This window comes from Lethenteron reissneri, chromosome 5 (genome assembly GCF_015708825.2).
Source record: "Lethenteron reissneri isolate LAM-NWPU_2019-01 chromosome 5, ASM1570882v1, whole genome shotgun sequence".
NCBI classification, from domain to species: Eukaryota; Metazoa; Chordata; class Hyperoartia; order Petromyzontiformes; family Petromyzontidae; genus Lethenteron; species Lethenteron reissneri.
This window is the reverse complement of record NC_083783.1, coordinates 2,401,590-2,535,548: the sequence shown is the minus strand read 5'-3', so window position 1 is coordinate 2,535,548 and position 133,959 is coordinate 2,401,590. Positions and strand designations below refer to the sequence as shown.

Below are 133,959 nucleotides of genomic sequence, written 5' to 3'. Positions count from 1 at the left end.
AAGTATTACTTCATCGAGTGAACCACATTCCTATGCTCTTCCAACCGTGCTAATGACGCGGACGAGCCGGAACAAAATGAGGTGAAAACGCCGAGACGTAAAATGCGAATCATTTGCGGGAAGTACACACGCAGAGATTGTTCAATACTCTCGAGTGCACAGACACGTTCCCCACATGCTTGGTTTGTTAGGATTTTTGGTGTGTATAACACGCTCCTTGTTTAAATAAAGCCCTTGTGACAGTGTACTCGCCACCGGCCTCTCCGTGGGTCACTACGTAACGGGACAGGCACAATTCACCAACTTTTTTTTGAATGCTCACGATCTAGTCATGGGTTAAGTTAATCGATTCTCTTGAATATATAGTGGCAAGAATATATACTGTAGTGGTCTAAAACTATAAGCATTTAAGCTGTACGTATGGAAATGCATTATTATTTCGCCCGTGGTTCGATTCCATGTACCGTGAAAGTAAGAATCATCTTAAAATTTAAGAATCGATTAATCGTCCCTCAGCTCCGTATTATTACTGTGTAACAATATTTTTTTGTTCCTGGTTTGTAAGTGCTATTTCCTAAATCCTTATGCCTCAAAAGTACAGAAAATAGCTATTATTCCCCACAAACTTTGCTTTTGTGACCAGGACATTGATATTTTGAAATGCATCTATTTTCCAGAACATTCCAGATAGATCCAGTGCTCAGTAAACATGGTGAAACTTTAGAACATTCTAGAACTTTCCAGTAATACAAATAGTAGTAAAATATAGGGGCCTTCAGCCCACCAGTTCAGTTTAGTTCCAGCTGCCTAAGTGGATACATATCTGCATTTTTCTGAGATGGCATCAAGAGGCTGCAAGTATCCGGCAGACGCATTTTGCTATGTCTGCGGCCAATTTATCAAGACAACAGCGAAAAAGTACTCTGTGGAAGCATCTGCTGAGGTGTGCAAGGCCTACAAGGCATATGTCGGCATGCCTGCCGGGGATCAAGACAAACCCTGGGCACCTCATTTCACGTGCGAGCAATGCAAAAACTCTGGAAGGTAAGATGGACAATTATTGCTCGGAATTTTATGTTATAAAATTTGTTACAATTTTTTAATTTGTAAAAGAATTTAATTTCTAAATGTTTTACAATTTTCAATGTATATCATATATGAAAAAATGTTGCGAGAATCTCTTACACATTAGTCATGGATGAAATAAATGTATTATTGTAAGATGGTACAGATGGGAAAAGAGCCATGAAGTTCGCTATCCAAATAATTCGGTGGGAACCCACTGACCACTCAAGCAACTGCTACTTCTGCATGGTGGACCCTTCCAAACGTCGAGCTGGCAAGAATACACCTGCTATGACGTATCCGGACCTTCCTTCATCCATCGCCCCGGTGCCACAGTGCCATGAGCTCCCCGTACCCACTCCTCTGGTGAGAGAGCAGCCGTCTTTAGAAGAGAGTAGCAAGTCAGAGAGCGAGGAAAACGTTGTAGATCCAGATGACAATTTCAGAGGTGGAGCTGAAGAGAGAAACCCATACTACCCCAACCAAAAAGACCTCAACGACTTGATCAGAGATCTTGGTCTCACCAAGTCCAATGCCGAGCTTTTGACATCTAGGCTTCAGCAGTGGAACTTGTTGGATGAAAGTGTGCAAGTCGCAGATCAGAGGAAATGTCACCAACCTTTTTGCAGCTTCTTCACCCGTCAAGATGGGCTCTGCTTCTGCCATATTGTGACCAGTTTGTTCGAGGCAATCCGAATCTCCTGTAACCAGAATGAGTGGCGCCTCTTCATTGACAGCTCATCCAGGAGACTCAAAGCCGTGCTGCTCCATAATGATAACAAGTACCCGTCTCTTCCCCTGGCTCACTTAGTCAACCTCAAAGAGGATTACAACAGCATCAAGACCTTTCTGGATGCCTTGAAGTATGATGAGTATGGCTGGGAGCTCACTAGTAAGGAGAAAGCGGCTTGGAACAGCTTTGTCGCAGTGGTTCGTGGCTTCCTGGGCAATCACGAGGTCGAAAACTATGTGGAGCTGGTTGAGAATCTGGTGAAGAACGACAGCACAATGGGCTGTCGGATGTCCATCAAAGTCCATATGCTTGATGCTCATCTTAATAAATTCAAGGAGAACATGGGAACGTACTCGGAGGAGCAAGGCGAGCGCTTCCACCATGATATACTGGACTGTGAACGCTACCAAGGACAATATAACGAGAACATGATGGGAGACTACATTTGGGGGCTGGTTCGCGAAAGTGATTTACAGTATAATTGTCAATCTCGAAAAACTATAGTCATGTTTGCATTACTTTAGTATAAATACATGTTATTTTTGATTCATATGTTTTTTTCTGACTTCATGTCAACGAAAAGACACAAATTCGCCCGTTTTCTCATTCAAAATAGGTATATTTCAAAATATCACAATCCTGGTCACAAAAGCAAAGTTTGTGGGGAATAATAGCCATTTCTATACTTTTCAGGCAAAAGCAAGTATGAAATAACACTTACAGTGAGGGAAAAAACACATTTTATCCCCTGCTGATTTTGTACGTTTGCCCACTGACAAAGAAATTATCAGTCTATAATTTTAATGGTAGGTTTATTTGAACAGTGAGAGACAGAATAACAACAACAAAATCCAGAAAAACGCATGTCAAAAATGTTATAACTTGATTTGTATTCTAATGAGGGAAATAAGTATTTGACCCCCTCTTAATCAGAAAGATTTCTGGCCCCCAGGTGTCTTTTATACAGGTAACGAGCTGAGATTAGGAGCACACTCTTAAAGGGAGTGCTCCTAATCTCAGCTTGTTACCTGTTTTACCATGTTTAGTGGTGGTCTCCCTGTCACAGGTTGAGTCACAAACCACACCTCTCCATAACAAAGGCTCATAACAAAGGCTCAGCCTTTGTTATGCAGTCTATTCTTAGTCTCAAGCCTCACCTTACCATATTAATAATAAGTATGCGGCCCTTGCCCCACCACCTTCTCCAACCATTATATAAACGGAGTGGTAGCTCCTGCAATCTCTCATTTACTTGATACAGCTGTCGTGGCTGTGACGGTACCACCTGAAGACGGAAGCTTGTGTTGCCTCCGAAACGTCGTGATTTTTATTTTATTTTACTTTTTAATGTTTTTACCTACGTGACTTTACCGAAAAAACCTAAGAATATTAATCATTGCAGTCACGAAAGCTTCAAATCTAGAACCTGTGTAGGACTTGAAATATCACGCGCCACGCGTTCTGTTGCTAGGCAAGCGAGCAGCGTACAGTGGGGGCAACTGAGGATACGGTTGTTGTTGTCGTGTCATTAAGGGGGAGGTCGTTAAGAGACGCCACAGGTGTTAGGGGTAACTGAGGACGCAGCCCGGTGATTGGTCAGGAGGGTGAGTGGCTGATGGATGGCGCCGAGCTGGCGGCAATAACATGGTCACGTGAGGCTGGGGGCCTGGGGGCGAGTAACGAAGCGGGGGATGAGATAATTAATTGTGATTGATTGGTTCGGGTATTAAGGCACAGCGTAACGGAGAGACGGGAGTCTTGGAGTCTTGGTTGGGGTTGGAGTCGGAGTTGGAGTGGTTTGTGCCCGGGACAGAGACGGAGAAGCAGGGAGCAGGAATAGATACGATAAGGGTAGACAGAGAGAACAGTGTATGGTAGCGACCGAGAGAACACAGTGTACGGTAGCAGTGGACGGAGTGAGTACAGAGTAGGGTAGCAGCGGAGTAACGAACCTTGGGAGAGAGGGAGAGAGAGCGAGCGAAGTCGCGGAGCAGAGTGAGCGAACGGGGAGACATGGAGTGTTGTTGATGGCGGGTTGTGCATCGGAGTGAACGGAGAGACACGGAGCGATGATGAGGAGGAGGAGGTGTGAACTCTATGCGTGAATAAACGAGATGAGAAAGACAATGAGAGTACGAGTCCTACACCTGTATAAAAGACACCTTTTCACAGAAGCAATCAATCAGATTCCAAACTCTCCATCATGGCCAAGACCAAAGAGCTCTCCAAGGATGGCAGGGACAAGATTGTAGACCTACACAAGGCTGGAATGGGCTACAAGACCATCACCAAGCAGCTTGGTGAGAAGGTGACAAGAGTTGGTGTGATTATTCGCAAATGGAAGAAACACAAAAGAACTGTCAATATCCCTCGGCCTGGGGCTCCATGCAAGATCTCACCTCGTGGAGTTGCAATGATCATGAGAACGGTGAGGAATCAGCCCAGAACTACACGGGATGATCTTGTCAATGATCTCAAGGCAGCTGGGACCATAGTCACCAAGAAAACAGTTGGTAAAACACTACGCCGTGAAGGACTGAAATCCTGCAGCACCCGCAAGGTCCCCCTGCTCAAGAAAGCACATAAACATGCCGGTCTGAAATTTGCCAATGAACATCTGAATGATTCAGAGGACAACTGGGTGAAAGTGTTGTGGTCAGATGAGACCAAAATTGAGCTCTTTGGCATCAACTCAACTCGCCGTGTTTGGAAAAGGAAGAGGAATGCTGCCTATGACCCCAAAACCACCATCCCCACCGTCAAACATGGAGGTGGAAACATTATGCTTTGGGGGTGTTTTTCTGCTAAGGGGACAGGACAACTTCACCACATCAAAGGGACGATGGACGGAGCCATGTACCGTCAAATCTTGGGTGAGAACCTCCTTCCCTCAGCCATGGCATTGAAAATGGGTCGTGGATGGGTATTCCAGCATGACAATGACCCAAAACACACGGCCAAGGCAACAAAGGAGTGGCTCAAGAAGAAACACATTAAGGTCCTGGAGTGGCCTAGCCAGTCTCCAGACCTTAATCCCATAGAAAATCTGTGGAGGGAGTTGAAGGTTGCAGTTGCCAAATGTCAGCCTCGAAACCTTAATGACTTGGAGAAAATCTGCAAAGAGGAGTGGGACAAAATCCTTCCTGAGATGTGCGCAAACCTGGTGGCCAACTACAAGAAACGTCTGACCTCTTTGATTGCCAACAAGGGTTTTGCCACCAAGTACTAAGTCATGTTTTGCAGAGGGGTCAAATACTTATTTCCCTCATTAAAGTGCAAATCAATTTATAACATTTTTGACATGCGTTTTTCTGGATTTGTTGTTGTTATTCTGTCTCTCACTGTTCAAATAAACCTACCATTAAAATGATAGACTGATCATTTTTTTGTCAGTGGGCATACGTACAAAATCAGCAGGGGATAAAATACTTTTCCCCTCACTGTATTTCCCTCATTAAAATGCAAATCAATTTATAACATTTTTGACATGCGTTTCTCTGGATTTTGTTGTTGTTATTCTGTCTCTCACTATTCAAATAAACCTACAAATAAAATTATAGACTGATACTTTCTTTGTCAGTGGGCAAACGTATAAAATTAGCAGGAGATCAAATACTTTTTTCCCTCACTGTAAATGTGGAGGGAAAAACCGAAGAACCTGGAGAAAAATCCACGCGACCACGGGGAGAGAGACATGCAAACTCAAAATATACAGCCACCAGGGTCAGGATCAGAACCCACGACCTCCTGCATACCGGGCAAGGGAGTTAACATTTCGCCACCGTGGCACCTGTCATATAAAGCTACAGTGTTGTTGACGAATGTGTTGATTTTTTGTTGTTGTTGTGCTCATGCACCACTTCCAAAGCAGCATCACCAAACAAACAGTATCAACTCTGGTTATTCAACTTTTTTTTTCTGGCAGGCCACAGTAAGTACATTTTAGTGTCAGGGAATCGTGAAGCCATAACGCTTGCACATCATCAGCCACAAACCATGCTGCCGGATGAAGGCCACCCCAAGGATGCCACAATCCATCTTCCACCTGCATGTGAGCCGATCTCATCGCTTCAGCTAAGGTGTTTGATCCTCGGACACATCCTCGCAATTGGTGGCATTGTTATTTACGACTAATGGCTACCATCCGTTCTCATGACGTGTCCTATCACGGGTTATTTTATTTGCATGGTCGAGTCAGTCAGAATGCTTTACCGCAAAACACCCGACCTGTCATGTGATTAAATTACCTTGGCTTGTAATTGACTCGTTCCTTGGATGATGTTGCCTTCACCTGTTTTGATACCTTTTGTCATTACCTAGACAAGGCAATGCAAGTGTTCTCAAGCCACCAAATCCTGGATTTTTCTGTTTGCGCATAGTCACTTTAAGATGTTTTCTTGTTCATGTTTCAGTTTTTTGTTGCATGTTTTAGTTTTTTTGTTTGTTGCTGTTGCACCCGATTCAAGAGCCGAATGGCTCACACGGCTATACCAAATAAATGAAACTGAAAAGCCACTTACAATTCCAAATCATACTTAAATTTCCTCTCTGCTAAAATTGGGCTTTTGCAAAGTTAAACTATGTCAGTAGGCCTGAGCACAGTGGTGTAAAGTCTACATTTACCATAAGCTGGTGTCACTGTTTTGAAAGCTCAGCCACCGGTGACTCTTCACAAAGCGGGTAAACAAAGCATAGAGAGACCTTGGAAGACAAGAGATACGGGATGGATAGGAAACATGGAAAATTACAAAAAAGGCAAGCTGGCAGATGCGCAAAGAAGCGTAGAAATATGCACGCTTGGAATGATGCTGAGAAACAGAAGGAGAAGCGAATGGATCAGAGAGGAGACGCAAGTTAAAGACGTCATGTTGACTGTGAAGCAAAAACAGCCCTGTTCAAGAGAACACCTGTAAAGTATGTTCTACCTATACAACGCGGTAGTGGCATTCCTTGATAACGCGTGAGATGCGTACGCAAGACAAACAAAGACTTGAGGCGCGTGGGTAGCATCAAGAAGCATCCAGCTGTATTTCACCTTGTGCGATCCTATGCCGAGGCAGCTGTACGACTGCTTATTCCTACTCGCGTGACGCAGTTCCGTCCACTAAATCGCGTTATAAAAAACGTGTTCTCTGAATACATTAATCGCGTTATATCCAACTCGCGTTTTGAAAACAACACCTATTGTAGGAGAACGGACTGCATCTTCTAGCTTATATCCCTTATATGGAGGCATCTTTGTTCTTAATATCTGTATTCGGAAAGTTTTCTCATTGTAATTTTTATCAATCTCGTGTCTTACTTACAGATTTATATATAGCTCTTATAGCTTTCTTTACATCTGTGGGAGATTTTTTTTTTGCCAGTATCAAAAAGTTGCGTAGGTTAAGGAATTAGGACATAGAGATGTACATGTTAATTCTAAATGTGGAGGGAAAACCCGAAGGACGAGAAGAAAATCCATGCGACTATGGGGAGAACACGCAAACAGCAAATATACAGGCATTAGGGTCGGGATCGAACCCACAAACCTCCTGTATACCAGGCGATGTAGTTAACATCTCGCCACCACAACGTCCAGCAAAGGCGTGAAAATAATGGACACCATTCATTTTTTTCCAAAGAAGAAATCTAGAGAATGTACGCCAAGATTATTCACAGCAACAAGTTATTTTCCAACATGTTTTATTTTAAACAGAGAAGACACAAGCCATCTCAAATTTGCTGATGACACACTCATGGTTTTTACGTATAGTTAAAATTAACAGCGGGAAATGGGTTTACGAATGGAATAGAGAAGTTTGTTGTCGCGTAAATACCCGCAAAACAAATGTCACGGACAACAAGTTCACTTAAAAAGTTGGCAATATCTTTCTAGAGGGACACAACTGGGAAACGCAGGACACCCACTGAAGGTTTAACTGAAGTCAAAAGAGATGAAGAGATTAAATAACGAGTACTTTCAGGAAAGCTTATCTTGGCAATAAACATAGCAATGTCCGAAAGAAGCAGTGGTTCATCAGTGCATACCATCTACCATGACAATATATCGAATCATCTTTCAGAAACCGAAACTGAAAATTGCACAAAGCAACGTGCGGACGAGATGCATGCTTGGAATAAAAAAAATTAGGCAAAGTTAAAACTGTTAAGAAAAAGTCGTGCTCGCTGGGGCGGGACGCGTTTCCGGAATGAACGATGGCCGATGGTCAAGCATGGTGACGAGAGTGACGGCCTGGAATGGAACGAGGAAACGGAGCAATGAAGTCCGCTGGGTGTGCAGGTGCCAAGTTGATTTGTTGCACCACAGGTGCATGAGAGGTGGCGGTCACTCTCGTGTGACCATGCCTGACCATCGGCTGTTGCAGTTGTTTCTTGCTGCGGTTGTCCCACCTGATGACGGACGCTTGTGTTGCGCCCGAAACGTCGTGATTTCATTTATTTGATTTTATACCTACATGACTTTACCGAAAGAACCAAAGAGTATGGATCCCTGCAGTCACAAAAACTTCAAACCTCCTGTTTTGTTGCCAGGTACGGTAATACTTATTCTTATTTTTAAATCCTTTATATTAAGTTCGCTTGCTTGCTTGCTTGCGTGCTTGATTGCTTGCTTACGACCGTGCAAATCTTTCGGTGTTTTTTTAACCCACTTCCCGTGATCCAATCGAGCTGACATTTTGCACACAGACTCGTTGTGCGAGACAATGTTTTTCCAAAATTTTACACTGTTTAGGGAAAACAAATTAAATATTTAATTACCAATTGCTTAATACTGGCACACAATCATCTGACCCATAGGTGGCAGCCATCTCAAGCCAGAGGACGAGAGGACTCTAGCCGCCACGCATATAAAGGATTTATAGTGAAAAAAATAGTTTTTACGGTTTATACTTATTAATACTTTGATACTGGCAAAAAGTTCCCATGATATAGCTGCTCACCCCGAGCTATAAATCCTCTGATACGTGCATTGTCTTTGTACTGTTCACAGTTCGGCGTTCTCTGGGCAGACACTGGTGGTGATACTGGGCCATGAAGGAAGGAGGCTGTCTCTGGTGTAGGCCAATCAGTTTCTAGGACAATTCAAGTATATTATCAGAGCTTGTTTGCATGATTTGCTACGTGAGGTTAATACCGACTTGATGCCTTGCACAATATATCTATTTGGTGTTTGAATATCTTAACACCTCCTCTTTTATTGCGAGACAGGGTAAAACCTAATCTTACTTTTCGTAATAAAAGACTGATTTAGATGGTAGGAGCGTGCAAGGGCTGAGGAGTGAGGGACGGCTATGGGGAGCATACTCGTAGGTTACAAAAGGGACAGGGGATGGGCAATAGAGAATAGGGGGCTTTGTCTGGTAGGATGGAGATGGTTTAGTTACATGTGTCTGTGTTTGGGTGACTTATTTACCTTGTACGTTGCACTGCTATCGTGTTTTCGTATTGTTTGTTGTAACGTTCTTACCCGCCCCGACTGGACATCTGTGAAAAAGAGCTTTGTAGTGAATCGTATTTCTCCAGTATGAATAAACATTCTGATTCTGAATTCCTAACTTGGGCGTTTTTTAAGCAGGGTCTGTATGTTCTCTCTCAGGTTTCTGCCAGGTTTCAACATTATCATCCCATAACCAAAAAAATACTCCATACAGTATAAATATGCTCTTTTAAATTTAGATTGAAATCTAATTTGTTTAAAAGTTTTTGTTTAGTTTGTTGTCACCCCCCCCCCCCGCATCTCAGATTAGCACCGTTGGGCTACGTACAGTGTACCGTGTGAAAGAAGTTCAACATACATTTCTTCTTTAGTATAAGCCAAACATCCCATTGTTGAAATATTGGCATTGCCGATTACAACACCATTATACTGTGAAAATAAATCTTGGCCGGACCCACCTAAAAAAAGAGAATGGTGACTAAGTTAGACTTTCCTGGGTAACTAAGTGTAGTAATATAAATTAAGCTGCGAAGAAGCATGAATTAAACACGCATGGTAACATACATTAAACTAGTATAATAGCATAAATAAATTAGTGTCATGACATAAATTAAACAAATGTAGTAACATAAATTAAACAAGTGTAGTAATATTAATTAAACAAATCCAAGGCCCCACAATGCAGTGCATGGTGTTTGACACAGGTGTGGATTGCAGTACTTGTGGGGCTTGGTACGGCCAGCTTTTCCAGTGGTGTCAAATATCAAACATCAAATGGGACACAACAGTGTCACCTCTCATACACAGAGCATACAAAAGGCTGGCTCCTTATCACAATTGCCTTCATGGCATTCAACATCGTCCCCCTGCGGTTCACAAGATTGAGTTACAATTCATCGGTGGTTGTCCGAAGGAGACTGTGTCTTCTGTCAGAGGGCTGTGAAAAGATAAAGAGTAAGTACAAAAATACAAAGAGGCCCAGGCTTGTGGGGACCTGGACCGGCTATGTAAATAACATCTTGAATTGTCACGAAAAACGACGAGTTTGTGTACAAAATTTCAGCTCGTTGGGCTTCTTAGATCCAAAGATATTAAGCACCAAAGATTTAAAAGAATTTGTTTCAATGCTGCTACTATGAATTATTATTTATTTTTTACCTACGTGACTTTACCGAAAAACCTAAGAGTATGAATCCTTGCAGTCACGAAAGCTTCAAATCTAGAAAAAATGCTACTATGAAACATAAACCCATGAAGTTTAGGCCACTCCCTTGCCTCGGTTCCCTCCCCTTACTCGAGATCCTTCTGAAGGTCACGTCGAATTTAAACTACAATGTAAGGCCCACTGAGCTGCACAGCTCTTGTTTCAGAAGCAACCTGACTCACAAATGATAGCTCAACGAAGTGAGCTTATCGTGTGGAAATGTACAACAAGACAATTGATCTAAATAAACTAAAACTACGATAAACCATTTTCATTTTACCAGGTAAGGCCCATTGAGCTCACGTTTGTTTTTCTTTCAAATTGCCACCCGAAGCAGTGTGGCTGTCAACATTCGTGCCCACTCACTTCGTGCCAGCGCTCGGTCACGACGTCAAGTCACCTGCCACAGGCTTGCCCGAAGCTATTGGCACACGGTAGTGGGGTTCTTGCTCTGCTCATATTGCAAAGTGATGGGGGAAAAATGGAGATGCCAAATATTGCAAACCTTGAAATGCAAGCGTGCATCACGACTTTTTCATGATTTGTCAATATTCTTGCCTTGAATTTGAATAACTGATTTTGACACAATACAGTTAATGCATTCATAATGTCTCCCTAATCAAATGGGAAATTATCAGTATTCATTTGCAGTGGTGGAAATTCGATATTCCTATGATGAGCTAGTTTTTTTTCCATGACACAAACACCGCTGACCGTCCTGAAGGGATGGAAGCTGTCTTAGTTGACATCTGAGAAATCGAGAATTTGACTCAAAACATTTCGATTGTGAATGATGGGAAGGTAATGGAATGTGTCAAGTTTCGTTCATTCCTGGTCTGTTATAACTCTATAGACGAGGATAATCTAATTTTCAAGAGTGACCTGAGGCATTATTCTGCCAGTAGGGGGTGATGATTGATATGTATATATTTTTTGGCAAATGTAGACCCTATTGCTGGCACACAATAGCCTACTCTGGTGAATTACATCAGGAAATAATTAACCTGTCTCCCTCATCAACCTCCTTTCATTACTCTCTTAAAGCCTCACCTCTTGTCTGTTGCCTATTCTCTTCCTCTTCTCTCGCCCCTCCACTCCTTCTCGTCCTTCCCCTACCCTCTTGTAATCCCTAAGCACGCTCTGCCACTGTCACTCATTCCTCAATCCTTGTAGCACGCCCCTGTAAACTAATGTACATCATTCCATTCTGTCAACGTTGTGTAAGCTCACGTCAGGCACCGTAGGGGCCGTCCATAAATGACGTCACGCGATTTTGGACGATTTTTGACCCCCTCCCCTCGTCACACGGTGTCACAAAAAGTCAGACCCCCCCCCCTCAAATATGACGTCACAAAGCTCTGCCCCCCCCCCAAATATATAAAACATGCTTCAAATCGCTTTAAACTATTGTCATTGTAGTGCGTATTAAATGTGGCGCTACACTCTGATGTTGTAGGAGAAACATTTATTAAAAAGTCTATTTAATTAAGTGGAACGTGTTGTTCTTTATTTATATGAAGTTGCGCATTTTGATGTGACGTCACATTGATCAAACCCCCCGGTGGTGAGATGTTAACTACCTCGCCTGATCATCCAGCGGCCACCCTTGGTAACATTTTCTCCGGGTCGTCCGGTTTGTTCCCCTCATTTAGAATCTTTAGAGTATTTGGCTGCTGTTATATATTTCCACGTGATGATAAGCCACTTCGTTGAGCTATCATTTGTGGCTGCCAGGTGGGACGAGCCTGGTAAAATAAAAAAAAAGTTTAGATTAACATCCATTGTGGAGTAGATTGCGCATATTACGGTTACTACACCCACAGCAATTACCAAGGGTGGCCGCTGGATTCGAACCGTGAACCTCTTCAACGAGCGGTGAACGCAGCGCCACCCCACCGCTGGGACTCGTGAGTGAAGTTTACACGGCACAGCGGTTGAGGATGTCGTAGCGTGCAAAGGGGTCACGGAGGCAGCAAATGAAAACATGTAGATTGTCAGTGAAATGTTCCACGCGAACATTTTCACGTTTTTTACGCGGGCACGTTTAACTTATTTCGTATCGTACGTAGCCAACCGTGCTCACCGGACGTGTTGTGAATATAAAGCTGCTATTTAATACATACACATACGCGTGAATTTAATACTAATCTTTGCAAGTGAATATAAGTAGTCGTGTTTCAGTTTTTTTTTAATTTGATATCAGAGAGTTGTTTGAGAAACCTAGCCAGTTTGTTCGCCACTTTACGTTTTAGATAAAGTTGTAGATAAAGTGGAGTGTGTCGCAATGTGTAGCAATGTGTGGCATGTGTGTACGCGTTTGTTAATCTTCTTACCACACCAACGATTGGCAAATTACGACATCCACGGTGCAAACCCCGTATTATTATTTTTTCACAAAGGGTTAAGGTCAGTGATTAATCACCTTTGGAATATATATAAATAAAACCAAGTTAGCAAACAGGATTCATCACAATTCAAACGAGGAAACTTGAAGCCGCTGTATTCGCAGGGCCCCCTATTTGCGAGGTAAAAACCAGTCAGGTGGGGTTCTGGGTATGGCACAGCTTGAGTAAAGAAGCGACTTGTGCAATAAAACAAATTGCATAACCTCAGAATCAGAATATTTATTTATATTGGAGGAATCTGATGAGATATAAAGCTCGTTTTCACAGATGTCTAGTAGTGTCACAGATGTCCAGTAATCATTAAACCTGCAAAGATTGCTTATCACAGCAGCTAAATTGTATCCTTATTCCGTTTCTCTGTTTACCGGATACCTTAAGACGTATCGTTACCATCGTAAAAGCAAAATTTTGATTTAAAGCTTTCGTGACTGCAGGGATTCATCTTCTTGGTTCTTTCGGTAAAGTTTGGTTACTGCAGCTACATACTATTAACATTCCTTCCCTTCATTAATGCTACCCCTATCCCCTCCCTTTGATGCTGCTAATCCTGCATAATGCACGGGCATAATATGACTTTGAAACCCCCCGCCCAACTCCTACGCATTTCACAAGTAGTACTAATCCCATATCTGCATTTCCCATAAATATGCTAAATTCCTATTGATATGCAAATTCTTTGTCAAGGCGCTCTTCCCCCTCCAACCCAGCTTAAATATACACTCCAAGACTGGGGTGTTTCATTCAGACGCTGTCTTCCCGACAGACCTGTTCTTCACCTGAGGACGGCTGCTTGCGTTGTGGCCGAAACGTCGTGAGAATTATTTTATGTTTTATTTTTATTATTTTATTATTTCCATTCTACGTGACTTTACCATCGTAAAAGCCTTTTCGAGTACTTGATATAAGATACAGTCTGTCATTAAATTGTGCGTGTCTTCCAATGTGTGTATTTATCTGTCTCACTTTGTAATTCCAAGAAAAGTGGGCACGGTACAGGACCCATCGTAAGGGGAAATAACGGAAGATATTCAACAAAATATATTCATATTCTTGGGTCTTTCGGTAAAGTCACGTAGATAGGTTCAAAGAAAATAAAAAATTACAAAAAACTACTATTACTTAGGTTCAAATAAAACTGTTATTCTCCTTGAACCTATCTACGTGACTTTACCGAAAGACCCAAGAATATGAATTCCTGCAGTCACGAAAGCTTTGAGTCAATAATGATTCATAATAAAGGTTTTTTTAGGTTAGATCGCGTGAGTATAAATGTGTCATTAACCCGCCACCACCCAACACAGCCAATTAGTAAGGTTTGTCTCGTAAACAATATGTGACAATTAGTTTATAGTACAGCAGTGTGTTGGAATGTAAATCCACAACATTTACAATTTGAGTACTGTGACGTTACGCTGGTAATTACATCCAGCATCATGGGGCGAAATCGCATTTATATTAACGCAATATAACCCAAAAAAACCTTTACGATGAATAAGATTGCTCGCCAAAGCCTCCACGTCAAACACTAATTAAGGTAGCACCTCCGATTTGCACGGTTGGCTACGTACGGTATGAAAGAAGTTCAACGTACAGGACATACAAACAAATAAGATATGCCTCTTAAAGTGGGACAGCACTTTGGGTTGATCGGTACTACTCTCACTGATGTGGCTTCATGGCAGGTAGGTTTATCAGTACCACTCTCACTGATTTGGCCCCATGGCAGGTGGGTTGACCGAGACAGCTCAGATGAGTGCTCCTGTAATTGTAGTCGTGCTTGTGAGTGTGCTGTTGTTTGTTGGTGTGCCTGTTGTCGTGTGTGTATTTGAGCATTTGTTGTGAGTTGTTTTTATTGTGTGCTCGTGTACGCTTGTTTGAGAGGTTGGAACGTATGGCTCTTGTATTTGTGGTTGATGGAGTTGCGTATATGTTTTTGTAAGGGTCAGGTTGGGGTTTATTGCCTCTAAAAGGCGAAACAAGCTGAAACTTGTAAATTCCGAAAGCCAAAACTTAATCTAAAGGGAGTCCACCAGTGCAGACAAACCCAACAGCCACCGATGCACACACGAGTCCAGTCACGGCTTCATTTTTCTGCAGATCTATTCTCTACCTTGGTTCCTGAATTGTCACAGTCCAAATTCTAAATAAACCACAAAACAAATTGTAAAAAAGTCTCGGTTGCTTTTTTAGCGTGGACTGCTCGATCTATCAAGATAATACAATTCCAGGTCTGTAGGTGAAGGCAAAGAAACAACATAGGAGAATATACAATGCATACCAGGGGTTACATTGCAATGAGATAACAAGTCAGATAAACAAGAGCAGTGCTGTCATCAGGCTAGATTCCTTGGTCAGGTTATAACAAGGTCAAGGCAGTCCTACCAACAAGCGATGATGAATTTCCAGATTCCATTGCTCAAGTCACGGAAGCAGGGGTGTGACCCTAAACTGATGGGGTTCGGATGCATATGTTTAGGGCTCGCTGGCTGTCGGCCTGCAACAACTGTTAAACTATAAAGGAATTTTTTTTATTTGACTGGGAAAGGCCCACTTAAGCGATGTAGCTCTTTTTTTGATAGCTTATCGAAGTGACTTACCACGTGGAAATCTACAGCACGTCGATTCTAAATGTGTGGGGGGGGGGGGGGGCAAGCAAACTCCAAATCTACAGCAGGCGTTAGGGTTGAGATCGAAGCCACGACCTGCTGTATACCAGGCGAGCTAGTTACCATCTCGTCACCGTGGCGCTTGCAGTCGCAACTAATATCTGATGCAACTGACCATAGCTGACCACTCAATGGATTGACAGTGTGAGCGGGAGGTGTGGGATAAGGGGTAGGAGCTCGTAAGGGCAGGAGCCCGAGGGAGAGAGAGTTTGGAAAACCCAGGGGGTGGGGGGGGGGGATTGAGAGTTGGAAGGAACGATGATCACATAATGTTGGGGGAAGGTTGGAGAAGGTACGAGAAAAGGGTGGGTGGGGCAAAGACAAGGAGAGGGCACAGAGGGAAAAACCGACTGTGTACGCCACGAGGATCGAAATAAAGACAGCCCTTACAAGACGTCATGGGTCCTTTACATAGGAACAAGGGGAGGCTGCTGTTATTGCAAACTCACGTGTCAGGGCAGGGCTTCTGTACATGTTGCCGATCAGCAGGTGTTAGCATAAGCCGAGCAAGGTGCAGGGGTCGCAGAGTCGCAGACGCAGGTCAAACAGAGGTCGCCGTAGGTAGCAGACTCGTGTGTCTTGGAACAAGCCGAGCAGAGGGTCGTAAGGTCATGAGTCCACAGGGTACAAATAAACGAAACTATTTTTTTACAAAACTATTTTGTATTTTTACTCTTAGGTTTTTTCGGTAAAGTCACGTAGGTAAAAATAAATAATAAAATAAAGAAGTAATAATAGGAATTAAATAACGATGTATTATTTTATTTCTATTATTACTTCTATAATGATTTATTATGTTATTTCTATTATTACTTCAATTATTTTATTATTTTATTTTTTATTTTTTACCTACGTGATTTTACCGGAAAAAAAAACCTAAGAGTATGAATCCTTGCAGTCACGAAAGCTTCAAATCTAGAATTATTTTGTATTTTACAAGGTAAGGTCCACTGAGCTATGTAGCTCTTTGACATACGCGACTTGGCTATCACAAATGATAGCTCAACGAAGCGGTTTTTCAAGTGGAAATTTCCAGAAGTTAAATACTCTAAACGCACGTTGATTCTAAGTGTGTAGGGAAAAACCGGAGGACCTGGAGAAGAATACAAACGATCACGGGGAAAACATGCAAATCCCAAATATACAAGCGTCAGGGTCGGGATCGAACCCACGACCTCCTGTATACCAGGTGAGGTAGTTAACATCTCGTCACCGCAGCGCCTGCGGTCTCGGGCACGTACCAAGCAAAGCTTCAGAGGTGGCAAGGTTACAAAGCTGAGTTGCACTCGGGGATAGGTCCCCAGGTGTATCCTATTCCTGGCACTGTAACAACACTTTAACATTGAGTTTTATTCTCAGGATATGTGCAGTCACTGACACTGTAATGCTATACTGAGCTCTATTCTCAGGGGTATCCAGTCTGACACTGGAGACGCCTGAGAATAACATCTCAGTACGTGTGTGCGTCAGTGGCTGGAGATGCCTGAGAGTAGATCTCAGTGGAGTGTTAAAGTGGCTGTAGATGCCTGAGAGTAGATCTCGCAGAAAGCCCACCTAACTAGTTTCAGAAAAATGCAAGGATGACCGCTAGGCATAAGGCCATCCGCAGTCTTTACCAAAAATAAGGTTAGGAAGGAGGCACACACACACAATCAAAAACAAGATTCATCCGCGGCTCCATAGTTGTCAGTTTCTCTCGATGAAGGTCTCCTTGGTGTCTCTTGACAATTGTCCACGTCGTTTATCGAGGTCCGTCTTTGGCGACGTCTCGGGGCACAGTGCTTCCCGCGGGTTATGGGCGCAGAGGGGTTTTCCCGCTCACTGCCAGTGCCGGATGAAGCTCGTGTGGGGCCTGTAGTATATGTTATAAAGTGGCCCTGAATTAAAAAAATCCACGTAAAAATTAAAACACAACTTTTTTTACTCGCATAGCAAAGTAATTGTATTTTTTTATTTGCTATACGGCCAGATAATACGACAAATCGCTAACCTTAAACACCCGGTTGTTCATACACGTTTAAGGCAGTATATTACTATAGTAATATAGAAAGTGCAGAATCACTGAACCGGAATTGATAGCTTGAAAGCATTTAGTGCGGGGCCCTTGAAAGTGCGGAGCCCGTAGCATTATGATACCTTTGCTACGATGATAATCCGGCACTGCTCACTGCACCACATGGACTTGGTGAATGCAATTAGAGCTCTGGTTATTCAATGATTGCCTTGTGTGTATGTACTGTATGTAGAATTTCTTTTGCACCGTACGTATCCAAGCGTACTAATATTGCCGTTTCAAATTAATGTATATATGTAGAAGAAAATACGCACGCATATATATTTATATTTTAAATGCATATGTATAGATGATATTAACATTTTTTTGTATTACCTGTCATTGCTTTCGATTGCAAAAAATTAAGTATATTTAATGAAAATAGTGTCATAATTGTTGTGAAATCACAACTCGATGACCTGTAATCCCCCACTCCACTCCGCTACAGAGACATGATGGTTATCAGTTTCATACTCGGGAATCTGAGCTCTAATTTTCAGGCATTTGTGATCCCCAATATGTGCGGTGCGATTTTTTTATTTCGCAACATCCGAGCAGTGGCTGGTTGCATGGATAATGTAGGGTTGGGTGTTGTCTTCTTGAGTTACATGCTGTGGGCATGGTCGTTCGTTTTTTCTTCTTCTAATTAAGTGGTAGGTGTGTGAAAGTGGGCGAGTGGTGTGTGAATGGTGCGCAGTGATTGTGCAGGATGGTGGTCGTGTGTGGTGGCTCTGGTTGGTGTGGGGTGGGGGGGAGATTGTGGGCGCTGTATGGGGGTGGGTGGGTGAGTGGCGTGGAGGTGAGTGGTGGTGTTGTCAGGAGCCAGTGGTGTGGAGGTGAGTGGTTGTGTTGTGAGAAGCCAGTGGGGTGAAGGTGAGTGGTTGTGTTGTGAGAAGCCAGTGGGGTGAAGGTGAGTGGTGGTGTTGTGAGGAGCCAGTGGTGTGGAGGTGAGTGGTGGTGTTGTGAGGAGCCAGTGGTGTGGAGGTGAGTGGGGGTGTTGTGAGGAGCCAGTGGGGTGAAGGTGAGTGGTGGTGTCGTGAGGAGCCAGTGGTGTGGAGGTGAGTGGTGGTGTTTTTAGGAGCCAGTGGTGTGGAGGTGAGTGGTCGTGTGTGATGGGGAAAGAAACGTCTCAAAAACATTTATGGATCACTCTATTTGGCCAATGGTGATGTTCATGTTTTGTAATAAAGCCATCGGTCAGATCAAAGTATGTGTGTCAGTCAGATTTGGAGCGTCTGTCTGACTTTCGACACATACTTTTTTCAAACGTGGCACTTTCCTTATGACAGGCAGAGGGGTTACCTGGCGGATGTGGGAATCGAACCTTCACGTCTTTAAAAGCCGGTCGAGTGGAACTCGCTGATGAAAGGTCATTCGTCTCTGCCTGTTTAATTTGCATAAGAGCAAACCAATGACGTCTCCAGCCTGGGGGACAATGTTGCTCAACTTGCTGATGGAAGGACTTGCAACCGTTCACGCGTCTTTGTCATCTTTCTTTCTTACACAACACACAAACTACGTGATGTGACATTCAGATGGTGCATTCGTGCAGTGGTTCGCGGCACTGCGATTTAAGTTCAAACCCGGGCCGTGGCTAAAATCAATATTTTAACTATATTCTGTCATTCTGCTCCCCCACCCGCCATTCATTAACCCACGTTGATCAGCGTGGTGAAGTGTGGTAAAACATTCCTCATGGCCACCAAGGTATGGGGAGGTATTCATCCAGCAGTGAAATGACAAGGATGTAGATAAATGACAAAGGTAAACATATTTTGGGGTCATTATTTGATTCAACGATCGTTTTCTCACTTGTTCGTACTTTCTCAGTTATATTATTTATCTCCCAATGCTATTGCCTTGTTTTAATGTTCTATTACAGGGGTCCTCAAACTACGGCCGGCGGGCCACATGCGGCCCACCGAGGGCATTTATCCGGCCCATGGTCACTAATTGGGCTGCGCTTGTGAGCACTAATTGGGCTGCGCTGGTGAGCACTAATTGGGCTGCGCTGGTGAGCACTCATTGGGCTGCGGTGGTGAGCACTAATTGGGCTGCGCTTGTGAGCACTAATTGGGCTGCGCTGGTGAGCACTAATTGGGCTGCGCTGGTGAGCACTCATTGGGCTGCGGTGTTGGGCACTGATTGGGCTGCGGTGGCGAGCACTGATTTGGCTGCGCTGGTGAGCACTGATTGAGCTGCGGCGGTGGGCAATGATTGAGATGCGGCGGTGGGCACTCATTGGGCTGCGCTGGTGAATGATTCAATGGGCCAATTGACTGGACTTTCCCCCCAGGCCTAAGGCTGCCAGCCCTCCCCTGGCTGCGCTTGACTGGCTCTCCCTCCCTCAGCTCCCTCACTTGCCCCTCGGCTCCACTCCCAGTGATATTCCTGTGTGCTGAGTAAATGATAGAGGGGTAATAACAGAGTGATCTCTGATCTCTGGAGGGTCTGCCTGCTGTTTTCCCGTGCTGGTCAGTGACAGACAGCCGAGGAGTAGGGAACCCAATTTAAATGACAGTAAGTGCATTTATATTCTGATTGCTATTCAATTATATGAGGTTATATGTTGTATGCTGTGTAAGCCCCGGTTCATACTGTTGCGATCTCTGAGCAGTGCGAGTTCAGCCATATGCTTGTATGGCTGAACTTGCATTAGATTCGGAAGAAAAAAGGCACATGTGCCTTCTTTTTTCCTGCAGTGGAATCGGATCGCATGGGTCTTCTCCCCCATGCGATCAGATTCCTATGCGAGTTCGCAGATCGCACTGCGATCTGTGAACAAAACTGCAGGTGTAATTAACTTTTTAATGGCACCCGCACCAGTGTGAGCCTGGGGTAAAAGCGGAGTTCCCCCAATCAGACTGCATTGATGGGCAGTGCAGTCTGTATGTCTCTGTGTGGGCAAAGTTATTGCTGGTATATTGTTTTTGTAGCGCTGTATATATATTGGTATTTTACTAATAGCAATTTTGACTCCCTAGGAAACAATGATGTCAAGAAAGAGAAAAATTGACTCGGAGTGTAGGATATTCAAAAAACAGTGGACTTATGATTACTTTTTCATGCAGTACAAGGAAAGAGCTGTGTGTCTGATATGCCAGAATATAGTGTATGTGTTCAAAGAATACAATTTACGTCGACACTATGAAACTCAACATAAAGATAAATATGATTGTTTGGTCGGAGAAGTGAGAAAAGATAAAATATTAAAACTGAAAAATACATTAACAACTCAGCAAAATACTTTTGTGAAGCAGAAGCAACTAAATATTTCATCACTGCGAGCAAGTTTTCAAGTTGCCAAGCTAATAGCGTGCACTGGCAGACCATTCGTTGAGGGAGAATGTGTTAAAGAATGCCTTCTTTCTGTTGCCAAAGAGATGTGTCCAGAGAAGGCCGATTTATTTAGTACTGTGAGTCTTTCAGGACCTACAATTACACAGAGGATTGAAGAAATGGGAGACAATTTCCATCAGCATTTGCAAAACTCCACAAAAAAACTTTCCTATTTTTCCTTGGCACTCGACGAAAGCAATGATGTTCGTGATTCTGCACAACTTCTAATTTTTATTCGTGGGACGAATGACTATTTCGAAGTCACAGAAGAGCTTGCTGCACTGCAAAGCATCAAAGGAACAACTACAGGAGAGGATATCTATGAAAAGGTTTGCCAAACTGTGAATGGTTTGGAGCTGAACTGGGCTAAACTAGCCAGTGTGACAACTGATGGTGCTCCTAGCATGGTGGGGTCTAAGAAAGGAGTAATTGCTCGCATTAACCAAGAGATGGACAAACATAACCATTCTCATCCAATAGCCATACACTGCCTCATCCACCAACAAGCGCTGTGTAGTAAATCACTGAAGTGGGACTCTGTTAACTTCATTAGAGCTCATGCACTAAACCACAGACAATTTCAGGAATTTCTGTCTGAGCTAAATGTTGACTATGAAGATGTTCTGTACCACACAGAAGTCCGTTGGTTGAGTCGAGGAAGAGTTTTGAAACGTTTCTATGACTTACTTCCACAGATTACAGCTTTTCTGTTTAAAAAAAACAAATAAGTACCAGAGCTCAATGATGCAGAATGGAAATGGCACCTTGCCTTTCTGACAGATGTAACAGAGCTACTCAACAGTTTCAATGTGCAACTTCAAGGAAAGGGGAAGCTCATCTGTGATATGCAATCACATGTCAAAGCATTTGAAGTAAAATTAGGCCTCCTCATCAAACAAGTGAAGGAGGAAAACTTCTGCCATCTCCCCACAACTCAAAATCTGTTAGCGGAAAAACCATTGGTTGCATTCCCAAACAAAACATGTGTGGATTCACTGCAAAAATTGCAAAAGGAGTTCCAATTTAGATTTAAAGAGCTTCATCTCCATGAACAGGACATACAGCTTTTCCGTAACCCATTATCTATTGACATTGAGAATGTGGATACAATTTACCAAATGGAACTGGCTGAACTGCAGAATTGTGACTCTCTGTAAGACGCATTCAAGTCAAGCAGGAACCATGCACTCAAAATGGCAACCATCTTTGGCAGCACTTATGTCTGTGAACAGACTTTTTCCAGAATGAAACATTTGAAACCTCCAACCAGATCTAGACTAACGGATGCACACTTGCATCACTTGTTACGACTAGCAGTGACAAATATGGAACCGGACATTGACCATCTCATTAGCCAAAAGCAGGCCCATAGTTCCCATTGAAATACTGGCAAGTTTGTTGATTTAACGTTACTTGTTCTTCATTTTAAATATTGTATTTGTTCCCGTTTTGTTTCTTCACTTCAAAATAAGATATATGCAGTGTGCATAGGAATTTGTTCATAGTTTTTTTTAACTATAGTCCGGTCCTCCAACGGTCTGAGGGACAGTGAACTGGCCCCCTGTTTAAAAAGTTTGAGGACCCCTGTTCTATTATCATTAAGACACATTGCCATATAATTTGCTCTGCTCACTGCACCACATGGACTTGGTTAATGCAAATTAAAGCTCTGGTTATTAATGATTGCCTTGTGTGTATGTACTGTATGTTGAATTTCTTTTGCACCGTACGTATCCAAGCGTACTAATATTGCTGTTTCAAATTGATGTATATATGTAAAAAAGATAACGCACGTATATATATTTCTAATTTAAATGCATATGTATAAATAATATTAACATTTCTTTGTATTATCTGTCATTGCTTTCGATTGCAAAAAATTAAGTATATTAAATGAAAAGTGTCATTATTGTTGTGAAATCACAACTCGATGACATGTAATCCCACACTCCACTCCGCTACAGAGACGTGATGGTTATCAGTTTCATACTCGGGAATCTGAGCTCTTATTTTCAGGCATTTGTGATCCCCAATATGTGCGGTGCGATGTTTTATTTCGCACCATCCGAGCAGTGGCTGGTTGCATGGATAATGTAGGGATGGGTGTTGTCTTCTTGAGTTACATGCTGTGGGCATGGTCGTTCGTCTTTTCTTCTTCTAATGAAGTGGTAGGTGTGTGAAAGTGGGCGAGTGGTGTGTGAATGGTGCGCAGTGATTGTGCAGGATGGTGGTCGTGTGTGGTGGCTCTGGTTGGTGTGGGGTGGGGGGGAGATTGTGGGCGCTGTATGGGGGTGGGTGGGTGAGTGGCGTGAAGGTGAGTGGTGGTGTTGTGAGAAGCCAGTGGGGTGAAGGTGAGTGGTGGTGTTGTGAGGAGCCAGTGGGGTGAAGGTGAGTGGTGGTGTTGTGAGGAGCCAGTGGTGTGGAGGTGAGTGGTGGTGTTGTGAGGAGCCAGTGGGGTGAAGGTGAGTGGTGGTGTCGTGAGGAGCCAGTGGTGTGGAGGTGAGTGGTGGTGTTTTTAGGAGCCAGTGGTGTGGAGGTGAGTGGTCCTGTGTGATGGGGAAAGAAACGTCTCAAAAACATTTATGGATCACTCTATTTGGCCAATGGTGATGTTCATGTTTTGTAATAAAGCCATCGGTCAGATCAAAGTATGTGTGTCAGTCAGATTTGGAGCGTCTGTCTGACTTTCGACACATACTTTTTTCAAACGTGGCACTTTCCTTATGACAGGCAGAGGGGTTACCTGGCGGATGTGGGAATCGAACCTTCACGTCTTTAAAAGCCGGTCGAGTGGAACTCGCTGATGAAAGGTCATTCGTCTCTGCCTGTTTAATTTGCATAAGAGCAAAAGAATGACGTGTCCAGCCTGGGGGACAATGTTGCTCAACTTGCTGATGGAAGGACTTGCAACCGTTCACGCGTCTTTGTCACCTTTCTCTCTGACACAACACACAAACCACGTGATGTGACATTCAGATGGTGCAGTGGCGCAGTGGGTCGCGGCACTGCCATTTAAGTTCAAATCCCGGCCGTAGCTAAAATCTATATTTTAACTATATTCTGTCATTCTGCTCCCCCACCCGCCATTCATTAACCCACATTGACCAGCGTGGTGAAGTGTGGTAAAACAATCCCCATGGCCACCAAGGTATGGGCAGGTATTCATCCAGCAGTGAAATGACAAGGATGTAGATAAATGACAAAGGTAAACATATTTTGGGTTCATTATTTGATTCAACGATCGTTTGCTCACTTGTTCGTACTCTCTCACTTATATTGCTTATCTCCCATTTTTATTGCCTTGTTTTTATGTTCTATTATCATCAAGACACATTGCCATATAATATGCACAGTAAATCGTGGATTCTCAGAGACACAATCTTTGTGTGTGTTTAGTTTGTTGTCCTTAACCAACACCTCCGATTAGCAGGGCTGGCTAAGTACGGTGTGAAAGAAATTCAACATACAGTACATACATGGACGGGTGAAGTGTGGGTTCCTTTCCCCTTCCTGCTCATCAGGCCAAGTGCTGTTCACGAAATATTCACAGCTTTGCCAATCAATTGCTGGATGAAAACCTCCTTATTATCACGTCGGTAATGGGGCCTGTTTGATCACATTCTTAGGTTTTTTCAGTAAAGTCACGTAGGTAAAACATCAAAATTAATAAAAAATAAAATAAAGATCACGACGTTTCGGAGGCAACACAAGTCTCCGTCATCAGGTGGGACAGTCACAGCCAGATTAGCTGCATCAAGTGAGGCAATGATTCAAGATGTAATCCCTTAAAAGCGAGTTGAGGGGGGAGAATTACATCTTGAATCATTGCCTCACTTGATGCAGCTAATCTGGCTATGACTGTCCCACCTGATGACGGAGACTTGTGTTGCCTCCGAAACGTCGTGATCTTTATTTAATTTTTATAAATTTTGATGTTTTACCTACGTGACTTTACCGAAAAAACCTAAGAATATGAATCCTTGCAGTCACGAAAGCTTCAAATCTAGAACTGTTTGATCACAATTTACTCTGTGGTCGTTAGAGGTTGGTGGATGGAGGGCATCCAGGACCGGTTTAGATATCGCTTACCAGTGCTGTAACCGTGACAAAAAATCGAACTCACGTTTATCGGGTTGATAACACAACGCGCTAACCACTACACACATCACCGCTTGCCTCTTCACAGCAGGGTGTACTAACCACGTGTTCCTTAATACAATAAAAACCTGATCTCCAGCCGAGATGTTGTTTCACGGGTTTTTTTCAGAATGTTCAATACTCCCACGCCATTTGTTTGCATCGGTCCGGTTGTCTGCTTGTTTGTGTGCGGTGTGTGAATGTGATGGGGAGTTATGCCCCGTGGTCCCGTGGATTTTTCTCCGGGTCCTCCGGTTTGTTCCTGTACATTTATTAACAAAATATGCGTTTAGAGTATTTGGCTGCTATACATTTCCACATGATGAGCCACTTCGTTGAGCTATCATTTGTGATAGGCAGGTCGCTTCTGAAAAAGAGCTATATAGCTCAGGAGGCCTTACCTGGTTACAATAAAAAAAGAGCTTAGTTATGCGAGAATAGGTTTTCCCCTTTTTTTCTGGCAACAAAACAGGTGTTAAGGTGTTAAACCATCAAACTGAAACCTTTTACAAGGAATCATGTCTGCATTAACCACAATACTTGTGGTCAGAATGCAAACAAAAACATACTCTGATAATATATGCATTGTCTTTGAAACTGATTGGTCCACACCAGTGACAGCTTTCTTTTGAGCCTACTCTCAAATGCCTTTGCCCTATGGGCATTGGGCATCTCATTTGCACTGTTGCTTACATTTAGCGCCTTTCAGGGTTTGTTTCCAAACAGAGATACACCTAAAGATTCGAGTGTGCTTTTTCTTTGTCGAAGTGACAGCAGAGTTGGTTATATGTTCTCTAAAAGCATTTGTACTCTCTTGAAAGAATACACATCTTAAGAGGCCACCATCTACCGAGTAGTTTATTGCACAAGGAGGCGATGAACTAAAGTTATACATTTGTCCTAATATGAAGGATTCACAGTACACATTTTTGGCAGTTTTAATTTTTTTATTGGTTTCCCTACTGTATAGTAAGAGATAGTCTTGGTGAAGATGGTCTGGTAGCATGCAATATCCTGGAGTCTATAAACTGAGTTGTACCTGCGGTAGCAGTTACATTGGAGAAACGAAACGACATGTCTCGGACCGTGTTCGCGAACACAAGGCAGATCTGAAATATGGCAGAACCAATACCTCTGTCGTGGCTGACCATTGTTAGAACGCTGTGGGCTCGCATGATATAGTTTTTTCCGAGACCAAGATACTCTGCAAACCTTCGGGCTACTATCAAAGGTTTGTTCATGAAGCCATCCAGATATATAAACATAACTTCAACCGAGTAGATGGATACAAATTGAGCAATCATTGGAAGGATGTTATTAACCAGGTAAAACCTTAACTGTTTATGGTTGTTCCATCATATCTACCGGGTACTAGTCTATGTTTCAGAGTGAATTTCCCCCCGCATCCCCATCGTCCCCAGCCTCCCACTTTCAGCCCCGACCACTTCCCCCCCCCCACTTCCTCCCCCCCCCACTCCCCCCCCCCCCGCTTCACGTCCTGTCTCCCCCGAGCGCTCATGCCTCCCCCCATCCCCCTGCCCCACACCCCTCCCTTCTCTCTCTCCCCATTGCTCCTCCCCCCCTCTCTTACCTGTATAACCTCTTGCCACGGCAGCTCCCTCGCCCACTGCATTGGCATTGTTGCTGCATTGGCAATGCTGCTGCATTGGCATTGCTGCTGCATTGGCATTGTGGCTGCATTGGCATTGTAGCTGCATTGGCACTCGTGCACCGCCCGTGCACCGCCCATGCTCCTGGTGCTGTTGATACACTTTGGCTATGCCCATCCCCAAACCTTTATAAACAGTTTGCCTTTAGAGGCTGACTCCTTTTCCTGATGATGACCGCTTGCGTTGCGATCGAAACGTCGTGATTTGTTTTATTTCATTTTATTTCTAACTAGCGGTAAGTACCCGGCGTTGCTCGGGCGAAAAAGGCAGACACACACATGGACTTACACACAGACATCGACCCACACACATAGAAACACATCGACTTAGACGCACACACACATATGGTTAAACCCAGGATAGATCGTTAGCAGGCCAGCCTAAATGTTTGTAACCGGCGAAGATGGTCCATTAGGGGGGTGCACGCTTCGCAAGCGTAGAGAAGGGAGGGAATTACCGTGGCCGAGAAGACCTGGAGCTTCATGCGCAGCGAGAGACCAAGTAGCTTCCACACAGCGTAACGCAGCCGATGAAAGAGAATAGCGCTCGACTGATTTGGAGTGAGACCTCTGCTGTTAAACTGGAGTCGGTCATGAGCACACTGGCCAGGTATGGGAATCTCTCCGATCTCGTCATAAAACTGCAATGCAAAAGCACCAGGGGAGGCAGCTATCACATCTGCCTCAGAGGGGGGCGTGTCAGATACGCCCCCGTCAGTAGCCAGTGCCTCCCAAGCCATTGACCTCACCGCACGTCCTTGGATCTAAATGCCCCACCCCCCATAAAAAAACTTATAGCTACGTAAAAAAAAAATGTATGTTCCATTAATATGAATAATTTTGTATTTCTGTTATTTAGAGATAAGTTGAATGCGTTTAATCATGGAATGTTTTCATCGGCTGAGTGGTCCGCGGGCCCAAAAAGTTTGAAGAACACCAGTCTAAAATATGCAGTGATAAAGGTCCTATGTGTGGGTTCCCGGAAATCAGAAACAATGAGGGACGATGGGAAGGGAGCCAGAGGTTCCATTGCACGGAGTGGCGATACCAAATTGTCTCAGGGAGCGTTTTGTATTTTGTAGGTTTCTGTGGTGGCAAAAAAAGACTGGAGTTTGAGAATCAGAATTCGGAGTGTGCTGATATCTGCCACGAGATTAATCAAATATTTTCCAATTATTCGGTTTCCACCAAAAATCAAGGGTAACTGCCTATCCACCAGCATGTTAAAGTAAAGTTAACTATTTTTTAAAATTTTTATCAGGTAAGGCTCACTGAGAGATATATATATCTTTTTCAGAAGTGACCTGGGTATCACAAATGATAGCTCAACTAAGTAGCGTATCGTCATGTGGAAATGTATAGCAGCCAAATATACTAAACGCATGTTGATTCTAAATTTGGAGAGAAAAACCGGAGGAGCCAGAGAAAAATCCACGTGACCATGGGGAGAACACGCAACTCCAAATATACAGCAGGCATCAGGTCGGAATTGAACCCACGACCTCCTGCATACCAGGCGAAGTGGTTAACATCTTGCCATCTCATAATTAGTGGTTCTATTGCTCTGCCACATGACCTCCAAGCAAGCCTAATCGTGTAAGTGGTGGATATCAAATGGTCCATGAAGAGTATTAGTAAAATGATGAAAGAGGCTTTGAATCAAGAACAAAGTAAACCTTTTGACATGCCGACATATCTTTATTTCATAAATAGCAATAAATAAACTCCGCTGGGAGTACACATAGCCACCAAATAAATACAGCAAATCATTACAATCTATGACACTAAAACCACTTACAAAGCATATAGAGGACAGCACATTGTTAGTCACATGCCATAGAGTACAAGACAATGGCTCGAACACTGTAGGATATCTACAGCATATACAATGTGCGCTCGCACACACACGATGGGCTTCCCTGCTCCGATGATCACAAATGAGAGCGAAGCAAGCAAGCACTTACCACTGTACAACGCTGTGCTTATCCTAGGATACACTCCCGACTAAACGGCAAATTCTAAACACGGCGGTGTTAGATTTAACACAGACACGATCAACAACACCTTAGACTCAGAATGAGGCATTATTTTGGTTTTTCAAGGCCTTGTTTTAAAGATAGCATTTTTTATCTATATCGGTCACGTACCTTGTGGCGCATTTTAGCGCGTAAGAACTTGCAATGCATTGTTATGCAAACGCACACAAAATGTGCAAAAGAAAACACTTAAGATTGCTCCGTACGATGGGAAACAGCCAGAGTATTGTGGGAAAAGCTTGATCCCACAGATGGTGTATGCATGCAAAGCAGTCTGAACTAACCTGCAGCGTGCCTTTCGACACTTGATGTTAGTAAATCTAATCTGCCCCGGTCTCACTGTCAAGGTTCACCACAGTGCCACCAGCCATTTTATTTGGAAGGTATTGTGGGATTTTTGCCGTCGTTCGTGACCTAACGTATTTCTACATTCAGTGCATTGCATATTTAAGTCTAGGAATGCACACGTTATTTTCTCGCCGATTCTTACCAACATTATAAGCTCGTTCATGTAAACAATGTCACTTCAAGGTCCTTGAAATTGTTTCAAATGTGCCACGTGATCCAGGTAAATTTTTGCACAAGCAGTGAACATTGGCAGTAAAAAACAGAAGGGGAAAACCTATTATCATTGGTAGTAGACTTAAGGTTGAGGACTTGAGGAGACTGTCAGTATAAACGGGTACGTATTAGGACGGACTGTGTTTCCATTTAGTATTTTTCTTTAAGATAAAGCAATGCACTATGTTCATGAAAGTTAAAGGTGCAGCCGTGCAATTTCTAATTCGTGCCATTGCTGCCGGAAAGGCCTCCACTAGAGAGAGCTCTAGAAAAGCTCCAACGGTGGCCAAACGTCCTGGGAAAGAGTAAGGTCTAACATTACAATTGTCAGTCCCAACTCTTATACTAAACAATCCCTTCCACCTCTTTCACAATGCAGGTAACCGTAGTCCAACATATTTGCTAAGAATACTAAAATTCATGCCATGAAAAAGTTTGTCAGGTAAAATTTAAGAAAAATGGCAGTTTCTTCCATAACACCTGGGCCATATGATAAGGAAATACGCCGTGCTCTGGTGTGGTCCGTTAACATCACCCCCCCCCACCCCGCAAATCTTGAAAGGCCTCCGAAACATTCGGCTCAATTTGTGTCCGGAAGCGTGTTTCCCCGAACACGATGCAGCAAAAAGGAGGAAAAAAAAGAGTGCATAAAAAAACACAGGCCACAGCAGACTAAACAGAGCATTAAGGACCAGCAGGCACAAGCACTTCATGCAAATACAATCAACGGCAGTGAAGTGTTCAGGAACCTGAGGAATACGATCCCATGACCGAGAAGAGCCAATTAGAAATTCTGCTAGCTGACTGTATATGAAGTCTCGATTTAAAACGTCCGATTCCTTTCTATATATAAAAAAAACTGCTTTGTGGAATCAAAAGTGGTTTGGAAGCAAAGAAGCAGCACTGCCGATCGGGGAAAACGTAAATCCACACACATAAATACGGTCTCACGTATTAAGACTGTAAAAGTGCCACTTGCCAGTCAGACAAAAAAATAAGGCACTGGCGTTCCAGTTTCTGTTTAAGTTTGCCAAGCCGTATAAAAGTCGACAAAAGTTACGATTGTTAACGAATAGCTGTGTTCTAAATTGTTTTTTTTTCAACAAAAGGCCATTCGTAACCCTTTCACAAAGCACGACGACCACGTAAGCACGTGGACATTGTTAGACCAATTGTAAGAGAACAAAACGTGGCAGTTGTTGAATCAAGTACGTCTTTTCTTGCTGTATTTGTGATAGGAAATGTAGAACATGGCAGGTGCACCGCCTTATAATTTCTTTTCTCCGTGGTCAATGTTGGGATTAGGGGTATCTGTAGGTGGATTTATTCCAGCACTTGATTTTATCGTTTTTATTCATTTGACGCACGTTAAGTAATTTTTTTAAGCAAAAAAAGAATAACCGGTCGAACATGTCGCTGGAAAAACTGAGTAAATCAGATAGATATATATATATTTTTACTTGGCAATCCACTTCATCGATAACATTCATGAACATGATGTAAAGCGTGCCAATAAAATGTTTAGCGTTGCAAGGCACGACAAACAAACCAGCGTATGGCACAATTGCCAGAGGAAACCCATGACGATCATGGGCCTTGCAGGAACTGGCATTATCCACGTGCTGTGACTCAGCTGGGTCGGTCAGCTAGGGAACTGAACTTGTGACCTAAACACGCTTGGGAGGGCGAGTGAACAAACAGCCCACCTTTGTGACAGTCCTCAAAAGGAACACTACACGGACCTGCAGGTCAGCACCACGCTCTGTTGCCGTCACAGGACATTGTTAACATAATTCTCGGTCGGGTAACTCACAACTCTCATATCTCACGGAGCACGGGCGGCAGCATTCAGGTGCAACCACAAGGACGAGATGGCCGGATGTGCGACTGTGGACGCACAAGACGAGTGGCTTATGCCAGCCAGTCAGCCTCTGCTCACAAACCCTACAATTTCATTCACAGCTCCAAATTTCATAATGGTTTAATTGACCAGGAACACATTCACTGTATTCCCATCATGTTAATAAACATGTATGGGAATGCATTGCCATCATTTTAATAAACATGTATCATGGTAATAAACATTTACAGGAATGCAGGGGCAGGTGGCACTGGTCACTTTTTCAGCAGCGGGGGGGGAGGTCATGTTCCGTACCACCTCACATTATTATACATGGGTCCCCTTTGCTTACCCGCTTTTCGAACTTAAAAATAATTCCCACGTACCGGATCAACATTGATCAAGTATGGAATCCATGGTCACCGGATGAAGACAGTTCTGTAAACCGCAGTTTGATCTACATCGCAGTTTGATGTCCGTAAAGGTGTGGCAGTGAAGTACGTTTTGGTATTCGCACCGTTCTTATGGCACTAATGCCATCACTCGCAAGCGCTACGTTTGTGCCTTGCGAGCTGCCATAAATCCGGCTGACGGTGACAATCTATGAACAGTGAACCGGCAGCAGAGCTCCGTGTAGATTTTGCCGAACGGCGCAAACTTACGGAGGCCGTGGCCTCGAAGTCTCGGCGCCTGGGAACGGTCGGGGAAACTCTGCGCTGGCGACAACCGAAATTGTCGTAAACTCGGGTTGCCAGTTTGAGCGAAGTCATTTAAAACTAAACACACGCACAACTGGTGTAAAGATTTTATGACTTATAATTTAATTCTTCTACACCTGCCCATGTCCATCACCATGGCGATGGCTTCGTGGATCGTGCATCACCCCAGGTAGTTCGTTTGCCAACATCTCGGCTGGAGTTCGTTTTGAATGCTTCTGTGCGTTTGCGCTCCCAAAGGCCGCGCAAGATTTTCTGTTTTGGAAACTTAATGATATCACGGACGTGTTGCCGAGATTCCAACCGGTCACTATTGCCATCTATGCCATTCAGAGACGGATGATACACCTCCGTGCATGCCTCGTAAGCTTTGTCTTGTGTTTTGACAACTGGATAAGTTATGTAGGATAGAATATTGTAGTCTGGGAAACGTTGTCATCAACAGGAAGAAGAGGAGTATCGACATGCCTTAAATCATTGAACGTATTGGTTGTCATAATAGCAATAAATTAATGTAATGTTAAAACTCAACTTCATGTCTTTCTGTAGCACTGCTTTTACCAACAACCATGGACAATACAAACGAAATGACTGTTCACTTATGTACATACAGTAACGCTATTTAATAATAGGATGTGACGGAGTAAAAAGGGAACCTAACAGCATACAGTACATTATTTAAACTAAATTAGTTGTTGATTGTCCTTCCCCCACACCTCCGATTATCACAGTTGACTTCGTAAGGTGCGAAAGAAGTTCAACGTACATACAGTTATGCTTTTAAATCTTAACCCAGCAGAGCCTCACCGAATTCTCAATGCTGTTTGGGGAGGGTTTTGTTGGAGATATTTAGTTTTTTTTACCACTAATATTGTGCATGGGGAAAGCAGGGTGCATGGAGATAACCCACGTATGAGTGGTCAACTTTTTTCTTTAAAAAAACAATTTGGACGCATTGGCGGTACACCGGTGCAGCATAACACACCGGTCCTCGTAAAACAGTCTCGACGATGTCGCTGTTGCCCTTGAGCAAGCTCCAGGACTCTCCATCAGAAGTTGCACTCAGATTCAGCAGCTGCTGTCCCCATTCCAACGTGTGACACCACGAGTCATCATCTTTTGATACCACCGTCCGCACAAAAAGAGATGATTCCGGAAATGAATCGAGGAACCGTCCGACCGAGTTTAGGGCACCAGGAGTCAAATCTTGCCTTTGGAACACCGATAATCACCAGGCTGGGTGCTGCTGTACGGCGACAGACTGGACCTTCGTGTTCAGCTGCTGATAACACTCGTCTTCCGACTGCTTCGACATCACGAGAACTGATTTTGACGCACCACCCCGCAAGATTTTATGACCGGGGTTGCGATTAAAGGGAAAATAATTATTACGAAAAATTTGCTTTTTTTTTATACCGACGCACTACCGGTGTACCGCTACTACGTTAATTTACCGAAAGCTGGAGCCGATATTTAAATAAAATCAAAACTTTTTGGTCACATAATTTCCAACTCTGCACCCATATCGCTGTCTGCCCCTACCCACCCCCCTACCTTTTGCGGCAGAGCGTGCAAGCCAGGCATGGTGCACCCTCTTCTGGCCAGAAATCTTGGCAATGTCAGGGTGGGGGTAGCGGGTGAAGAAATGGGAACATAAAAAATGTTCCTAAAACGATATTTGTGCAGGGTGAAAATTATTAAAGTAACAAGCGTTACAAAGCTAGGCATTGGTTGACACCATCAATACTGATTCATTATAATGGTCTACATATACAACATTAATAACCACAAGTTCCCCTGGACTATATAAACACTCCCAGCTCAGAAAATGAATGTAATTAATTTCGAGACATTTTCCTTTTGTTTCTGCTGCAGTAAAATCTGTCTTAAAAATAAGTTATCAGATGATGGAACGTGCACATTTAAGGTTCGCATAAAACATTATTTAAATACAAAGCTGTAAATAAAACACACAAACCAAAATGACCTTGCACATAAAAAAAGACAAGCCAATGAATTATTCAACAACATTGAAACTCATGAAATGGCTAAATCAGCTTAGCCAATTGAAATTACCTCCGATGAAAAAAAAACATCAATACAAAAATAATTTTAAAGACAAAGCCGAATCCGTCACATATATCCGCTTAAGCACGAGAAGTAAAGATACGCGACCAAAACATTATAAATGCAAAAAAATTAAAAGCAAAAATTCATCCAAATAATGATGAGATACCAAACGCTGCCAAAAAAAACACAGAAAAACTGGGGCCGACTTGGCACCGTTCTAAAATGTGGGCAAATGCTCGGCACTGCTGCCCTTTTCAAGCGCTGTCCGACTATGGGAAGGCTCCTTCCATTGGCACCGCTGGACAAGAAATCGGTAAGAAAGGTTAAACGACGGAATACATACCCCAACGACAAGAGCCAAAATATGTAACAATTATTATGTACGGCATTCACGTATGAAAGGAAAGCATCGCTGAGCATCAAGACTTTTTCAGGAGCATCTTTACAAGAGGATGTTTGTCCATTGACACGGTTAGGAGTCTTTGAATGTATTTTATGTATGCGAGAAAGCCTGAGTACGTAGAAGACAAAAAAACCCCACGTTTACAAGAAAATAACGGCAAAAAGATCTGAACGGGCAAGTTAACGACCCATTTGCTGTACTGCCGTTGCCTGGCCATACCCAAATGGGATTTGGGAGTTCCACAGCTTTCCATTGCGCATTTAAGTCTTATTCTTTGGGTCTTTCGGTAAGTCTTGTTTTAAATGCATTAGATTACAGGAAATGACCCCAGTGTAACTTGTAAGCCTAATGGTTTAAGAATATGCGTGCACACTTCCCGATTTAAAGCCACCAGCTTCAAAAGGCACAGGAAGCTCCGTTGGGTTTGTTTATATTCCTTGGCAGTAGTAACTCAACACGGTACAAGTATACTACCTTCACACTCACTAGGGATTATCGGCGCAGCGTAAGCTCGTGCAAGCTCGAACGGTATAGTTTGTGCTTTGTGTTTTTTTCCCATGTAGCTATGTTTTCACATTCATATGCCTCATTGCGATCCATGGGAGATAGCCCCGGAAGTGTCCACTGCACATTTCGTCACTGGTTTCCACTTTCCTCTGTCTTGTGCCAATATGCTCAAGCAGCGGCCACATTTTTCTGACACCAACCCCTCTTGTGTCGTCGTCAAGCCATTCTCTCGTATGCATTCGTATGCACTGATATCAAATAAATTCCATGTTTTTTCCTGGCTGTGATTGCCAATGACCTGTAACCAAATCAATGGTTTGACTATATCAATGAAAGTCTGTTGCTTTGATGTTAACTTATACTTCATACAGTGGTAAGAATCTACTTAAGGGACACCGCAGTACAGAGAGTACTTGATATTAAGGGATCTTCAGCATCTTTAACGACCGTTTTACAGCAGAAGACACCCTGGTAATTAAGATAACACCGATTTTTGCAAAAAAAAGACGTCATTGTCATGGGAAAACACACTCGTGCACACACTCACAGGATATAGCCAGGCAGATGTATGTAATCCAGGTTGCACCTTTACCCATGATCATTTTAGTTGTGGCTCCAAATTTACACGACGAAGAAATACTGAACATTCTATGGCCTTGTTCGATCGCATTTGGACATGGCAACCAATTTATTTTACATGCTCTGGATTTTGTGAGCAGACACCCACCTTCTGGCTAGTAATATTGTGCCCGTGGGGGGGGGGGGGGGGGGGGGCAGTACAGCAAGTAGGTTCACGACCGGCTGTCCATGCGATATTGAGCATTCTCCATTCACGTGCCTCTGGTTTCTCCTCACAACTCCCCTTTTTATGCAACGTGCATTAAAACACTCAAGGAATTGGTCCCACAGCCCAATCATTATCCCTCAGCGTCAGTTTTGAAGGCTAAATGAGGATTACCTCGTGTAACAATAAAAAAAAATAACAAAGGTAATTTGTTACACACAAGCAACACGGCTGCTGTTGCTGCACTGGCAGTAAACACAAGGCAGTAAACGTGTGTATCGCTATTTGGTGGTTCGCAGTAAGAATGTCATGGAGTGACGTGGATTATTCACTTCATAAAATGTCTCTGCTGTTTTGTACGTATTCAAATCGTTCAACAGAAAGAAACACAACTGAAATCGACAATTTCTATTTTACCAGGTAAGGCCCCTTGAACTATATAGCTTTTTATATATCAGAAGTGACCTAGCCACAAATGATCGCTCAACGAAGTGGCTTATCACGTTGAAATTTACAGCAGGAGCCAAATACTCCAAACGCGTGTTTCTGAAGTCGTCACAGTGGGCGTGGGGTTGGATCAGTAGGCAGCCCGAGCCACAGGTGGGGGTGGACAACGTTGGAAAGTTGTAGTTGTTGTGGAAAGTGAGCCCCCTTTTCTCATCACAAGAGGCCACGAAGCCACTGCCAGTCCCCAGGAGTGGCTTTGCTCAACGTGGATGGATTCCGAGTGAAATGCGCCGCTGCTACAGAACAAGGGTTCAGCGCCCATGTCACGCTTTGCCACAGCACGGACCGCATGATTAGGTGGCCGATACGAAAATGCAAAATTGTTCAGGGCACGGCCACGTTTTTCCACGTGGTTACAAGGCTTAAAAGAATAAATCCAGAAGACGGGTGCACAGCACATTGCTGAGACACATGCAGGATGTGTCTCTTTAGACAGTGCAACGTGTTTGAAACCGCATGATTGAAAACTGTGCACTATGAAAAACGGAGTATGGAGATGTGGCATCTCAAATTGGAACTTTTCACATCCATCAAGTGTTGTGTCCAACATAAAGGCTCTCAGTAAAGCAAGAGAGTGTGTCGGCGTCACTACATAAGCAAGAGACCACCTCTGGCAAATTTGAAAAAGTGCGTCAATCGATCCATCTCAAGGTTCAACGCAGGAAAGCCCAGACAGTTTCAACTGCATCAGACTGATGACACAAGTGTCGTGCTTCATGATAACTCTTCCTACAAAGTGATATTCTTATATTCTTAATTCATCATCGTGCTTCCCACCAAATTCCAGTTGCGATTTGGGATTTGCAATGTAAAACTGCAATTTTTCTTCATGACAGAAATATCCTTATCCGATATTTTACGACGAGTGTATCTATACACAACACTGTGGCTGCTTTCCCAGTCTCCTCTTTACCCAAAGGAGGTACCCAACTCAATTGCACATTCAGAATCCCCGATGAGGCAGCAGGCATCAGTGTGGGGTCGTCCCCGCACGGGATCCGTCAAGTGGGTCCATGAGGGGGAAGCCGTTTCTGTAAAGCGGATTCCGTTGCACCTGTATTTACGACTACACAACTGCTCGTTCATTATTAGTTGAGTCCCCACGAACAGTGTTATTGTGAGTAATCTGTTATAAATCCAAAATATTATATTTTTGGGGAAAGTGTGCTTTATGTGCAATATATGCAGTGGAATTTTTACGAATTAATGCAATAATAATATTCTATATATATTCAGGGAAGTCTCAGCAAGTTTCAGGAAGGTCCTGGCATTGAGAGATGTTTGGCCAACCCCTTGCTAACAACGTTTGCGAGAGCGAGAGAATAACCGAGTTGTGTGCAACGATGGTTTCACGAACCCACCTTGTCGTACGACCATCTTCTGGCCACCTCGCAGCTCAGCAGGGTTTGAGACTGAATACGAGAGATGCAAACCCCTGCCTCCCAAGTGCTGATACGAGGCGCATGCCACAGCACGCCTGGCAAACGGGCTCAGAACCCCTCCGGGCAGTGCGCGTGTGTGTAGGTGTACGCGCGTGCGTGTGTGCGCGTGGGGAAACGGGAATGGGGTTAAAAGAGCAGAGGACGGCGGGGGTGGCGGGGGCAAAGAGGCTACGCGATGATGCTGTAGACGCGGCCAAGTCGGCCGAGCCAGTCTCGCACGGCTTGGCGCACACGCGAGTCCGTCACGTGGCACGTCAGCTGGCTCAGGCTGGGGAAGATGGCCGGCTGCAGCGCAACGAACGCCGGCTCGGGCAGCCCCAGCAGCTGGTTGAGCAGCATGAGCACCATGTTGGTCCACGCCTGCGAATTGGGCAGCGCGCAGATATGCCGCGTCAGCAACCGTTCAAGGATAAGGGATTGCACGTACACAATGGGTGGCTTGATTGACTTCAAATCGGAGACTCAAAAGCGCCTCACACCACATCTCATCTGAACCACTCCAATGGCCATGCTGCAGTCGAGCCAAGGGAATCCCAAAAGGGGGAAACTGTCCATGTGTGGCTTAAGTTGTACACCCATCACCTGCCTACAAACGGGAATTATTCTGCCATTTAGGGTTTTCCAATAAAGTATTTAAGTTACCTGAGAAAGTATTTTTTTATTTTTTTCCAATCAAATTCCAGACGGTGATGCTAAATTATCCACTCACAGTATCAACTAGCGTGGTTCGCGAGGCTCATACCACAAACCTCTGCAACAAGCGGAAAATGCACGACACCACTTGGCCACGTCATCACCCACGACGACCTGTTGTGCATGGTGGTCGTGTATCAGAGCGCTCGTTGAATATGCATTGTGTATGTATGTTGAACTTCTTTCGCACCGTACGTAGCCAACTGTACTAATCGAGGGTGCCTTAAGGCCCCAGTGTGCGTGTCTATAAAATCGGTCAACCCTGCAACATTTGTTTAACGGGCCACACGCTACTATAAAGGAGGATCAGCGAAGTCAAAACTGGTCCAAAGTTTGCCCCGTTTAAATGAATAACTCCCCCATACATGAACTAAGAAAAGGGTCTATGTCACAGGGTTTCTGGATCGCTTGCAGGCAGGAGAGATCATCATCACCCAGCCTGCGCCGTATCCTTACTGGCCGGTCTCAGTCGTAGACCCCCTTTGACGCGCTTCTTCTGCGCCAGAGCCGCTCTGGGAGGAACAATGTTCAACGACCAGCTGCTATCCCCACTGCGGCCTTGTGGTCTCTGCTCCCAGTGTCCTGAGCCTGGCCTTTTCAGATCCATCCCTGGGTCTCGCAACCCATCACCAATATCATAATCGAATCGGCCGTGCTGCACACTTTTTTTTTACCGAGAGACTTGTGGTGCCCTCATTCATTTGTAACTCATGCAGACTGGCACATCGCAGTGACTCAATCCACATGCAACACCTACGCCAATCGCTTCCAGTCCTTTGTTCTGACTGCTCACCAAACGAACGTTGCACCCTCACATGACACCATTAAACATTCTCAAACCTTATAATCCTACCATCTCGTAACGACACACACGAACAAAGAGAGATTCAATTGACACATAAGTCTCAATTGCAAAAGAGCCTTGGATTACAAAACAAAGATTGCACAGTATATAATTACTTTCAGGCCCAAAAGGAATAACACAATTACTTGGTCTCCAAGGGCCTTGTGGTTAGCAGACCATTTTGTTTCAGTGATGAAGAAGATGCGTTCTCTGTTCGTCACCTGCCTATCTTTCTACATTTCTATATGTTAACATGTAAATATATACGTTTTATGTAATTATATCTAAATGTCGATCGCAAACCATTTGATTGTGAGCCACAATCTTATCTCACCAAGCAGAGCTCTCCCCGGCCAGAAGCAATACAAATCTATGAACGTATGTTGAACTTCTTTCGCACCGTACGTAGCCAACCGTGCTCATCAAGGGTGCAGTGAATGACAACAAACTAAATGCAAAAAGCAGATCTAGAGAAATTCGTTTTCTTTAGAACTGCTTTTTGTAATCAAATCTTCAACGACAGAGACCGTGTTCAACACTCTCGTTCCACCCGAGCCGGACTTCTCCCACGCCCCCTCGCCGCCCTCACCTGCAGCTGAGCTTCAGAGTCCCGCGAGGCTCCGGACGGAGAAGCCGAGCTCTGGCTCGCCGAGCGACTGCGCGGGAAGCGCTCCGAGCGCGGAGTCTCGGGGCCACTCGTGGACGAAGATCGCCTTGGGGGGAGCGGCCCCCCCTCGCCCAGCGGGCCCAGCCCCCCTGGGCCCGGCAGCCCCGCCAGGCCGGCGGGACGGACGCCCTCACACGGAGGCCCGGGCCCTGGCAGAGAGAAGGTTTCAGCGGTCGTAGCCGATTAGTGGAGCAGCGGTACAGGCGTCGAGCCGCGAGTGGGAGAATTGATTCGAGGGATGATTTCAGTCACCGAAATGTGTTCTTGCCCATCCTTCCCCTTCACAATAACCGTCAGGATGTGAATAGGACGAAAAAATGGGATAGCACAAAGAACAGAGACACTAAAAACGAAACGCAGCACAGATAAGGTAGACAATAGGCATTACCAAAGAGACAGCCACGTGTGAAAAGGGCAGCGAAAGTGATCCAGAATACAAAGATGACGCAATTGATTCAGACGGTCCAATTGACAAATGAAACCGACGGTGCAAATGTGAATGAGATGGTTCCAAACGATACAAATAAAAAATTAACAAACAAGACAGATGGTACAGACATGATGACCGAGGAAATACCAATCAAACTGGCAGTGCAAATGAGAAAGACAATTCTGACAGAACTGTACATACAGGAAAGAATGATCGATACAAAATGATTCTTGAATCATGACAATTCACCATATAATGACAACGCGTGTGATGGTGCAGGGCGGGCCGGAAGGTGGGGTACATGCCTCCTAGCGGGGCAACAGGGCCCGTCGTGCCCTCTGTCTGCTGCTGCGGCCGTGGGCTCAGCACCAGTGACGACCTCTGACCTCCTGTAGACTGACACGGGTTCTTCACTGAGGATCCATCTGTGGAGGAGGAAAAAGATCACCAGTGTACAAAGAGTGAGCGGTAGGATACTCAGCGCACGCCGTGTGTGGTGGTGGAGAGTGCGGCACTGTTTACACAAATACTACCCACACATTCCAATTGGATCTTGGATTTAATTGGCATAATTCACTCACCTAACCAGCCACTCGTTCACTCACTCACCCACCTACGCAGCGTATCAGTCATCCACCCGTCCATCCACCCACCCACTCACTAATTTAGTCACTCAAGCATCCATCCACTCATCCATCCACCTACCCATGTCCCCAGCCACTCATTCATGCACTTATCTATCCATTTATCCACCCACCTACCCATCTACTCATTCACTCATCAATTCACCTACCTACTTGTGCACCCATCCATCATTCACTCACTTATTCATCCACACACCCACCCACCTACTCACTAATCCATCCCTCTATTCACCCACCAATCCACCCACCCACCGACCCGTCAGTGTATATTGGACGTCGCGATGCTGGGAGGTGCTCACCTGCATTGGCGGCGGGGCCAGGGCGCGTGGGCTCGCGCACAAAGGTCGTCAGCGTGTGCTGCTGCTTGCGCCTCTTGTACTCAGCCACGAGCTTGCTGATGGTGCGATCCGTGGCCACTGTGTAGATCTTTCCGCCCGTGCTCTCCCACCACTCGCGCTGCTGCCGCCGCTTGCCGCTGCGCATATGTGTGCGTGTAGACACGGCAAAAAATAAACAAAGACAAAGATCCTCCCCCATCCCCGTATAGCCTTCACAGACTGTTGGGACAAGTGCTGTTAGCGAACACCTATGAAGGTCAGCACGGCACACGAGGGGGTGGATGGCCAGCATCACGCCCGGCCACCTTTGTCTTCCCAGGAGCGATGTTTACACACCGCACCAGGTACACAATTGAGGCCGAATCGATGTAGGTTAGATATTCGTCAGTGATGTTGGCCATGAGCAGCAATTGGATTCGGGATGCCAGGTTCATCGCGCAGGGCGCTAACCGCCACACCACAGCTCCCCACGCAAGTACACACAAACTCGTACACATACATTTGTGTGTTTTCTCATCAGCTACCGGCACTGCAGGCAACAACTCTTTTCTTTCTGTTTCTTCCATCGCAGAGCTCCACAGTTTGGAATTCCCTCCCCATCGTCTCTTTCCCCCCTCCCCCAAGTTCTTATAATAACCTTACTCAATTCAATAAATGTGTTACACTCTTATCTATAACATATCTAAGAGTGCTGTTTATTGTTGGCTGCTTGATGGGTAGAGCATTTGAGCCCTGTGCTCAGCAATAATTTTGACTATTTTATTTATTTTATTGACCAGATAAAAGCCCACTGAGCTATTAACACTTTTTCAGAAGCGTAATGATTGCTCAACATAGTGGCTTATCATGTGACATTCATATCAGCCAAATACTCTGAATGTGGAGGGGACAATGTGGAGGGGAAAAAGCGGAGGACCTGGAGAAAAAAATCCACGCGATCACCACGGGCAGAAAGAGTTGCTGCGAACTCGAAAATATACAACAGGCGTCAACACGGTCAGGAGGAAACCCATAACGTCCAGCATACCAGGTGCGGGCGATAATAAAAAACTCAAAACCATTATCACTCACTCTTTGTCGGCGTCGGCGTCGACGGCGCGGGGGCTCGTGGGCGGTCCACCCCCACCGGCTCTCTCGGCGTCCACCTCCTCGGTGACGAGCGACCGCACCGTGTCGCCCGACGAGAAGCTCTCCTTGCTGGTGGACGACAAGGACGACGCCGCGGGCTCCAGCGGGAACACGGGCAGCAGGAAGAGCGTCTCGGGCGCCACCGCGCCCCTGCCGCCCCCCCCCGCCGCCCCAGACACTCCGTCCCCGTCCGCGGCGCCCTCCAGGTCCAGGTGCATCTGGATGTACGTCTGGCAGAGTTCGAGGCACAGGCGGTGCAGCCGCTTCACCAGCCAGCACCAGTCGGCGTTGTTCGCGGGCTGCACGCCGAGGGAGGGCGCGCGCCGGTGCTGCGGCGTGACACGCGAGCCCACCCCGCGCTGCCGCCGAGCCGGCTGTGGCTGCGGTGGCTGCGGCGGCTGCGGCGGTGCTGCCGCCAATACGGAGAGTGGGGTCACCACGGTGGTAGATGTGGTGATGATCGGGGCTGCTGGTGGCTGCTCATCCTCCTCATCCTCCTCTTCCTGCTGCTGCTGTTGATGATCCTCGTCCGATGGAGATCCCAGGGATGAGTCGGAGCTCTCATTGTCCTCCTGAGACAAAGTCAAGAGTCAAAGTTGCTGTCCTGTGAAATGTGCATTGCTGCAAATGGTTCTCACGTCGGTAAAATCACACACATATTTAATCATCGTTAACTCTCGATTTTAATTGCATAAATGAAAAAAAATTTCAGTGTTTTTTTGGACAAATGAGTAAAGAGTAGCATTACATCCCAGTGGCGTCCCTGAGCTAAAGTGGTTAAAATTCGACAATTCCATGGCAGAAGCCAGTCTCTCCGTAGGACGATCACTGTTGACTTCACCACAATGCAGCGTGCATTTATTGACCCCGAGAAAAGTCTGGGTCAATCTTGGGACAAATGTCACATCACAAAACCGAGCCAGGTTTTTTGTGACCCGTCATTAAACTAGATCTGAGTGAAGCAAGTTGAAGGTCCGAGTCTGGTCACAAATCACTGCACAAAAAAACATCACGTAATATTTAGCTTCAAATAAGTTGGCAAATTCCATTTCTGAGAAACAAAATGTTTCAAATGTGTTTGCCGTGCAATAAAAAAACTTCTGCAGCAAGACACACGAGAGGGGGTGCGCCAACTTCGAAGCAGTTCTATGATGTCATTTTTCCAGAGGCCGTTCTCGATAATATAGGGTGACGAACTTCTTTCTGCAAGAGTTCCGAATAGAAATGCATTCATTTCATGACATCACACCGAATGCACTATTAGAATTGGGATATTGTTTTTTTAAACCATCAGGGGATGAATAGCTGAGTCAACTTCCGACCATGATTTTAACTTGATTGCAAAGATAATCATTGGTATTTATAGGGGGCTTAATTGCCTCAGCATATATTTTAAAATCAATAAACTCACGCTATTTTTATTTTACCAGGTAAGGCCCACTCAGATTATACAGGTTCTTTTTCAGAAGGAACCTGGCCACAAATAACAGCTCAACAAAGTGGCTTATCATGTGGAAATTTATAGCAGACAAATAATCTAAACGCATGTTTATTCTAAATGTTGAAGGGAAAAACCGGAAGACCCTGAGAAAAATCCACGTGACCACAGAGAAAACATGCAAACTCCAAATATACACGTGTCAGGGTCGGGATCAAATTCACGACCTCCTGCATACCAGGCGAGGGAGTTAACATCTCACCACCATTTCGATTTAAAGCTTTCGTGACTGCAGGGATTCATCTTCTTGTTTCTTTCGGTAAAGTCACGTAGAAGGGAAGTAATAAAATAATAAAAATAAAACATAATAAAACAATTCTCACGACGTTTCGGCTACAACGCAAGCAGCCGTCTTCAGGTGAAGAATGAGACACTACCAAACTAGGAGCTTATATATAAGCTGCATTGGGGGTTGAAGAGCGCCTTAACAAAAAGAATGTGCATGTGAAGAGGGATTTAGCATATTCATGGAAAATGCGTAGGCGTTGGGCGGGGGGGTGTCAAAGTCATATTATGCCCATGCATTATGCAGGATCAGCAGCAACCAAGGGGGTGCAGGGATTAGCAGTAACAAAGGAAAGGAATGTTAATGATATGTAGCTGCAGTTACTCAACAACCACGTAGAAAACTAAAGTATAAACTACATAAAAAAACTAAAGTATAAACTGCATCGCACCATCAGTATACTTACTATACTCTATAATAAGCTGAGTTACTAACAGCAAGTAATACATTACAATTTTACCTCGTAAAAATTCTATAATATGCTTCCATCTAAACCTTATTCTCTTACATCACACGAGCATATACCGTACTATATACTGCCATAGATAAACCCAACATTAAATTATATACTGTATTGCTGTAAACCAACCTATATCTTATACATTTAATATCACACTATGTATTATTCTACACACCCTAATGTGTATCGATACACATTAGGGTGTGTAGAATAATACATAGTGTGATATTAAATGTATAAGATATAGGTTGGTTTACAGCAATACAGTATATAATTTAATGTTGGGTTTATCTATGGCAGTATATAGTACGGTATATGCTCGTGTGATGTAAGAGAATAAGGTTTAGATGGAAGCATATTATAGAATTTTTACGAGGTAAAATTGTAATGTATTACTTGCTGTTAGTAACTCAGCTTATTATAGAGTATAGTAAGTATACTGATGGTGCGATGCAGTTTATACTTTAGTTTTTTATGTAGTTTATACTTTAGTTTTCTACGTGGTTGTTGAGTAACTGCAGCTACATATCATTAACATTCCTTTCCTTTGTTACTGCTAATCCCTGCACCCCCTTGGTTGCTGCTGATCCTGCATAATGCATGGGCATAATATGACTTTGACACCCCCCCGCCCAACGCCTACGCATTTTCCATGAATATGCTAAATCCCTCTTCACATGCACATTCTTTTTGTTAAGGCGCTCTTCAACCCCCAATGCAGCTTATATATAAGCTCCTAGTTTGGTAGTGTCTCATTCTTCACCTGAAGACGGCTGCTTGCGTTGTAGCCGAAACGTCGTGAGAATTGTTTTATTATGTTTTATTTTTATTATTTTATTACTTCCCTTCTACGTGACTTTACCGAAAGAAACAAGAAGATCTCACCACCACATCTCATCTCAATCTCAGAGGCCCAGGACGATTTATGATTCTTGCCAATGATGTGACGCACGATTGGGAATATAACTTAAGTCGTTGGGTTCGTAGCGCAGTGCGCTAACCGCTTACCTATGACAAAGATTCCTCATTTAGTCACACAGACAGTTGTGCTTAGTCTTGTTGGCGAGGAACCTATGAAGGCTTCACCCCTGACACAAGTGACACGAGGCACGTATACTAGCACCACCCTTGCTGATCTCATCAAGGAGCATAAACCATCATGCCAACTCTGGTCACCATCGCAGGAGCAGCTTTTACATTGAAAACTAATTTCTTCAGAAGTGCTTTTTGTGTTGAGTTTGTTGTCCTTCCCTTGCACCTACAATTAGCACGATCAGATGCGTATAGTGCGAAATAAGTTCAATATACAAAGATCCCCCATATAGCCTTAACAGACTATTGCTGTCAGCAAGCACATATGAAGGCCGGTACGGCACACAAGGAAGAGGGTGGTCAGTACCACGCCCGTCCACCGTCGTCTCCCCAGTGGCATGGCCGAGGTGTTGTCCGTGAGCGGGAATCGAACCTGGGTTGCCGCGTTCGTGGACACAGCGTGCTCACCGCTACTACACGACCGCTCCCCACATACACACACCAATACCGATACCCGCGATCCGCCACTTAAGCGACGGCGACGTCACTGCGGCGCCTGTGTAAACACACAAGACACGCAAACCCGCGTATGCACCTGCTCGAGCTCCGCCACGATGCGCTTCACTTGCTCGGCACTGAGGTCATCGCGCGCCAGCAGCTGCAGGGCGGCGAGCAGCGCCTGTCCGTACACGCCCAGGCTCATGGCCGCCTGGCGGTAGAGGTTGGCGGGCGCGCCCATGCCCGACACCTTCATGAGCAGGTACTTGAGGCCAGGCCTCGTGTCGAAGTCGCGCGCCGCTCGGTACGAGTCAAGCAGCAGGTCGAATACAAGCGAGAGGTTCAGCATGGAGATGTGGCGCAGGAACGGGGCCGATGTCACCACCTGTAACAGTAAAAAAAACAAGACAAAGATCCACCCCTCTCCCCCGTAAAGTATTTAACAGACTGTTGCGCTGCACGGATTTCCGAACCTCCAAGCAAAGGCTGCGGTAAACCTCATTCTCGGATGAGGGATGTTAACACACGGAAAACAAAAATAAAGAAAAAACGCCACTTTTTTCAAATTTTATTGCTGTGGATTTCACACCTGATGATGATTGCTTGTGTTGCAGTCGAAACGTCGTGAGAATTTTTATTGTTTAATATCAATATTATTTTATTATTTCCCTTCTACGTGACTTTACCGAAAGAACCAAGAATATGAATCCCTGCAGTCACGAAAGCTTTAAATCAAAATTTAAAGATTCCCTGTGAAGCCTTAACAGACTGTTGGGACAAAGTGCTGTTAGTGAGCACCTATGAAGGCCGGCACGGCACACCAGGGGGTGGGTGGCCAGCACCACGCCCCGCCACCTTTGTCTCCCTCGTGGCAATGTTTTTACACACCGCAACAGATACTCATCTGAGGCTGAGGACCAGTTAAGATATTAGTCACTGGTGTTGACCATGAGCGGGAATCGAACTCGGGTCTCCGTGTTCGTAGTGCAGCATGCTCATCACTACAACTACCGCACTCGCACACACACAGAGTTTGTCGTTGGGTTTGTTTTTCAAATAAATAATTTTAGAATCGTGGATACTGCCATGGCTTATTGGTTAGCGTAATGGACTTCCAGAGGAGGCCAGTTGGAATCTACTGATGGGGAAGGTGAAACAATGGACACATTTCTTAAATCAACCCACCACCTTTGTCCACCCAGTAGTAAATATAAATGGCTGAACCAAAGTTAGTTCACCTTGCAGGTCAAGTGCGGTGGGGTCAACTGCCGCCCCATCTACGTACAAGACGCCGGGCCATCGTGGTAGAGTAGGCCAATGTCACTAGAGGGGCTCTCTCGACACCCCCCCCCCCCCCCCCCCCTCTAGCGGACGCTGTTCTGCCAGTGGTGGAGTGAGTAAGCAATTGCAAGACTCCACCTTTACTTAAATATTGTAATTGTGCTCCTGGTGTCGTGTGCTAATGAGACGAAGACGTCTCTATTTGGTACGAGCAGAGGGCAATTGAACATCTCGTCAGCGAGCAGGCTCCACAAGTTGCCATCACAGAACTAGAGGCGGTCTCTGGTTTACGACAGTCCGATTTACAGCAATCCACACTCACAACGCCACCATGGATCAAATTACGACGCAGAAACTTATTTTACGATGCATATTCTGACATAACTCCGAATGCATTTGAACAGTCAGTCTGATTTCCAATGTGACTTGGCGTGGAGCTTTTGTTATTCTCAATTTTTTTTGTGAATTTTTACCCATTAAACCCCGTTCAATACGGCCGATAAAAGGATGTTTCTACTATCTATGGGAAAACAGGGTCTGATTACGACGATCCAATTTACGGCGGCGCATTGCTTCGTAAAAGCGGGGACCGTCTGTGCTTATAACTGCAGTCCCTTGTATGTATGTTGAACTTCTTTCGCCACGGTGGCAAGATGTTAACTTCCTCGCCTGGTATACAGGGCATGGGTTCGATCATCACTCTGATGCCTGTAAATTTGGAGTGTGCATGTTCTCCCCATGGTCACGTGGATTTTTCTCACACGTCGTCCGGTTTTTGCCTCCACATTTAGAATCAACGCGCAATTAGAATAGTTTCCTGCTGTCAATTTCCAGGTGATAAGCCACTTTGTTGAGGTATCATTTGTGGCCAGGTCGCTTCTGAAAAAGAACTACACAGCCCAATGGGCCTTACTTGGAAAATAAAAATAATAATAGTTGAGCCTAGTTTTAGTTTTGCACGTATCCAGCCATGCCTTTCATTCTCACTGCACTCCCTCGCGCGCCCTGTCGTAGACAGAGGTGCCCTTCGCATCGCAGCCAAAACCCGACCTGCAGCGGAGCCACCACGGAGACGGGCGAGTGATCGTCACACGAGCCATCCAGCGAGCGCGACCCCGAGCCCGGCGGTACCGCCGGCTCGTCCAGCAGCAGCAGCTCCAGCAGGTTCTGCAGCAGCACCTGGTGCGACAGCAGCCGCACCACGATGCTCCGGAAGGGAATCCTGCAGTCACGGTGAGGGGCGGGGGGGTGGGAGGGGCGTGCGTGTTGGCGTCAGCAGTCACCACCGGTTTCACGGCGGTCAATTTTAGCCCTGGCTAGGAGTCAGAACCCGGGTTGCCAGGTCCGTAGCGCACTACACTTACCGCAAAGCAGCTGCTGCAACCAATGGGTATAGCAAACGATCGATAGAATAATGATGTTCTATTTCCTTTCATTCTTGTATGACAGGAATGACAGGTAACGGGGGGGGGGGGGGTTGTTTTGCTAAAATTGTATCCGCTGATATAAAGAGATTAGAATTATGTAGGGACAGTGCCTTTTGAGGTTTTCTGTCAACAGTGTTCTCAGTGGGGAGAGACTGAGCTCCATCATGTAAAATATTAAATTTCCACTTATTTGTGAATTTTGGCTCAGAGTTACGAATGTGATTTGATGGGAAAACCAACTCTTTAACGAACGGGGAAACCTCTGACATATGAGAGAAACGGGTGTTGAATGCAGTGCTCCTGTACGGGTTTGAGTGCAGACATGGGCACATGCCCTGACAATCGGTCCACACGATCCCTGCCACTGCCAGGGCAAACCTGTCAGCCCAGACAGTGATTGCGGCCATCTGGCCAAAAACGAAGAACGTAACCACCAATGGCTGCTCCAAAACTACTTCCCTGATTATGGGATGAAAGAGGGTGGGGAGATGAGGGAGGGGCAAGGTGGTGGGGGGGGGGAGGACACGAGGAGGGGGAAGGGGGGTGCACGTTCTCAAGCCCTTACCCTATTTTTCTGTCCCGATGGAGGCAGCACGGAGCAACACAAACACAGGGTAAGTTCTTGACGACACGGCACGACACACACACAGACACGACTGTGGAGACATCACGAGCACGGGTGAAGCGATGGGGCTCGTGCGGTCAGACAATGGTGCGAGCGATGAGGAGGCATCGCCAACCGAGAACGCAGCAGCAGCAGCGGTCATTGTAGTACCGGTAATACATTGTGCTAATTCTGCTTGCACAGAATAGACAAATGGCAAATATTTATGTTATTTATGATAAAATCACTTCATTTAGAATATAACGGTTAGTTTTACTAGAAGGCAGATAAATCAGTCAGAAGAATGGTAATGTAGCAGCATAGGGGGGTGATATTTATTTCCTCTGAAAGGTCAGTGAAAAAATAAACAGCTCTTATGATGTAGGTACACTCCTTGGCTGCCTTTAATGTGTTTTTTTTTTAAAGCCATAGCTAAGTGACCGAGTTAAATGAGTCAAGTGCAGTGAGTTAAGCTAAGCGAGTTAATTATATATGACTGAGCTAAGTATATAGCAACAATCATTTAACTATTTTAGAACACTAATTTCGTGGCCAGTCTGATTATGTTTCTTTACTAGGTCAAAGAGCCCATTGGGCTCATGAGGCTGATGGACATACAATACATCTCGTCACAGTGGCGAGATGTTTACTACCTCGCCTAGTTTACAGCAGGTTGTGGGTTCGATCCCGAACCCAACGTTTGTATATTTGGAGTTTGCACGTTCTCCCCGTGGTCGCGTGGATTTTTCTCCGGGTCCTCCGGATTTTCCCTCCACATTTGGAAACATGTGTTTAAAGTAATTTGGCTGCTATAAATTTCCACGTGATGATAAGCCATCTCGTTGAGCTGTCACTTGTGGCCAGCTCGATTCTGAAATAGAGCTACATAGCTCAGTGGGCCTTACCTGGTAAAATAAAAACAGTTAAATAGTGTAGTATATAGGAGTAATTGGCCTTTGAAAAACCAGCTGAGATTTCTTGGCACAATATTTATTGACCAACCCCCACACTGACCAGAGATTTGGACATTTCTTAACGAGTTGTTTTTCTTTCTGAGTGCGTGGTAAGAAATCAAGAGTGCCTGCAGAAATTCCCCAAATAACAAGAGCCAAGACTGGAGGACAAACCCAGTACCCGTTCCAAGCGATGAGACACCGAAATTGACCTAACCTGACCCGACAGGTTACCATTTGGGTCACTGCCGATACAAGAATATATCTTTGACTCGTGCTGGATGCACACGGAAAACCGCACAAACAACACAGTAAAAATACAACGAAAAAGTTGTGAAAAACTAATATCGTGATGATCATGGTGTCCTTAATATCAGTATCGTGTAGTTAAAAATAATAGTATGACTGCAGCCCTAGTCACGTGACACAGAGAAGCCAAGGCAGGAGCACTGGGCAGGTCTGGGCACATCCATACCCATGAGCCCCGCGTATCTCCACACTACCCCGTGACAAAGTCTCCCGCTGTTGCTGCTGCATCAAAATCAGAATATTGATTGACACTGGAGGAATCCGATGAGCTATAAAGCTCTTTTTCACAGGTGTCCAGTAGGGGCACGGGGTCAGAACGTTATAGCTGCTGCTATAGCTGCTGCTATAGCTGCTGCTATAGCTGCTGTGAGCTGTAGCAGCGAAGGGGCGGTCCTCTCACCGCTTCTGCAGGGAGGCCCGAGTACCGGCGTGCGAGAGCACCTCGATGATGAGCACGCACGACTGTGCGTGCTCCAGCCCCTCCTTGCTGCTGGGCGTCTTGGCCACACATTGGCTCTCGAGCAGGAACACCTGGGGCCGGGCGCAGCGATCACAGTAGGGGGCAATCCGGATTAGGGCAGGTGTGTGCGTGTGTGTGTGTATATCTGTGGTCGGGCCTGGTACTGGCCACCCACCCCCTCGTATACCGTGCCAGCCTTAATAGGTGCTCGCTAACAGCACTTTGCCCCAAAAGTCTGTTTAGGCTATACTGGGGATATTTGTCTTTGTATATCTGTGTGTCACAACCTGTGAATGAGGAGCGGTTGTGTAGAGGTTAGCACGCTGCACTATGAACTCCGTGGTCCGAGTTCGATTCGTGCTCATGTCCAACACCAGTGACGATTATTTGAACTGGTCCTGGGCCTCGCCTAGGTCGACTCAGCCTCAAATGAGTACCTGGTGCAGTGTGTAATCATGGTCACTGGGGAGACAAAGGAGGCCGGGTGTGGTCCTGGCCACCCACCCCCTCGTCGTATACGGCTCCGGCCTTCATAGGTGCTACTCGCTGACAGAATTTGCCCCTAAAGTCTGTTGAGGCTACCAGGGGGATCTATGGCTTTGTTTGTATAGACGTGTGTGTGTCTGTGTGTGTTTCCGAGGTTGGAATGCCACCTGCTGAGCCATGGCGCGGATCCTCCAGTACTCGGCCTCGACGCTGTCCGAGTGGTGAGGGGCCGCCACCTTCACCTCGCACGCGTCCCCGCCGAAGCTGTCGGAGCCCGACTGGAAGCAGGAGAGCAGGTCCTGGTTGACAGCCAACGGCACGGGCGTACAGATACACACACACACAGAAAGAGATCCCGGGTGCAGCCTACACAGAGGGTCCCGAGTGCAGCCTACACAGGCTGTCGTGCCAAGTGCCGTAAGCGAGCACTAATGAAGGTTGGAACGGCGCACCAGGCGGTGGTGTGGCCAGGAACCACGTCCGACTGCCTTTGTCTCCTCAGTGCTGATGTTTACATATGTACTCATTTAAGACCGAGTCGTCTTATGAGAGGCCCAGGATTAATTTGGATATCTGTCACACACGTTGGCCGCGAGTGAGAATAAGACTCAGGTCGTTGGGTTTGAAGAGCAGCGCACTAATCACTTCCCTATCACTCCCCACACATTCATACGAAGACAAAGATCCCCCGTATAGCCTTTACAGACTGTTGGGGCAAGTACTGTTAGCGAGTACCTATGAAGGCCGGCACGGCACACGAGGGGGTAGGTGGCCAGCACCACATCAAGCCACCTTTTTCTCCCGAGTGCCGAAGGTTACACACCACACTCAGTACTCATTTGAGGTTGAGCCGACCTAGGGAAGGCCCAGGACTGGTTCAGATAATCATCACTGGTGTTAGCCATGAGGGGGAATCGAACCCGTGTCGCTGCGTTTGTAGCGCAGCATGCTACCTGCTACACTACCGCTCTCCATTGATACATACGGACGCACACTCGTGCACATTTGGACAAACAGGCACAATGACATGCACATAGGAAAAACATGCACACCGTGTTCATTATACACCCACACAATTTAGTATATTTATCCAGTGGTAATGCAGCCTGAAACTCGGTACTCATTCACTTGCAACTCTGATTTCAACGGAGATGAGGTGATGAGATCGGCTGGCTGTAGTGCAGGTGTCGAGTTCATTGCTGCATCGCTGCGCTGTGTGGGATGGCGATGGCCTTCACCCAGCAGTGGATTGAGCATGGCTGAAAATATATTTATGTATAACTTCTTTTGCACCGTACATAGCCAACCGTGCTAATCGAAGGTGTGGGAGAAGAACAACAAACTCAACACAAAAAGCACTTCTAAAAAAATTAAGTTTTCAATGTAGATTTAAAAGTGCATAGCTCCAGCAGCCTCCTAATATCGGAAGGAAGCGCATTCCAGACGGCCACAGACAACAAAAATTACGACGGCGACGATCGATTACGTATTTAATTTAGCAGGAAACCAGTTTTGACGTGGAGCGTGTGGCACTTGAGAGGTCCCAGCCAGGGGAGTGGTACCTTCACGGGCTGCAGCGTGGCTGCAAACGCATCCTGGAGCGCGGAGCAAGCAAGCTTCCACATCTCATCCGTGAAGACTGGACCCGCAGACACGAGTAAGTAGCTGCGCCACCACGCACCCGAGGGGGGGGGATGAGAGAGAGCAGAACACAGGGAAACAGTAGAAGACATCTTTATCAGGATGGCAATGACGAGCTCATTGCGGATAATCGTCACGGATGGTAGCCATGGCGGGGAATCAAACTCTATCCGCCGGGTTAGTAGTGCAGGGCACTGACCACTACACCACTGCTTCCCACATAACAACAGCTGCCTTTCAACACTTCTCCTTTTCGTATGGCTGATGTAGATGCAGAGGAAGAACTACAATTTCACATTCTGGTGGTCAAGCCAGACAACCATGTCAGGAGCAGCTGTGATGTCTCCTTCGTATTTGTGCATTGGGTATTGCAACGTTATACGTTCTACGGTCTGTTCTAGATGTCCACAGTCGCACGCTACTGGAGAGTTTTTAATTTTCAAGGTATCTGCATCTGCCATGGTTTGTGCAGATGTAGTTTCGGGTGGACCATGAGCTTCGTGGAAGATCAAAACCAGGGATGTTCTGTGTTGGGTCAACACTAAGTGATGGTGATATAACCACAGCGCTTGTGCCAGGAGAAGTAGACTACAATTTCAAGTGATGTGATGAAGGCTCGCTGGCAGGAGTTCACGGGACACCAAAGTGATATGGATTAACTGCTCTCCGTTGTGCCTGTTTGCTGTGCTCCCAAAAAAACACAAAAACAAAGATCATCCATATAGCCTTAACTCACTGTTGGGGCAAGTGCTGTTAGCGAGCAACTATGAAGGCCGGAATGGCACACGAGGGGGTTGGTTGCCAGCACCACGCCCGGCCGCATTTGTCTCCCTAGTGGCGATGTTTACATACCACACCAGGTACTCATTTGAGGCTGAGTCGACCTATGGGAGGCCCAGGAGCGTTTTAGATAATCGTCACCAGTGTTGGCGGGTGTGAGTGGGATTTGAATTCAGGTCTCCAGGTTCGTAACGCAGCACGCTAACCGCTATACCACCGCTCCCCACAATCTGTGGGAATGGAAAGCGGCCGCTGCTGCGGCTGTCTAAGTTGGCGGTTTCCACGCACCGTATGCAGGAGCAGCCAACGCGGGAGATGGCCTCTGCGGGCTCGGAGATGCAGGCGACGAGCAGGCGGAAGAGCTGGCGCAGCATCGCGCTCACCATGCCCTCAAAGCCGATCTCTGCAGCAGCAGCAACAGCCAACGCAGCGTACGGATACAGAATCAAAAACAATTATTTTATTCATTCCATAAGCCTATGTTAACATATGATTTGCAACATCTGAAAATATTGCTTCTTACCGAAACGATTCAATGCGTGGACCATGAGTATAAAGAGGAAATATTGATCGTTGCATCGATGCATCCTTACACTCACCCACCAAGTCCCTTCCCTGCTCACTCATGCAAACTCACCCCTTCCCTCACTCACAGTTTCTTCCCACTCACCGCTCACCCGTCCACACTCACCACTACCCTGCCCACCATCTACCCGACTCACCCATATATACTCACCTCACCCTGCATTATCATCTCCCCCATTCACCTATTTCTACTTAAGCCCTCCCCTGCCCACTATCTCCCTACTCATCCCTTCCACATTCACCACTCATCCATCCACACTCGCTGACGGTGCACGCACATCCACACTCACCGCCCCCCTAGCCAGCACCAGCTATAACTCCTCGCGGATGCTGGGATGGGGGGGCGGGGCAGTAGAGCTGTTGTGTGTGGCAAGAGGACACGATAACAGCGATTCACCGCTCAGGAGGAATATGGGGGGCCCTGCGGCCATCGAATGCCCCTTTGGTAGCCCAAAGGAACACTCAATGGCCACAACGCCGCTGCCCCCGCCCCCTACCCCTCCCGTACCACGTGCCCCACGCTCACCCATCTGCGTAAAGTTGTGCACGTGCTCCACGACAAGCTCAGAGCAGAGGCCGATCGCGTGCTTGAAGTTGGCGGCCGCCTCCTCCCAGTAGGCATGGCTGCTGTGCGAGCGCTGGAGCCACAGCGTCATGACGGGTAGCAGCAGGTGCGTCACCGCGTACATGCCAAACTTGGGGCCTTGTCCACCACGATGGGAGATAAGGGGGAGGGGCAGGGGGGCGGGGCGGGGGCGGGACGGGAGGGGCAGGCGGGGGGGGGGGCACGGCAGACGATACTCGTAACTGGAGCTAGGGACAGCTCGTCGGTCTTGATAGAAAGAAGAGGTTAGCGAGGTCAGGAGGTTAGTGATAATTTCAGGAGGTTAATACAGAGATACCTGGAGGCTATTAATACCCGGGAGGATGTTAAATTATGACAGTGATATCCCCGGGAGAGGGAGATACCTGGGAGATGGGCGACGGCTCTTAGCAGGTAGAAGAGCAGGCTCAGGGTAGGGGGCTGGTTCTGCCGAGGGCACGCGGACACCGCGGACGCCAGGTGCTCCAGCAGCAGGCTCCACACACAAACGAGGCCTGGGCACAGGAACACACACGAACATACGTACACAAAGATCGGCTGATAACCTTAAGAGACTGTTGGGGCAAGTGCTGTTAGCGAACAGCTACCAAGGCCAACTTGGCGTCGTGGATAGCACCATGCCTGGCCACCTTTGTCTCCCCAGTGGTGATGTTGATACACTGCGCTAGGTACTCATTCAACGCTGAGTCGACCTACGGCAGGCCCAGGTCCTGTTCCGATAGTCACCACTGGAGTTGGCCATGAGAGGAGAATCAAGCTTGGGTCGCCGACACCATATCGCAGTGTGCTAACCAGCGCACCACTGCACAAACGAATGAACACAAGGGCACACGCGCACACAACACGTCCCAATGGAGTTTCTCATAATGTTGGAGGCACGTGCTCTTAGTGAACGCATGTTTGTTTTTCAGCCATCTCCGGTGGCACAGTGGAGGCCAAGGAGCGGTTCCAATATTCGCCATCGTTGTCAGCCGCGAGTGGGATTCACGTCCAGGGGAGTCGCCCAGCCATGCAGGAAGCTTTCGGGGGCTCCAGGGAGGTATGAAGGGGAATCGGGGAGGGTCCGGTGGTCGTGGCGCGTTACCGGAGCCGTCGTCGAACTCGCCGGGCGTCTCGGGTGTGTCGGGGCTGTCCTCTGACGTGCCGGTGCCCGTCTCCGCGCCGTGCAAGGTGAGGCCGGCGAGATGAGCGCCGTGGAACATCGGCCGCGACGGCATCTCATAGATCTTACTCAGCAGCTGATACACACATGCAGACAAAACAAAGATAAAGATCCCCCCCACCGCCAAGTAGCCTTAACAGTCTTTTGGGGAAAGTGCTGTTAGCGAGAACCTATGAAGCTTGGCACGGCACACAAGGGGGGTGGGTGGCCAGTACCACGCCCGGCCACCTTTGTCTCCCCAGTGGCGATGTTTACACATCACACCAGGTACTGCTTTGAGTCAGCCTAGGGGGGAAGGCCCGAGACTGATTCCAATAACCATCACTGGTATTGACCTTAAGTGGGAGTCGAACGCGGGTTACCGAGTCCGTAGTTCGGCACGCTAACCACGACATACACACACAGTGGCACACAGAGATATACAAAGACAAAGATTCCCTGTATAGCCTTAACAGACTGTTGGGGCAAGTGCCATTAGCGAGCATCTCCGAAGGTTCACCCGGCATATGACGGCATGATCTGGCCAGACTTCTGGATGACTTAAATCTCTCGAATGATTCTGTTCACACAACACCAAGTGTCATTTAAATCTGATTCAATCTAGGGGAGGCGCTGGATAAGTTAAGATACCACTTTACTAAGTAGACGTAGCAAAATGTGCGATCCACTGCACCACCACGATGCGGCTGGTGCTATTGTCAGTTCTGCTGGGGTCTGGCCAGGGTATGGTTGTGGTCTGGCTGGGGCACCGTGATGGTGCTTGACACCCGTGGGTCGCCATATGGTAGATGTTAACTACTTCGCCTGGTATACAGGAGGTCGTGGGTTCGGTCCCGACCCTGACACCTATATTTGGAGTTTGCATGTCTTTCTCCCCGTGATCGCGTGGATTTTTCTCTCTCCAGTTTTTTCCTCCACGTGCGTTTAGAGTATTTGGCTGCTATACATTTCCACGTGATAAGCCACTTCGTTGAGCTGTCATTTGTGGCCAAGTTACTTCTGAAAAAGAGTGATATAGCTCAACGGGCTTACCTGGTAAAATATTCACTTTTTTTTTACGAGGTCTGGCCGTGTGATTTCGGCTGGGTTTAGGTGAGATGAACTGGGTTGGGCTGGAGATCTGGCAAGGTTGAACTGGGTCGGGCTGGATCTGGCATGATTTAGCTGGGTTGAACTGGGTCGGGTTAGATCTGGCTGGGTTTAGCTGGGTCGGACTAGATCTGGCTGGGTTGAACTGGGTCGGGTTGGATCTGGCTGGGTTTAGCTGAGTCAGACTAGATCTGGCTGGGTTGAACTGGGTCAGGTTGGATCTGGCTGGGTTTAGCTGGGTTGAACTGGGTCGGGCTGGGTTGGGCTGGATCTGGCTGGGTTTAGCTGGGTCGGACTAGATCTGGCTGGGTTGAACTTGGTCGGGTTGGATCTGGCTGGGTTTAGCTGGGTCGGACTAGATCTGGCTGGGTTGAACTGGGTCGGGTTGGATCTGGCTGGCTTTAGCTGGGCTGAACTGGGTCGGGCTGAAGATCTGGTTGGGTTTAGAGCAGCACCTGCGAGCACTGGCGGAGGTAGTCGAGGGCTGGGAGGCACAGGCCGAGTGAGGAGTATCCAGAGGAACCCTGGGCGTTCGAACATGACTCCCGGCCATCGCCCTCCCCTGCACGCAGTGATGGGACACGTGAGATTGTGTCCAGTGTTTCACTACGATACAAATGCATCACAAAGCACATCATCAGCTACGAACCAACACGAATAAGTCGGTTGTCAAGAGGCGTTCTCAGACGCAACGTCTCTCTGCCCAAACGAACACAGGGCGGCACTCATCTCTGTCGGCGATCCTGAGCATTGGGCAAATATGATGAGATTAGTATTTCTAGTCCCTGACGATTGCTGAGTTCCCAAAAAGTTTTACTCATTTTATTCACCCTATAGGAATGAAGGTGAGCTGAGTTGACCCCCAACCTTGACACGAATCACAAACTCGGGATTGCGAGTCCAGCGTTCTGATCATTTAGCACGGTTGGCTACGTACGGTGCGACAGAAGTTCAACATATGTACATACATATATACAAAGCGACACCAGGCCTTGAAATCCTGAACTGAGCATTGGGCAAATGTTATCGAGCAGGGCCCTTAACTGAAGATGTGTCCGCCCAGCGGTGCGCTCGTTGCCAAGTGGCAGCGGTGAACCCACCCAGGCCTTGCACGAACTTGATGAGGCAGAGGATGCAGTCGACAGCTGCGTTGGCAAACACCTGCACGCTGTCTGTGCTCAGGAACGCCTCGAACACGTCGAAGACAGGAGCCCGCGACTTCCCTGCGCGCACCACACAGACGCGGTCATTCAGTCAATCGCTCGCTCAGACGGTCGTTCAATCAGCCGGTCGTTTACAGGTACACAGGCTTAAGCAGGAGCGTCAGTCAGTATCAGAATATATATTTATACTGGAGGAATCCGATGAGCTATCCAGTTGGGGCACGAGGTAAGAACGTTACAAAAATAAAAACAGTACAAAAACATTATAGTGGTGCAAAGTACAATAAAGGTAAACAAATCACCCAAACACATACAAATACAACCAAACCATCCCCATCCTATCAGGCAAAGCCCACTGAGGTATTAACTTATTTTTGAGAAGCGAGCTGGCCGCAAATCATAACTCAACAACGTGGCCCATGATTCGGACATTTAAAGCACCAAAATAATCTAAATAGTAATAATCTAATAAATCCCATTAGTATCTATGGGACCACGGCAACACTGCTTTGGAGAGGTTTAAAAACAGTATTTGCAAATGAGTAATAACCACCCTCTTCTAAAAGTTAAAAGATGCAGCCTTGCATTTGCTTGCTCACTACTGGCAAAGGAGCCTCTACTAGGGAGCGATTTAGAGAGCCCCTCAAGTAGAGGGACTTTTTCCTTCTCTCCCCAAGCTGGCCAGACATCTTAAACAACTACGCTGGTTTGGTCGTCTGCGTGCGTATCTGGACGTTAATTTATTTACGGACCCGCCCAAACAGCTCGCTCTGAGTCGATGAAAATAAAACAGCCGGCAAAAAGCCACAGCTCACTTTGATTCGATAAAAAGAAAAAATTAACACGCCCGGAAGAGAGCGATAGCATAGGTTTGGCAAGGTCTGCGCCGCAGTGCTGCAGTGCACTGTGGGCGCAGACCATGCGCTGTGTGAGTGTGGTGTGTATGCAAGTGTGCGAATGGTAGTTACGCTAATATTACGTTTATTTATGTAAACAATGGGTGCTGCGTGCTGCGATTAGTGGAGTCCCCAAACACATTTACCTTACGAGTAGGCAGGGGTCGCTATACAGTAAGTCTTAGCGGACTGAGCTGGCAGCTTCACCTGCCGGGACCACGGCCAGTTGCGTAGCGCACCCCTACAGTTTCGCCCATGGGTCAATACCCCCATGGGTCAACCCAGCGGACTGTTTGATGGGTACAATGGGTACTTTTCGGTTTATCCGGCTTATTACCATTATTATGTATTGACGTTGATCACGTCTCCATGGACGACTTGCTGTCTACTTCGGTTGTGTAATTCAGATGTTGTGCATGCTGCTGCTGGTAAGGGCATGTGTTGCATCATATGCAGCATGTGTCCGCGTATCATGTTTGGCACGGATGCAGTTGGCGTTACTGTACATTTATCATGTTTTGGAGTGCCAATCCCATGCACTTTGAAATTTAATAAACTGTCAAAAAAGATTGCAGCCCGGCCCCCACCGCTGTCACTCTCTGGCCGTTGCACAAGCCATATCGGAATTTGCGACATGCTAAAACAATCAGTACAGTGTGACACCACCCGGGTAACTCCCGGGATCAAAATGGCCATGGGAAAGTGATCGCTTTATTGAGATGATTATGGTACTACCACAGGGTATTGTGAACGGTTCAGGAGGAGGAGAGGTCTGGATTTCTAAGTCTCACAGTACCGGTAAGAAGCGCCGGGTGGGGGATGCCCTCCACTGGGGTACAAATTCTGTCATTATTAGTATACGATCATGCTATGTTTCTATCTGCAAGCTGTCATAACTCAAACGATCCCCGTTATTGTTCGATTGAGAAATGGAGTGACCCACACCTCTGATATCATATGTGAGGAACCCAAAAATCTGATGTATGCGTAAAACACCCACAATGGGAATACGTAAACGTAAAAACACCAACAAATTTTTTTTTATAAGAAAAAAATAGGTGGCCCCATAACGGATTTGTCTGTGTGTGTACATACAGACGGAGGATGCAGGGGCTAACCTGTGTGCGATCGGAACGGTGCAATTTCTGACCAATGTCACTGTGGATGGCGCACACGCTGACGCACACCGGAGCTGTGTCTTTGCCATGCAAGGGCATGGTGGATGGTGGAGCGCATATGGATGGTGCGTTACGAATAAAATTAAACAAAACAAACCGCTGGAAGCAGCCATGCGAGCAGGCTACCTTGGGAGCGATCGCGAATGGGTTGCGTGTCTGGCAGAAGCCTCGCTCATTCAGATGCCGTACCAGCTTCGTCAACTCTTCGCTACCATTCTGCTGTATTCCATGCCAGCAGATACCAAGGCTCTCTGGGATAAATTCTACGACGAATTGGCTCGCGATTACGAGTACCAGTACCGCCAGCTGACCAACAAAGAAGAAATGCTAAATCTTCTTGGTTCTTTCGCTAAAGTCACGTACAAGGGAAGTAATAAAATAAAAAAAATTTAACATAATAAAATAATTCTCACGACGTTTCGGCCACAACGCAAGCCGCCGTCCTCAGGTGAAAACCAGGTCTGTCGAGGCGACAGCGTCTGAATGAAATAGCACACGTGCTTGGAGCATATATGTAAGCTGGGTTGGAAGGGTGGGAAAGGGCGCCTTGACAAAAGAATTTGCATATCAAGAGCAATTTAGCATATTTATGCGAAATGCAGGTATGTGATTAGTACTACTTATGCCCGTGCATTATGCAGGATTAGCAGCATCAAAGGGAGGGGATATGGGAAATGCAGGTATGTGATTAGTACTACTTATACCCGTGCATTATGCAGGATTAGCAGCATCAAAGAAAATAAAAAAATAGTAAAGTTCAAGACCCTTCACAGCCTCCACGAGTTCCTCACGGCAGGTGGGATGGCTCTGTCGGACTTTTACGACCTCCCGCAGCTTTCCGAGTACCCACACTTGGTCTTGGACTCGCTGCTTGAGAACAACCATATCCGCCGCGAATTGGACACGAAGGACTTCCCATTTCGACTTCGGCGCAAACAGTTCCCCATTGTCCCAGCCTTCGCGATGACCATCAACAAGGCGCAAGGGCAAACTGTTCACAACCTGGGATTATATCTACCAACTCCATGCTTCTCGCACGGCCAACTGTACGTGGCACTATCGCGAGTCACGGCAAGATCCAACATCAAGGCGCTTATTGAGGGACCTGACGACGACGAGGAAGACGGAGTGTACACGAAGAATATCGTGAATCGCCAGATATTTGAATAAGTTGCATTATATATTTGATTAAGTTGCATTATTGAATAATGTCGATTGAGCGTCTCATTAAAATACATAAAACCTCACAAAAATAAACATACAACAATCACCAAAACATGTATATTGTGTCCAGCCACTTTCAACTCCCCACCAACCAAGTATGTACACACCGCCCGCGAAGCGGGCGGCAACTGCTAGTCTTGTTAGTGGTGGGAGTACACAAACTCCACCACGCCACACACAAACTGCTGATCAATGCACCGTTGCCTTTGTAATGCAGTGCGCGATTGCTGCTTTGGAGAGGCTTGTGAATGTTATTTGCGAATAAAAACTATATTAGTTCCTGACAAAGGAATTAAATTGACCACTCCTTTCTATGCCAGGCTATTAACATAGTCTATCACCCCTAGTTGGCCTCATTTAAGCTCTAACCTTTGTTCATTGATTCCTAGGCCTACTGTTAACATGCCTCTCCCAAATATTGAATCACCTTTTGTCATAATAATAACCCCAAGAGAATCATATTCCACCTATATTTGGCAGAAAAATGGGTATACTGGTCATAATAACTATCTGCATATGTAGCCTTTATGAACCTAAAATTGGCAAAAACTCGTGTGAATGTCAATGCACCAACACATGAATCAAGCCCCAAATATCTGCTCACTGTCTCCCAGGCCAAATATTAGCCAGGCCTCCCTCAGGCCGATGTCCCAGGCCGGCGCATGGCTTCACCATCATCATCATCACGATCCATGTGCAGATGGCACGTAGGTGTCCACGACACATTTGCTCATTTGTTTCCACTTTCCTCTGTCTTGTGCCAATATGTTCAAGTAGTGGCCACATCTTTCTGGCACCAATCTTTGATGTCGTCATCAAGCCATTCTCTGTTAGGTCTTCCTCTCTTTCAGGTTCCTTCCATTTTTCCTGAACAACGCTTATCATGAACCTGTTGTTGTCCATCCTACACAGGTGGTGTCCAAATAGTGCCACGGTTTCCTTCTCATGTCTGCATCATCGGGTCCTTCTTCTACACGCAACCTTTTCCTTAACTTCTACGTCGAAGCACGGCTTACCCATGGTGTATTCTCCGATGAGGTACTCCTTGGCGTCCGGCCGGCTGGCGTGGACGGTGCGCAGGGCCCCAAACAGAGGCCTCCACCCCGATTGGATGCGCGAGGCGCAGGCCTCGACCAGTTCCCCAATCGATGTGATCACCTGCGGGGGCACGCGTGGAAAGGGCCGGTGTGCCACAGCGGGTGAATGGACAGCGCGAGGGAGACACGTTTCACCCTTTCCTATTCCGTGTACGTCATCGGTTTTTCTTCCGATTCTGGTCCGAAAGCGTACACGTCTGTCATCGGAATGTAGTCGAAATAACGGAATCGGAAGAAAAACTAAAATAAAATAACTTCATCGGTACCGAGGCTCCCACTCGGCCATGCGGGAGGGCGTGTGGCATAGTTTGGCACGAGCTATCGTAGACTGCGATCGTGTTGCGACAATTCTTTGCGGTGAGCACGTCTTTAAAAACGTCTCTACGCCTTTCTAAATAAAGTTAACATGAACAGCTTGCGCATTCCGCGATTCAGTGGTGAACGGGACACCCACCCAGCAACTTGTAGACGTATCGGTAAAGGTTAAGTTTCAGTACTGTTTGGTTAAAGTGCAGATATTTCAAGGGCAAAGGCAGTCGAAAAGCAAAATGTACCACCCACAGAACGTAGACCAAACAACTTCATACATATGAGGGCGCCGCGGCAGCGAGATGTTAACTACCTTTCTTGGTATGCAGGAGGTCATGGGTTCGATCCCGACCCTGACACCTGTATATTTGGAGTTTGCATGTTACTCTCCCCATGGTTGCGTGGATTTATCTCCCAGGGCTCAGCATTTATAATAAACATCATGCTTTTAGAGTAATTGGGCTGCTGTAAATTTCCACATGATAAGCCCACTTCGTTGAGCTATCATTTGTGGCCAGGTCGCTTCTGAAAAAGAGCTGTATAGCTCAGTGGGCCTTACCTGTTAAAATGAAAAGTGTAGTTTTTGTATTATATGTTGGAAGCTCATTGTCATCTTAATCAGCCGTGATCGATCCACTCCTGCCTCACCTGGTCCTGCACGTCCTCGTCGCACAGCTCCAGCTGCATGATGTGCTGGAAGGGCCGAAAGAGCGCCTCGCCCATGTGGAAGTGGGGCAGCTCGCTGCGGCTCGACAGCACCTCGGTCAGGATATCGTGCAGGAAGGAGACGGCTTTCTGGGATACGTGCCGCTCCTTGTGGCAGGCGGCCTGGGCACACGGTGGCGACGCAAGGGAGCACCGACGACGAGCAACAGGGAGCAATAAGTGGCGTGCGCGATCGGTCACAGCGGCCCTTTCGTTAATCCACTGCCAAACAAGGGGCCTCTGCGCACCGTGCAGGTCCGGGGAGAGGTATACGGCCATACTTCACCACGCTGATCATTACGGGTTGGAGAAGGTGGAGAGCATAAATGCGAGAGTGTAGAGGTACTGTACAGCAAGAGATTGTGATCCTTCCACTGCTCACTATTTAGCGTCACTGCCTATGGCACCTGTTGTTCATAGTAATCGCCCATCTAAGCACTATCCAGGTTCAACTTGGCTTAGCTTCCAAGATCTGATGAGGTCCGGCACATAACAGGTGACAGGCAGAAGAAGTAGCAATAACAATAGTGCATGTTGTTTATTTACTTCTCCATGTAATTGTCACCAAGCTGCAGAACTCCTCGGGAGGGTCCTGCATTGCGATGTTTTGGCCAATTTCTTCGCAACGTTTTGCATGTGTGGTAGAAAACTAACATGCACAGTGCCACAGTCGCCAATCTAGCGTTCAGGGAGATGCTTCGAATGGCGGTCTAAAACCCGGCCTCGCGAACCCGGCCTCGCGAACCCGGCCACGTGAATGGCGACGAGGCACAGCAAGCGGCGCTCACCTCGACGAGGTGGGGCGCCACCACGGCCCATGTGCGGAAGAGGTGCAGCAGCGGGCGTCGCGAATCGCGCACCACACGCAGCATCGTGTCGCCCAGCCGGAAGAGGTGCAGGGCGCTGCGGCGGCCCTGTGTCGACCTTGCCACCCCCTCGGCACAGCACAGAACTGTGATGGGGGGGGGGGATGGGTGGTGGGGGGGTGCGTGGGGGGCACACACAGACGGTGACCTCGTTGCAAAACGTGACCAGCTGGCGCAGAGATCGCAGCCTCATCGTGTGGAATGCTCGAAGGCACCAAATCGAGAACCTACCACCTCGGGCTCGACCCTCTAAGCGTGACCTGAAAGACACATTTACGTAGCGTGCGAAAGAAATTCAACAACATATGTACAAACTGAAAATCAGCACGATTTTGCATTGCTTAAATGACTTCCGCTTACACAGGGAGTGTCTCGGGCAAGTGAGGGAGGAGCAACAATGGGGTAATCTAAAATTAAGATAATCAAAGCGTTTAACAACCCATCGATTAATAAAAATTAAATAGATTCGTACACTCGTGATAGGTGCATCGAGAGCCATGCTTGTGAGAACGATCGTTTACATTCGTCCATAATAGAGGTTTTTGGGTTAGATCGCGTAAATATGTGTCGTTAAAACCCGCCAACCACCTGACACAGCCAAATAGTCAGGGTTGTCACGTAAACAGAACGTGCCAATTCGCCACTAGTACAGCACACCGGTGTGTTGGGGAGCCAAGCCACAACATTTACAAACTGAGTACGATGTTTTGCCAGTAATTACAACTAGCTTCATCAGGCGACAGCCAGATTTGTGGAGAAGTCTTACTGTTTTGTTCCTTATATAGAAACATAGATGTGTTGACCACCCTTCTGCGCTCTTGCACAATGATGACCTTCCTGTCTATTGTGTTTATTAAAATAGCCCTACCAACGGTAATCCCTATTGAAGTACGCTGCCCTTTGTAGGCATACATTTAAATAATGTATTATTTGATGATTCGCTTCCATGCAGCACTAAGACTGTAGCTATCCGAACCGTTAAAGTAATTTTTATTTCTTTAAATTTCGATAAGATTCTGTAATTAGTCTTGGCCAGTAATAGCTAGTTTTGCACAAAATTTCAACATTATCAAAATCAATTGAGTGTCCTTGTTGGCACGCGTGTTCTGATATTGCTGACAGTTGCATTTGGGAGAATTTAATATTTCCCTGATGTTCTTTGTGTCTCGTGCTCATAATTCGTTCTGTTTGCCGAACATAACACTTACCACACGTGCAGTTAATCATGTACACTCCTTCTGTTGATAGCTTCGGTAATACATCTTTTGTACCAGTTATAAAATTTTGTATTTTATGTATCGTGCCAAATCTGACTCGGATGTTTTGTTTTTCCAAACATCTGGATACTTTATCAGTTACTCCCGCAATGTACGGTATTTTGATCGTTTTAATTACATGAGAAATTTAAATTCTCTTGTTATTTGATTTGGTTTTGGTATCCAATGCCTTGTTGATTTCTGCAACATTGTAACCGTTAATTTGCAGCGCTTCTTTAACATGCTGAATTTCACTTCTCATACTGTCACCATTTGACTTAGCTCGATGAATGAGCGTCTTGATAAGAGCAGATTTCTGTGCGGGGTGATGGTGTGGCTCTGATTCCAAAGAACACAGGATGAGATGTTACTATCCTTAGTGCAAGCACTTCCAAGAGTTCATGAACAGTGAGCCTGGTGAAATTTGGGGAGCGCATCGTCAGTAGTGAACCTTTGGTTCCTAGGGTGTTTCGGCCTTTCATACTATACACCCTCCCCAAAGGCGGCCAGCGACAGGGTGATCAATCCTACGCTTGCGTCCCATTCCCAATTAGTCATAGGAGTTGCCTTGTTGTTGATAGCCAACATCCCATGGGACTATGCATGGCAGGGGTGTCCTCCTCCCTGAGTCAAGCATTGTTGACTGCATACCTCCTGGCCCTCTCACTTTGGGGCCCAGCTGGGGTCTTTCCTCTTCATCCAGAGCCACTGACTGCTGCCTTCTGCCGCCTCTGATACAGCTCTGATTGCCGAACGCTGGCTCTGGCCCTTAATTCCCAGGTCTCTAAGCAGTCTGGTTGTAGATGTTGCCACAAAACCTCTGCAGCCCACCTCCACTGGTCGGACTTCTGTGTTCCAGCCATGATGCCGTGCTTCGGCAGCTAGATCGGCATAGCGCAGATGTTTTCGCTCATAAGCCTCATCTACTGAGTCCTCCCAGGGTACTGTGAGCTCAATGATGAAGACCTTCTTGAGCGAACGGGACCAGAGCACCATGTCAGGTCTTAGGGTGGTGGTTGCGATCTCCGGAGGAAACACAAGTTGCCGGCCAATGTCAGCTAGCATTTTCCAGTCGCGGGCCAAGCGCAGCTGGTCTCGCTCTATTGGTGTAGAGCCGCTCTTCGGTGGTTTAGCCCCTTCGCGGACAAAGGTCGTCCGTAAGGGGTGTGATGCTGCTGGGGGTGGTAGGGAGTTGGTGGCAGCTCGCTTGTCCTCCAGGGCGGACGCAAGGTTTTTAAGGACTTGGTTGTGACGCCAAGTGTAGCGTCCTTGGGTGAGGCTTGTTTTACACCCTGTGAGAATGTGCCTGAGGTTGGCTGGCATGGAACAGAGGGCACAGTCCGGATCTTCACCATACCATTGGTGAAGATTAACTGGTGTTGGAAGGACGTCATATGTTGCTCTGATGGAAAAGCTCAACCGCCTCGCTTCCATGGCCCACAGATCCTTCCAGCTGATCTTCCTCTTCTCCACACTGTCCCATCGAGTCCACTGTCCCTGTTTGGCAAGAGAGACTGCCTTGGCCCACCTTGCAGCCTCCTCCTGATGGCGTACTTCCTGCACTACCATCTTCCGCCGCTCTGGTGCAGTGGCCTTACTCCAAGCAGCACGGCTAGTTAGCCCAAGGCCTCCTCTCCCTTGCTGAACATGACCCACAATGTCAGCATGTCTGAGGGCTGCTGTTGCCTCCTGGACTGCGTTTCCTGGCCTCCATTTGCGCCCAGTTGCCAAGGTCGGCGCGTTGTTGCTCACCACTGGGTATCCAATGCCTTGTTGATTTCTGCAACATTGTAACCGTTAATTTGCAGCGCTTCTTTAACATGCTGAATTTCACTTCTCATACTGTCACCATTTGACTTAGCTCGATGAATGAGCGTCTTGATAAGAGCAGATTTCTGTGCGGGGTGATGGTGTGGCTCTGCATTCAGATAGGCGTCAGTATGCGTTTTCTTTCGGTAAACACTGTCTGTTATTTTACTATTTCTACTCCGTCCGAGCAGAATATCCAGAAATGGTAGAGTTCTGTCAGCTTCCACTTCCATGGTGAACTGGATGGATGGGTTTTGCGAGTTGAGATGATTTAGAAATGCGTTGAGTGTATTTTTGCCATGTGGCCAGACCACCAATGTGTCATCCACATATCTAAACCAAGCAGATGGCTTTAGAAGCTATTGCTTTTGTTTCAAAATCTTCCATGTACAAATTTGCTATCACAGGAGACAAAGGGGAGCCCATTGCTGCTCCTTCCTTTTGTTTATAGAAGTCACCTTGTCACAAGAAGTAGGTGTTCTTTAGACAGTGTTCAGCTGGTCTTGGGATATCTTTGGCTAAACCGTTGTTCGTTACCAGAGTGTCGAGTAATTGAATTGACTCGTTGACCGGAACCCTCGTGAACAGATAGGTTACATCAAAACTTACGAGAATATTATTAGGATTAAGCTTAATATCTTTAATTATATTTACGAGATGTTCAGAGTTTTTGATGAACGAAGAGGTCGTACCGATTAAGGGCTGTATTTGTTTTGTTACATATTGTGCTAATTTGTACGTGGCAGAGCCTATTGTACTAACTATGGGTCTTAATGGGACATTAGGTTTGTGAATTTTTGGTAGCCCATAAAGTCTTGGTGGCTTTGAAGCCCTTGGTTTGATCAGGTATTGCTCTTCCTTGGGAATTGATGACTTGGCAATGATTGCCGTTGTTTTACGTTTCAAGGTGCTGGTTGGGTCTCGTTTAATTTTAAGGTAGGTACCTTCATCGAGTAAATCTTTAATTTTATTATCGTAGTCCTCACGGGGCATCACAACAGTCGATTGGCCCTTATCAGCAGCAAGGAATTGGATATCTTTATTTGCTCTCAAATCTCTTAAGGATTTTGCTTCACTGAAGTTAATATTTGATTTTGGCACTTTGCTGTTCTCAATAATTTTGGCAACCTCGTGCCTAGTCATCTCAGCTTCATTATGAGGGAGATGTCTAACTTCTGATTCCACTTCAGCAATTATCTCATCGACAGGGATTGTACGTGGGGCAACAGCAAAGTTAAGACCTTTAGACAGGACTGAAACCATATCGCTGGATAATTCAACGTTAGTCATGTTGATAACCGTTTTGTTTAGTTTAGAGTTGTTTGTTAGTTAGTCTAGCAAATTTGTTAATTTGGGTAGTATTAGTTTGGTTAAATACATTATCAGCTGTTTGCTGTGTAATTATGTCGAATATATTCCAGTGATCTGTAGAAACACTGTTACTCATTTTTACGTGTAAGGACATCAGTGATTTAGAAGTGTGACTTAGTTCACTTCTATTATGCTGTATTCTCAATAGACAGGAAGAGCAAGTTCAAAGGGCTCGCATAATGCTCATGCATAATGTACGTTGCCTCAGTAACCCCCCCCCCCCCACATTGTGCAAGAGCGCAGAAGAAGTACGCCTTTTGTCGTCCTCTGGTCTAACACCGGTTGAGACGAGGCTCGAAAGAAAGCTGTCTCTGGTGTGGACCAATCAGTTTCAAGGACAATGCTTATATTATCAGAGTATGTTTTTTGTTTGCATTCTAACCACAAGTATTGTGGTTAATGCAGACATGATTCCTTGTAAAAGGTTTCAGTTTGGTGTTTTAACATCTTAACACCTGTTTTGTTGCCAGAAAAAAGGGGAAAACCTCTTCTCGGCGCAAAAGGGTGGTCCAACACATCTACGCCTTTATATAAGGAACGAAACAGTAAAACTTCTCCACAAATCTGGCTGTCGCTTGATGAAGCTAGTTGTAATTACTGGCGATACGTCGTACTCAGTTTGTAAATATTGTGGCTTGGCTCTCCAACACACCGGTTAGTCTTGTACTAGTGTAGAGGTGTAATTGCGCATGGCTACGAATGTTGAGGTGTGATTATGCATGGCCACGGATGGCCAACAAACACAAGGGGCGGGGTTATGGCCGTACACAAGGGTGGCGCTCGCACCGACGTCCGAATGTGCATCCCCCACGGGCCCCCCCTCGGGGGGAGTCCTATAAAAGGTGATGAGCTCGAGGGCTCGAGGTCGGGACTCAGCTTTAACCAGAGAAGACGGAAGACCTGCTAGTGTAGGCCCCAGAGCTCCCCTGGCTCGCTGTCCTTATAAGGGCCGACCAGGGCAAGCCGGTGGCGTGGCCCCGAGAGCCCAGACGAAGCTGGTCTGGTGACTCAGGGAGCCGGGATCCCAGCTTAACCAAGCTGGGACAGATAGCCTCCCCTAGTCCCGTAGTGGAGGAATTGGTATAGGTTAGAGGGGTTAGCTGTCGAGAAATCCCTGTAGCCCAGTGACCTGTAATAACTGTGTTGGTGTAATAAATAAGTGTGCCTCCGATCCTGTCGTCAAGCCTCCATATACTTACTACACTAGTGACGAATTGGCATGTTCTGTTTACGTGACAACGCTTACTTAGTCGCGAAAGCCTACGTGTTTACATTCGTGTATGTTAGTGTACATTGTGGAGAAAAGTCAATGTTGCACAGTGTGGTCTGTTCCCCGTTCTTTGGCTGCTGAAAGCAGCCCGATGCCACGGTGGCCGTGTGGGCATGAGGGCCGGTACCTGGCATGGCGAGGGCGTAGTCAGTGCTCTCTGCCACCGAGTCGAATAGCTGGGCCTGCGACGCGCGACGCAGCTGCTGCAGGAAACCGACGAGGGCGGCCAGGTTCAGCTTGTACGCCGCCTCCTCAAATAGCCTGCCACCAGCCAGCAGCACAGACGAGCACAACCGTCGTACGGAGCGGGCAGGGGTGGCGGTGATGTGGCCCCGGCGCTACAACATTTAGGGGCAGCAGGGGTGGGGGGGGGTTCGACCCCCCGTGGCCACCCTAGTTAACACTGTGGGTGTATTGACCATAAAATAAACGTGCCGTCTGCTTCGCAGGTTACGTTGAAGAGGGGAGTGGGGGGTGGAGGGGGGTGACCAGTGTGAAAATAAGTATAACACATAAAAACTAAGTTTTTCACTATAAATCCTTTATATGCGTGGCGGCTAGAGTCCTCTCGTCCTCTGGCTTGAGATGGCTGCCACCTATGGGTCAGATGATTGTCTGCCAGTATTAAGCAATTGGTAATTAAATATTTAATTTGTTTTCCCTAAACAGTGTAAAATTTTGGAAAAACATTTTCACGAACATTAATTGGCTCGCACAACGAGTCTGTGTGCAAAATGTCAGCTCGATTGGGTCACGGGAAGTGGGTTAAAAAACGACCGAAAGATTTGCACGGTCGTAAGCAAGCAAGCAAGCACGCAAGCACGCAAGCAAGCAAGCAAGCGAACTTAATATAAAGGATTTTAAAAAAGCAATGCTGATGTTCACGCACATTACGAGGTGTTCATTTTAGACCGAGTAAACCTACAGGCATCCAAGACAGCTATCGCCTGTCCACAAATGCACAAAGATTCTCTATGTACTCCTTAAGACTGTAAACTGCAGGTGCCGTTAGCCAACACCTGCCGAGGTTGGTATGGGGTACAAAGGGGTTGGTGTGGCCGGTATCATGCCCAGCCACCTTTGTCTCCCTAGTGCTGGTTACGCACTGCTGTAGGTATTCTAAACAAAACTATTTTACTCATCAGGTAAAAGCCCACTGAGCTATTAGCTCAGTGGGCTTTTACAAATGATATCTCAACGAAGTAGCTAATCATGTGTAAATTTATCGCAGCCAAATAATATAAAAGAATGGTACACCGTGCAGGCCTTAATGTACATATGTATGTTGAACTTATTTAACACCGTAAGAACCCAACCATGATAATCAGAGGTGCGGGGGGAAGGACAACAAGCTAAACACAAAAAGCAGTACTTTAAGAAATGAGTTTTCAATATAGATAGTATGTGTGTTGGCTAATAGCGCTTGTCCAAACGTTCTGTAAAACATTTTTAACACGGGAATCATGGCCTTTGTGGCGCAAGCTTACGACTGCCCGGGGCTGCCTCACCGGTCGACCTCGGTGGACAGGCTGCAGATGACCTTGGCCATGTTGGCCGGGGTGAGGACGCCTCCGTTTCCCCCAAAATCAAAGCTGCCGCGGGGTCTCACGGCGTTGTCCCCGATCAGCTCCTGCACGCTCGGGCTCTGACGGGCGGGAAATCATTCAGTTTAGCATGGGGGAAGTCTAACATTCAATCTAGCATGGGGACAGTCTAACATTCAATCTCGCATAGGGACAGTCGAACATTCAGTCTAGCGTGGGGACATTCTAACATTCAGTCTAGCATGGGGACAGTAACAATCAATCTAGCGTTGGGACAGTCTAACATTCAGTCTAGCGTGGGGACATTCTAACATTCAGTCTAGCGTGGGGACAGTTTAACATTCAGTCTAGCGTGGGGACATTCTAACATTCAGTCTAGCGTAGGGACAGTCGAACATTCAGTCTAGCGTGGGGACAGTCTAACATTTAGTCTAGCGTGGGGACAGTAACAATTAATCTAGCGTGGGGACAGTCTAACATTCAGTCTAGCGTGGAGACAGTTTAACATTCAGTCTAGTGTAGGTACAGTCTAACATTCAGTCTAGTGTGGGTGCAGTTCATCAGTCTAGTATTCGGTCAAATTAACATGCATATGCCAGAATTCAGAGCAGCGCTCTACCCCATAGCATTGTGATTCAATTTAAGAATTCTCCTATGCCTTATTTTACTGTCTCATTTGTATTCACTCTATGGTAACACAGTTACACTGTATGAGGTCGAAACAGGAGGATTTCTTCACAACTCTGGCTGTCGCCACGGTACTCAATTGTAAATGTTGGAGTGGGTTTACTCTCCAACACACCGGTGTGCTGAACTAGTCACTAATTGGCACGTTTTGTATACTTGACAAACTTTACCAATTGGCTGTGTCCGGTGGTGGCAGGTTTAACGACACATTTATATTTACACGATCTAACCCAAGAAAAACCTCTATCATGGATAATATTGATCTTCTTGGTTCTTTCGGTAAAGTCACGTAGAAGGGAAGTAATAAAATAATTAAAATAAAACATAATAAAATAATTCTCATGACATTTCGGCCACAACGCAAGCAGCCGTCCTCAGGTGAAGAACATGTCTGTCGATAAGACAGAATCTAAATGACACGTCTTAGGCTTGGAGTGTCTATTTAAGCTGTGAGGGAGGAGGAAGAGAGCCTTGACAAAAGAATTTGCATTTGAAGAGGAATTTAGCATATTTATGGGAAATGCAGGAATGCGAATAGTGCTAATTGTGAAATGCGTGAGAGGTGGGCGGGATAATATTGGTCACGAAAGCCTACTACATGTTAAACAGGTAACACAGTCCCTTCCTATTTGGCGCATCCCACACCCCCCCCTCTCCTTCCACGGTTAAGCACCGTCGGCACGATCCCCATGTGGCAAGCGCTCACCTGCGGCCCGGGGAAGGGCCCGGGAAAGCCGGAGGATCCGAGGCCGGGCGCGGGGCCGGGCGTGTGGCCAGGGGAGCCCGGCTCGTCCAGGAGGCGGCCGGGACTCGTCGCCGCCAGTGGGTCAGCGTCGCGCGGCGGGCGCGTGAAACCGCGCGAGGTCGACGTGCCGCCCTCGCAGAAGTGACTGTGCTCCAGCGCGCTGATGTACTCGCACACACTGTGGCAGACGCGCGCGGGCACGGCGCGTTTATTAAACCACCATCACGTGAACTGCGGTCATCCTCACGGTGGCGGCGGCTTTCGGCTGGCCATCAAACAAAAACAGTCACTGCACCGCGTGCTTTCAGATGCGCTTCTGCGGTCATCTCGAATACCCTTATTTCCGATATAAGGAAGCCACTGGAGCTATGCACTTTCAAATCCAGATTGAAAACTCATTTCTTTAAAACTGCTTTTGTGTATAGTTTGTTGTCCTTCCCCCATACCTCCGATAAGTGCGGTTTGGCTATATATGGTGCAAAATAAGTTCAACATATGTATTTATGTATGTAGAAATTATTTCGTACCATATGTAGCCAACCGTACTTGAATTGTAAATGTTGTGGGTTCACTCTGCAACACATGGTTGTGCTGAACTAGTAATTAATTGGGCCATTCTTATTTACTTGACAAACATTACTAATTGGCTGTGTCTGGTGGTGGTGGGTTTAACGATACATGTGTAAGTATTTATGTATGTATGTTGAACTTCTTTTGCACAGCACGTAGCCAACTGCGCTAATTAGAGGTGCGGGGAAGGATAACGAGGGGCGGAACAAAATTGGTATCAGGCCGCGGCGCAGCTCAGGGTGAGCTCGCCTCTGCTCGCCTCGAGAGGGAGACACGGTGAGCTCGAGTCGAACACGGGTCCTCACGGTGCCGGGGTGCCGCAGGCGTGCGGGTTGGAAAGAGGAGGTTGTGCCGGGGGCTTGTAGCCAGGGAAAGTGGGCGCGGGCACTCACCGGAAGACGTGGTGCCAGCACTCGGACGCGTGGCTCCCCATCTCCAGCCCTACGTCCAGTATGGCCTCCATGCAGAGGGCGTGGGCCGCGTGAAGCCTCACGCCGGCGGGGCGGCCCATCTGCTCAAGTTTCTGCTCTACCTTCTGTCTCACTGCACACACAAATGCGCACAAAAGATCCCCCCGTGTAGCCTTCACGGACTGTCGGGGGCAAGTGATGATTTTTTTTCTAAATTGAAAACTCAATTTTTTTCCGAACTGCTTTTTGTATTTCGTCTGTTGTATTTTCACCCTCGCGCCTCTGAATAGCACCGTTGGCTACTTACGGTGCGCGTTAGAAGTTCAATATACATACGTACATAGCGAACACCTACGAAGGCCAACATGTCACAGGAGGGGGTTGGGTGGCCAGCACCATGCATGGCCACCTTTGTCTCCGTAGTGGCAATGTTTACACACAGCACCAGGAAGCCATTTAAGGCCAAGTCAACCTACGGCAGGCCCAGGTCCTGTTCCGATATTCATCACTGGATCTGGTCGTGAGTGGGAATCTACCTCGGACTGGTGGGTTTGTAACACAGCATGCTAATCGCCACACTAATGCTCACCACAAAAGAAGTTTAACACACATACATATTTATGTGCCCTCTGTCATGGGGGGGGGGGGGGGAGAGAAGGGGAGGGGGAGGGAGGGGAGTGAGGGAGGGAGGTGAGGGAGGGGAGTGAGGGAGGGGAGTGAGGGAAGGGAGGGAGGGAGAGGAGGGATAGGAGGGAGAGTAGGGAGGGGGGGGAGTGAGGGGAGGGAGGGAGTGAGGGGGAGGGAGTGAGGGGGAGGGAGGGAGTGAGGGGAGTGAGGGGAGTGAGGGAGGGAGCGTCACCGTGGGAGATGGAGTCGGATGGCTCCGTGATCTCGCGCTCGTCCCGGTCGCTGAGCACGCACGACGCGTCGGCCATCTGAGCCAGCGCCGAGGCGCAGTTCGCTGCCACTCCTATAAGAAACGAGACAAAGATTCCCCCCAATATTGCCTTCGCAGACTTTTAGGGCAAGGGCTGTTACCAAGTAGCACCTAAGAAGGCCATTGCCCCAGATACTCATTCGATGCCGAGATGACCTAGCGGAGGCTCCGGATTGGTTCAGATAATTGTCACCGGTGTTGGCAATGAGGGGGAATCAAAACTCAGGTTGTCGAGTTTACAGCGCCCTGCCATAACCGCTAAACTACATAATATAAATACACATACAGTTGATCATCGATTATCCGGCTGCTTCCAACATTGCCCGGCGGTCCAGGATGATCCGACGAAACCGGAAAAAACGTTCCAAAGACTGTACCAGTCTGGCGATCGGCACCATGTGCGTGACAAAAAAGCATCTATCTTTGATTTCAGTGTCAAATATTATATACAGTACATTTCACACTATATACAACAATTTAAACAATTAAAATACTGCACGCATATATACACATTTTTCATGACGAATAACTAAAGTACTAAAAACAGAAAAAGTACAGTGCGATCCGGCGTAAAGTGTGTGTAAAGGCTTCATTAGTCCGGCGATGGTCAAACACTTGCTGTTGATACAATTGCGTAGTAGTGTGTACATGACCCCATGCAATCTTTGATAGTACAGTGGTAAGTATGGTTCAGCAACTTTTGACAGTGGGATATTTCTTTTTGTCTATTTGTATGTTAAGTTGTTCCAATTTCATACAATAAACTAATTAAAAACACTAAAAAACATATACACACAACACCAAAAAACTTAACGTTATAGAAGAATGGGCAAAAATAAGCTATTTGAAATCATTATTATCTGGCGTTTTGAAAACCCGGCGCCTCCTTCCCTCCAAAGCCGCTGGATAATCGATGATCCACTGTACATACGTACACTTACAGATACATAAACAGAGGATAGATGCCTCCACTCAGTTTTTTCTAGTCGACGTGCATGTGCAATTCTCTGCCTGCATGTTTTATGAAAGGCAGAGAGAAAATGGAGTCCTTGAAAAAAAACGTCTGTTCACGAGTCAGTCTGCGTATCTCAGTCGGTGTTAGCCGCTGAGATCGTGATGGGTTTCTCCTCTCATTCCTGCTGCTCCGTGCCCCCTTGCGTCGTAATGTGCACCGACGCCTACTTTATCGAAGCCGATATTGGCCTTTTAAATCGAGATTTATTGATTTATTAATCTCATATGTATGAGCACGTCAGTATATCAGCCTGTCAGTCTGCCCGTGAGTGAGTTCATGTGCCATTTTATGAAAGGACTACTGCTGTGGTGTCATCTTGGTGTGGTCTGCGACTGTTGATGTTTTTTAGACATTGTCCAATCTTCATAAATCGGACTTACGTAACGAATTGATTCAAAACTTATTTATATTTCGTGTTTTGTTGTATTGTTTGCTGTTGTAAAACTTACTGACCCCGTGCCCCCTACTGGACATCTGTGAAAAAAGATCTTCATAAGCTTATCGGATTCCTCCTCCAGCCTAAAATAAACATTCTGATTTTGAGTGAGTGAGTGAGTTCGTCCACCGACACACGTGCGAAGCCCTCTCACCGAGCTGGCAGCTGAGCCGCGCGGCTTTGCGGAGTCCGTCCAGGCTCAGGCACACGGCCTCGCGCTCGCGCTGCCGCTGCTCGCGAGCGCCGTCGCCGCCCAGCAGGGCCGAGAGCCCCCGTGTGCCGCCCCTGCTCCAGCCGCCCAGCGGCGCCGACAGGATGTCGATCAGGTTCCGCCAGCAGCCCACCAGGATGGTGCGCGCAAAGCTGGCGCCTGCAGAGGGGGCGGGGAGACGAGAAGAGGGCAGGTGTGCGTGTGTGTACGTATGTTGAACTTCTTTCGCACCGTACGTAGCCAACTGTGCTGATCGAAGGTGTGATGTTTTGTGGAGTACGGTGCAAAAACAACCTCACACCTTCTCGGTGGTGCCGGATGGTAACGCTGTCGTGGCTGTGAGCAATCCCATTGGGGGGAGGCCGATTCTAATCGACTGTTCGCCTCATGGCGCTTTGAAGCCACCAAATTGGCAAATGGGGGCTCTGAATGGGTGCGAGGGGCTGGTGACCCCTCCACCTTCAATTAAATTACCACAAGACCACGATTAAAATATCAAATTAAGCTTCTGCCGGAGGCCCCAGGGGGATAGGCATCTATGACATCTTCTGGCCAAATCCCATTTGGCGGTGCTAGGAGACTAAACTGCACCCTCAGGGTTCCTCCAGAAATGGCAAAAAGCCACCGCGAGTGGCCACGTTGAATGTTCGGAGGAGAGGCTGCCACTCCTCTGCTGTGAGCTGGACCAGTACCGCCTGGATCTCTGTGGTATTCAAGAGGTCGGATGGACTGGTTCTGGCTCCAGTCACTATGAGGGGTGGACAGCCATCTACTTGGGGCAGGAAACTGCCAAACAACGTAGAGTGGTTCTTCTTCTGAACAAAAGAATGAAGGGGGTGTGGAAGCGGGGCGGTGAGGTGTGGGAAGTTGTTAGTTCGATGCTGTTGGCACGCCTCCCCATCAATGGGAGGTTGGGAGTGGTGGTGGCAGCTTACGCCCTACCAAAGATGACCTTCAGAGGAGAGATTCCTGCAAGGCCAAATGAATTAGATGCCTTATATGACCTGCTGTCACAGGTGCTAGCTGAAGTGGTCCCTCGGGATAGTCATCCTGTTGGGTGACTTGAAAGCCTGAGTTGGTCATGACGCAGGCGTCTGGGCTGAAGTGATTGGAAGGCATGGGCCAGATTAGCTCAATACCAATGGGAGGAGGCTGCTACACTTCTGTGGAGCCCATGGGCTTGTAATTACCAACACACATCGGCGCATCCCCACATCATGAATGCATGCCAGGTCCAAGCAAGAACATCTGAGTATATAGTGACAGAACAGCGGATACGGGCCCATGTCCTTGACACCAGCACCTACCGTGCAGCTGATCTGAACTGCTTTTGTGTTTAGTTTGTTTTCCTTTCCCCGCACCTCCTATTGCACGACTGGCTACGTACGTATTCTTGGGTTTTTCGGTAAAGTCATGTAGATAGGTTAAAATAAAATAACAAAAAATAACCAAAAACTACGCCGTTTCGATTGCAACACAAGCGGTCGTTTTTTATTTTCCTGAAGACGACCGCTTGTATTGCGATCGAAACGTCGTGGTTTTTATTATTATTTTTTGTTATTTTCTTTGAACCTATCTACGTGACTTTACCGAAAGACCTAAGAATATGAATTCCTGCAGTCACAAAAGCTTTAAGTCAAGATTTGGCTACGTACGGTGTGACAGAAGTTCAATATAAATACACACATCTTGGGTTTGCAGGCTGGATTGTGTGAACTCACAAATCCTTGAAAGATCTGGACACAGTCCCATCAGTGAGCTCCTCCGACACGCAAGGCTGTGTTTTCTGGGTCATGTAGCCTGCATGCCCAGCCACCGCATTCCCAAACAGCTTTTTCTTGGCCGCATAGAAGGGGCTTAATGGACGCGTCATGCGCTAGAGAAGAGATGGACTGATATGGTACAGGAGGATATGGAACTGAGTGGACTTGCCGATGACTGGTACCAGCAGTGTCAAGATCAGCGTCTGTGGAGGAAGCTCGTGAAGGACGCTACTGGGCAGTTGGAGGCAGGTGCCCTCCAACAATAGCGGAGGGCAGAGGAGCGACGCTCACAACAACGAACGGAGCTCCAGGCAGCTAAAACACAGCAAGTTGGCACAGTAGGGGGCACAGGTGGTGCATCTGCCAATCATCTCAGCATCCAACCCATGGCACCTGGATCTGTCCCGTGGCGTGCACATAAAGTGCACATAGCCTGGCACAAGCGCCGTGATGACGTCACCACCACTTCGTGGTGAATGGCAGTTTTTGTTGTTGTTGGTGTATATAACACATTGGTTTTCTAAATGCATTTTCGATGCAAGAAAATGAATATGAACATATAGAACAGGGAACATACGCAGATAGACTGTCAAAAATACTAAGTGTGTTTTGACAGGACATGTTGCTAGAAACGATCATGGGCAGAGACTGAAACTAATGATACGAGTGGAAACCAAAGGAGGAAACATTGCCCGAATGGACATCCACCACAGAAATGGAGTAATAAAATCAGCTTATACGCAGGTGCTCGATGAACTGTTACATCACTAGACTGTGTGTGTGGCTTACGCAAGTGTTTATCGAGGTTTGTACATGTCAGTGTGCTGCGTCCAATGCTATGAAATCGTTACCAGCTGAGACGGAGTCACACTGAGCCTCGGCGTAGCGGTTGCAGGCCAGGGGAGAGTGACCCGACACCTCGAACACCATTTGTCCTCCGATCAAGTTGCTCCCAAGTCCGTCCAGATCTGCAATGAACAGCAACAAACACTCTTCGAGGCAATGCCAGCCGGTCACTGTTCATATGTGGCGGTTCGAGTGGGTGATGGGAAATCGAAAAAGTTCAAGCTTGAAACTCATTTAAGTCTCGGTGCGTAGCTGCAAGGTGAGAGCCATTTGTTTTGACTGCATATTCGTTTTTTGATGTTTGTGCTGTAATGCTGCCCAATGTTATTTTTGGTTGTACTGCGCAGCATCCGGCACGATTTCACTCCACATGCTGGGAACTGAAGCTCCCAGGATGTAGAGAAATTGGATTATTCTGAATATATTTTGCGTGGAAAATCCCTCGAGATGGAGCATCTCGTTTGCAGGAGTGGTCCAGGGTATCATGTCGGAAATGATACCCTGAGACACAGCAAGAATCATGTCAAACAACAGGTGGGAACCACACCAACATCACATCGGATTCCTTTATGGGTTTTATTGTTTTGGTTTAATTGTGTCTGAATCGAGGGAGCTCTACTCAACCAGCCACTGCCCCCCCCCTTCTTCCACCTGTCCCTAAACCCCCCTGCTTTGGCTAGAAAAGGAACCCGGTACACCTTAACTAGTCCCTGTTTGGGGAGATAGGGCTACCCAGAGAGCATAATCCCTGAACTGATTTTTGTGTGTCGAGATTGTTGTCCTTCCTCCGCACCTCTGATTAGAACAGTTGGCTATGTACGGTGCGAAAGAAGTTCAAAAAGACAAAGATGCCCCCAGTATAGCCTTAACAGATTGTTTGGCGAAGTGCTGTTAGCGAGCAGCACCTATTAAGTCCAGCACGGCAATCGAGGGGGTGGGTGGCCAACACCATGCCCGGCCGCCTTTGTCTCCCCATTGGCGATGTTTAAACATTGTACCAGGTACTCATTTGAGGTCGAGTCGACAAAGAGGAGGCTCAGAACCGGTTCAGATAATTGTTACTGGCGTTGGCCGTGAGCGGGAATTGAACTCTGGTCGCTGGTTTCGTAGAGCAGCGTGCTAACTGCTGTAATAACAGCCATAGAGGGTTCACGTGGGGATTGGCTTGCCGGTCCTGCTTTGTAGCCAATAAGGGTTGAGATAGGGAGCGTGGGCCCGGCGTGATCACGGCATGTCATCAGGAGTGATTGGCCCAGCCATTCGGGGCCCCAGCTAATGGGGATCCGGATGAGAGGCGTGGTCCCAGGAGTGACAGGGAACCATCGAGAACGGTCGAGGCTGTCCATGGAGGATTGGCTGGGGGGACCACGTAACGAAGGGATTAAAAGAGAGTGAGAGAGAATGATCGAGAGCAGACTGGGAAACGAACAGGGCGAGAGCCACACGCGTACGGGGGCTCCGGGTGCCACGTGCGCGGTGGGAGCTGGTGTGAAGTCTGCCCGCTCTCTGTTGTCTGCCAACAACGGAGCTGAGTGAAATAAGTGTATCGTGGAGGTAAAAATAAAGAGGACCGATTCCGAAGCCGTCTCCGAAGGATTATTACACTGCTACACTATCGCTCCCCACAAAAGAAGTTCAACGCACACACACATGCATATGCATGTTTACGTGCCCTGTCATAACTGTTGATCCGGTTTCAATTAAAATAAGAAAAATCTACTAGGACTGCAATGGTGCAGGCTTTCTGTCCGCGCCGGCGCCCGCACCGGTGAGCATGGTGACGAGGGCGGACGCGTTCTCCTGCGTGCTGCTCCGGTAGCCCGCCTCGCCCAGCAGGTTCCTCTGCCGCACCTGGTTGTAAACTTCCTCCAGCCACGTGTTGGACAGCACCAGCATGATTCCGCTGCACTGCAGCTGCTGGGCAAACTCCCTCTGCCGCGGGAAAACATTCGGAAATGCATAGTCAGAGGGCAATTGGGTAAGCGGGCATGCATACTGAAGGGTGGGTGAGGTGATAGGTAGGTGACTGGGTAAGTAGGTAGGTATATAGATGGGGAAGGCAGGTAGGTTGCTAGGTGGGTAGATGGGTAAGTAGATGAGTATGTGGGCAGGTAGGTATATAACTGAGAAGTTAGTTTGGATATTTATCCAGGTGACCTACAGGGCTAGTGAATAGGTAATCAGTTAAGTTTGGGCAATGTAAATAAAAATGGACAAGATGAGTAGATCGATAACATTGCAAATGGTGTAGGATACGTTGGAAGGCGGATGTGTACGTACATCTGCACAGAAATATTTATCATACCTGTAAACCCATACGGTTTACTCATATTCTTGTAAAGGGGAATTGAGTAAAAAAATGTTTGTCTATTTGTGTTGTGTTTCTCCTTTGTGATGGGACTTTGTAGGATGAACGTTGAGATTTATCAGGGCACGGGGTGACCAATAACGTCTGAATTGGTCTGATAAGGTAGGGCACTGATAAGGGATGGACATGTATGATGTATAATTAACCAAAGCACTTGTCTCATGGACAAATGCAATCGTTCAACTTTGATATCGTGGTCATCGTGCCCAACTCGTGAGATCGATCCCGAGTTCGGGGACCAACCCAAGCTCATCATCGTTCCTCTGAGCCCGACCAAAACGAGTCCCACGAGCTCCCGTTGAAACATCTCTGCCGCGTTCGACGGCAGAATTCCCTGCAGCATTCCCTGCAGCGTAGGGTGGAGGCAGGTGACGATGGGGGGGGGGGGGGGTGCGAGGGGGGGATGGTGGCCCACCTGAGAGACGGGTGCACGTGCGCACCGTCCGCGGTAATACTCGGCGTGGACGAGCTTGAGGTTGAGCAGCAGGGTGAGCAGAGACAGCGCGTAGAGGCTGTCCCCGTTCAGGAGCAGGTGGTTGGGCGCGGAGCGGCCCGCTCGGCTCCTCGACGATGCCAGCATCCCTGAGCCATGGGACACCACGGTGGGGTGGGGGGGTCGACACAAGGCGACGGCGGTCACAAAGCTGCGAGTTGCGATGACGACGCAGTGCAATTTTCACGTCGTTTTCTCAGCGGCTTCCTCACTACCAGCGGTCGGCAATCTGTGACTCCGGAGCCAAGCGCGGCTCTTTAAGGACTGCTTCCTGATGCTATTCGCGTGCATTGCGGCACTTGAAATCGTTTTTACCGAATTCGAAAAAAATGGCAAGTTTGGTTGCTGACGCCTTCCCATTACAGACAATTATAAGTTAAATAATTTATATGTCCAAATAACCCAGAATGTACCCGATCCCCTCAGGCCTAGCAAGCTGAGCACAATTGGGTCTGGATCATACTTGGAGAGGTGAACAAGCAAAACAAACGTGCAGCAGCCGTTGTGAACAGTAGAGGGCAGCACAATACTGTACATCGTTTATTTGCTCCAACTTCATCAACCCGCGCTGACCATTGTGGTGAAGTATGGCCAAATAATCCTCAGTCCCAAAACATTTGACAGAGACTTAGAGGGCCAGATTGTCATCCTGACAATAGGTAACTTGTGCCAAGATCACCCATAATCAGGGGCCTGGTTTGCCCAGGTGTTGTGTTGACGCACCTGTCCTGGGAAACTCTGTAGTCTTCTCAAAACATTGAAAGTCCTAGTTTTTGTCAGCTGCATAATCACGAATCACTCAAAAGAATGCATTTATATGCAATTTGTTGTCCTTCCCCCACACCTCCGATTAGCACAGTTGGCTACGTATGGTGCGAAAGAAGTTCAACATACATTGTAATTGTGAGATATTCTTCCCATGTCGGGTGTTTTTTTGTACCTCTAAGGCGGAAACTCTAAACCCTATCCACAACGGGGCAAACCTCCAAAACTGTGCACAGCAAACGAACGTGGGCCCTTAGAATTAAATTCCAAACTTGATCGTTCACACAATTAAGTTCATGGGACTTCCCGAGCTCTCAATGTCCTGACAGTGGTGTTGTCTTTGTGCTGTTCGCCTTTTGGCGTCTTCTCGTCTAACGCTGTTTGCGACTAGGCTCTAAAGAAAGCTGTCTCTGGTGTGGACCAATCAGTTTCAAAGACAATGCATATACTACCAGAGCATGTTTTTGTTTGCATGTTCACAACAATTATAAGGGGTTAATACAGACATGATTTCTTGCAAAAGGTTTTAACATCTTAACACCTGTTTTATTGCCAGAAAGGGTAAAACCTATTCTTACAATTAAGTTCGTCATTTTCCCCATCCCCAACCTCGCCCCGTGCCTACGGAGTCCACAGCGCCCACCGGTGGTGAAGTTCGACGCCAGCGTCTGCAGCTGCTGGTCGATGTCCTCTGCGCTGGCGGCCTGCAGCATGCGGGGCAGCACCGAGGCGAGCGCGTGCACGAAGAGACGCGCGTTCTCGCACTCCGCCTCCATGTCGCGCAGCAGCTTCTGCGACAGCCGCCCGTGGTGCGTGTGGTGAGAGCCGCCACCGCCGCCGCCGCCGGCTCCTCCTAACCCTCCTGCGCTGCCGATGCCGCCCCCGCCGCAGCCGCCGCCGGCCACCGCGCAAGAGCCGGCGGATCCGGCCGTGCCGTCGTCGTCGGCGAGGGAAATGTTCTCGGACGAGCCGAGCTCGGAGAGGTCGGAGCGAGCCGAGTCGCGCTCCACCAGCATGGAGTAGCGGTCGCACGAGTCCAGCTCGGCGCGGCACAGGTCGTGGTCGTCGTGGCCGCACGCCACGCCGCCCATGCCCGAGACGGAGGCCGGCACGCAGCGCAGGCGCGAGCTCACCGACAGTAGGTTGCTGATCACCTGCAAGGTCAGGGAGGGCGAGGTAGACGCTGGTTTGCACCGTGGTTTTTGTGTTTGTATTCGGGCTGTCGGAGCGGCATTGCGGTTACACACTGCGCGGGCTGCGCATTTTCGGCCTCCGTGTCTATGCTCAGCAACCGTAATTCATAAAAAATTATAATAATTAAGTCACGAGCGCTCTGGGGTCTTGATCCTGAAAGGTACCAAATGTGATTTTGCTGCTAGTGTTGCTGATGAGTTAAAATTTCGAATTGGCAGTGACTGTCACAAATTGGAAGAAATATTATCGACGCTCCTGAGTCAGTAATAAACGAGGCTATCCATAGCATCAATGCTGTTGAGCAGCTTGGGCTGTGTGGTCAGGGAGATAAATCTGTCGGAAGACAATTGATCCAAAGCAAGAGTTTCAGCTGTCTGTGAATTAGCCAGCTTCTCAAGTACAGTAAAACCTCGTTATTTCAGTATTTGATCAGTCGTAATTGGGGAGAATTCGGCACAGCTGCACTTTCGGCATATGCTGTATATTAGTAATTGTCCATGAGTCGAATTACCGCACCAAATAGCCCAATCTCGGCATAGCACATGGAGCAACACCGTGCGCCACGACCAAAACAATGACTCCGTCTAGTGGCGGCGTGCATGGTGAGCGTTAGTGCAGACCTGTCGCGTCTGTGCAAGCCAACCCTCTCATAAATGTCGTCATCACCTACATCAAGTCGTAATAGAAAGGGACCGAAGTATAAATCCCTTAGTCTGTGAGACAAATCAACATTTTTTTTTATTGAATTGATGCAGGTGTGTCAATGCGTATGGTGTGTGAAGAATTTGGCAAACTAATTTTGATTTTTTTGGCGGGAAGGCAGAAGTCACTGGGGAGTACCATTGTACATAATTCGGAATATTGGATAATTCGGCAAGTCCAGAGCTCCATAACGTGTCAAATTAACAAGGGTTTATTGGAAAGCAAGTTGATGGTCTCAGCTCGGTCACAGATGACCGCAGAAAAAAAACTGTCACGTTAAATTTTCCTTTTCACTTCGGCATTTTCTATCTATGAGAATGAAAACGTGTGGTTTGATTGAGATGTGACAAACACCATGTGTGGGTGTGCCCCATGTGTTCATGACGAGGCTGCCCGAGGTGACGTCAGAAGTAGTTCTTTGATTCAATCTTCCTAGGGTCATTCCTCGATACAAGTTAGTGCACCGCTCACTGCATGAGTTTTTCATGGAAATATCTTCATTTCATGCGAGCACAATGTGGATATAATTATAATTGGACAAAAAAAAGTTCATGAATGTGTACTATTATGTGCCATTACCATCTTGTCAAAAGACAAGAACATGTCTGTTATTAACTCGTACAGAGAGCACTGATGTCGTATCACGTCGGAGAATGGCCCCAAAAGACGAGACATTAGATGCCAAGGAATCGTCCAATGGTGATTCCTGTAAGCACATTCAAGCTAACCCTGTAAGAATGAAATTGAATGTAATGGGTTTTTTTTATACATGGGAATCTTCCATGGAAAAATGCGATTCCTGCGAGGTCTGCCCAAGGTGCAACTGTGAGATTTGAATCTGAATTCCTGCATTAATCACCACCACCACCACTCATGCCAATGCCACCATCACTGTCACCAACACCACCACAGTCACCATTGCCACAACCACACCATCAATGCCATCACCACCACCAACATCACGACCATCCTTAATAACAATAAAAAGGATTGCCCGTGTAGCCTTGACAGACTAAAGGAGCAGGTGCTGTTAATGAGCACCTATGAAGGCCGGCACGGCACATGAGCGAATGGGTGGCCAGCACCACTCCCAGCTGCCTTGGTCTCCCTCCCCAGCGGCGATGTTTACACACAGCACCAAGAACTTACTCATTTGAGGATGAGTCGACCTTGGGGAGGTCCAGGACGAGCCAATAACACCATCATCACCAACAGCACCACAACCAACAGCACTGCAATAACCACCACCATCACAAAATCACTATCACTACCACCACAGGCATCAACGTGTCAGACAGTAGTCTGTCACCTCAGTGGGCAGGTGGATGCTGTGTCCGCGCTCCTCCAGCCTCGACTCGGCCCCACAGCTCCCACTGATAATGCTGCCCCCACCCCCTCCTCCTGCTCCCCCTCCCCCGCCACCACCGCCACCGCCGCCCCCTGTGTGTCCTTCTCTGTCGAGGCTGGCGGCATCCTCGCTCGGGGTCTCACGCTCCTGTGGCACAAGGGCAAAGGAAGAGTCGAGTGTCATCCCCTCGTGTGTGTGCGTGTGTGGGTTTCTCCAGGCCCGGTGGGTTTTCTCTGACATGCATTACGTAAATACTAAACCATTTTTTATTTCACCAGGTAAGGCCCACTGAGCTGTGTCACTCTTTTTCAGAAGCGACCTGGCCACAAATGATAGCCCAATGGAGTGGCTTACCTTGTGAAAATTTATAACAGCCAAATACTCTAAACGCACGTTTCTAAATAACCAAATGTCCAAAATCATGAACCTCTTGAAAATGTATTGAGGCAGCAGCGAGGCTTCCCTGGATGGAGATTATCATTATAACTACATCAATCGAGTGAAAGTGTTGCACTACTTAAATGAGCAGTGTTAATAAATCCACTGTCGGCTTCCAACAACGTGGTACTCATTTATCGACCTTAAATGGATAATTACGATGGGCTTAGAGAAGCATTAGTAACTTGGCAAAAGCAATTACACAATAAATAAATAAATGCTTGCGTATGGCAGTATGCCCTTGGGCTAAATGCCAATGTTGAGATATCCAAGCCACGAGAGAGGAAAGGGCTTCAGCAAAGAGTTTGTGTCATTTTGCTGTTCCTAAATTGAAGGAGCAACCTCGTGCCAAAATCATTGAGAACAGCAAAGTGGAAAAAACAAAAATTAACTTCAGTGAAGCAAACGCCTTAAGAGAATTGAGAGCAAATAAAGATATCCAAATTCTTGCTGCTGATAAGGGCCGATCGATTGTTGTGATGCCCCATGAGGACTATGGTAATAAAATCAAGGATTTACTTGATGAAGGTACCTACCTTAAAATTAAACGAGACCCAACCAGTACCTTGGAAAGTAAAACAACGGAAATAATTGCCAAGTCATCAATTCCAAAGGAAGAGCAATACCTGATCAAACCAAGGGCATCAAAACCAACTAGACTTTATGGGCTACCAAAAATTCACAAACCTGATGTCCCATTAAGACCCATGGTTAATACAATAGGCTCTGCCACGTACAAATTGGCACAATACGTAATGAAACAAATACAGCCCTACATCGGTAGGACCTCTTCGTTCAACAAAAACTCTGAACATCTCGTAAATATAATTAAATATATTAAGCTTAATCCTAATGATATTCTCGTAAGTTTTGATGTGACCTCTCTGTTCACGAGGGTTCCGGTCAACGAGTCAATTAAATTACTTGGCACTCTGGTAATGAACAACGGTTTAGCCAAATATATCCCAAGACTAGCTGAACTTCTTGTGGCAAGGTGACTTCTTGTGGCAAGGTGACTTCTATAAACAAAAGGAAGTGGCAGCAATGGGCTCTCCTTTGTCTCCTGTGATAGCGAATTTGTACATGGAAGATTGTGAAACAAAAGCAATAGCTTCAAGCACACTAAAACCATTTGCTTGGTTTAGATAAGTGGATGACACATTGGTGGTCTGGCCACATGGCAAAGATACACTGAACGCATTTCTAAATCATCTCAACTCGCAAAACCATTCCACCCAGTTGACTATTGGAAGTGGAAGCTGACAGAACTCTACCATTTCTGGATATTCTGCTCGGACGGGGTAGAAATGGTAAAATAACAGACAGTGTTTACCGAAAGAAAACGCATACTGACGCCTATATGAATACAGAGTCACACAATCACCCCGCACAAAAATCTGCTCTAATCAAGACGCTCATTCATCGAGCAAAGAAAGTGTTAGATGGTGACAGTCTGAGAAGTGAAATTCAACATGTTAAAGAAGCGCTGCAAATGAACGGCTACAATGATGCATAAATCAAGAGTGCATTGAATACCAAAACCAAATCAAATAACAAGAGCATTGAAACTTCATCATGAGGCCTCCTTTGCCAGTAGTACAAGGAATCATGTTTGCATTAACCACAATACCTGCAGTCAGAATGTAAAAAAATCACACTGATAATGTATGCATTAAAAAAGGTTTCAGTTTTGTTGCCAGAAAAAAGGGAAAAAAACCTATTATTATATTTTGCTACTGGCAAAGGATGTAAATACTTACCTTGAGCCCTCATTACTCTGATAGTGCGTTGTCTTTGAGTTGTGCGCCTTTTGGCGTCTTCTGTTCGAACACCATATGAGACTAGGCTCTAAGGAAAGCTGTCTCTGGTGTGGACCAATCGATTTCAAGGACAATGTATACATTATCAGAGTGTGTTTTTTGTTTGCATTCTGACTGCAGGTATTGTGGTTAATGCAAACATGATTCCTCGTAAAACAAGTTTCAGTTTTGTTGCCAGAAAAAATGTTAAAAACCTATTATTATAGCATTGAAATTGCCCAAGTAATTAAAAGATCAAAATACCGTACATTGCAGGAGTAACTGATAAACTAGCCAGATGTTTGGAAAAACAAAATATCCGAGTCAGATTTGGCAGGATACATAAAATACAGAATTTAATATCTGGTACAAAAGATGTATTACCGCAGCTCCAGAGTTAGACTGATGATGGCCTTAATCTAAGTTGTCTTTTGGTTGTTGTTGTTTGACTTGCATCCCACTGGGATTTTTGCACGCAGTGTTGGTGTACGGTGCTTTTTCTTTTTTTGGATTTTCTGTTTGCACTCAGTCACATATTCACTTTAAGATGTTTTTTGTTCATGTTTTTGTTTTTTGCTTGTTGCGGTTGCACCCGATTCAAGAGCCGAATGTCTCACAGGGCTATACCTAATAAATGAACTTGAACTTGATCAACAGAAGGTGTGTACAGGATTAACTGCACGTGTGGTAAATTTTATGTTGGGCAAACAGGACGAATGATCAGCACGAGACTAAAAAAACATCAGAGAAATATTAAATACTCCCAAATACAACTGTCAGCAGTAGCTGAACACACGTGCCACTCATTATCAAACTCAATTGATTTTGATAATGTTGAAGTTTTGTGCAAAACTAGCTACTACTGGCCAAGACTAATTAGATAATCTATCGAAATTGAAAGAAATCAAAATAAATTTAACCGTTTGGATAGCTTCCGTCTTAGTGCTGCATGGAAGCGAATCATCAAATAATAAATTATTTAAATGCATGCCTACAAAGGGCAGCGTTCTTCAATAAGGATTACCGTAGGTAGGGGTATTGTAATAAACACAATAGACAGGAAGGTCATGTTCAAAGGGCTCACATAATGCACACGCATAATGTACGTTGACTCAGTAATCCCGCCCCCCACCCCCCATCATTGTACAAAGGCGCAAAAAGGTGGTCAACACATCTATGCCTCTATATCAGGAACGAAACAGTGAGACTTCTCCACAAATCTGGCTGTTACCTGATGAACCTAGTTGTAATTACTGGCGAAACGTCGTACTCAATTTGTAAATGTTGTGGCTTGGCTCTCCAACACACCGGTGTACTGTACTAGTGACGAATTGGCATGTTCTGTTTACGTGACAACCCTTACTAGTTGGCTGTGTCGGGTTGTGGCGGGTATTAATGACACATTTATATATTTACGCGATCTAATACAAAAACCTCTATTATGGCAAAATAACTTAATAAAAATTACCTCATAATTTCACAATATTTCTCTCCATCAGGAGGCCGCTGAGAAAATGAATCGCAGGATGACTCGGGGTCACACGTTCACTACTGGATGTGTCACATGTTTGTTCAATTTGGGAATATTGTGGCTTACTTATTCTCAATGCTGAGTTTAATTCAGGATGTGGGCCATGGCACACACACACACCCAAGCGGACGGTGCTATGGGTTTGTGTGCCCATAGCACAATCTGAATGATGATTTTATCTGGTAATACCCTGGTTTACGTCGGGGATGCGGCGCTGAAAGGTGCGACGACGAATATCGAAGCGACGTAAATCGAAGCGATTTACAGGGTAGTAGTAGTAGTAAGTGGGTGGTGGAGGTGAAGGATGACGAGAAAGGACAGACGATGCTGTCAGTGACGTAAGTGTGAGTTGAAATGACGCAAATCGGGTAGTGGTATTCATAACAAAGTGATGACGTATTTGCAAAATTATGTAAAAAGGGGAGACGTCTATGGGGATATTACTCACTGTATTAGTAAGGCTTCAGACATCACGACTGTACAGACTAATTTTAGTCGATGACAGCAAACAAGCAGTGGTTGTGATCACGACAATAGCGACTTCGTCACAAGTGAGCAGCCACCGCAGCGACAGCGGCGTGGTGGTTGTTCTGCTGGCCCCTGGTGGCATGGTGCCGGTACCTGCTCGCCGAGGGCCTCGTCGCTCGTGTCACGCGCCACGCTGATGCTGATGTCGGGGCTGCGCTCAGCGCGCTCATCGCACGGCTCCGACGGCGACGGGAATTCGGAGGCGTAGAGCCGGCTCAGCCGCAGCTCCGACGCGCTGCCCCCGCTGCTACCGCCGCTGCCGCCGCTGCCATTCCCGCCTCCTCCTCCTCCTCTCGCGGCCGTGCCTGCGTCTGGGCAGCCGTCGCTGAGCTGCTCGCGTTGAGCCAGCAGGAAGGCGGCCCGGTCCGCGCAGAGGCCCTGCCCGCGGCTCAGCGAGTCGAGGGAGCCCAACAGCGCCCAGACGCAGGAGACGGCAGCGCAGCCGCTCTCCACGCCACCCTTCACGCACGCCTCGCTCACCCCATCCATTATGCTGCGGGGGCACGCGGGGACAGACGGGCGGTCAGTTCGGTGTCCACGGAGAGCGACTGGGCTGCTTGTCTACGTCTAAACAGTCCATGAGATGCCAGTATGTCAGACTATCGTTGTCTATTGATCCCACAAGAGAATGGTCCTGTCGGTTTCCTCATGTATATACACTTCTGCATAGACCGGTCTGTCAGCTGCCAGCCTAAGAGAGTATATAAATCGCGAGCGCGCCCCATGTGCCTGTCACTCACAGCTTGAGCAGGTCTAGGTGGGTCTTGCGCTTGAGTCTCCGGCGAGTGACCCCATCCGGCACGGTTGGGGCCGCCAGCTCAAACAGTCGCTGGGGGCTCGACAAACTCTGCACGGGGAGCCCCATCGCACAGCAGCAGTGAGCAGTGAGTACATGGCACAGCACAAGCCAGCTCTCTGAGACGCTGAGCAATACAGACATTTCTCCTGCGTCATACACCTGTCACCTACACACTACGGCGTGTCTGCGCATTACTCTACGGACATTCACAGCCCTTTGTCAAACGACTGCTGGATGTAGGCCCCCTCCCCCCCCCCCCGCTGCACCGTGTTGGACGTGATGTCTGTTTAATCATACTTCACCACGGGTCGGTGATGATATTGAGCCCAGGAACCCGTCAGATACCACTCGTCGCTATCAGCCGTGGCAGGTCGCACTGCAGCGTGCAAACCACTGCGCCACAGCTCCTCCTCTACACGACGTACTCAGACACTGCTGCTTCACGCACACCCGACTCTCAAAGTGTGTGACACCAGAGCTCGGAAGTCACACTCCAAATGCCCAGACACCTGTCTCTTAAATTTGTAACACCATATTGCATATGCTCAAGCTCCCGATACCCAGAGCGCCCACCATCCCCTCGCCACGCGACACTAGCACCACCTGCACTCCCCACTGTGTCAACTTGCTGCGTTTTAGCCGCCTGGCGCTCAGCTCGTTGTTGTGAGCGTCGCTTCCTCCACCAATGAACTCGAATCATCCTCACAGCAGCGGCTTTTGGCTAACCATTGAACAAAGACGGTCACTGCATCGCGCGCATTCAGATGCGCTTCTGCAACCATCTGGAATGCTCTTCGTTCCGTTAAAAGGAAGCCACGGGAGCTATGCACTTTTAAATCATCTAGATTGAAAACTAATTTCTTTAGAATTGGCTACGTACGGTGCGAAAGAAGTCCAACATACATACACATAATACAACACGGTTGGCTATGTACAGTGTGAAAGAAGTCCAACATGCACACACACACACACTAAGCCATGTGAGCACCGCTATGCACGCGCCGGGGGACCACACCTCGCGCAGGACCTTGAGCGCCTCGATGCGGTGCTGCGGGGGCGGGTAGAGCAACATGCGGTGGTAGAGCGACTGCAGCACGGGCCGCAGGGACTCGAGCGCACCCACCAGCCGCACCAGCTCGGCCGCCAGGCTGCACACCGTGCGCACCACGGGGGCCAGCAGTGCCGGCGCCGTCCAGCAGCAGCCCGAGCCCCTTCCCTGGTCACTGACCGTCACCGCCAGCGGAATGGGGCCCCCCGTGACCGCGACGCCCCCCACGAACCCGCTTCCGCCGCCCCCGACAAACGCTTCGGCCGCCCCCGTTGCGTCCGACTGCTGCAAGGCATTGTGGGAGGAGGCGACCACCCGGTCCTGCATGGGGTTTCCCAGCAGCACCACGAGAGTGGGGCACAGCTGCTTCCTGTGGGGATGAGACACGATGCGCAAGGTCCATAGATATTAATTATTCACCGTCATAGTCATTAGCCATTGTTTACTCCCCGCTGGATGTAGGGTGCTTGAACGTGCACTGCTCGCTGTGAGAATGGAAATTCCATATTTCTACTCCAGTCTTTAAGGAACAATCACTGTCAATTCCCCATAAAGTGCTACTAGCAATAATAATGCCCTTTACAGTAAGTCCTATATTTACATAGGAAATGCGTCCCGGGAAAAAGCAATCTTAGGCGAAGCAACGTAAACCGAAACCTGTTTTACCATTGACTAAATAACATACATTTAGGATACGATATTAAATAACAATTTTAAATATATTAGTTAAAGCAGAGTACTCGCAAGACATGGCAGCGGAGATTGCATTTAGAGAGGGTAACAGAGTGTACAGCAGTGGTGGGCGACTCAGATTAGTCGGTGGGTGACAGGAGCAGCCCTCCTTCACCCCAGTGGGCCACAAGCTTGACATCGTCCTTGTGAATTCCGTATGTTGAACTTCTTTCGCACCGTACGTAGACAACCATGCTGTATGTATGTGTGTACTAGCAGTCGCCGCCCGCTTCGCGGGCGGTGTGTACGTGCTTGGTTGGTGGGGAGTTGAAAGTGGCTGGACACAATAGACATGTTTTGGTGATTGTTTTATGTTTATTTTTGTGAGGTTATATGTATATTTTATGAGACGCTCAATCGACAATATTCAAGAATGCAACTTATTCAAATATAGAATGCAAGTTATTCAAATATCTGGCGATACACGATATTCTTCGTGTACACTCCGTCTTCCTCCTCGTCGTCAGGTCCCTCAATAAGCGCCTTGATGTTGGATCTTGCCGTGACTCGCGATAGTGCCACGTACAGTTGGCCGTGCGAGAAGCATGGCGTTGGTAGATATAATCCCAGGTTGTGAACAGTTTGCCCTTGCGCCTTGTTGATGGTCATCGCGAAGGCTGGGACAATGGGGAACTGCTTGTGCCGAAGTCGAAATGGGAAGTCCTTCGTGTCGTCGTCGCTGATGAAGATGATCCGAGGGATCAACACCTCCTCACCGTTATGGGTTCCTGTCATGATAGTCGCGCGAATGACGTGTGGCTTCATTTCCACGATGCGAAGCCGCTGCACAGCGGCGTTGGTCGGCGTCAGAATAGTGCGGCGAGCGAAGTAGTCGTTCGTTGCCACCGTAGGGTAATTCAATTCATCTGCACTGTACATGGCATCGACAATCTTCTTCAACCCGAGTGGAACGGGCAGATGATTGCCGTCCTCATCTACGTTGATGTCTGGGTCGTATTCAGGATTGTCGATCACTATGGCACGCGGAATCTTCATGCAATCCGGACCGAGGTCTGGATCAACTTCATGCCTACTCTCTCCAACTTCCAAAATAAATTCTGAAAAGGCAGCCAGTTCTGCGGCGGATTTTTGGTTCTCTGCACACTGGACTCTCATGTTCACAGTCAGATGAACTTGCTTGAAGTGGGACCACAGGTCGGACGACTTGAAACACGCATCCACAGTATCAGCTGGTGTTCTTTTCTTCACAACTGGCAGAATCTGTCGAAAGTCACCGGACAGGACAACCACTTTGCCTCCAAACGGTTCATGCAGATTGTCCAAAATATCGCGAAGCGTGCGATCCACCGCTTCAAACGCAAACCGGTGCGTCATTGGGGCTTCATCCCAAACGATAAGACTTGCCTCCTTGATAAATGCTTTGAGCTTGGACTGTTTGCGAATGAAGCATGTGGATATGTTCGTCGGTTTTAACGGGATCTTGAAGGTGGAATGCGCGGTACGGCCGCCTGGAAGCAGCAGCGAGGCAATGCCGCTGGAAGCAACAGCAATCGCAATCTTGCCTTGAAGACATATCTTCGCCAGCACATGGTTGAGCAGCGTGAACTTCCCCGTGTCGCCCGGACCATCGATGAAGAACAGCTTTTGATGGGGTTGACTGTCTTCGACTGAGCCAACAATTTCGTCGTAGATTTCTCTCTGGTTCGTGTTGAGTCTGTCAGCACGTTCTATGATGTCTTGTAGCTCGTTTCTATCATATCCTTCCAATTTGCGGCAGATATGGTTGTTCTCAAGCAGCGAGTCCAAGACCAAGTGTGGGTACTCGGAAAGCTGCGGGAGGTCGTCAAAGTCCGACAGAGCCATCCCACCTGCCGTGAGGAACTCGTGGAGGCTGTGAAGGGTCTTGAACTTTACCATTTCTTTTATTTTCTTTGATGCTGCTAATCCTGCATAATGCACGGGTATAAGTAGTACTAATCACATACCTGCATTTCCCATATCCCCTCCCTTTGATGCTGCTAATCCTGCATAATGCACGGGCATAAGTAGTACTAATCACATACCTGCATTTCCCATAAATATGCTAAATTGCTCTTGATATGCAAATTCTTTTGTCAAGGCGCCCTTTCCCCCTCCCTTCCAAACCAGCTTATATATATGCTCCAAGCACGTGTGTTGTTTCATTCAGACGCTGTCGCCTCGACAGACCTGGTTTTCACCTGAGGACGGCGGCTTGCGTTGTGGCCGAAACATCGTGAGAATTCTTTTATTATGTTTAATTTTTTTTATTGTATTACTTCCCTTGTACGTGACTTTAGCGAAAGAACCAAGAAGATTTAGCATTTCTTCTTTGTTGGTCAGCTGGCGGTACTGGTACTCGTAATCGCGAGCCAATTCGTCGTAGAATTTATCCCAGAGAGCCGTGGTAGCTGCTGGCATGGAATACAGCAGAATGGTAGCGAAGAGTTGACGAAGCTGGTACGGCATCTGAAACAGCGAGGCTTCTTCCAGACACGCAACCCATTCGCGATCGCTCTCAAGGTAGCCTGCTCGCATGGCTGCTTCCAGCGGTTTGTTTTGTTTTATTTTATTCGTAACGCACCATCCATATGCGCTCCACCATCCACCATGCCATTGCATGGCAAAGACACAGCTCCGGTGTGCGTCAGCGTGTGCGCCATCCACAGTGACATTGGTCAGAAATTGCACCGTTCCGATCGCACACAGGTTAGCCCCTGCATCCTCCGTCTGTATGTACACACACAGACAAATCCGTTATGGGGCCACCTATTTTTTTCTTATTAACAAATATTTTGTTGGTGTTTTTACGTTTACGTATTCACATTGTGGGTGTTTTACGCATGCATCAGATTTTTGGGTTCCTCACATATGATATCAGAGGTGTGGGTCACTCCATTTCTCAATCGAACAATAACGGGGATCGTTGCAGTTATGACAGCTTGCAGATAGAAACATTGCATGATCGTATACTAATAATGACAGAATTTGTATCCCAGTGGAGGGCATCCCCCACCCGGCGCTTCTTACTGGTACTGTGAGACTTAGAAATCCAGACCTCTTCTCCTCCTGAACCGTTCACAATACCCTGTGGTAGTACCATAATCATCTCAATAAAGCGATCACTTTCCGATGCCCATTTTGATCCTGGGAGTTACCTGGGTGGTGTCACACTGTACTCATTGTTTTAGCATGTCGCAAATTCGGATATGGCTTGTGCAACGGCCAGAGAGTGACAGCGGCGGGGGCCGGGCTGCAACCTTTTTAGACAGTTTATTACATTTCAAAATGCATGGGATTGGCACTCCAAAACATGATAAATGTACAGTAACGCCAACTACATCCGTGGCAAACATGATACGCAGACACATGCTGCATATTATGCAACACATGCCCTTACGAGCAGCAGCATGCACAACATCTGAATTACACAACGGAAGTAGACAGCAAGCCGTCCATGGAGACGTGATCAACGTCAATACATAATAATGGTAATAAGCCGGATAGTACCCATTGTACCCATCAAACAGTCAGCTGGGTTGCCCCATGGGGGTATTGACCCATGGGCGAAACTGTAGGGGTGCGCTACGCAACTGGCCGTGGTCCCGGCAGGTGAAGCTGCCAGCTCAGTCCGCTAAGACTTACTGTATAGCGACCCCTGCCGACTCGTAAGGTAAAGTTGTTTGGGGACTCCACTAATCGCAGCACGCAGCACCCATTTTTTACATAAATAAACGTAATATTAGCGTAACTACCATTCGCACACTTGCATACACACCACACTCACACAGCGCAGGGTCTGCGCCCACAGTGCACTGCAGCACTGCGGCGCAGACCTTGCCAAACCTATGCTGTCGCTCTCTTCCGGGCGTGTTAATTAATTATTTTTATCGAATCAAAGTGAGCTGTGGCTTTTTGCCGGCTGTATTATTTTCATCGAATCAGAGCGAGCTGTTTGGGCGGGTCCGTAAATAAATTAACGTCCAGATACGCACGCAGACGACCAAACCAGCGTAGTTGTTTAAGATGTATGTAGAACTTATTTCGCAACTTACATAGCCAAACGTGCTGTATGTATGTGTGTATGTAGAACTTATTTCGCAAATTACGTAGCCAACCATGCTAATCGGAGGTGCGAAACACTAATCACGACCCCACGCTTCACCCTAGACACACTGAGACCAGGCTACCACGAGGTGCGGCACGGGACGCATGCGGCACAGACACCGCAGGTTGCCCACTGCTGGTGCACAGAGTATGGCGGCGACGTTGTAAACACCGAGGCCTAGGCGCCCGCTTTCGCGGTGCCGTGGCCAAGCGTGTCATCGTCATCACACACGCTGCTCAAACCACTGCCTTCTTTTGTTTATACTTTTCAAAATAACGTTAAAGTGAATCAATGCGTTATAAGTCGAATTACGTTCCTTAATTCGTTGGAGTCATTACAGTGAGACTAAACAACTTTATTTTACCAGGTTCGGCCCACCGAGCTATATAGCTCTTATTTAGAAGCGACCTGGCCACAAATGATAGCCCAACAAAGTGGCTTATCACGTGGAAATGTGATCTTCAAAATTATTTCTATGACATCATCTTCCGGTGGGGGGGGGGGGCCTGTTATCTGACATGATGTAACGCACTGCTCACTGTGAAAAATTCCAAATGGAATTCCCTCACATCATGATGTGATGCCAAGGTGGTGAGATGTTAACTAGCTCGCCTGGTATGTAGGAGGTCGAGGGTTTGATCCCGACCTTTATGTCTCTATGTTTGAAGTTTGCATCTCTCTCCCCGTGGTTTGGTTTATTTTTTCTCCGTGTCTTCCGGTTTTTACCACCACATTTAGAATAAACATGCATGTATTTAGATTATTAAGATAATTTTCGTGCTATAAATTTCCACATCATAAGCCACTTTGTTGAGCTATCATTTGTGGCCAGGTCACTTCTGAAAAGTAAGCTAATAGCTCAGTGGGCTTTACCTGGTAAGATTAAAATAGTTTAGTTCTATTTGTCTATTTTTAAGTGATTTGTTTACCTTCCCTATAGTTTGCACTCTTATCATGTGTTTGTATTGTTTGTTGTTGTAATGTTCTGACCCGCCCCTACTGAACATCTGTGCAAAAAGAGCTTCATAGCTCATCGGATGCCTCTAGTGTAGATACATATTCTGATGGGAAGTGTAATTAACTGCGTGGCCACCGTTGAGGCCTGGCCAGGAGCTACAGCGAGTTGCAGGATGGCGCTTACCACACGAGGTCGGTGAAGCTGCGCTCGATGTGCATGCTGGACGAGAAGTTGCTCAGCAGAGCCAGGATGCACTCAAGGTACAGCAGTTGCATCTGTTGGCTCCCACTGCGGTCACAAAGACAAAGGTCCCCCATATAACCTTTAACAGACCGTTGAGGCAAGCGCTGTTAGTGAGCACCTATGAAGGCCGGCATGGCACAGGAGAGGGTAGGTGGCCAGCACCACGCCCGCCTGCCTTTGTCTCCTCTATTGACAATGTTTACACACACCGCACCAGGTACTCATGAGGCCGAGTTGAATTAGGGGAGGACCAGGTCCGGTTCAGATATTCATCACTGGTGTTGGCCATGAGCGGGAATCGAACTCGGGTCACCTGGTTCGTAGCGCAGTGCGCTAACCACTGCACTACCGCTCCGCACACTGTGGTCACCACACATGCATGGGCGCTCACACGTGCACATGGCAACACGAGAGCGTGACAAAAGCACGAATAGAGCATGACAGCAGCATGGCTGCCCAGTGTTGGGAGGGTCACAAGAGGTGTACAAACCTGGTCTAGGGTCTCCCCTATGTCGTGTGCACAAACAGCCCTTTTCCCAATACACTGCTGGATGAGGGTCTCCCCATGTCATGAATAGGATTTGAGAGTCAATTATTAATCAGGCAACTTATTTCCTCCAGAGTTAATGCAATACCTCCGAAATGTGTGTTCCCCGTCCCGTGCGTTCCTCTGTCTCTCAGGGTAATTCTCAAGTGTCAGGGCCGTGTGAGGTGTAGCGCGATACTCACTTCACAACTCCTTGTAGTTTGTCACAGAAAATGGCGAGCACCGAGACCACATCATCCCTCAGGGCCATCAGCAGTTTCATGTTTCCTGCACTCGCACGCAGCAGCAACAAAATCAGTGCTCCGGGGCTGGCGACTGTGGCACTGCTCATTGGTCTAAGCCCGGGGTCGGCAGCCAAAATATCAAGAAGGGGCAGTTTTTTTCCAAATTTGATTTAAAAAAAAACCTCTATTTCAAGAGCTGCCATGTAATGTGAATACGAGATGGCGGTGATCCTTCATAAATGTCATCATGAAGCAGCCTTTAAAGAGCTGCATACGGCTCCAGAGCCGAAGGTTGCCAACAAACGGTCTAGGCAGTCAACGTAAAGTTTTTGCTCCGCTTCAGGGTGGCCCACTCTTCTCCACTAATCGCCTTGAACCGGTGGTGGAAATTTCACACAAAACCAGCTTTGACTTACCACAAAGCGGTACTCATTTGATCCCACCAGGATAATGGGTTGACTCTACGCTTGAGTAATTGGGAGCCATGAACATACAATCCCCCCTAATGTGCAATGTGGGGAATGGAGATTTCAGTCCATAGGCCCTCTCGCAACCTGTACCTGCATTGGCGACTTTCTCCTCGTTTCTCTCTCCATCTGCCTCCTGCTGAGACAGGATTTTCATCGGTAAGCACAGGCACACGCCTGCACACATGTGCTTGTGTGTTTATGTGAATTTGTGTGTTTTTGGTTCTAGAATACAATACGAACAATTCTGGTCGGATACTTTGCATCGTGCAAATTGGTAGCAATGAATGGCCAATTCTCATTTGAACCCCCTTATTCTTTGGTTCTTTCAGTAAAGTCATGTAGATAGAAAAAATTTAAATTGAATTAAAATATCACGACGTTTCGATCGCAACACAAGCGGTCGTCTTCAGGAAAAGGGGTTAGCCTCTAAAGGCAAACTGTTTATAAAGGTTTGGAAATGGGCATAGCCCAAGTGCATCAACAGCACCAGCAGCATGGGCGGGGCAATAATGCCAATGCAGCAGCAATGCCAATGCAGCAGCAATGCTAATGCAGCAGCAATGCCAATGCAGCAGCAATGCCAATGCAGCAAAGGGCCGCCAAAAAATAACTGCACCCCGCTCCACACACCACACTGCTGACGGTGGAGGTTGATTAACAAAAAAACACAGGTCAAGTCATGACCCAAAGTGGTTGATGACATCTTTCCAATGATTGCAGAGTCTATAACCTTCTTCTCGGTTGAAATTGTGTCCGTGTCTGTATATATGGCTGGCTTCATGAACAAATCTTTGATAGCCAGTAGGCTTGCAAAGTACCATCGTCTTAGAGAAATACATTTCATGTGAGCCAGCCGCAATAAAATAATGATCAGCCATGGCAGACGTATTGGTCCTACCGTGTTTCAAATCTGCCTTATGTTCACGAACACGGTTCGAGACATGTCGCTTAGTTTCCCCAATGTAACAACTGCTGCCGCAGATACAGCTTAGTTTGTAGATGCTGGGATATTGCATGTCAGGAATCTTGTTTCACAGATGGAATCATATCACGAATTGTATGTACTGTGTTAAATCGGACCTGGATCTTGTTTCTTCATGATTTTGGAAATCCTTTTGGTTACCCCTGCTATGTATAGCAGGGTGATGGTTTTGATTGGATCCTCAGATGGCTCCTTCCTCACAGTTGGGGTGATGGCTTTGCGGATTGTGTAGTCAGAATATCCATTCGCCTTGAGAGCTTGGTGTACGTGTTTGAGTTCAATGGTTAGGTGTTCATGGTCGGAGATACATTGAGCTCTATGGTGTAGCGTTTTGATGAGGGAATTCTTCTGGGATTAGATAGTGGTGGGAATTAGGTTTTAGGTAGGCGACAGTATGGGTTACTTTCCTGTAGACAGAATGGCTCATTGAGCCATCTGGTCTATTTTTGATTAGGATATCCAAGAAGGGTAGCATGCCATCCTTTTTCTTTCTCCATGGTGAATTTGATGGCTGGGTGTATGGAATTGATGTGGTTGAGGAATTGGTTTAGAGCCGGTCGGCCATGTGGCCAGATGACAAAAGTGTCATCCACGTACCTCTTCCACAAGGACGGGTGTCGAGTGGATGCCTTGATGTCATCCGTCTCAACATTTGTCCATGAAGATATTGGCTACAATCGGAGATGCTTTCAGTTTGTTTGTCGAATGTTCCATTCCAGGTGAAGTATGTATTGGTGAGGCAGTGTCTCACCAGGGCCGGTGCATCAGCATTCAATCCTTGTTGGACCAAATCTTCAATGATTGCAATGGTATCAGGCACAGGAACGTTGGTGAACAAAGAAACTACATCGAAACTGACGAGTAAATCATCTGGGGGTAGTGAGATGTCTTTAATTGACGATACCAGGTGAGCTAAGTACAGAAGAGGTGGTCTTACCAGTGAATGGCTGTAAGGTCTCAGACAGATATCTGGCCAGTTTGTAGGTGGGTGAGCCAATGGTGGAGACGATGGGACGAAGGGGTGTACCTTCTTTATGGATTTTTGGTAAGCCATATAATCTGGGTGGCCTAGCAGCAGAAGGTTTTAAGGAAAACCGTTTGGTCTGTTCAATTAATGTAGCTGAATCAGTGATACTGTTCATTTTTGTAACAAGGCTGTTGGTGGAAACTAAGCGACATGTCTCGGACCGTGTTCGTGAACATAAGGCAGATTTGAAACACGGTAGGACCAATACTTCTGCAGTGGCTGGTTATTATTTTAATGCGGCTGGCTCACACGAAATTTATTTCTCTAAGACGATGGTACTTTGCAAGCCGCCTGGCTATCAACAAAGATTCGTTCATGAAGCCATCCATATATACAAACACAATTTCAACCGAGAAATCATTGGAACAATGTCATCAACCACTTTGGGTCGTGACTTTATTTGTGTTTTCTTGTCAATCAACCTTCACCGTCAGCAGTGTGGTGTGTGGAGCGGGGTGCAGTGATTTTCTGGCGGCCCTTTGCTGCATTGGCAATGCTGCTGCATTGGCATTGTTGCTGCATTGATATTGCTGCCCCGTCCATGCTGTTGGTGCTGTTGATACACTTGGGCTACGCCCATCTCCAAACCTTTATAAAAGTTTGCCCTTAGAGGCTAACCCCTTTTCCTGATGACGACCGCTTGTGTTGCGATCGAAACGTCGTGATATTTTTATTCACTTTATTTTCATTTTATTTTCATTTTTTCTATCTACGTGACTTTACCGAAAGAACCAAAGAATATGAATTCCTGCAGTCACGAAAGTTTTAAGTCAAGATTTAACCCCCTTCTCCCCTAGGTCAAATCAGACATAACGATCTGCTGAGTGACCATCAGCAAAGCAGAGATGAAGCTGACCAGGTGTGGTGGTGTCCGCACCACCCTTTCAAGTGCAGCTCCAGCATTTATTGGCTCTTGCCCATACAGTCTGTGCGGCTAAACAGGGGATACGTCTTTGTGCGTGCGTGTGTTATCTGTGCAAGAGTTGTCTCTGCCAGTCATCCCAATCTAGCAACCCACACCTCCTGGGTGTCCTTTTACATCCTGCTGGTGAGCCTCTATTCAAAGTGGACCTATCCTGGCACAGGTGCCATTATGACATCACTGCCACTTCGTGGCATATATAGGTTTTAGATCATGGGATGTATGGAGAGCGGTGGCATAGTGGTTAGCGGCACTGTGCCACAAATTACAATGAACCGAGTTTGATTCTCAGGTACGGCTGACATCATTGGCGAGCCGTCAGGGCCAGCAAGGCCTTCTCTGCTGGCCTAGAGATTGTCAGAACCAGAAAATTATATTTTCAATAATGCTATATGTATTTTACAAAGATCGTTCTCATCAGTCTATTAACGTCATTTCATTGCTACTCTCTCCCTCAGTTGCGCTGCTTCCAGTGCAGCTAATAAATTAGAGCTTTTATCCAATCAGATTTTCCACCTGTGCTGTCTCCACCTCTCCGGGTGAAAAATATATCCTGAGGCCTTCAGAATGTCGAGTGAATCCCCTCTGCTGTTGAAGCAAATGGGGACGATGTTGATTGTCATATTCTTTATTAACCAATCAGATGTCGAGTTTGCCATGTTGGGCGTATTCTTAGAGCTGGCCTAGCCGCCTACGTTAGCATTTTTCGTGTGGCGTGATTGGAGGGCCAGTTAGCTAACTTAAGTAAAACTAGCACGTGACGTAGCATCATCTAAGATTTATTTAAACTTTCTTTCATGACGTTTAGATTTTTAGATGTCGTGTTTTATATTTTTGGGTTTTTTTCTGTGGGGAAGCCTGTTGAATCCTGATTGTGTTATTTGTGTTTTATGGCATTTGTTTGCTTGGTGGTCGTATGAGTAAATATGACTGGTTGTTGTGAGTTTGTTCTTGTTTCTTTGGTAATGACATTAATTGAGGCTATGCGATGTCTACTCTTAGGTTTTTTTCGGTAAAGTCACGTAGGTAAAAATAAAAATAACAGAAATAAAATAATAAATCACGACGTTTCGGAGGCAACACAAGGTTCCTTCATCAAATTTTTATTTTTACCTACGTGACTACCGAAAAAACCTAAGAGTATGAATCCTAAGAGTATGAATCCTTGCAGTCACGAAAGCTTCAAATCTAGAATTTATGCGATGTCTATTTGTGATGCAGCATCCTGTCATACTGCGTAATAGTGGTACATCCTTGATGGTTTCAGTCACCATATATTCATGTCTCTGCAATTCGTGTATTTAAACTCTCTCATAGGTGTTGAGCCTCATGTTAAAGCACTTTGTTCCACTTGATAAAGGTGACTGTCACTGTGAATATGGGGTGGTTACGTCGAATGACAATAGCCTATAGCCCTAGTGAAATGGTGAGGTTATTCAAAGGCGGTTTAATTGTGGGAGGATAGCACTGAAGGCCTAGGTGTAAAATACACGGCCTGCCACTGTTGGCGAGTGATATCTGGCCTGGTTCTGCATCTCCCCTAGGTTGACTAACCATAAAATGAGTTACTTGTGTAGAATGTTAACATCGGAACAGGTGACACATTACCCAAATAGGTGCCCCGCTAAACACCACTGGCAACAAACACATGTTAAAGGCTATATGGCAAGTCCGTGTCGATGTACATGTAACATGTAAAAGTATAGCCCTTTTTAAAATCTAGCGAGGGCCTACCTATTGTCACGAGGGTCGCTGGAGTTAATTGATTATACTTCACACTGACTAGCCGCAGGGTTGTTGGAAGGCGGGGAGAAAAAAGGCACGGGTACGCTCATGAATTTGCCATGCTGTGTGGATTGGATGAATGCAGGTTAAAATAGTGGGCTAGTGAAGGTCTCAGACACTGGGTGTGATCGTGCCGCATAAGCGGGGGGGGGGGGGGGGGGATATACGGGTTTCATATTTCACAACGGGCAGCAGAAAAAAATCCATTTTTTTTTCGCAATTTAAAGCTGGCGAGCCAGGGAACAAGGCCATTTATTCCTCAATGATTTCTCAAATTAACACATCCTTGCAGGATTGTTGACTATGTAGTCTCCAATAGTGTGCAGGTGTAAGGTATAATGTAGAATACAGTGTTTTGGGTTAGGTTAATCGTGTAACTTAATAGGTGTGCTTCTTATAAGAACAAAACCAACCATAACCAACCATCGTGGTGTATGATTAATGTGAAACACAAAAAACAAGGCCTTCAAAACATAAAACAAATGGTGTAATCATGTAAATTAAATGAAAGCATTAAAAACATGTTAGTTGCAGAAAATAAATCTTTCACTGCAAAGCGACCCCGACTATAACAATGGTTTTCTCCGCAAGAAAACCACTCTTTCTACACAGAATGCAGACATAAACATCATGTTTGGAGTCTTCCATTGCATTGTGGGGGTCCACTTGCATGTGAAAACACCTTTTGGTTACAGGTACGTGTTAGATTTAAACTCGTGCTTGTTAAAAAAAAAACAGGCAGCAGATTGTCAGAAACACAAAGAAAAATACATTCGAAAATAAAACAGGGCAGAAAGTAGGGAGTTTAAAAAGCGGGTGCGGAGGATAGCAAGTTGAAAATTCAAAATTGAATTCGTGGTTCAATGTTTATCTCGTCAAAAATCCCGGTGAGACGTATTATCTCGGCTTAAGGGAGATCTGATTTGTTGTTAAAGCAAACATAAGGGACTGTTTTCTGGCAGCCGTGTGCAACCAGAGAACATAAACAACACCTCATCACCGCTGCCATCATTAGCACCGCCTTGTAAAGGTCAGCGTCCCAGGTGGCGAGCGGTGAGAATTCCACATTGCTATGACAAACCCAGTCTATCCTGCCATATGAAAAATATACAATAGGCTTACATTTAGGAAATCGGCCTTCTCAGCTTCCTATTCTCGATAGAATGTTTATATTATGTGTCGCAAGTAACGGTACCGGGAGGTACTGTTAAGAATAATTATCTAACATTGACACATACATACTATCAATGAAATAATTGGAAGAAAAAAATCTACGTATATCAAACACTGGTATTGCTGTTAACCGTGAAAATATATTTAATTCAGTGTAAATTATCATATTTTCAAATTCCATGTGTGTGTTTTTGTTTTCAACTCAAAACTGAGCAATTTTCATAAAACGTACTCGCGCTCTGCACCCAGGGCACACAACGTCATACTCTTGCGAATGAGGCCAAAGCTACGTCTTTAACGTCTCATTTACAGGGAATGACACGGTCTGATAATTCCCTGCATACAACATAAATAACCGGGTGCCTGTAGCGGGAAAACTAACTGCCGAGAGTCATTACAAACTGGCTCAGTGACGGGCTGATAATACTGATCTGACACACGAGGTCTGTGCAGGGAAGTCTCACTACACCCACACGGGAACAGATGAACACAGGCAGAAGGAATAGGCGATCAGAATGAATCAACACCTGCAGAGGTTGTGGGGTGATGGGACCAGTCCTTTGGGGGGCGGGTGGGACAGCAGTGACACATGCATGCAACAAGCCGGTTCAACCCAGCCATGTAAGCGAGCCTTCACCGTGGAAGAAACAAAAAAGCCACTTGTGGAATGTAACCAATGACATGCCATGACCCACCACGTATCGCAATGGCGGTGGTTGCGATGAACGGTGCTGTTACTGCAAGATAATACACGGACACATGGAAGCTTGTAAGATAATGTCCAGTCCATTACGGGATATCGTGGGTGTATTGAGAACTGCTCTATAAGATCATTAATTATTGCATCTCACCAAACAGCAGGAGTATAATAAAAACTCTTATTCTTAAAGAATTGTTATTTGGGTGTGTTTACTATGCGCCTGTGACTGTCAATTGTCCAAGTATCACCCAATAAATATGGAAATGCACTTTGTACAGTCGAGAGCCCACAGAGAGTAATTCTGCTGCATTGCGATGGTGATGCAGCAATTGGGTTTGTGAACCCCATCTCAAGCCTCTGAGTATTGTCCCATCAAATGCACGAGATTCAAATGAGGCTTTTGCAGATACATTTTATTATTAGGAATGTCAACGTTGATATAAGTCAACAGTGATTGTCCTATGGATAGACTCAGCCCGATTATAGGAATGTGGAATTTCCACCACTTGCTCAGGGCTGAGCAACACCTCAATGCTAATTTCATCAGGGAAAGATACAAATCTGAACGGGCTCTTACCTGATTAAATAAAGATACCAATCTCCCAGCCCAGTTAACTGTACCTCAGTTTTATTGGTCATGGAATGGCAGTGCCCTGGTTCACATTGCACAGCGAAGGCTCATATCACAACACAAGGCAACGAGTGCTGGGCACGGGGGGGGGTTAGTCTGGAGGCATGCACGATCTTGCACGGGGGAAGGCATGCACGGGGAGGGTGGGTGGCGGGGGGTAGCGTCGTGGACGTGGTGGTGGGGGGACGGCTTAAAAACCATGCCCCGCCCCCCCTCTCCTCCTCCTCACCATCTCCTCCTGCTTCTGCCGCAGACTCTGGCTCAGGTCGCCCAGCATCTGGCTGAGCGTGGCTCGCACGGCCGTGTTAGTGCTACGCAGGTGGCTGTTTGCCACGTACGTGTCAACGCACACCTGGGAGAGACGGCAGCACGCGCGTGGGGTGGGGGTGGCGGTTAAAGGAAGACGAAACCTGTACAACGCTAACGGCTCTTAGCTTGATAATTGGTTCTTTACCCTTCTATCTGGCAACAAAACTGACACCTTTTTGCAAGGAGTCATGTTTGCATAGACCGCAATACCTGCAGTCATAATACAAACAAAAGAACATAACTCTGATAATGTGCACTGTCCTTGAAGTTGATTGGTCCACACCCGAGACAGCTTTCCTTCGAGCTTAGTCTCATATGGGTTGGACCAGATGACGCCAAAAGGCGCCTTTTGGCGTCATCTGGTCCAACCCATATGAGACTAGGCTCGAAGGAAAGCTGTCTCGGGTGTGGACCAATCAACTTCAAGGACAGTGCACATTATCAGAGTTATGTTCTTTTGTTTGTATTATGACTGCAGGTATTGCGGTCTATGCAAACATGACTCCTTGCAAAAAGGTGTCAGTTTTGTTGCCAGATAGAAGGGTAAAGAACCAATTATCATATTTTTACTGGCAAATGAGGTCCCCATAGTGTAGGCTCTTAGCTTGTAGATGCACGCCTAGCCTGTGTCTCCCAGCGTGCGAGACACACATCCGAAGCTTCGCTAAAGTGAAAGTTAAAGGTGCAGCCCGGCAATTGCTTGCTCCTGCCACCAGACACCAGAAGTGTCTGGTGGAAGGACCTCCACTCCCAAGATAATTTGGCCTACCCTTCCAAGCTAGCCAGATCTCACACTTGACTCCACCACACACGACTGGCAAATCAACTAGCCGTGGGGCACGCATTCATACTGCTGGCCGTACAAAGACCAGAGATTTAGGAAAGCAGCCCATAGTTTCAACTGCCACACCTGGAAGCTTTATAAGAAACCGGCTTAAAAATAGTGATCAGGCAGACAATTATGGCACGCTAGTGACAACAGGGACCAGCACCACTTTAGACATAATAGAGTTACGTCATGCCAGCGTTACCACAGAGTTATGACCGTTGTTTCTAAGTATTTATTTCCAATTAAGAAACCTTTAGTCAGTCAATCGGCAAGTCCTGAGTGGTGACATAAAGTGTGGGTGTTCCTGCCTTTCCAGGCTGTCTGGTCAGAGTGGAAGAATAGGCCAAATGGCCTCTGCAGGGCTCTCTGGATCTCCCATAAGTACAGGACATTCCAGCAGTTGCAGCAGGGCCACAACTTTGTCGAAGAACACTTCAAAACTTGCGTTGGACAGCCCGAGACACACGAGAGTTCGTGTTTACAAGATAAGAGCCGCGGATGGTTTTGCAGGTTTGCGCGCTTCCTTCAAAGGCCCTCGACACAGACGGGGAACATCCTCAGCGTGGTGAACAAGGAGGACCGAACACACCGGCTCCAGCCGGGGGCATCGCCTGTCCGCTTGGGCAGAACATAAAATGCGTATAACAAGAGCACGGTGGCAGTGCAAGCCAAGTAATGCAATTATTTGAGGGGTCGAGTTGGTGGGTCACACAAAGAGACCGCTGCATACTTCACGACTCCCAACCTCCGGGGCTGTAAATTGCCAAGGAGATGGAAAAAACTACAAGTGGGTTTGTGAGCCTGTCTGTAGGGAACTTTAGAGTGTTATCCCCTTATATCGATAGATTTTTTTCTGAGTACTTGGGCTTTCACCAGCATGAAAAAAATGGAATTGACCAAATACAGTAATACCCCAGTTTACGTCGGGGACTGCATCCCTGAAAGGTGCAACGACGAATATCAAAACGACGTAAAATCAAAGCGATCTACAGGGTAGTAGTAGTAGTAGAGGGTGGTGGAGGCGACGGCTGAGAGGCGACGGATAACGAGAAAGGGTGGACGACGATGCTGTCAGTGACTTACGTGTGGGTTGAGGCAATGCAAATCAGGTGGCGGTGTTAATGATGTGATGACGTATTTGTGAAACAACGTAAAAGGGGGAGACGTAAATCGGGGTATTACTGTATCCCAATGCAGGATCCACCTTACAAATGTTTGACACTCAGCGACGCAATCCTAGATCATAAAAAAGGACATTATTACACGTATGTGTGTTTGCACATTCTAATACGATTTCAAATCTCACACATTCAAGTGAATCACACTTGTGGTGCACGCCATCATGAGAAACCGCTGTAGTAAAGCAATAACAGGCCGCTCCTAAGTACACGTACAGTCGTGTCATCAATCCACTGCTGGATGAATGCCTTTCCACGCTGTTGTGCGGATTGGTGGAGGTGGTAGAGCATAGAGCTTGGAACATAGAAGTATAGCACAACAATTAATTTTGCCGCACTACACTCTTGCTGCCCACTGTGTATCTCCACTACTTCTATACTGCATGTTAAGACAATCATTGTCTCCCTGCTCATATGAGCAACATAATGTGATGCTTTATTCCAACTGTGGCTCCGACTTGGTGGTGGAAATTCCACATTCCTATGGTGGGGGCCAGTTACTCCACAAGTTACAGAACATTTCATGTCTGTCAAATGGAATCAGCAGTTAAGGAGGTTTGTTTAAATCACTTGCAAAGACCTACATTAATATTCAGGACAACACTTTACTCAATCAGCAAAAATAACGCTACTCATCCATTTTCGATGTAATGTTACAAATATGCCGGCTCCCCTGCTGATCACAACATCAGGGCATCCAGTGGCATTGTATTATGAAGCAACATCTTGCTAACGAGAATGAGTTGAAACAAATCCAAGGTGACCTTGTTGAATGGACGAACACAAGTGAGGAATATTGATCTAAGGAAGGCACGTGGGCAAAACGATTAAATGTTAACGCAATCGTAAAAGAACTCCACACAAGCTCTCACGCTGTAGGCACACCCGGTGGGGGGAAGGGTCCCTAGGCTGCCCAACACGGTTGAGATTAAAGTTGTGAGAATCTGGAAAACGACATGATGTCAACACCCGAAAATCACTTTTAAGTTTTCTTCTTCTTGAGCTTTAAAATTGTGTCGGGCAGCCAAAAACAAAACGACCTGGTTGTGTTTTTGGGTTAGTCCTCCGTTGCATGAATTCCCTTTTGCGTTCATTCTTTTGTATAACTTTTTTTGTTATTGTGAAAGCTTCCAAATCATGTCACACAACTCATGACACCCGGCCTAGGTACGTATACGCAAACGCTGTTTGTTGTTTGCGTTGCACAGTGATTTTGCACAAAAGCTAGTATCTGTAAAAGGTACGTTTTTATCACAGTCAATATTATGATGAACAATTGATTTTTAGATCAACTCAAGTAGTGATCGGGCCAATTTTTTTGGTACAAGACCATCCACCCGACATGTACCAGGGTTTAATACCCAAATTATTTTTTCAGCTCACGTGGGAGAGTTGAATAACAATCATCATAACCATATTTCGCAATTAGATACGACATATTTCTTGACACTGCATCAAACATCTTCAGAACAGAACCCAAGACAGTGTATTTACATTTACAATAACCTTTTTGAAAGAGCACATAAAACAATCGCCAATCACACAACGGGCGAGTGCCTGCGAAGGAGCTCTCCGCTAGCTTAAGCGGAGATCAGGGGAGCCACACTCACCTCGGAGATCTGCAGTAGGGACTTGCCGTTCAATTCAAACGTGGACGAGCAGGCGAGACACAGCAGCACCTAGGCACGCGAGACAATCACAGCGGTCATTACAGTTCCAGCACGTGGACCGCAACGTCGGGCATCCTGCCGGACAGCACCAAACACAACCCAAAACACAGGTGACGGTGCCATGCAGCACAACCGCAAACACCACTGCGTACAGGTTTCCCTTGCTCTATGCGGCCGTAGTAGATGCATTCCAAAAAAAAAAGGGGGCTCACAAAGCGAAACCGCACACGAGGCAGCTGCCTGCCGAGTTGCGCGCACGGTACGCACACGACATTGTCCCACAATCTGACCACATGGCCGCGTACAAGTGAATTCAAACCGCTGTTTGGCGAATTTTAGGTAGAAGTAGATTAGCCACATATATACACGAAATCGCAAAAACCGAACCCGCATAGAGCGAGGGAAATCTGTACGGTTGATAGGATTCTATTTTAACACGAGACCACAGGCAGATGTCCTTGATGAAGTTACTTTTTTTTTTATCAGCTACAGCGACATCCCTGGTGCCGTTTCCTCGTCACCACAGCAATGTACACACGGAGACTGATCCTGGTACAGGTTGAGGTTTTCAAGTTGGAAGTGGAATGATGGACTCTCTCAAACCCTCTATGCCAGCGTGCTTTTGGGAAGGAGAGGGGGAGATGTTTTTGCTGATTTCTGGTGTATTCCTCATGCTTGTAGCTCGTTTCTCATGTTACAAGTCGAATTTCAGTTATTTCAATAAATCACCGAACCTTCACCTGTATCGGATCATCCATTTACCTCATTACAGACTTTAACGTTTTCAAGCTGAGGTGGAAAGCATTCAAAGCTTATGCTAGATGTTCAAATTTAGCAAAAGAGCATTTCATCAGGATTCTAAGGTTAGATTGGAACCGGCAAAACCTGGATTCCAAGGCGTATGTACGAGATATGAGACCATTGTACGTCTGTCATATTAAAAAATATATATTTATAAAGACAGAATTTTTTTTACTAATTCCATATAGTACTCATCTGCAAGCTTCCATCGTGTTTAATCTTGTGTATCGAACAGAGGATCTTTTTGCCTTCGAGCCGTCTATGTTTGCACAGTGCTTTGCTCAGTGATTTAATAAAGTGCCCACAGCAGACAACTGCAATTGTAACACACTGTACATGAATATCATGACGGCAGCAATCACTGGGTGACTTTGCCTCAATTAGCCTCGGGACTTGTGACACGGTTTCTGGGAATTCCAGCAATGCAAGGGGCACGGTCGACATGAAAACCATATTACTACGAGACAATCTATTTAAGTGCCATGTGTTCATTGTCCAAGTTACATTTGTTTTGCTTTTTATTTCTCTCACAATCAAATTCCAGCTGTTCACGTCGGCAGTATCTTAAGAGGCAGGAAAATGTCTACGTCGTTTGCTCGCAGCCAGCAATGCATCAAGTTGAGTCAAAGAATAGCCCAATAATAAAAAGTGAAAGTTCGACTGTACCGCTGAAGCTTTTTCAATACACCTCCTCATACAAACTCGGGGCACACCTTTTATATGCCCTGTGAAGAATTTCTGTGGCGTGTCAAACGCAGCGTTGTAATTTCCAAGCGTGAATATGCAAATAAAGTGACGGAATAAATGTTGTGGGTTTACTCTCCAAGAAACCGGTGTGCTGACGAATTGGCACGTTTTGTTTACAAGACAAACCTTACCAATTGGCTCTGTCGGGTGGTGGCGGGTTTAACGGCACATTTATATTTACGTGATCTAACCCATAAAAAAACCTTTATTGTGACATCAAGTTTCATTCAAATAGTTACATCACGATTCATCATCGTCTGTCGAGCCGATATTAAACAGTTTGTAATATATTCGTATGAGTAAACCAGTGTGCCAGTGCTCAGCTGAAATCCACAACTGACATTACCTGCAACTGAATATGGAGAAAACATTCCAGTGTGTCGCTATAGTTAGGCAAGTCTCTTTTAACAATTGTCTAATGCAGCTGAATGGGATGTCTCCTGCATAATTATGAAAACGTGTTTGTTATTTTCTGCTGCATTTATTTTGATGCACAACACATTTACCCAGACAGCCTATATAACGCTTTTTATGCACGGTGGTCACCCATTTCAGCAATATCCAGGCTCATTCTGTGCTTAGCTCTGTGCTCCGGAGGAATCGAGCGTATTCTCGGTGATTTTGGCAAAGGCCGGCGGCCACGAAGTAAAACCCAACATTGGCAAGGACGACAAAACACTGACTCAACACCGCCAGGTTCGCATTACAACTCACTTTGTTTCCAAATAAAAAAATGTATGCAGTCGACACATTGTTAGTTAATTGATATAAGCCAAACATGAGGACATATTCCATACAATTGCAGTTATAATCAGAGTTTTACCATAAAAACAATGCGTTAATCAAAGCACTCGATGTCAAACAAAGGAGAGAAAAAAAATCTGTTTTTCAGAGCCGGTACAATTTTCAACCCATTCAAATAAAAAGAGGGCAATTTCAATTCAATACGGGAAGTTATTTCTCCTTCTTAACAGAAACACACTGAATAATGGCCAAGTATCCACCTCATTTACTGCCCCGTTCAAACGCAGTGTCAAATGTTTATACTGGTATAAGCGGAGTGAAATTTAGACTTTCCTGTTCTGGTAAAGAATGAAATGACAGAGTGCAAACAATACGAGCAACCACTGACCCTTATTGACCCTGGCTCATGTGAGGAGTGACCGAAAAAAGTCTGTGGCCTGACACACAAAGCAAAGACAGACCACTCTTTCTATACTTGGCCTAATCTTCCATGCTGGCTAGTCATCTCGGAAGAGATGAGAGCACCCACACTTTACCCCACCACATGGGATCTGCAGACCATCGATTAACTGTGGTGCACCCATTTATACTGCTGGATGGAGACCAGGGAGTTAATACAATACAAAAAATGCCCAATGTTTTACTGCTTAGTTTCAAGTTTAAACTGATTTACCAAGATGAGGGATATCTAACCAATGACCTCTGTATTGCAAGTCCAGTGTGCTAACCATGACATCACGGCACCATTCCCTAGCTTAACCAAGAACACAAAATGTAATTGTCTTCGCCAAACAACCCAGGGCAGCACCTTCCAGAAAAAGTCTTCGGACTCAGCGTAGCTTTTCTGGGTAATTAAGGAATTATTATAATCACTTTTAGAGAACCCTTTGCTCTACAACAGAAATAAGAGCTCGGTTTCTTTATCATGCGCTGCTCACAATCCTGTACTCAAGAAGCTCTACAATTAATCTGCCTTTTTAAGTAATACAATGCCAAAATAACACATACTGAGGTTTTTTTGTTATATTCCCCGGGATTTAAAGAAAATGTTGGCAAAAGTATTTCATCAATAATAAGATCATAAACTGAAAAGTTAGAATAATTTTAAATTCACCTTGTCAGCCTTCTGTATTCGTGACTCCCACCCATAGTGTCGCTATTATGTCTTCCGTACTTCTTCCGCCAATTAAATTCAACGTGTATTTTTAGATATATAAGTTATACACCTAGGAGTATGATATATGTTTGCAATATTGTGAGAGTTTACTTTGTTTTCACGTTTAACTTAGCCAAAAAAACATCTTAAAATGTAAAAAGTGGATTTGAACCTGGCCCCCCATAACTCAGTCACCGGTGGTGACGTCACAGGGCTCCACGTGGTAGTGGAGCCCCGGGAAGTTGAGGAGCCCAGCCAGTAGCCAGCCAAGAAACTCGAGGCATACATCATTTTTAATAGTAGCATGATTATTGAAGGCAAAGTGAATATTGATCCCTACTCTTTGGTTCTTTCGGTAAAGTCACGTAGGTAGAAAAAATAACAGATTACGACGTTTCGATCGCCACACAAGCAATCGTCTCAGGACGATCATCTCAAGACGATCATCTCAGGACGATTGCTTGTGTGGCAATCGAAACATCGTGATCCATAATTTTTTCTACCTACGTGACTTCACTGAAAGAACCAAAGAGTAGAGAATTCCTGCAGTCACGAAAGCTTCAAATCAAGAATATTGATCCCGTTTCGCGACCAATATCAACTATAATAGAGGTTTTTTGGGTTAGATCGCATGATGGATGATATTGATCCCACACAAAGGAGACTGCAGTACACAGCGCCACGAGCACGCACCTTCATGACCTCCACCTGCAGGTCCTCGTGCAGCGCCGGCGTGCTGTGCACCGTCTCCAGCACCTGGCTGAGCAGACGGTGCTCCTCCTTCTCCTCGGGTAGCCTCGACACAAAGCGCTCCTCGGCCAGCAGCCTCTGCGCACCAGCAGAGAGGAAGGCAGCTGCGTCCACCGGTGTGTGTCTGGGTCACTCCGCGTGAAAGCAACACAACTGGACGCACAGGGAACGGAATGGTGGCGCGGTGGTAACACCCGTGCCACGCGGCCAAAAGGACACAAGTTCGATTCCAAACTTGGACGCTTTTTTTTCTGCGTGGGGTTCGTATTTCTCTCCCCCTGTTCTGCACTGGTTTCTTCTGGGTTCTCTGGTTTCTTCCCAAAGCTGAAAAAAAACCATACCATGCAACTGGCACTGGCCAAACTTTCTCATGCTGAAAACATACCTGCAAATTACTCAGTTGGGATCACACAGAGTGGCAACATCGCCCCCGACCACGAAACCATGGCAGGACCCTCCTAAAAAAAGAGTCTTGAGACTCAGTGAGGCTTTCCTGGGTCAACTAAACTCTTTTATTTTACCACGTAAGGCCCACTGGGCTATATAGCTCTTTTTCAGAAGAGACCTGGCCACAAATGATACCTCAATTAAGTGGCTTATCACGTGGAAATTTTGTGCAGTCAAGTACTGTACTCTAAATGCATGTCTCTAAATGTGGAGGGAAAAACTGGAAGACTCGGAGAAAAATCCACGCGACCACCGGGAGAACATACAAACTCCAAATATACAGGCGTCAGGGTCGAGATCGAACCCACGACCTCCTGAATACCAGGTGAGGTAGTTAACATCTTACCACCGCGGCGCCATCATCAAAGGTAATTAAACAAGCGTAACAATAATACAAGTCACACAACGCTTCAGACAGCATGTAAGGTGGCCTACAGTTATTAAAGCCTAGGTGGGAGGTTGAAGTTCTTGACCCAGCAGCAAATGCTCAACACGCAACCTGACATGGAACATGTTACTTTGCTTACGGGCTGGTGCAGAAACTTACAAACTAAAGCTCTTCAGCTGCTGACTAAATCACGCGGAATGCGCCTGATCTCGTCAGATATAAGAAACCTAAGCAGGTTTGAGCCTGGTTAGTGGTTGAATTGGCCGCCACCACCACACACAGACGGTTGTTAGAGGAGGTGGCTATGTGGTGAGCAGCAACATAAATACGGCAAATGACATTACTGTGCTATACTATGCGTCTGCAACTATGCTTCCCACCTTCACCAGTCAGCACTGAGCAGTGTGGTGAAGTATAATCAAATAACCGCATGGCTAACATAGGGTGAAGAGGACTTCATACAGCACTGGCTTGACAAAGCACTGAATATGCTTACTAATACCCACACAAAATTAGCCAAAACACTTCGGAGTCTATACTCAACGAGGCCTTTCTCGGTAAATAAGAATCCTGTTACGGTTGCTGTCGTTGGTACCTGCACTCCAGCCAAGGCATACTGCGAGAGCTTCGTGTTCTTGGATTCTAGCGCCAGTCTGAAAGGAGTGAGGCATTTCTCCCTGCAAGACAGCCAGACACAGTGGAAAGACGCATTACACAGCACACACCATCATTGAGAGTGGGGACACATTCAGTCTACAAGGGGCGCTCCGTGGGTCTGTCGTGAAGCTGGTTCTCGAGAAGGTGCTCTTGAAGTGCAATCCACCTGGTCCATCATATCTGCCTCTGGGCTTTAATCCCCTCCATTCCCTCACTCACATCACACCTATATATGAAGGGTGCCACAATGGCGAGATGTTAACTCCCTCGCCTGGCATGAATGAGGTCATAGGTTTGATCCCAACCCTAACGCCTATATTTTTGGAGTTTGCATGTTCTCCCCGTGGTCACATGGACTTTTCTCCGGATCCTCCGGTTATTTCCTCCATATTTAGAATCACAAGTATTTGGCTGCTGTAAATTTCCACATGCCAAGCCACTTCGTTGAGCTATCATTTGTAGCCAGGTCGCTTCTGAAAAGTAGCTTAGTGGGCCTTACATGGTAATATAAAAAAACATAATGCTCTATGTCATCATAGAATATAACAATGCTTCCTCTGTAAGTAGTTATTTAACGGTGAAGACACGTGGGAGGTGAACAATGTATTTTTAGTATTGAATGTACTATGTATATGGAAATTCTTTCTCACCGTACGTGGCCAACTGTACTAATCGGAGGTGCCGGGAGAAGGGCAACAAACTAAACACACACGAGAAAATGGCGGCGGGGTCGGTCGCGGTAAGGGAGACATGGGCGAAGGGGTTAGAAAGCAACAATGGAACGCAGCAAGCGTGGTCCAGCACCAATCAGAACAATAAGCCACAATTACTGTGAGAAGGCAATATAGAAAAGTGGATTGAATCCATCCATACAAAGCTCCGTGTGGTCATCTCGTATGTGTGGTGGGCTTTCTCCGGGTACTCTGGTTTCCTCCCAGATGGCAAATTCTCATTATTGGAATTAGCCAAACATTCTAATTGCAGGACCCTCCAGAAAAAAAGTCTTCGTGAGGCTTTGCTTGGAAAATAAAGAATAATTATGTTTCATTGTTAATAATATTATTGCCACTGCATGGGAAATGAATGGTGGTTGTACTATAATAATGACAAGTACATGGCACGGGAAAATGAATACCGCCCCGAAACTAGTTTGATCGGGGAAACACTTTAACTCCACTGACTGTGCTAATTAGGAAAAAGTTATTTTCGTGGTGAATTGAATGACATTAAAGATAAATAAGACCGGTTCCAAAGGAGAAATGACGTACGGACTGAGATGAAAGTGTTTGTAACAAAATTTGTACGGCATCTCAAGATTCATGTATGTGTAGATGCTTGATATAACCAATTTGCATTGTGCTGTCGTACAATCTTGAGTTCCTTTGCAAAAACAAACTAATGTGGCTACCATATGTACTCATCGAGAGACGACTATATTTGATTAACCACAATAATTGATCTTGTGTACAAGGAAAACTCATTATTCGTCTATGATGTGTCTGTTATGTACATTAATTGTATTCCTCTGTGTTGAAGCCTGCAGAGTTACATCATCTCTAACGGGAGACACGGAGAATTACCGCTGTGCCAGTCAGAAGTCTGTTGAGGTACAACCGTAATAAATTACTTGCAGGGAGATTATGCACATCGCAGTGCTGTTATAAATTAAAAGTCACGACTATTGTTAGAATTACAGAAAAATATACAAGTACTGTGTTAAACTTCGTTAATTCTCCACAGAATTTGTTGGGGCGCCTGAATCAGGCATAAAACCGTCAATCCATGCACGCTGGCTCAGTGGCCGAACGCTTTGACCGCTAGGCTAAAGCAGATGCCAATGCGCGTCGATACAACTGCACTTCCCCGAGCCCAGAGCCACACGACGTGCGTGCGTCTCATTGCCAACCCATCAGGATAATCTTTAGACAATGGCATCAGTGACGACAAAGCGGTTACCCTGGTGCCTGGGTACCAGCTCTCAAACAGTCCGCTGGCTCGCTGAGTTCAATGGTATCCTGCGCTCTCGCGGTGGACTTTAGTAAGCTGCGCATCGGCATAAAATTTAATCGGTGGTGAACCAAACGCATTGGCATTGAACATTGAGCTAGGAGAGCAGAATTTTCTAATTTGTGACACTGGATTTGGGACTGTGGTTAGAGGAGTGATGCTCTACAGCTAATCGTTGTGAAAAAAAGCAACTGTTACTTTAATTCACAGCGAAACTGTAGTCCTTCACAATTTTGTCCAACCCATGTCATCTTATTCCCACCAATCATGGACATAATAAGTGTGAAACCAACATTTTAAAATTGGTGTTTAACAAGATGAACACTGTTTCTAGGGTATGCCAGCCCTTGTTCAATGAAACAATATAAATATAAACATAACTGAAAGCAACATTATTACACAAATGTCTTTTTTATCTCATGAAAGGAAACAACAATAAAAAACTAATTCAACTCTAATATCTTTAAATGGTATCACAATATGCATTATGTGATTCAATGCTAACATCTGTAGGTGGTGCGGAGTCCATTATTGAAATTCAACATTATTATGGCAGGGTCCAAAGCTCCCTAAAAACAAATGTAGATTTTCTACAAAGTGGTACTCAAGTAATCAAATGTAGAGCTTTGATGGCCTGAGATGATCCAGGACAGGGTATTGAACTTGTAAAACCTTACAGTTGTGAGACAAACGCTTTGCCACATCACACAGCCTGACAGATTAACTGGCGATTAATGAAACCAGTTTCTGTGAGAACAAAAACGATATTCTACATCTCCAATCACATAGTTCACTGCTTGAATACTCAGATGTTGCCAACCTCCAACACTGGCTTCACCATTATTGTGGATCATCAGTGTGGTAGAGCTTGCCACTGTGTGTGTCCTAGAACTAAGATTGCCACCTTGATCAGGCTGCTGTAGATGCATGTGCTCTGCTACGACTTGAAAGGCACGGTATATTTACAAGAATGCATTATTGCCACAGAACCCTTAACTCGGCATGTCATGATTTATTCACCTAATTAAATAGATTATTTGACAATATAGGCATAAAAACCTGATTCATAATAAAGGTTTTTGGGTTAGATCGCGTAAGTATAATGTATTGTAACCCTCCACCACCCGCCACAGCCAGTAAGGTTTGTCACGTAAACGCGCTAATTGGTTACTACTTCAGCCCCCCAGTGTTGGAGAGTAAATCCAAAATATTTACAATTTGAGTAAGACGTTTCGCTGGTAATTACATCCAGCATCATTGGGCGATTTGCCAGAATAGTGAAACATCCACCAGCTTCCGGTCTAAAATAGAGCAAGGTGACGTCATCACTGTGAACCCGTCAGGTGCAGAGATCAGAGGGGGAGGAGGGGGGGTTATCGTAATTAGATAATAGATTATAACATGAGTTGCACAAGCTATTACCAGCTCTCATGTATATGCTGTAGGTGTGTTCCCAAAGTTTTTATTCATCCGGAATATCAAAAAATGAGGTCTAGAAATTTGAGATCCTAAATATTTTTGGATTGATGTGACATTATGATAATTAAAATATTAACATATAAACATGTTTGAATTTAAGAGATATGTCTTACGAATTGAACCTCATGTTACAAACTGTATTTGAATTATTACAATTTACAATTAACAAAATGGAATACATTCACATACAATACTAAATAAAATACAAAATTAGACCTAAAAACACAAAAATACAGAATCATTGCGTGCGTGTTGATGACATTGGCTCATAAATCACTAGGGCAAACAAATCATCAGTTTGCGAATCAAAATTTGACCCCTAATTGTGACAATTCATCGACCTGTGCACGTGGTGACTCATGCCATTCTCCATTTTTTCACCTTCGTGTGCGCTGCAGACATCTATAATGGCCCTATCAGATGCAAAACAACTCTGCGGGGTATGTCTAGCCTTCGTGCCAAAAAAGATGCCTCTGTCACAAGAGATGGGCTGAGGCAGTCTCGGCTCAAGTGCCCCAAGCGACCCAGCTGCAGGCAGAAGTGGCGTCGCGACAAGGGGCTGTTAATGCAAACAGCTCGATTAATGCAGAGTATACCTCGGAGCTTGCAAACAAAACACTGGAGGCGTGTCTGCTGGTAGCACTCCATGCAAATTTTTTATTGCTACATTAATCAAGCTCGCAATTTACCCGGTTAGCTTGCGCATCAATGTATACAAAAACACTAACATGGAATTGGCCAAGATTTCAATGCGGGGCCTTCCTTAATACGCATTTGCTCGATATATTAATGCATTATTAGAAGCATTTGATTAAATAGAAACAATATGGACTGATTTCAATGTCACCATGTCTCAGCATGAGTCTTTAAAAGCTCCCAGTCATGTGATAAAACTGTATTGGAAGTCATCATAACGGAACCGGTAGAAAAACTAAAATAACTTTATCAGTACCGAGGCTCCCACAAGCCCATGCAGGAGGGCGTGTGGCACAGTTTGGCGGTCGTGTCGCTACGGTTCTCTGCGGTGAGTACAATGTCTTTAAAAGCAACGGCGGTATGCCTCTGTAAATAAAATTAACGCTAACCGCTCGCGTGTTCCGAGATTCAGCGGTGAACGGGACCCCACCCTGCAACTTCCAGATGTCTCGGAACGGGAAAGGGTTCAATTGACCTCTCACTTAACACTAGATGCTGCTCCTTCATGCTGTATACTAAATGCCACACAGTGAGTGTGGTGTGCTGAGTGGGTGTGTGAGATGGGCAGCTGGTTTACCTGAGCTGATGTGGGGGGATATCAGTTCCGTTTGTGTGGGAGTCCAAGGTGTCTGCACACAAGGGCAAGGGGACAGCCACTCATAAGCATGCGCACGCACACCCACCGTGGTCCAATTAAATATGCAGGCCCATGCCCCTTACAGACGATGCTATTTTAATAACGCATTGCCAAGGCAACTTGAGCTAAAATCTCAGGGACTGTGATGGTGTCAAAGGACAGGCTGAGAATGCACTGCCACCGACAACATGAAGAGATTGCCTTACGTCTTTGTTATAGCATTACTAGTAACTGGTGGGAAACATTTTCCCAGGTGTACATTTTGTAAAATCAATACACACATTAATCACATGCACATACAGTACAAAGATCTCTTGTATGGCCTTAAACAGACTGTTGGGGCAGGTGCAACTACAGAGAGCACCTATGAAGGTCGACACGGCACACGAGGCGGTAGGTCTGGCACCACATACAGCCACCTTTGTCTCCCCAGTGTTGATGTTCACGCACTGCACAAGGTACTCATTTAAGGCCAAGTTGACCTAAGAGACGTCCGGGACCAGTTATAATACGAGTGATATAACTTGCTACAAATGTTAACCATGGCTGGGAACCTAACCCAGATCACCCAATCACTTTTGCAAATGAGACTATCCTGGTCTCTTGAGTTCTCACCCGATTAAACAAAAATAAAGCCAAGTGGCCAGATTTTTAGTACAGTGTGCTCACTGCTGCGCACCACTTCCTACTTTTTGTTCTTTCACACAGTTCATACAAAGACAAAGCCTGAACAGACTTTTGGGGGAATTGCTATTAGCGAGCACCTATTAAAGTATGCAAGGCACACGAGGGAGTGGGTGGCTAGCAACCACGCCTGGCCGCATTTGTCTCTCTAGTCACGATGTTTACACACCGCACTAGGTATTGGACTCGATTGAGGCTGAGTCGACCGAGGGGAGAACCAGGACTGGTGTTTGCCGTGAGTGGGAATCGAACTCGGGTAGCCGGGTTCGTCGCACAGTGTGCTAACCGCTACGCCACCGCTCCCCACAAAAATACATACCCACAAGAGTCGCCATTCGCCACAAAGTGATGTCACCACGACGCCTGTGCTAGGCCAGGTGCCATGGGATGACTGACTGATATGACTGTCAGATGCACCAGCTTTGCCCCCTACAATACCAACTTGCTGCATTGTATCTGCCCAGAGCTCCGCTCGTTGTGAGCATCGCACCTCTGCCCTTCGTTTTTATTGGAGGGCGACTGCCTCCAACTGCCCAGTAGCGTCCTTCACGAGTCTTATCCATGGAGGCCAATCTTGACACCGCTAGTAGTAGTCTTTAGCAAGTCCACTCAGCTCCATATTTTCCTGTACCGCATCACTTCTCTTTTCCAGGCCATGTAGTGCCCGTTTAGCCCCCACACACACATACGTTCACGTACATAACTGGGCCAAGCCTTGTGAAGCTCAGACTATCCCGGTCAAAGCAGAATGTTTGTAAACTTTACAGTGGCCTACTGGCCTGTATAGAGAAATCCATGCAGCCAGGACTGCTCTTCTTCTCTGTAAAAAGCCACGTGGCTCTTGGAGTTAACGCCTGCCCCAGGGCTTGACAGTCTGATCACAATAATGCGCTTCAACACACACACACACTCTCGTTATACACAGGTACAATGGTGAGCGGTGGCGCAGTAGATAGCACACTGAGTTGTAAACCCTGCCGAGCCACAGTTCGATTCCTGGCGAGTGATATCTGAACCGGTCCCGAGTCTGTCCGTCTCTTCACTTGACCGACCCGCAATGACCAGGGTGGTGAAGTCTGGTCAATCAAGCTGATGACCGACACGGGGTGGGGAGGCCTTCATCCAGCAATGGATTGACAAAGTCCTGAAAACGCATATGTTATATACCTACACTGTAGATACAAAGACAAAGATCTCACTATAGCCTTAACAGACTATTGGGACAAGCGCTGTTAGCGAGTACCTATTAAGGCCAGCACGGCACACGGGGGGGTCGGTGGCCAGCACCACGCCCGGCCGCCTTTGTCTCCCCAGTGCTGTTTACACAATCGCACCGGGTACTAATTTAAGGCTGAGTCGATCCACACGTGAAAACGCATACAGTACATACAGACCCATCCATTGTGCATACACTGTACATACAGATGCACCGCCGATGAGCACGGTTGGCTACTTAGGGTGCGAAAGAAGTTCAGCATACATACTGCACATGGTACAGCACTGACACGCATATATTGGTCACGAACTTGCGGTGACGTCACCACTGCGCTTGTGCCAGGCTAGGTGCACTCCCGAGGCCACGAGAAGTGGCACGGGACAGACCCAGATGGTGCCACGGGTTGACTGAGACGATTGGCAGATGCACCAGCTGTGCCCCCCCCCCCCACTGTGCCAACTCGCTACACTTTATCCGCCCGGCGCTCCGGTCGTTGTTGTGAGCGTCGCTCCTCCGCTGTTGTCGGAGGGCGACTGCCTCCACCTGCCCAGTAGCAGCAGCAGCGTCCTTCACGAGCCTCCTCATCTATACACACTAACACACTCGCATACTCTACGCACAGTTCATCATACATTCTATAGAGTATAACGCACAGAGTATTGTACATACACAAGCACACACTCACACAGAAAGACAAATATATCCCATGTAGCCTTATCGACTGCTGATGCAAGTGCTAATACACACACATACGCTTACAACAAATATCCCCCCATATAGCCTGGCCGACACGGCACACGAGGTGGTGGGTGTACAGCACCACACCCGGCCGCCTTTGTCTCCCCGGTGACGATGTTATACACACAGCGCACCAGGTACTCATTTGAGGCTGAGTCAACCTAGGGGGAGGGCCCAGGACCGGTTCAGACAATCGTCACCGGTATTGGTGGCCGCTCACAACTCACATGCAACTACTGTACGCACATTCATACATGACACACGGAACAGAAACCCAACATTCCCATCGTGACCCCCACATCCCCATGATGACTCCCTCTCTGTAGTAACACTGCAGTCACTCCGGTGATGGTGATCATGGTGGTGATGTGGGGAGCGGTGGTGCAGCGGTTAGCGCTACGAACCCGGAACACTCGAGTTCAACACCAAGTGACGATTATCTGAACCGGCCCAGGGTCTCTCCCCTAGGTAGACTCAGCCTCAAAGGTGTACCTGGTGCGGTGTGTAAACATCGCCCCTGGAGAGACAAAGGCGGTCGGGCGTGATGCTCACCACCCAGCACCCCTCGTGTGCCGTGCCGGCCTTAATAGGAGCTCGCTAACAGCACTTGCCCCAACAGTCTGTTCAGGCTATGCGGGGGATCTTTGTCTTTTTGATGGCGATGATGAGGATGATCATGGTAGTGTGATGATCGTGACGATGACCATGGTGGTGATGAGGATGATTATGGTAGTGTGATGATCGTGACGATGACCATGGTGGTGATGAGGATGACTATGGTAGTGTGATGATCGTGACGATGACCATGGTGGTGATGAGGATGACTATGGTAGTGTGATGATCGTGACGATGACCATGGTGGTGATGAGGATGACTATGGTAGTGTGATGATCGTGACGATGACCATGGTGGTGATGAGGATGACTATGGTAGTGTGATGATCGTGACGATGACCATGGTGGTGATGAGGATGACTATGGTAGTGTGATGATCGTGACGATGACCATGGTGGTGATGAGGATGATTATGGTAGTGTGATGATCGTGACGATGACCATGGTGGTGATGAGGATGATTATGGTAGTGTGATGATCGTGACGATGACCATGGTGGTGATGAGGATGACTATGGTAGTGTGATGATCGTGACGATGACCATGGTGGTGATGAGGATGACTATGGTAGTGTGATGATCGTGACGATGACCATGGTGGTGATGAGGATGACTATGGTAGTGTGATGATCGTGACGATGACCATGGTGGTGATGAGGATGACTATGGTAGTGTGATGATCGTGACGATGACCATGGTGGTGATGAGGATGACTATGGTAGTGTGATGATCGTGACGATGACCATGGTGGTGATGAGGATTGCGATCATAGCGATGGTGGTGTGGCTGGCCTCACCGCAAGCCAGGCAGCACGCCTCCCTCACAGCCCTGTGCTTGTTCCCGCTAGCCTCCTTGGCCAGGCTCTTCAAGGCCTCCTCCATCGCCTCTTGATCTTCACTCTGCTCAAATATCTTCTCCTTCTTCTCCTCCTCCACCACCTACTACTCCTCGTCCTCCTCCAGCGAGCAGCAAGAAGACCATGGAGTCACAGGACCCAGGCGGTGACCGTGGCTCTACAATGTCGAGAAGCAGCAGTGAACAGCGACTGTCGTAGAGGATGCTGATGAATGATGTTTATCAATCTTCGACAATGATTATTCTACGATTGTGAGGAATCTATGCTGAAAATAGTGGGTGGTGATGCTGTACCTGCGATGATCTTCGGTGATGAATCAATGAAGATGGGCGATTATTAATAAACGCCAACGATTATATTGGCGATGATGACGTTTTCTTTAAGATGATGATTATGCAAAAATAATTATGGCAATGTTGAATTACGGCACACATACGTTGACGATTATGATGATGAATCTGTGTGTACGACGTTGAACCGATGCAATTAATGACGGTGTATGATGGAGTCTATGATGACGAGTCGATGATGACACTGATGAAGCCTTGATGTTAATGATGGTGATGATGCTGATGGTGATGCTGTACTGTATATACAATCACACAGCTGGCAGATGGCGCAGACGCGGCAATGGGAGCCGTGGCAGGGCCGGGCCGCGTCTGACCAATGGGGAGGGGGGACAGGGGCGTGAGCTGGGATCAGCTGTGCAGGGCTGGCACCACCCACAAAACACGACTCGACACAGACAAAGATCCCCCGTGTAGCCTTTCACAGACTGGTGGGGCAAGTGCTGTTAGCGAGGGGGGGGGGTTCAGCACCACGCCCGGCCGCCTTTGTCTCCCCAGTGGCGATGTTTACTACACACCGCACTAGGTATCCATTTGAGGCTGAGTCGACCTAGGGGAGGCCCAGGACCGGTTCATATATTTGCTCCACCAGCATCACCAACAGCGCAGGAGCACATCAGCATATGATCCAATCAGCTGGGAAGCTTAGCGGGATTTGATCCTGGATAGTTTCTATAATGCATTAAACAGGTGAAAGTATTCTGTGTGGGCAGTAGAGAGCACTACTTTTGTATGGCCGATGTACATGGTGATCAATTAATTGACCCCTAACATGTTTGTTCCTTTGCATATTCATTTCTATTTTAAATAAACCTTTTAAAAATATATAGAGAATTGCATGGGGATCACAATACATCTGGACCACCCTGTAGATACAGAGCAACATCTACAATGTCACATTCGGGTGGTCAAGCGAGATAACCGCGGTGGTGTCTTCTTCATATTTGTGAATCGGGCATTGAATCGTGAAATGTTGTATGGCCTGTTCTGGATGACCACAATCGCACACTGGAAAGTTTTTTTTTTCTTTCAAGTATACGCATCTGCCATGGTTTGTGCACTGAGATCACTGGATGAATTGCACCTTATAAATGTCTATAATTATTAAAAATCAATCGCTGTTCTATATTTCCCCCCACATATTCTGGTCCATGTTCCTGCACGGTTAAGTATGGCTAATTTTCCATCACTACCTGCTCAGCATCGGGAGACCACATTTGTATGTATGTTTAACTTCTGTTGCACCGTACGTAGCCGACTGTGCTAATCGGAGGTGTATGATGCGCGTCAAAATGATATATGTTTTTACGTTTCAGTGCTCGAATAGGTGAAATTAAGTGGCAAAATTAAACGTGGTGTTTTATTGTTGTTAATCACTTGGCTGACACCATTATTAGCTTGGATATTCACATGAGTTGGCTGAGACCTGGGCTCAAACTTCAAAGCCATGGTCTCGGTATTAGCCTCTTGAGCCACAAGCCACATCACGAGCAGCAGAGGTGGGACAAAGTCATTGTTATGCAAGTCCAAGTCGAGTTGCAAGTCTTTGTACATTTTGCCGAGTCGAGTCTGAAGTCATCAAATTCATGACTCGAGTCTGACTCGAGTCCAAGTCACATGACTCGAGTCCACACCTCAGAGGTGGGACAAAGTCATTGTTATGCAAGTCCAAGTCGAGTTGCAAGTCTTTGTACATTTTGCCGAGTCGAGTCTGAAGTCATCAAATTCATGACTCGAGTCTGACTCGAGTCCAAGTCACATGACTCGAGTCCACACCTCAGAGGTGGGACAAAGTCATTGTTATGCAAGTCCAAGTCGAGTTGCAAGTCTTTGTACATTTTGCCGAGTCGAGTCTGAAGTCATCAAATTCATGACTCGAGTCTGACTCGAGTCCAAGTCACATGACTCGAGTCCACACCTCTGTGACGAGCAGTAACTTCTGTAAGGTCACCGCCACCAATGCTACCTACTATTACGACACATCCTACGAATGCTACCAATACCAGTCACGCCAATACTTGTGTATTACAGGACTAAAAAAAGACAGATTCCCTGTTTATCCGTATACACAATGGAGACAAATGAGATTTCTACTCCCCGGTGTACGCACTGACGACACCGGTGAAAGCAAGCAGGTAACACAGAGTTATCATGGGAGTCGTTATGGAGAATACCGTACTAAGTAACAACATAAATAAGAGGACCATATACCTCAATATATCTGTCCCTCCACATACAAAATTAAACGTTTGTTTTTATTCATCCCATCAGCCACACCGCCTTCTGGGAGTGCACAAATTCCACAGCAGTCACGAACAGTGGCAATAACAACAGCATGGGCGGTGGGTGAAAATATTAATTGAGGGGCTCAAATAAAAACAATTTAAGGAGGGCTAAGTACAGGATATTCAATGAATGTTTTTTCAACGACTTTAGAAATGTAATGTAAGGTCGCCTCTAATAGAACACGTGGTGGACGTGGGTTCACCGCTGGCATCAGTCTAACTTGTTCTCTGCGAGTATTGGACCTTGCGCTCTCTCAAACTAAAAACGAAACTTTTTATTTTACCGGGTAAGGCCCACTGAACTATATCGCTCTTTTTCAAAAGCGATCTGGCTACAAATGATAGCTCAACCAAGTGGCTTATTTTGTGGACATTTACAGCAGTCAATTACCCTAAAACGCACATGGAGGAAAACCCAGAGAGAAAAAAGTCCACACGACCACGGGAAGAACATGCAAACTTCCAATTTAAAGGCATCAGGGTTGGGATCGAACCCACGTCCTCCATATCAGACGAGGTAGTTAACATCACGCCACCACGTTAACGAGTCCAGCTTCGAAAGGGTTTACTGCAGAGGCTGTTCTAAATCAAGCTGGTTAATACGTTTGAGGAGGCTTAGCACTGCATGTTAGCCATAGCCACCCCCCCTCTATGGTGGGGGCAAGTGGAAGACCCTGAAGAATTGTATTTTAATTATTTTAGCAGATAATACATTATTAATATAGGGCCAACGTGTTATTTTTGGGGGACCCATGAACTGAGAGTAAGTAGTCCAGGAGTTGAGCTGGAAGCTTATTTGAGGGCGCGCGTGTTCATTGGTCCCACGTTCCACTGTCACAAGGCGCCCTCCTGGTGCAAAGTCCCGCCAGCTCTGAGGCACCGGGGCTTTACACACGGGGACGGGGATCTGTCAGCTGTGCAAACTTTCGTCGGATCAGCCTCTTGGCCACCATCATTTTGGCAAACGTGGAACTTGCAGCAGCTGGTAGACATTCCAGGCCACAGGGATCTAAGAACTTCTCAATGGAGAGCCACAGTGGCGAGATGTTAGCTACCTCGCCTAGTATGCAGGAGGTCGTGGGTTTGATCCCAACCCTGATGCCTGTATATTTGGAGTTTGCTTGTCTCTCTCTCTCTCCGTGGTCGCGTAGAGTTTTTCTCCGGGTCTTCAGGTTTTTCCCTCCACATTTATAATCAACATGCGTCTCGAGTATTTGGCTGCAATAATTTCCACATGGTAAGCCATTAAGTTGAGCTATCATTTGTGGCCAGGTTGCTTCTGAAAAAGAGCTATGGAGCTCAGTGGGCCTTACCTGGTAAAATACAAAAAAGAGTTCAGTTTACGTTATTAATAATAAAGCACTGCAAATATGTTTTCCGATAAATATTAATGAATTGCAATTATCGGAATTTCAACGGAGAGCAGGGGTCACGGAATCACGAAATAACTTTTCATATCCGCAGTGATGTGTTAGACCAATATTATTATCCTTGGGATTAATCCACAACTTTTCTGCACTTAGCAAACACAAATGAGAATTTGGATAAATTTAAGGATAATACGGAGGGGCCTGATAATTTAAGTTTTTGCTGACCCTACATCTCACCTGGATTATAATACATTTTCCAACATTTAATTTTTTACGTGTAAAAGGTCCAAACACTCCCCTGTGATGTGGCATCAGAGACTGATATCTCACGCCCCTCTCTGACCACGCCTCTCGACCCGCCCACCCGCCCCCGCGTTGCACGCGCCACGTCAGCGCGCGCCCCACACAGCTGTTGCTATGGCAGCAGCACGTGACCGTTTTGAGTTCTTGGGTTTCAAAATAATTCCAGTCCTATAAACAACTTTAATTTATGAAGCAGTGAGGCCATCACATTGTGCGGTGTGGTTATTTAATTGGCATCAGCAATAGCAACATTCGTCCCCTACTGGCAAACTAATGCCCATTCGCAGGCTGGTGCTGCGTTCACCCTGTGACACAGGAACAAGCTGCCATTAGGGGGTCCCCTAGGCGAAAAAGATGTATCATTACTTTGTGACTGAAAAATAGCCCCAATTATTACAATATAAATCCTAACTAATTGTGAGTATTTGTTATCTTGCCACTATCTAAGTGGTCAATATCATATACATCATCTTGGTGGTCATTCTGATGAGGGTTGCCACCTATCCTGGTTTCCCCAGGATCACTGGCAGAGCCAGTGGGGGGGGGGGGGGGGGGGGGGGGTGGCACGTCCCCCCCCCCCAATGGTCCGATCGAAATTTATAATTTCGATCGGATCATTGGGGTTTATTAGTAACAAATTGGCATTTTGCAGTCCCCACTGCCACTGTGTAGCATATTATTACATGCCATGGATTCTATGAGATGATAGCACAATTGTCTGAGTCCATAATTGGCAATAAGTAACGGCAAAGCAGTTATAAGTGACTCACATAATTGTGTGCAGTTGTGTATACAGTACACGACTTCCCTGAAGGAAAACACCTTCAGCCAATGCGATGCCGATCACACACGGTTCGAATTCGACCCTCGATCGATGGCTGCGCCATCGCCGCACTCGCGTCGAATAAAAAGCAAGGGACAAGTCCTTACTTACTTACTAACAACTCCTATCATTTTTCATTGCTGGAGGGGTTGTCCCCCCTACCTGAAAATCCTAGCTCCGCCATTGCCCAGGATTGTCATTTCTTGGAAATCTTGAATCTTCCCAGAACATGAAACGTCTGTTTTTTGACAATTGTGCAATAATACATTTGTGAAGACAATGAATGTTGATGCAGAGTTCTCCCCCGTTGCTGGTATTGAGATATACTTCCCATTATATGTTCCCTGATTTTCGCACCTCAGTGGTGGCAACTCTAGTGTACCACATAGCCGCATGATCTGTATAATTTTACATTACGGTGTGCTCTGTGCATTTTGACATTGCGGCATGTTGTGTAATGAATTGGTATATCAGTGTTGTCCCCCTTATGTACGTGGGTTTTATCTGGGAACAAGATGAATTCCTACACAGATATCCATAAAGCAATATATTTACCAAGCATCCCAAGCAGAGCTTCACTATAAAATGGGTTGTAACCCGTTGAGGCTTTCCTGGGTTAAGAAAAAAAGTGAATTACAATTCTATATTGTACACTATTGGAACTCCCATGCTGTTCAGCAGCGAAATTCTTCATTCTGGTAACACCGGTGAAAACACGGGCCTTTTACCTGAGGGATTTAGTAAATGTCACAGTTGGGTTGGGTAAGCACAATCGTGTGACAGATTAAATCTACTCCACCTCTCGGTGAGGCTCGAAAGGGTTCCTCGAAAACTTTTCACGGCCTCCTAAAGTTTCTCACAGCACATCCACCATATCCAATTTGTGGACGTGGCCTTTGCCACGTGGGGATTTTCGAATGCTGAACGGTGAAATTGGGACCCAGATTTCTGAGGTGGCTTTTTTTGGGAGGGTGTTTTAAGTCCCGTAAATTTTCGAGAGCTTTAAAATGGCACACATTTTTTAAAACCATTTTGGCAGACCAAGAGCTGGGGGCACCACCACCACTACTCTTTACATATTGCACATTGAGGAAAGAACTACGTTGTACATTTTTATTTTAGATATTAAATGACAAGGTGCGTTGACATGTAATTCGGTGGAAAGCCAGATATGGAAGAAGGTAAATGTGGTTTTAGGTGTGTGAGTGAATAGGTAGGTGAATATGCGGATGGGGGAGCGAAAGTGCAGCAGTTAGCACACCGCTATGAACACGGTGACACGGGTTCGATTCCAGCTCACGGTCAACACCACTGCCGATTATTTGAATCGGTTCTGGGCCTTCCCTAAGTCGAATCAGCCTCAAATGAATACCTGGTGCAATGTGTAAACATTGCAACTGGGAAGACAAAGGCGGCCAGGCATGGTGCTGGGTAAGCCACCCCCTCGGGTGCCATTCCGGCCTTCGTAGGTGCTACTAGCGAAAAGCACTTGACCCTAAAAGTATTTGAAGGCTTTATGGGGGATCTTTATCTTTGGTTAAGTATGGAGACCTTCCCACATGATCACTCACTGTATGGAGGCCTTCCCACATGATCACCATCCTTCATAATTCTGCGATGCCAAAATCCATCTCATTCCTGGGTGCTGCTGGAACCTGCCACATGCAAAAACACTCGTAAAAGGAAAATTGGCAGGTATCCCAATTATTTTCTCTATATTTATGTGCTTTACAGAAGGTCCAATTCCTTAAACGTTGCCTCTTATCTGTTTACTTTTAAGGCGGTGTTACAGGTGAATGTGTATAAGAGAAATTTATCTTATCTGACTTATTTTATCCCAGAAAATTTACAGATTATAAGAAAAATAATCTAGCAGTGGATAAAAGGATATTTAACGGATTCATTCCAGGATTTGTGGATAAGAGGGTCAGAGATTAAATGTGATTATACATGTGTAGGGACATAGCGCTGGGCACTTAGCGCACATGCCGCTGAGCATTTATGTGGGTATGCTGGGGGAGCGGAGGAACTGGGGCAAGGGTCATGGTAGACCTTGTGGGGAAGCCTCTGGAACCCTCTGGTGGGTTCTATAAGGGAGGCGCAGCTAGGGTGGAGGCAAGCCGTGCCGAGGAGAATATAAGCAGCGGAGAGCGAGAGCTCCAGGTTGCCAGTTTTGGGATTGGACTCGTCTCGTTGTTGCTGTCATCATCGCCGCCCTCATCGCTTGCCGCCTTCACCCGATCATTGCACGGCTGGATAGGAGTTGGATGTCCCAGTCGACGCTGTCGTGCAGCAGCATGGTCGTGAGAGAAAGGGGGCCTGAGTGGTGGCTTGCACTCAACAACAATAAAAGGGGAGGACGGTGCCTCATGTGACCACCTCGTCTCCGACTGAGTGTGTGTGCGACGCACGCCAACTGCACGCACACACAAGCCTCGAGCATCGAGTAGAAGAAGAAAAAGAGACGCACCGACCGTACATTTGGTGTCAAAAGGGGGGTGAGACGGTTGTCCCTTCGACAGCCCCGGGACCCGGGAACCCGGTTACGAAGCACGTGGCTGCTGGGCAGCGGAGGAGCCGCCGTGGATTGGCGGGACAGCTGCTACGTAAAATTTGCGGGGTGAGCAGCTGCGCATCCACTGAGGAGAGAGCGGCTGGGCATCAACGGAGGGAGCGGCTACACCAGGAGGCAGGAGCGGCTATGCATCGACCGAGAGAGAGCTGCCAGGTATCAATGGAGAGAAAAGCTGCACGTCGACGGAGAGAGAGCAGCCGAGCATCGACGGCAAGAGCAGCTGCACCAGGTAGCGGGATCAGGTGAGCGTCGACAGAGAGAAAGGCTGCGTTTCGACAGAAAAAGAGTGGCTGCACATCGACGGAAAGAGAGAACAGGGGCTGCACGTCAACAGAGAAAGAATGGGAGCTGCACGTCGATGCGGAGAGCGGCCGAGA

The 133,959-nt window shown here is 46.6% G+C and overlaps 1 protein-coding gene across 4 annotated transcripts; it reads right to left on the bottom strand.

Annotated features, from left to right (window-relative positions):
• Positions 1 to 28,404: 28,404 nt before the first annotated feature.
• ARFGEF3 (ARFGEF family member 3) lies at positions 28,405 to 126,526 on the bottom strand. Of its 4 annotated transcripts, XM_061566260.1 has the most exons (43): positions 126,173 to 126,526; positions 125,820 to 126,036; positions 121,715 to 121,766; positions 116,894 to 116,975; positions 115,407 to 115,541; positions 111,206 to 111,274; positions 107,509 to 107,631; positions 100,150 to 100,195; positions 99,548 to 99,632; positions 98,759 to 98,863; positions 92,766 to 93,168; positions 91,692 to 91,798; positions 91,045 to 91,444; positions 86,617 to 86,802; positions 84,055 to 84,565; positions 82,569 to 82,735; positions 81,552 to 81,717; positions 79,791 to 79,907; positions 77,120 to 77,335; positions 75,437 to 75,547; positions 74,560 to 74,710; positions 73,559 to 73,775; positions 72,130 to 72,266; positions 70,749 to 70,882; positions 64,838 to 65,001; positions 63,993 to 64,172; positions 62,955 to 63,096; positions 58,578 to 58,700; positions 57,933 to 58,039; positions 56,311 to 56,464; positions 55,592 to 55,720; positions 55,149 to 55,325; positions 54,326 to 54,440; positions 53,179 to 53,281; positions 51,784 to 51,915; positions 51,071 to 51,201; positions 48,428 to 48,599; positions 46,194 to 46,481; positions 42,266 to 42,894; positions 41,156 to 41,331; positions 40,518 to 40,637; positions 39,705 to 39,931; positions 28,405 to 37,938 (listed from the first exon to the last, which is right to left on the bottom strand). In XM_061566260.1, exons 2-43 carry the CDS (start codon positions 125,902 to 125,904, stop codon positions 37,747 to 37,749), a joined length of 7,266 nt encoding a protein of 2,421 aa, XP_061422244.1. In that variant the 5' UTR covers positions 125,905 to 126,036; positions 126,173 to 126,526; the 3' UTR covers positions 28,405 to 37,746. The 4 variants fall into 4 exon arrangements, with proteins under 4 accessions (XP_061422244.1, XP_061422233.1, XP_061422252.1 ...); XM_061566249.1 differs by having other exon boundaries at positions 125,820 to 126,526; XM_061566268.1 differs by having other exon boundaries at positions 100,150 to 100,192; positions 125,820 to 126,526.
• Between the last annotated feature and the right edge of the window lie 7,433 nt (positions 126,527 to 133,959).

Bases quoted from the DNA above. Each gene is read 5' to 3' on its own strand.
- ARFGEF3 (XM_061566249.1), bottom strand. From the start codon at position 125,904: ATGGAGGAGGCCTTGAAGAGCCTGGCCAAGGAGGCTAGCGGGAACAAG. The intron at 55,721-56,310 runs GTAACGCGCCAC...TCCTGTGCCCAG, and splicing joins CGAGTTCGACGACGGCTCCG to GCCTCGTTTGTGTGTGGAGC. The intron at 37,939-39,704 runs GTGAGGGCGGCG...CCCAATTCGCAG, and splicing joins ACTCTGAAGCTCAGCTGCAG to GCGTGGACCAACATGGTGCT.